This window comes from Puma concolor, chromosome F2, assembly GCF_028749965.1.
Source record: "Puma concolor isolate L17-30 chromosome F2, mPumCon1.1.hap2, whole genome shotgun sequence".
Classification (NCBI taxonomy): Eukaryota; Metazoa; Chordata; class Mammalia; order Carnivora; family Felidae; genus Puma; species Puma concolor.
Genome location: NC_141684.1, coordinates 57,137,245 through 57,281,423, shown reverse-complemented (window position 1 = coordinate 57,281,423; position 144,179 = coordinate 57,137,245). Strand labels below are relative to the sequence as shown.

At 35.1% G+C, this 144,179-nt stretch overlaps 2 long non-coding RNA genes across 2 annotated transcripts; both read right to left on the bottom strand.

The window, feature by feature from the left end:
• Positions 1-28,169: 28,169 nt before the first annotated feature.
• Positions 28,170-30,461, bottom strand: LOC147572040 (uncharacterized). The gene is made up of 2 exons (XR_015246679.1): positions 30,341-30,461; positions 28,170-30,300 (listed from the first exon to the last, which is right to left on the bottom strand). It is a non-coding gene; the product is annotated as an uncharacterized LOC147572040 (long non-coding RNA).
• Positions 30,462-65,789: 35,328 nt separating this feature from the next.
• On the bottom strand, positions 65,790-142,277 carry LOC147572039 (uncharacterized). Its single transcript, XR_015246912.1, has 4 exons — positions 142,233-142,277; positions 75,711-75,910; positions 71,274-71,359; positions 65,790-66,273 (listed from the first exon to the last, which is right to left on the bottom strand). It is a non-coding gene; the product is annotated as an uncharacterized LOC147572039 (long non-coding RNA).
• Positions 142,278-144,179: the final 1,902 nt, after the last annotated feature.

Genomic DNA, 144,179 nt, shown 5'->3' with positions numbered 1-144,179 from the left:
AAAAAAATCTTAAAATTTACTTCATACATGGGTTATGAATCTTCAAGTTGGAAAATTCCAAACTTACAATAAAGGAGAGATCATGCTGTACAATTCTAAACATCTGAAATGTTAGATTGAATAATATGAAATTGGCTGTACCTTATCATTTGGGGGACATACAAATAAGCCAATTTGCTAGTTTAATTGATGGGTGTGGTAGAAAGTGTTTCTGAGTAGAATTAAGAGGTAGGGACCTCAAATGTATACAAATAAGTGACAGAATCCAAAAATCATTATGTGGTGAAAATTAGTTGCACTGTGTGAAAATGTCACCACTTGACCATTTTTGGTCCAATAATGTTGCAGTTTCATAGGGTTTAACACAGTATAAACACTGAGAGACTTTGGAGTAGGAATAAGGAGCAGATGTATTTTCCAAGTTGCTTCAGGTCATATGCTCTTGTACACACATCTATGGGACATGAAGAGGTGGCTTTAAAAAAGCCATGGCAACATGTCGGTGAGGTTTAGTAAATCAAAACATCGAGACTGCTGGCAAGGAACTGAGTTCTGCTTTGCGTTGTGATGTAGAATAATTGTCCAATCTCACATAATTGAATTCAATGTCTCTGAACTTCAGACCTGTCTTTTTAATCTATGGAATGTTCCTGGTAATTTGAGTGAAAAATGTATTAATATATTGATCTCTCTTATTCTCAGTCAATAAAAAAGCTTTATAACTGAAGAAAATATTCAGTGTTTTTCTGCCTCTCAGGACTTTCTCTCTTTATCTCCTAGGAAAGTCATCTTTACATTCCTTATTCAGGGCTTCCTTGTCCCAGAAGCTTCAAATATCTTTTGTGCTTTGCAGAAAAAAAGTTATCAGATTTCTGGAAGTCAATCTTCACGAAACCTTTCTTGTGAGTGTAGGCCCATTGAGGGTGGTATTCAAGTATTTCCTGCTGTGTTGATTCACAGCAAAACTAATGAAGCTTATGCTTTGGGACCCCCACTTGCAAAATGTTCTTCATTATACATTTCTTTCTATCAAGTGAACTTTGATATGATAGTCAAGGGAGTGATGTTTTTGAGATCTAGCTGATTTTATTTGGGGACATATTTTGCTGGTTTAGTGGGAAATGTGTATGTGGTTTGTAGTCACTGCCACTAGCTATCAATAATAGTCCCAGTATAGGAATACTTCCCTACTCACTATGTAAACCGTCTGGTGTCATAGCCCAAATAGACAAGAAAAGAACCATATGGCAATGGAAATGTGTTTTTGGGGGTCTTCTACCAAAAGTGTGTTGGCAATGATGGAGAAATGTACATAGACAGAAGTTAGTCTGAAAAAATTTCTTCTACTCATCAGACATGTCATATTTTAAGTAGAAGATTTGATTTTCATACAAACCCAATCAATATGGAGGTAATTTCCTGTCAAAAGCACACGTGCTTAAACCACCTATACAAGTATAAATACAATACATCACACACTTTATTGATGAAATATTTACTGAGGGAATCACATGTAAATAGAATTTTTCAAATTTCCTATTAAGACTTCAAACCCGCAGCAGTATGACAAATCACAAATATATTTTCATGTGATATTTCATATTTTATACATCCCAACTATCAATGATAAACTTTTGACTAAAGATTTTTAAAATTGAGTATTTTAAAATACCATTAATTTTCATATTAAGAAGGCTTGCAGATTGGGGAAAAAGTCCTTAAGATATACTCTTGCATTTATTTTGTGTGTATTTTCAAGAAATAAAAACTGTATCTTTAATTTTTCTGAATAGGAAAAGAAAGTCTAAAGAAACAAATAAATCACAATGGGATGCACTTGTGGTTTCTGATCCAGCATGTAAGGAGCTTAGAAATTTCCACTTCCTCCTAACAACAAGTAAAAGCTGAACAAGCTGAAAAATAGACAACTCCTCTTTCGTTTATCACAAAAATGAGGTCACAGGGCAAATCACTGCCCTGTGAGATTGGAGATACAGGCAGATACAGAGAATCACAACTCACTGGAGTAGAAACTCACAAGCAAAAACCTCCAAGGGAACCAGGGCCTGCCATGGTGGGAAAACCTGAATTGTAATTGGCAAACTGCTGGAGGCTCAATGGGGACCAGTCTGTGAGTTCAACAAGTCCATAGGACCCAGTTGTGGAGGGAAGTGAAATGTGTGGGCACTATTGTTTTACTTCCAGCAGTTCAACTTGTATCTCACGTTGAATATTGAAGAAAAATTCCCTGGTGCTTCCGGCAAGAGAAGGAGCGAGGAAGCAATTTGAAATGCTGGAAGGCATTCTGTTCTAGATTAGGAGGCCTACCCTCAGGGGAAATTGTTTTAGTGTAGCCTAAAGTGCTGGGATCTTAACTGAGCCTAACCAACCTAGGGGAAGGGAAAAACCCAATTCAAGCCTTTCTGTTCCATGAAACGGAGGGAGAGGGTGACTGAGAAGCACCAGTGAAGTTCAAGTCCAAAAGCACAGGCTTACTAAAGACTAAGATCCAACCAAGGCTGTAAAATGTTTCCCCTCTCCCCACACTTAACCACGACATTACTAAAGACCTGTCTGCCAGTTTTCCTTTTATATAGTACATCACGTGCACATTAAAAAAAAAAAAAAAAAAAATTAACAGGCACTAAAAAAAGGCAAAAAAAAAAAAAAAACAGTTTGAAAAGACTGAACGTGTATCAGAATCAGAGTCAGATATGGCAGTAATGTTAGAATTATCAGACCAGGAATTTTTTAAAAACTATTAATAATGTGCTAAGAATTGTAGCGAAAAAAGGAAACAACATATAAGAACAGATGAATAATGTAAGCATAGAGATGTAATTTTTAAGAAAGAATAAAAAAGAAATGCTACAGAACAAAAATCCTGTAACAGAAATGAAGAATGCCTTGATGGGCTCACTAATTGGACATGACTAAGCAAAGAATCTCTGAGCTAGAGGAGATGTTGGAAACTTCCAAACTTCCAAACTGAAGTTTCCAAAGAAACTTCCAAAACTGAAGAGCAGAGAAAAAATGAAAAAAAAAAAAAACAAACCTCAAAATATCTAAGGATTGTGAGATAATTACAAAAGGTGTAACATACATGTAATGAGCCTGCCTACCAGAATGAGAAAAACAAAAACAAAAACCAGAAGCAGTATTTGAAGCAATAATGATTGAGAATTTCCCCAAATTAATGTCAGGCGCCAAAACCAGAGATCCAAGAATCTCACAGAACACCAAGCAGAGAAGATACCTCCAAAACTACACTAGGCACCTCATATACAAAACAATAATAGGTTTATCAGTCCTTAATATTATAGGCACCTCATAGCTTGAGAAAATTAAAGATAAAGAACAATATCTTGAAAGAAAACAGAGGGGGGAAAAACAAAATAAAAACAAGTTATACTCTTTCATGTTTATCCAACTCAGGCACACTTCCACCAACACTTAAGGGAAGTTATCATCTTTGCATAATATTGTTTTGTAAATTATTTTCCTCTATAGTATATAGTATAGTATATTGCAAATGCTAACTCTAACTTAATTTATAAACATTGAGTGACACTATCCTACTGATTCTAAATCTAAAGAAGTTATTACTCATCTTTAAGCAAACGTGTTCTAAATAGTTTTATATTTTAAAGAAATTCATTTATGACTTAAAAAAAGATACGTGTCGGGGCGCCTGGGTGGCTCTGTCAGTTAAGCGTCCAACATCAGCTCAGGTCATGATCTTGCGGTTTGTGAGTTGGAGCCCCGCGTCAGGCTCTGTGCTGACAGCTCAGAGCCTGGAGCCTCCTTCGGATTCTGTGTCTCCCTCTCTCTCTCTGCCCCTCCCCCACTCATGCTCTGTCTCTATCTGTTTCTCTCTCAAAAAAATAAACATTTTAAAAAATTTAAAAAAAAGATATGTGTATATTTATATAGTTTGAAACTAAAAAAATAAAATTTAAAAAACACGTATTAAACATATTGAAAGGTCTTATTCATACCTTGTCCTAATCTGACCTGCACACGTTATTAGCCTTTACGCATATACTAAAAAAGGGGAAGAATATCTGAACTACATTCACAAATGGTAAGGTATAGTATATGCAATTCTATCCCTTTTTATACTTAAAGTTATGTCTTTCAGATTTTATCATGTATTTTCACAGAGAGCTTCTTCATTCTGTTTTAAGAATGTGTGGAATTTAGGGGGGCCTGGGTGGCTCAGTCGGTTGGGTGTCCGACTTCTGCTCAGGTCATGATCTCACAGTTTGTGAGTTCGAGCCCCACATCGGGCTCTGTGCTGACAGCTGGGAGCATGAAGCCTGCTTCGGATTCTGTGTCTTCTCTCTGCCCCTCCCCAACTTGTGCTCTATGTCTCTCAAAAAATAAATAAATGTCAAAAAAATTTGTTTTAAAAAAAGAATGTGTGGAATATTGTATGGATATACTATAATTTATTTAACCAGTCCCCTGTTCTAGACACTTAGGTTGTTTCCAATATTTGCTAATAAAATATTTCAATGAATATCTTGTGTATGCATAATTTTATGTATGTAAGATATATACATAATAGTAGATTTGTTATATCAAAAATCATATAACTTTATAATTTGGTACACTGATAAATTGTCTTCCATTAGTATCATATCAGATAATATTGTAATTAGAAATGTTTTGAGCCTAATTCTCCAATGGAGAAGAGCATTCATGCTATCAAATCTTGGACTTTTGTTAATCTGTTTGGTGAAAACTGCTTACTCACCATAAACATTTGATTCTATTTCATAGGTTTCAAAAGTTGTTTGTATTTCCTCTTTTGCAAACTCTTTGTTGATATTCTTTATTTGTATTTCTCTCTTTGGTTGTTGGTCTTTTTCTTAAAATTTTTTTTTTTTATTATGTTTCTTTATTTTTGAGAGGCAGAGAGAGACAGAGCATGAGTCGGGGTGGGGCAGAAAGAGAGGGATACACAGAATCCAAATCAGGCTCCAGGCTCTGAGCTGTCAGCGCAGAGCCTAATACGGGGCTCAAACTCACGAACTGTGAGATCACAACCTGAGCCAAAGTCGGATGCTTAACGACTGAACCGCCCAGGCACCCCAATTGTTGGTCTTTTTCATATTAGTAAGAGTTCTTTATATATTAAGAGAATTTGTTTATAATGTGAATTCTATTTTCTTTTAGATTTTCAATTGTCTTTTGACTTTGCTTTTGTTGTTTCAGTTATTTATCATTTTAGCATGTACAGTATTGTAAAATGTATAATCATGTATAATATCTGGATTTTGTTAATCTTTAAAAATCATGAGAATAATAGACATTCTTGTATTTTTCCAATATTAGTGGGATGCCTTTAGTATAACCCCATTAAATTTCAAGTTGGGCTTGGGATTGATGAAATTATATTTTTTATCATATTAAGGACTGATAAACCTATTATTGTTTTAGTAGGTATTTTCCCTTTCATGTATGGTTGTTGAATTTTATCAACTGGTTTCATATCTAAAGGGATGGGCATATACTTTTCATACCACATCCCCTTTGTGAGGTTTTTTAAATGTATCACTTTATAGAAAACAACTTGTCAGGTTCCATACATGTTGGTTCTGAAATTAGTTTAATAGCATTACAATAATATTTTATTTAATGGCTTAATGGCAATTATTTGGAATAAATAATCTTGAGTTTTCAGGTGAAATTGTTCCATAACTTTTGATTTTATAAAGAGTTTTTTATATTTCATATGAAAATTTCTGAGTTTACACAGCTTTTTTTTAAAGTTTATTTTTGAGAGAGAGAGAGAGAGAGAGAGAGAGATAGCACGTGCACATAAGTGGGGATGGGTCAGAGAGAGAGGGGGACAGGGCTCTGTCCTGACATCACGAGCTGATGTGGGGCTCAAACTCATGAACTATGAAATCATGACCTGAGCCAAAGTCAAACGCTCCACCACTGAGCCAACCAGGTGCCCCTACACAGTTTTTATAAATTTTTTTTTTCCTAGGAAATTATTCATGTCATTTGTATTTTAAAATGTAACTTGAAAGAGATGAACAAAATGTTTCTTATAATTTTGATTATTTATTCATCAATTACAATAGTATTTGATGTTTTTTGTGTTTTTCTAAAACTCTCATACATTGATTTTCAAAGAATTCACTTTAAAACAAAACAAAAATAACCAGAAATTGCTTTTGTTCTGCTCTCTTATCCTAATCATTATATTTATTTTTCATTCTTACTCTCTCTCCTTTTTTTCCTTTTCTCCCTTTTTTTCCCTCTTATTTCTTTTCTTTTTCCTTCCTTCCTTCCTTCCTAATTCCTCCATCCATCCTTCCCTTTGTTTCTCTCTCTCCTCTCTCCTCTTTCCTTTTCTCCTCTTTGATAAATACAACTCTTCGGACCAGTTTTTGTTAGTAACTTGCTCATCTGTTTTCTTATTAATGGTCAAAATGTATTCTGCAATTACTTTGTCAAGAATGGGTAATGGAAACTTCTTGCCTTCTTTCATGTGAAAAGCTAATTTTAACCTGTAAACCGGATGGACAGCTTCACTGAAAACCTGTGGATCACCCTTTTCATGCTTAAGGCTCTTGTGGATAATCCTCAATTGTCTTCCGACACTGAATTGTTTTATGAATAAATCTGAGATAATCTGGATGTTTTTTTCTCCACAAAAAAAAAAAAAAGTGATCTGATCTTTTCATTGAGATACACAAAATATTCTGTTTTTAGCTTCAAACTCTAAATACTTCCTTAGGATAAAACATGGTATGAACTATTCCATGTGAATTTGCCCTAATATATTATGTTCACTTTTAACACGTATATTCAAGTCTTTTTTAATAATATAATCATATTTTCAAATATTTATTCTGTTCTTTAATTAGATTTTAATTTTTCTAACATGGTAGTACTCCATGACATAAATGTTGAATCCTCTTTGTTCTACCACCATTGTTTTCTTTTTCTTTTTCACCATTTTTGCTTTCATTTGTATAATTTTTTCCATCGTGTCTACAAAATTCCTTCACCTTGATTTTCACAACATCTATTTTCCCATGAACCCTTTCTCCTTTATCTTCCTGTCTGTAAAAAGTATTTTCCTACTGCTGTATATGAAGTTCAGGGTAGTTCGTGTTCCATCTCTTAGCCCTTTCATGGATCTTATTCTTTGACATGATTGCTGCATTAAATTTCTTAAACATTCATTACAAAATCTGCTTCAGGATAAGAAATTTTTCTGGTGCAAATTTTATGTTCTTGTATTTTATTGCTTTTTGTTTATCTTTACTTTTTATTACAGTATCTTTGTATAAGTGGTGTAGAAGATGGAATTCTAAAAAGGCCGTCAATGACCCACGGCCTTGTGAAACTTCTCCTCAGGAATGCAGATGGAAACTGTCATACCACTAGCCAATAATACTGGCAAAGGTGAAGGGATTTTGTAGATATAATTAGAGTTTCTAATCAGTTGATTCGGGGGTTAAAAGTGAGATTAACCTGGGGATCACCTGACCTCATCACTTATGTCTTTCATGAGTAGACTGGGCTCTTCGTGGAGACAGACATTCTCCTGACGTTGAGGAAGTATGCTGTGCACTTGTGGGAGAGCTCCCTAAGACATGACTCCAGCCTAGAGGAGTTGAGAGTAATTCATGGACTACAGCCAGCAAGATAATGGGGAACTAAAGACTGCAGTTTGCTGAGAATGAATTCTGCAAAACCTGAATGTTCTTAGAAAAGGACCCCAAGCCTCAAATGAGATTGTATCCTCAGCTGACCCCTGGTTTCAGACTGGTGTGACATAGCTAATGCAAGCCCACAGTCCTGATCAATGGAAACTGTGACATAATAAATTTGTATTCTTCTAAGCTAAATTTGTGGAAATTTGTTATGCAGAAACAGAAAACTAATACAAATGGCATGCTTGTTCCATAGATGTTACTCATTATGTAAGGTACTTCATTTTTCTGGACTGTATTTCTAAGGTCTTTCTGAAGGCCTTTCTTCTTTTTGAGATAACATGGAATTGTCCTGCTCTCTACACATATGGCTCACCTCAATCATCTCTTGTATAGTCTTGAATCTTCTGCTTCTATGAACAAAACTGGCTTCAGAACACCTACGACCGTCTGGTATTACCTACAACCATTTTCACTCCAAGGATTGCACACATTATCAATCAGCATTCCTAACTTTTTACACCTCAAGGGGTAGTCTTTTTCCATAGTGTAAAAGCGTTGTCATACCATTAGAGCAACTACTAGTGAACCATATTGCCCACTCTACCTTCATTTCTTCATTTCATCTTCTTCAGCTGTCTTCTCATCTCTACTAATTTTGACTAACCCGAGTTGTCCTTAAAAAATATACCTGGGGACGCCTGGGTGGCTCAGTTGGTTACGCATCTGACTTTGGCTCAGGTCATGGCCCCACGGTTCATGGGTTCGAGCCCCGTGTCGGTCCCTGTGCTGACAGCTCAGAGCCCGGAGCCTGCTTCAGATTCTGTGTCTCCCTCTCTCTCTGCCCCTCCCGAACTCACACTATGTCTGTCTCTCTCTCTCGCAAAAATACATAAATTAAATTTAAAAAATAATTTTAAAGAATATACCTGAATCCTAAATTAGTGCAAATTGGAGTCACCAGAGATTTCTCTCCTTCACCCTTTTTGCTTTTTCAATAGTAGCCAGAAGAAGAAAGAGTCTGACTCAGGCAGGTCACGTTGACAATCAATGACTAATATGTTTGTTAATCAGCAGTGATAAATAAGTTTGTTAACAATGATTTCAAGTTAGGGCAAAGACTCTGATATTTTATCCGTGTACATTATCTCATATAAGCATATCTGCTCCAGTTCTAAAACAGTGCTATTTCACAATAAACATACTTTCAACAACAACCGGCTTACTGAAACATGTTTAACTGTCTTCTGATGTCTCTGTTGACCATACAGAGCTAGTTTCCCCATTTCATCCCCTTTCTCTGCCCGTCTACTATCATCTGACCGCCCTGCAAATCACTCTCTTTCTACTCCTCTACTCCGCCCACCACCGGTTTGGTCGTTTTCTCAAAATGACCTGGTTCTTGTAGCCTTTTCTGCTTTCTGATAGGTTTCCTTGCATCTCCTGATTTTCCCCACCGCACATTTCCTTGACTCTTCACAAGAGAGACCAGAAAAAGAAAAAACAAACAAACAAACACAGAACGATTCATAATGGTAGAGAGTGAGAGAGGAAAGGCCTGAAATATGTGTGTGTTAATATTTTTGCCCAACAAGCATATATTGAGTTTATTACACTATTTTATTAGGTTTGCGATTTTTCAGTGTATGTAACAATGACTTACTTTCTGAATAGCATCTTCTGGATGTGTATTTCAATCTATACTCCTTTAATCTTTTCTAGGGCTCTAGGTATTTTCTTCTGTTTCTCTTTCCTGTGTTTGCTCCCTTTGCCTCCACTTTCACCCTCATTTCCAGTTTCATAAGTAATTCCTCACACGTCTTTTGGTTTCTCACCCCTTCACCTCACAGTGCAAAATTACTCTTACTCCCCTCCCAGAAAATTACTTTCTCTTTCATCTTGTACCTTTGGCATTCATTTCCTGTGGGGTTTCATCACAAACAGCAGCAGGTGATGTTAACTGTTTAAAAGCCATGCGGAAAAAGGAAATCATAACGCATCTGTTGCCATAGTTAAAATATACACAGTCATTTTAGGTGAAGTGAATTGTCGTAAACAGATTTATATTAGTTTTCTAACTTGATAATTTACATTATCCAATATTAACATATTAAAAAGAGGAGGTAACCCCAAAACACTAATCATTTTCTTTTGTGGGATTCTCAGCTACACTGGCAAGAATGAAAGTAGCCAGGGTATAACCTTGAAACTGATAATGTTTGTATCAAGCAACAGATATTCTAAGTACACTTCAAAATTTCCATTTGACATGAAAGTCCCTTTCTAAAAACCTTCTCAGTCTCCAAAATCCTTTTGACTGCTAAAGCAATGTCCTAACACTGCTGGTTTGAGTTTTTTATGGACCATTAAGTTGAGTGCAAAAGTCATAAATTATCTGTAAAAGCTACCCAAATTATAGCTATCTGTGGTTTTTCGATAAAGGCCAAGAATGTGTTTTAAAAAACACACCCCATTGCATGGAAAACGGCCAACCATGGAAAATATGTCTACTATTCTACTTTTAAAATTCTGAGTCACTTAAGTGTTGCCATCAAACTCCTCAACGAGAAAGTCCTCATTGATGCGGGTTTACAATAAATATTGTCAACATTCTTATTACTTGAGTTTAAAAGAGCAGGCCGTCTGAAAAAGGTAAACCTCCACTTTAACTGTTTTTGCGTGTTTTGAGATGATCCTCAAAAAGTATTTATATATATTTTTTAAAAAGCACAATTATTCTTTCAACTTCACAAGATCATAAAACTCCAATCTACCTGAGCTAAACTAATACATCTGAATCTCATTAATATGCTTACCCAGAACATTCAAACATCAAAGACAGAAACATCTGTATTCTAAATCAGACTTCATTTTATTTAAGAAATAAAAATTATGCAGTCCTTTTCATTTTTGATGTCTACCAAATTTCCTGGATCCCAGTGCTTTATGACTCAGGACCACAGCACTGTCAAGTCTGGAGACGGTAGATAAAGCGGATGGAGACCTTCCTGTGCTAATTACAATGAGAGATAATACGATGATGTCTTGTTTATACTGTATCCCATTTCGAACTGTTTTCTAGGATGCACATTTTCGACATGTTTCTAGAGTTACATCGCATTTAGGATATATCATAAATAGATAGATTTAAATAAAAAATACGTAAATCTTAAAGTGCCATTTAGGAATGTGATATTTACTTGCTTTTGACAGTGCATAGAACAGGGCTCAGAGAACAAAAATGTGGGTTTTGGCCCTAATAATTATGGAATACCATGATTGTTCTGAAGGTGAGAAGTGTAAAGTTTGATTTCTCTGCAGAGATATATTTGTGTTTGCACACGTGGAATATTGCACCGAGCACTTATCCACGCTTTCTTTGCAAATATCACTGCACTCATTTGTCAGTAACTTTGGAGCATTTATTTATTAACAAATCAATTGATAATAATAACAAAGAGGAGGCTTTATGGCTACTAAGTTGAAATCAGGGCTTATTGTAAAATGATTGTGATTCTTTTTTCTGGCTCAGTGTCCATTTAATTTCTGTGTGTGTGTGTGTGTGTGTGTGTGTGTGTGTGTGTGGTGCACTCATTAATAATCATTGTGATTCATCCAAGTAGTTGGTTGTGTATGTGAACTTATTATTTTTTTAATAACTTACCTTCTATTTTCTGTTTAATCTTCAATTAAACTGATCCAGAAACTAAAAAGAAGTAATGGGATTAAAAAACTTTCATGTAAGCAAAATCCTTACGTTTGTTCATGGTAAATATTTAATATAGAGGGTACAAATAATTGTCTCAGCTAGTTTATCTTAATTTTTTGATAGAAAAATGTTTTAGAAATACTCTGTAATATTATAAGTTAATGAACTAGACCATATCTTTTTCCCCAGAAAACCCAAGGTTATTCCTGCTGAGTACTGACTTCCTATTTCCAAGTTTTGTTTTAAGAACTGGACTTAGGGACGCCTGGGTGGCTCAGTCAGTTGAGCGTCTGACTTCAGCTCAGGTCATGATCTCACAGTTTGTGGGTTCGCGCCCCGCGTCGGGCTCTGTGCTGATAGCTAAGAGCCTGGAGCCTGCTTTGGATTCTGTGTTTCCCTCTCTCTCTGTTCCTCCCCCACTCATGCTCTGTCTCTCTCTCTCTCTTTCTAAAATAAATAAAAACATTAAAAGCAAAAAGAACTGGACTTAAATTATGTCATTTCTACATTGGTAAGCATGCGACATGTATAACATCAAATATTGCCAGAGTTGGACATATAACAACAGCAAGATCTCAAGGGCTTTATCATGTTCTTGAGGAAAAGAGAGAGAGATCGATTTAGCTAATGAAATTTCCTTATTGATATATCAATATCAAAAGCCTATTTATCTATCTACCTACCTATCACCTATCGTTTTTCCCATTTAAATATTCAATATAACCCCTGTTCTTGAGATACCCAGTTCTTATAACAGACTTGTAGTTTTGCACTTGCTGTCTATATAATTTCAATAAAAAGTTGGAAATTTTAAATAGAACCTTATTAGTATTTACTATAAATAACATTATTCAACTTGTTTTATAGGATGCCAAATTCTCCTTAATAGCTAAATGTAGTTTATGTAACATACAGTGACTATGTGGAAACATTTCAGAAACTGCTTTTTAATAAATCCAGGACCTTTGGAATTTTGACATTGCTTTCATATTTTGTTCAGAGTTCACATTTCTCCTGCTAACTAATTTATCTGTATAACCATACCGTATACTTAGCACATGGTAAACACTTGCTAAATGTTTATTTAGGAATATTGAGAACAAAGGAATAAATCCTGTATAAAAATAACAAGTACATAATTGGTCTTCCAAGTTTTAGCGTGTATATGACAAACATGTTTATAAAGTTGTATATCTTCTTCACATTTGCTTGTGTCAAGCGTAACAACAGCAACATACGCATAAAAACCTAGAAAAGCCCAAAGACTTTGCATAAGAAAATCTTTCAATCCATATGTCAACATGAGCAGATATCTATTAAAAACAGTGTACAAATATCATCTGATTGTAAGACACAGAACAAGGCAGATGTAGCTATCAAATACAATGATGTAAATGCCAAAAGTACTGGGTTTAATATGCTTTCCCATCAAATATATTCAATTTCCCCATCAAATACAAATACTCTTACTTTGAAGAAGACAATTCATTTGCATGTTCAAACTTTGCCTAATTATAAAAATAAGACTAAACTCTTCATATTGTCAAAATCGGAGAAACATCCTTTCCCTGCATTTTATGTTCTTTCAAATAACATTAGCAATGGGCCTGTGCTGTAGAACTATTCTGCAACGTTTTACTGCATGAAATCCACTATGAACTTGTAACATATAAACTCCCAAAGTTAATAATTAGAATCACTCTTTGGTCTTGTTCTATTTTCTCTCATTGAATGACCGGATGTGAATATTTTGGCCTAGTTGTTCTCCTTTTATATTTCCTCATCGGTTCGTTCAATGTGGACGATTTGGTGTTGTTTACAGTGATTTGCCTTTTCTTCTTAAATCTGATCGTTCTTGTCACATCCATACTACCCAGTCTTTCTGTTTTCTATAATCAATTACTCTTTCTTAGTTTTAAGGGAATTTCGCCTCCAGAAAAGAAAGTAACATTTACAAAGTATAAAAGACAAACAAAATTCTTGCAATAAATGCTAACATAACCATATTGCAATATATCACATCTCAGATTTTGTTATTGAGCAATCCTAACCCTGAGGAAAACATAGAGAAGGCACCCTTCAATTTTGGTCTCATTTAATTGACTTACAAGCATATGGGCTATAGATTTTTTTAATTAAATTACATGTTTACTAAAACTTGATTCAGACATTTAGGGAATGCCAAGGACATCCCCGTGCAAACACAGGGCCACTGGAATGGCATTTGAAAACCTCTCCTCAGGGGGAGCAGTGCAGTGCTGTTACAGGGAGATGAGTTTTCAGGGCTTGATTTGGTCTTAGTTTATAATAATTTGAATAATAGCCACTTACTGAGCACAGTTGAGTACTCTCTGAATTCAGTTATGATTATTAAGGTAGATATTGTTCTTCCCATCTTACACATGAGGAAACAGATTGAGACATGCTATGTTATTGCCTGAAATCACAATTACTAAGTGGTAGAATCAGGATTTGCACCAAATCTTACAGACTCTACTGACTTGTGTGTCCGGGTTCTTTCTCTTTCCCTGTCCCTCTCTGCCCATCAGGGCTTTCTCATGCTTATAAAATAAAACAACACTTTACTATGTAATTTCCAAATGTGTCAGTTGTAAAGATTCAGAATTATATATTTATATATGCAATCAATGCTATTTTCACAACGTGAGGTTTTATTACATATTGCTTTACAATATACTTTTCACTTAGCAATGTGGGTAAAGGTTTAAGTGGTTTTGTAGTATTTCATTTTGCAGTGCATCATAATTTATTTAATAATCACCATGTTCATAAACTGGTTTTCAAATTTTTCATACTTGCTTCCAAGTAATATTAGCAACAAAAAGGAAACTAACATCTTTTTTTTCCATCTTCAAATGTTTGGTGTGGAAATCTTTTTAAAAAATACCATCTCTGTTGGAAAGAATTTGTAAATGCCTGTTATATATTAGATGCAGTTAAGATCTGTATACAAATTACTTATAGGAAGAAAACCTTTAAATGTAAATTAATAGAAATTGATGAAAATAATTTCTTAATATAAAAGAGCAAAGCTGTATATTTTATAGTGATATATTCAAGTATATAAGATAATTTAAGCTCATATCATATTTTAAGCATTTTTTGACTATCCCCAATATTTTCATTAAGAACATGACTGAAGTATATACAACCTAAAACAAATTACTAGCCGCATTGTAGGTTTCAATAAATGGGAATAGTTTCATTAAGAACATGGAGTCAATTAAGAAGATGCTTTTAACAGTTATATTACTTAAAGATGATTTTGTTTCGAGCCTTCTCTCTGATGACTGAGTTTTTAAATACTTAGAGTGTTAATGAGGGGAATTTTAGTTGCAAAAATATATAGCTATGAACAAAGAATTTTACTCTTCATTTGGTTTTTGCTTGCTTTTTAAAAAAATTTTTTAATGTTTATTCTTGAGAGAGAGAGAGACAGAGCACAAGCAGGGGAGGGGCAGAGAGAAGGAGACACAGAATCCGAGGCAGCCTCCAGGCTCTGAGCTGTCAGCACAGAGCCCGATGCGGGGCTGGAAGCCACAAACTGTGAGTTCGTGACCTGAGCCGAAGTCGGACACTCAACCAACTGAGCCACCCAGGCGCCCGCTCACATTTTTATTATGACTTTCTCTGGCTATCTATGAAATAGTAGTACCCAATAATTTGTTTAAATTAAATAAACGTTAGGAGATTTGTTTTATAACAAATCATCAATCCAGTAAAAGAGTTTGCTAGCAAAAAGGTTGTAACTTATATTGATATTTCAGTTCTCTCTTGCTGCCTAGCAGAGCTCCCCAAACTTAGTGCTTAAAACACCAACTACTATTTATTTGCTTATCATGTTGCGATTTGGCAGAGACTGTCTGAGCCTCTCTTCTAAGCTTTGTTGTATCAGCTCAACTAGGGATACAGGATCTGTCTACATGTCTTCATTCAAATGTCTGGTGTCTCAGAGAAGCTAACTATAATGGCCAAGGATTGGCTGAACCTCCTTCTCTCTCCCTTGGTAGAGTCTCATTCTCCAGAGTATTTTTCTCTGCACATCTCTCGCCAGCAAGGTGGTTGGACTCATTTACATGACAGCTGTTATCCAGGCCTCTGGTATAAGCTGGCAGACTTCTCTTAGGTCTAAGCCTGGAACTGGCAAAACATGACTCTGGTGTATTCTATTGGTCAAAACAAATCATAAGGGCCAGCAAGATCCAAGGGAAGGGGGAACAGAGTTCACTTTTTCAGGGGAAGAGCAGCATATGTGTACCAGGATGGCACAGGTTTGGGGCAGCCATCTTTGCACAACATTTATCACACTTTGTTAAGAAATAGGTTCATATGCTTCAATCATTTGTTAGTTGAGTAGTCTTGGGTATATTACAGGTCTGTCCTTCAGAATTCCCAGTTGCAAAAGAGTCTAAGGTTAATCTTTCTTTTGCAATGTTATTGTAGGAATTAAATGAGATGATGTATATACAACATTAAACACATTAGCAGTCACGTTGTTCATTTCAATAAATGGAAGTTATTATAAAAACAAAATGTGCAGTCCCCATTAATCTCCACACTATTTTAATGTGATGCAGATTTATAGAATTCACTGATTTCAGAGAATAGTCTGGACAAGTTAGATTTAAGTGTATCAAAAGTTTTCATTTTCAGCCCTCAAAAAGTCTGTTTACATAATGGATTCCCTCTACATTTCATGTAATATCAAGAATAGTAGGGTTGAAAATTGCCACATGGAATTGGCAGAGACATAGCTGCTTAAAATACTTGCCTACATATTGCTTGGCTAGCATAATTGCTAAGTATTAAATTCAACCACTAAACTTTTTTAGATGGGTAACTATAAATAGAAGAATTATGAAGACTTTTTTAAGACCTCCAGACACTATTGTAAAATAGCACATCAGAGATTACACTAGCACTTTCCCATAAAACAGCTACTTCTTAATAAATTAATGTATACAAAGGATATGAAATTTTTCTTCTTACTAGATATACATTACATCAGATAGGTATACATTACATCAGAAGACTGAGGTCTAATAAAGTCAGTATATCTATTAAAATCTGTATATCTAATAAAATCAGATAATCTATTAAAATATAAATGCACATTTCAATCTCAGAACTTTTATTGTTTTTTTCCCCTCCACAAGAAGTCAAACCTTTGCTTTCCTTTGTTTTCCTTTGCTTCAAAGGAAACCAGATTAAAAGCAAAAGCTGCTTAAAAAACAATCTCTAGTCCTGTCTGTTAAAAGCCACCTTTATTGAGAATTGTATGCTACACGCCTGGAGTGGGAGGGGAGGGAAAAGAAATAGAGCAAGGTGGGAGAGAGGAAACTTTCAGCCCAAGCTGGGAAGCAGGCAATGTCTGGATTTTCACACTTGCGCTGAATCCAAGGAGAAGCCTGAGAGGAGAAATGCCCCTGCCTCTGAGTAGGTCTGCCTTCTCGGAATATCTGTGGCAGCCTAAGATGAGCTCCACTATGTTACAGGGACAAGAAATAGCACAGAGTTCCCTTTACATGAAAATTCACCATGAAGGAATAGGGACAGTTTGGGTGGTCTGAGTAAAAATCCAAGGCTTAGATGGTATCGGGGAAACCCTGATTTTAGCTCAGTGCAGCTGACGTTCGAAGCCCCCTCTGTGCAGACGCGTGGATGGGAACTATGGCTGTATGTGTAAGGAGGACCGAAGGATGTGGAGCATGCTTTCAGATTGGATGGGGGAAAGGCACAAGAGGGAACTGCTGGAGCAACAGGCAGCACCATACAGGACTGTGCCCACCCGTTCTCAGAAGCAATACAAAGTATCTGATAAGATTCTCCTTCTGCGGTGCTTCAGAACAGGCGCTAAGCCTTTGCACAAATAAGCCCACTAATTCTTTGATATTTTACTGGAAGTTTGGGAAGGCTGTCGGAACAAAATAACTGGAATTGATGCCGATAGGTTCTCAGGCATTATGTCGAAGATGAGGTGCCATGATATAAAATGAAAATGTAATAATAAAAGTATAACCTAAAATTAGTGTTATCACAAGAAGTATGAACAGGAACTACTCAACAAGTCCTATAGATACGTACTAATTTTTATTTGCATTGGAAAGATGAAGACACAAATAACAAAGAGGTTAGGGCACTAGCTCAAGGGATTACACAATGCGGCAAAGCTAAAATTTGAATCCAAATTTTAAAAACATCATGATCTATCCACTTAGCTACCTTATAAAATTTATTACAAGTTGCATCTCATGATGGTTAGACTTAGAGAAATGCTTATTGATATCATGGGAAGAAAAATGAACAAAGAATTACATACCTCATTTTTCAAGATAGGTGAATATGTATTCGTGTGTATGTGTATGTGCAGTAAGAAACCAAGCTTTTTTTCTATGACATTTACCTCTTTATCCTTAGGTGGCGGTACATAGGAGGCACTTACTAAGTATCTGAGTTGCTAAATTAATGCGTATGCAATTATGTGTTACCTGAAAATAAGCACTCTCCAGGCAGACTGGTAGGAAAAATGAAAACATGTTTTTATCAGTGTTTATATCTGAGTTATGGGATTGTGGGTATTAGCTTTTTTTCCCCCCAATTTTTAAGGATGTTTTTGTCAATGGATGTATCTTTATCATCAGAATAAATATTTTAAAATATAAATAAAATTATAAATCTAACTTACAACAACTTATGTTATAAGGCAAACGCAAGAAAAGGTAGGTGTGTAAATAAGTAGATATGTTAAGAAAATATCTGCAATGCCACTGAACCGATTCTCATGTTTAATGTTACAAGAAATCACAGTGGCTAGAAAATTCAACATACCTACTATGAAGGCCTTATTGAGCCATATTCTTAATTAAATGGTATTAAACAAGTAGCTTAGCCTAAGAAAGATTCTTCACCTGTAAAATGGGAACATTCATGTTGACCACGAAGAAATTGGGGGAGAATCAGAGCTGCTTGTAAAAGACTGGTTACATTGTGTAGTATGGAGCTGACATTACTGTTGCCTATTACTAGTAGTCATGACAAAAGTTACTCTTTATACGTGTGATATACATGTGTATATTTACAATAATAATAGATTTGAAGACCTCCATGAGATGTCCCCAGTCTTGAGCTAAGGAGTTAATTTTTTATTCCTTGAAGCATTTAAGTATATGCTGTTTCGGAATGTATGCTAACTACTGATTCAACATCTCTAACCAATGGAGGAATCTGAAAAAATGCAGTGTGGAGAGTATATGAAGAGCACATATTACTCTTCACTGTAAAATACCACTTAAAAATAAATATAGCACAAGTCAAAATCCAGAAGTAAGCATTTAAGAGAAGGCATGGTCGGTTTTCATCGTCGCACATGGGAGTCAACGTCTCTATTTCAATAATTAAAGAGTCAAGTAGCTACATATGCTTATTTGAATGTTTAGTGCATTTATCTGTGTTATGATTTAAATATGCTCATGTGGTGAAATGCTTTATTTTACAAGCACTTATTTAATTGAATCTGACATTTCACATTGCTATGTATAAAGTGCATTGCCTTGGACTATGTGATTAATAAAATGCATCTAGTGTTTGCTCTATTTCCTACTTTTTTACAGCAGAAAAGGAAATTAAAGACCTCAAAACCTTTTACCTTTGTGATTTTGTAACTTATGCTTTAGAAGAGAGTAACTTTTTTTTTTTTAAGTTTAAACTTAGTTACTGAACGATACATATCAGCTGCAGCTCACATATCTGTTAAGGAATAGAGGAATGTGCTATAGACTAACCAAATGCATATGGAATGCACCCATTCTGGTAGTTCTAAGTTGCAAGTTGCAGTGCTCTGACTTTGAACTTCTAAGATTTCAGGTACAATTGTACCCTAATTGCAGGATTGTGCTGCTCTTTCGTTTCAAGCTTCAGGAATAATCAGAGATAATTATACCATAAAAAAGGAGACATTCTCTGTTAACAATATTATTAAAATTTTGAACATACAATATGTTTCCTATCCAGATCTATACCTTCAAGTCCTTGAATATTTAAATTAATGGAATAATAAAGCAGTTACTTGCTCTTTATATGTGTTTTGACTTATATGAGGGCTGTTCTCAAGGAAAGAGTGGCATCTTGCATCAGAAATAAGAAGGATCAGATAAGCTCATTCAGCAGGTAATTCAGAGTTGAGGCGTTTCAACTAATTAGGAAACAAATAAATAAACCACAACAGCAGCAACAATGCACAGCAACTAAACATAGTCAAGCATATTTAAGTACATGGAAACAAAACTGTGGTCTATTTTGGATACATGGACCAATGAAAAGTATATTCTCCAGACTGTGTGCACTATTACAAACATCAAAAGACATCCTGGATTTCTGAAAATTAATTCCTGCTGAGAATAGTTTTATTAATTGTGGTTTATAATATGGGTGATGAAAAATTGATTTCACATGTACCACAGCCACTTCATAAGATTTCAGAATGGACCAGGCTTAGTTAACCAACATTGCAAGGTGATGAATTCCATCTTTCTAGGTTTTCTTGTCTGGAATTTCCTTCATTATCCTACTCGTCATCCTTCTATAACCCAGGGTCCTATTAAAGTTCCACTAGTTTTGAGGCGTTTCCCTCAATTATACTAATATTTGACCACCTATTCTGGAATTTTATAACACTTTAATACATACAAACTGCCTGGAACATAGTAAGGGCTCTATAAATATGTTTTTTAAGTGAAAATAAATAATTATGCTTTTGGAATACAGAAAGAAAGTTATGCTTTGCAGACGGCAAGTGCAATCTTGCTTGATAACTATTGATGGCGGTCATGTGCCTCTTAAAAGGACCCAAAGTCACTGTTGTGGTTTTTCTGCCAAAAATACATGACCTGAATCTAATAATGAGAAAATATCAGACAGACCCAAATTGAAGGACATGCTAGAGAATACATGGCCTTTACTCTTCAAAAATGTCAAGGTCATAAAAGATAAAAAAAATACAAGTTAATAGACAAACTGAGAAATTGTCCTAAATTAAAGAATATTAGAGAGACATGACAGCTAAATGTATCAAGTTACTCTGGATTGGGGCACAGACAAGAATTTTTTTTTTTCTTTTCTTAGTGAGAGAAATAGTTATATTTGAATAATGTTGTTTAGACAATAACATGTCAATGTTATTTTATTTTATTTTATTTTATTTAAATTTTTTTAACATTTATTTATTTTTGAGACAGAGAGAGAGCATGAACGGGGGAGGGTCAGAGAGAGAGAGGGAGACACAGAATCTGAAACAGGCTCCAGGCTCTGAGCTATCAGCACAGAGTCCGATGCGGGTCCTGAACCCACAAACTGTGAGATCATGACCTGAGCTGAAGTTAGCCGCTTAACTGACTGAGCCACCCAGGCGCCCCAGTTTTTTTTATTTTAATAATTATGATGTGGTTCTGTAAGAGAATCTCACAGTTTTTATAAATGCACGTTGAAGTACTCAAGGGCAAATTTCAGTATGTATAACTTACTCTCAAATAGTCGGGGAAAAGTAGTGTCAGGGTGGAGAGTGGAGAGAGACAGAGGAAGAGACAGTGACAGAGATAAAAGTATCGATAAAATACTAGCTTTGGATCTAGATAAAGGGCATCTGGGACTAATTTAAACTAGTTTTTCAATTTCATTAAGTCTGAAATTAAATAAATATATAAACTTAAGTAAACATTGATAAAAGTAAGTTTCATATTCCACTTTCCCCCTGCCTGCATGTGACTCAGAAATAAATTGCTCTTCATATGTCATCCTGACCACTGTAATGTCTCTGCCTTCACTCCCACAGCCAAATTTACGCATAAAAGAAAAAATGGGAACTGATAGATTTCACCCAAGGCAGAAATTAAATGGGTCAAAGACAACTCCAGGCCCTTGGAAGAAAAATAATTAATGTAGGGTATTTGGGAATTTCCATGGGTTCATGTCAAATTGGTCAGTGCATTTCCTTCTTTTATCACTCAGTGACGCTCACTGAGAGACACCATGGATTGGGCTGCATGTGTGCATTTGTGTTTGTATATATGACATGATTCCATTTATGCCCGGATTGCTCAACTGAAGGTTGTTGCACGAGACACAACATTTAATGCTGAATGATGGCTATCATTTTGAGGCACAGGCGGGATATATTTTTTCTGGAAAACATAAGTATTAAAAATTACAAACCACAAGCACACTGTAAACTAAAGAACAATCTTTTACTTTGAAAGCAGCTCAGTAGACATTGCCCAGTATGCTTTTCAAGACTAAAGTAATATAGACAAAATGCTTACGTGTCAGAAGTTGAGAGAATTTGGCAGCATTTTCGAAATCATATTGAAGCACTAAGAAGAGAAAAATGATAAAACAGAAGTTTACTTAGGTACATATTTTTACTAATGTATATTTTGCTTGGAGTAAGGTTTGTTTTGGCTGGGCTCAGCAGGTCTCATCCGATATTGACTGCTCATTCAATGGCTATTACACTTTTAAAGTTGTTTACAAAGAAGTATAGATTTCTATGCTTCCTAAAACATGTAAGCAAACCTTTCGTAGAACCCTTTAGAGCTTAACAGTTAACATTCTACAGAAATTTTATTTTAGGAAGATTTAACCTTTGTGCTATTTGGAATTTCTTTTAAGTTTATGTTTTTGAATAGTTTTGCCTTTGTACGTTTGTTTGTTTGTTTGTTTACTTATTTATTTTAAGCTAGTATGGCTAACATACCATGTTATATTAGTTTCAGGTGTGTAATACAGTGGTCAACAATTCTTACAGTTTACTTAGGTCTCATTGTGCTAAGTGTACTCTTAAAACTCCTTCACCTGTTTCACCCATCCTTCCACCCACCTTCCCTCTGGTAACCATCAGTTTATTCTCTAGAGTTAAGGGTTTGTTTGGGGGGTTTTCTCTTTTTTTTCTTTGTTTTGTTGCATAAAGTCCACGTATGAGTGAAATCACATGGTATTTGTCTTTCTATCACTGATTTATTTCACTTAGCATTATACCCTCTAGATCTATCCACAGTGACATGATTTCATTCTTTTTATGGCTGAGTAATATTCCATTGTATATCTATGCCACATCACCATTATCCTTTCATCTATCGATGGACGCTTGGGTTGTTTTCATAATTTCGCTATTGTAAGTAATGCTGTAATAAACATAGGGGTGCTTATGTCTTTTTGAATTAGTGTTTTTGTACTCTTTGGAAACCCAGTAGATGACTTGCTGGATCATATGGTAATTACATTTTTAACTTTTTGAGGAGCCTTCTTACTGTTTTCCTCATTGGTTGCACTAATTTGTATTCTCATCAACAGTGCACAAGGGTTTTTTTCTCCACATCCTTGCTGACACCTCTTGTTTCTTGTGTTTTTGATTTTAACCATTCTGACAGGTGTAAGGTAATAGCTGATTGTGGTTTTGATTTGTATTTCCCTTATGATGACCGAGGTTGAGCATCTTTTCATTGTCTGTTGGCCATCTGGATGTCTTCATTGGAGAAATGTCTGTTTACATCCTCTGTCCATTTTTTAAAAAAACTGGATTACTTGTTTTAGTGTGTGTTTGTGTGTTGATTTGTATGTTATTTTTTTTATTTTTCATGTTTTTATTTATTTACTTATTTCTATTTTTTATTTATTTTATTTATTATTTTTTAGAGAGAGAGAGAGAGCACAAGTGGGAAAGTGGGGCTGAGAGACAGAGAGAGATAATCTTTTTTTTTAACATTTATTTATTTTTGAGAGAAAGAGACAGATCGCAATCTGGGAAGGGACAGAGAGAGAGAGAGGGAGACACAGAATCTGAAGCAGGCTCCACGCTCCAAGCTGTCAGCACAGAACCTGACACGGAGCTTGAACTCACAGACCGTGAGATCATGATCTGAGCCGAAGTTGGATGCTTAACCGACTGAGACATCCAGGCCCCCTGAGAGAGAGTCTTAAGTAGACTCCACACTCAGCTCACAGCCCACCCAATGTGGGGTTCATCCCATGACCTTGGAATCATGACTTGAGCCAAAATCAAGACTCAGATGCTCAACTGACTGAGCCACCCAGGCACCCCGATTTTTTATAGTTTTAAGTTTTTATTTAAATTCCAATTAGTGGGGTGCCTGGGTAGCTCAATCAGTTTAGCATTTGACTTCGGCTCAGGTCATTATCTCATGGTTCATGAGTTCCAGCCCTGCTTCAGGCTCCATGTTGACAGTGCAGAGCCTTCTTGGGATTCTCTCTCTCTCTGTTTCTATCTCTGTCTTTCTCTCTAAAATAAATACACACACACAAAAATAAATTCCAATTAGTTAACATGTAGTATAATATTAGTTTCAGGAGTAGAATTTAGTGATTTATTACTTACATATAACACCCAGTGCTCATCCCAACAAGTGTCCTCCTTAATACCTATCACCCATTTAACCCATTCCCCTGTGCACTTCCCTTCCAGCAACCCCCTCAGTTTGTTCTCTATAGTTAAGAGTCTGTTTTATAGTTTGTCTCTTTCTATTTTTCCCCTATGTTCATCTATTTAATTTCTTGAATTCCACATACCAGTTGAAATCATATGGTATTTTTCTTTCTCTGACTAAATTATTTTGCTTAGCATAATATACTTTAGCTCCATCCATATTGTTGCAAATGGCAAGATTTCATTCTTTTTGATGGTTGAGTAAAATTCTATTGTGTATATATACCACAACTTCTTAATCCATTAATCAGTCAATGGACACTTGAGTCCTTTCCATAATTTGACTATTGTTGATAGTGTTGCTATAAACATTGGGGTGCATATATCCCTTCGAATAAGTAGTTTTGTCTCCTTTGGATAAATACCTAGTAGTGCAATTGCTGGGTCATAGGGTAGTTCTATTTTTAACTTTTTGAGGAACCTCTGTACTATTTTCCAGAGTGGCTGCACCAACTTGCATTCCCACCAACAGTGTAAGAGGGTTCCACTTTCTCTGCATCCTTGTCAAACATTTGTTGTTTCCTGTGTTGTTAATTTTAGACATTCTGACAGTTATGAGGTGATATCTCATTGTGGGTTTGATTTGTAGCTCCCTGATGAGAAGTTATGTTGAGCAACTTTTCATGTGTCTATTAGCCATCTATCTGTCTTCTTTGGAAAAGTGTCTATTGATGTGTTCTGCCCATTGCTTAACTGGGTTATTTGTTTTTTGAGGTGTTAAGTTTGATAAGTTCTTCATAGATTTTGGATACTAATCCTTTAGCAGATATGTCATTTGCAAATATCTTCTCCCATGCTGAAGGTTTCCTTTTAGTTTTGTCGATTCTTTCCTTTGCTGTGCAGAAGTTTTTTATCTTGATGAAGTCCCAATAGTTCATGTTTGTTTTTGTTTCCCTTACCTCTGGAGATGTGTTTATTAGGAAGTTGCCACAGCCAATGTCAAAGAGGTTGCTGCCTGTATTTTCCTCTAGTATTTTGAAGGTTTCTTGTCTCACATTTAGGTCTTTCATCCATTTTGAATTTATGTTTGTATATAGTGTAACAAATTGATCCAGTTTCATTCTTTTGCATGTTGCTATCCAGTTTTCCCAACACCATTTGTTGAAGAGACTGTCTTTTTACCATTGGATATTATTTCCTGTTTTGTCGAAGATTAGATGACCATATAGTTGTGGGTACATTTCTGGGTTTTCTATTCTGTTCCATTGATCTATGCGTCTGTTTTTGTGCCAGTACCATACTATCTTGGTGACTACAGCTTTGTAATATAACTTGAAGTCCAGAATTATTGTGACTCCTCCAGCTTTGCAATTCTTTTTCAAGATTGCTTTGGCTGTGGGGTCTTTTGTGGTTCCATACAAATTTTAGGATTGTTTGCTCTAGTGCTGTGAAAAATGCTGTTGGTATTTTGATAGGGATTGCATTAAATGTGTCAATTGCAGGGCACCTGGGTGGTTTAGTTGGTTAAGGATCTGACTCTTGATTTCAGCACAGGTCATGATTTCATGGTTCATGAGATTGAGCCCCATGTTGGGCTTTGTGTGCTGACAACATGGAGCCTGCTTGGAATTCCCTCTCTCTCTCTCTCTGTCTGTCTCTCTTTCTGCTCCTCCCTCATTCATGCAAGTTTCACTTTCTCTCAAAATAAAGAAATAAACTTTAAAAAAATGTGTGGATCACTTTGGGTAGTATAGACAGTTTACCAATATTTGTTCTTCCAATCCACAAGCATGGGATGTTTTTCCATTTCTTTGTGTTATCTTTAATTTCTTTCATAATCTTATACAGTTTTCAGAGTAAATATCTTTTACCTCTTTGTTTATGTTTATGCCTAGGTATAAGTTCTTTATATATTTTAGATACTAACCCTTTATGGGATATATCATTTGCAAACATCTTTTCCCATTCCATAGATTGTCTATTTGTGCATAGTTTGTTTGACTGTTTCCTTCTTTGTGCAGAAGCTTTTTATTTTGGTGAAGTACCAATAGTTTATTTTTGCTTTTGTTTCCCTTCCCTCAGAAGATAAGATGTAGAAAAATGTTGCTATGGCTGATGTCAGAGAAATTGCTGCCTATGCTCTCTTCTAGGATTTTAATGGCTTCAGACCTCACACTTAGGTCTTTAATCCATCTTGAGTTTATTTTTGTGTATGGTGTAAAAAAGTGGTCCACTTTCATTCTGTTGCATGTAGCTTTCCCGCTTTCCCAACACCACTTATTGAATGTACATAAATATACTTTAAAAAATACGTATCATGTAATAGCTGCCACTATGGAGGATAAAGTTCATTTTTATCTCAAGTAGCCTATTTTTATTATAGTCCAGAATTTTATTTCCATATATTTAATTGACACCATTGGGTCCTCCACCTTGTTGTTGTCAGGTTTAACATAATTTTCTAGTCTCCATGTGAATGAAATCTATAATTCTCTCACTAAAATTTTGTTCCATATTTATTTACATGTATAGCTTCCACTATAACTAAATTAAACATGCCTTATTTGTTAAACAAGAAAGACATTTTTGACCACTAAATCATAATAGAAATATTTCTATTGTCCATATTTCATCTCCTAAAATAAGATGAAATGTTGCCAGAAATCATATTTGTCTTTCTTACAAGTATCATTATCTTTTAAATACTCTATGGACTTAGAATATTATAATAAACCAAAAATCAAATCTGTAGGTTAAATCTTTATTTCTAATAGATCTATGAAACATTTCTTAAAATTTATGCAAAACTTAATTCAAATTTAATTTTATCTTTATTTGACAGTCAAACATGTTGGTTAAAAAAATTAAATAGAAAGGAGGATAATAATCAACCTTAGCTACACCACAATTTCTGCAAATTTGATTGAATAATCATAGGAGACATTATTATTTAAATTTTTCATTTTTTTCTATGGATTACCACCTTCAATAGTTTCACTGGATTGTCTTGATTCAGTACTGGTGGCTGTAATTATCCCTAATAATATATGTTGTACATGAAACATTTCCAACACAAAAAGGTAAAATGGAAAATAAAATATGTAACGTAGGCTGTTTTGATCAAAATTATGTAACTTCACCTAAATTATATATTTAATTGAGGCAAATGATACCATACTATTTTTTTCTACCTGCTGCAAGGCTGTTGTTTTTTATTTATTTTGTTTATAAAATAAATTTACATCACAAATCTTAGTTTATACATGTGAATGTAACATTGGTTTCTCTTTTTCCTCTCTTTCCTTCTTACCTAAAATGCTGCTGCTGTTGATTTTTATTTTTCCTTCTTGGTAAATAATAATCATGCCAGCTTTTGTTGTCTTGTACTTCTAATCTGATTACATATTACCAAAACTTTTTCCTAATAATTAGAATAATTCTGATTTTTATTCTACAGCAGTAAATGTTAAAGTTTTGCTTGCTTCAATGGTGATATTTGCAAATGGGTATAGATGAGTTCCAGGGACGCTAAATCCACCTAAGCTCATTAATGACCCGCATTATATATTTTTGGCAAAGTCTGCTCTAATATTTTAGCAACAGAACCAGAGAGGCAAGAATTTCCTCTTGATTTTTCACCCATCAGCTTGAGCTAGTTTTCTCTACAGTATTTTAAATCTATATTCAACTTAGAAATATTGTTGGTTTTCAGTATTTTTTCATGTATTCTCCCTCTCATTTTTTCATCGTCTTTCATACAGTTCATCTGTCAATTTTTATAGTTTATGCAACCAACCCCCCTCCAATAGTTTTATGGTTAATGGCTTACAGAATTGGAAAAGCAGGTATTTTTCCCCAGGTGTTTTTATATTTAATAACGTCCTTTAATTTTCTCTTGTTTGGATAGTATTATGGCTCAAATACTACTTAAAGTTATATGACAGAATGTCAAAATTTTTTAAATTTTTTTAATGTTTATTCTTTGAGAGAGAGAGACAGAGCACAAGCTGGGGAGGGGCAGAGAGCGAGGGAGACAGAATCTGAAGCAGGCTCCAGGCTCTGAGCTGTCAGCACAGAGCCCGACGCGGGGCTCGAACCCACGAACCGTGAGATCAGGACCTGAGCCGAAATCAGACGCTTAACTGACTGAGCCAGCCAGGTGAGCCAGCAGGCTCCCCCAGAGTGTCAAATTTGAAAACAAAATTCTCTATGAAAATTCAAAGTTTATGGTTCATGGTTCACATTGTTACATTTTATATAGCCATTAGTTTAAACATCTTTTTTTAAATTACTATAAAAATAAAATCAAATCACAACATGCAAATTAATATTAGTTATAATAGTTTTTAATGGTATAAGTTATATAACTACATGGCTAATTTTTTTATTGCTAGGTATTATACCTATACTGTGGTATTTAAAATTCAATTTAGATGCACACATAAACACAGACAGATACACATCGAAGTATGCAGTAGTCCCCTTATCTGTGGGTTTTGTTTTCCACAGTTTCAGTTACCCTTGGTCAGCCACAATCTGGAAACAGATGATCCTCCTTCTGATGTATCAGAAGGTCAGTAGTAGCTTAACGCTATGTCATAAGGCCTGCATCATTCCCTCACTTCATCTCATCCTGTGGGCATTTTGTCATTTTGCATCATCACAAGAAGAAGAAGGGTGAGTATAGTACAATAAGATATTTTGAGAAAGAGACCATGTTCGCACAACTTTTATTACAGTGCATTGTTAAAACTGTTCTCTTTTGTTACTAGTTACTGTTGTTAATCTCTTACTGTGCCTACTTTATAAATTAAACTTTATCACAGGTATGTATAGGAAAAAATATACTATATGTGGGGTTGTTACTATCCACAGTTTGGGGCATCACTGAGGGTCTTGGAACATATTCTCAATGGATAAGGAGGTCCCAGTGTATATATGTTGTAAATGAGATTATCTAAATTTCTAGACTTGATATGAGCAAAATACTGTAATCTCTTTATTAAAATTAAATAGAATCTTATTAAAGCATTGTACTCCTATCACATTTCTGGGGATTTTCCTTAATAATATTTGCTCATAACAATTTAAATTTAGTAAAGTTTACCAAAAACAGATTACGTTTTGCTCACATTAAGATAATTAGAAGGAGAGCAAGAGAGTGCTCTTTCCTACAGAAACACCAAATCAACAATAATACATGAAACAATTTCTTTTTGAGAAATCTATGCCAGTTAAGAGGCTTTTGTACCCAAGGCAAGCACAAAAACAACTACATCCAAAAGGTGAGAGGAAAATGCATGGCACCTTCTCACTATAGTCCCTCCCACTGGCACAGCTCACAAAATCAATTGGGAGGAAACTCCCAGCTCCTGGTTTCCCCCTAGGGGACAGAAAGAGGAGATTGGACCATATGTCCAACATTCTGACTTTTCACGGGGGCCAAGGGGCTGACTTGTCATGCCTCTCTCAGAGTGCTGATGGGATCCAGCATACTCTAGATGCCTGAGGGCTGCTGAAAACAAGAATCCGAAAATGTGCCCGAGCTCCAGAGATATGTAGTACAGCAGATAGAGATGCATATGGCTTAGTAGCCTCTCCCTTAGAGAGAAGAAGAGTGGAGTAGACGTCCAACATTCCAGATTTTCAGAATTCTGCTAGAGGCACTGGCTTCTGTCTTACTTGTCTCAGAGCCCAAAGGGAATGCTACATGCTGCAGATGCTTGGCAGCCAGTGCTATAGACTGAATGTATGTGATCCCCCAAATTCTTATGTTCAAACTTAATCCCCAGTGTGATGGTATTTGGAGGTGGGGCTTTGGGTTATGGTTAGGTAATGAGATGGAGACCATATGAATGGCATTACTGCCCTTACAAAGAGGTGCCAAAGAGATCTTTTACCCTTTTCTTCTTACAAGGACCCAGCAGGAAGGTGGCCATCAGTGAACCAAGAAGAAGGTCTTCAGCAATTGTTCAATCTGTCTTGATCTTATAGACTTCCCAGTCTCCAGAACTGTGAGAGATAAAGTTTGTTGTTTAAGCCGCCCAGTCTCTGGTACTTCTGTCATAGCAGCCTGAACAAACTAAACAAAGAACAAAATGCTGGGGTGCCTGGGTGGCTCAGTCAGTTAAGCGTCCAACTTCTACCTAGGTCATGATCTCACTGTTCCAAGTTCAAGCCCCACGTCGAGTTCTGGGCTGACAGCTCAGAGCCTGGAGCCTGTTTCAGATTCTGCGTCTCCCTCTCTCTCTCTGTCCCTCCCCTGCTCATGCTATCTCTCTCTCTCCAAAAAAATAAACAGTAAAAAAAAAAATTAAAAAACCCAAAGAACAAAATGCTAAGAACGAAAATGAGCTGAGTGGCATGGTGTTGCTTCAGAGAATTTATGTACAGAAGACAGTTATCAAGAGAACAAGAGATTACACATTCCTGGAAAACAACAAAATGGCATACACCTCCAGTTAGAAATTTACCGAGAGGGGGAATGGCATACACCTCCAATTAGAAATTTACAGAGTGGCTCAGTCGGTTGAGAATCTGACTTAGGCTCACAGTTTGTGAGTTCAAGACCCACATCCGGCTTGCTGCTCTCGCACAGAACGTGTTTTGGATCTTCTGTCCCCTCCACCCCCCCATGTCCCCACCCCCCTCTGTCCCTCCCCTGCTTGTGCTCTCTCTCTCTCTCAAAACTAAATAAGAAAAAACATTAAAAAAAGAAACTTACAGAGAAGATATAGCCATAGAAATGGCTTGAAGAGCCCTCAGAATCTCTAGCAGGGCTGATTTTTTAGGGTCCTTCCTGTATAAAACCAATTTATGAAGACTGGAGGAGGTGGCTGTTTTTTCAAATGTGTGAATATCATCAAAAGTTACAAAAAATACAAAAACAAGAAAAAAATGACCCTATTAATGGAACAAACTAAATCTCAAACACTGATTCAAAAGAAACAGAGGTATATGCATTACCTGACAAAGAATTTAAAATAATAGTCAAAACGATGCTCAATAAGTTCGGAAAATCAATGCATAAACTAAGAAATAATTTCAAAAAGAGATAGACAATATGAAAAGAACCAAACAGAAATTTTGGGGCTGAAGAATGCAATAACTGAACTAAAAAAACCAAACAAACAAAAAAACAAAAACACTTGAGGGTTCCTCAGCCCACATTATGAAGCAAAAGAACAAACTGGAAAATTTAAAGACAGTCATTTGAAATTATCCAATCGGAGGAGGAAAAAGAAGAAAGAATGAAAAAGAGGGAATAAAGTCTAAGAGACTTATGGGATACCAATAATATATGCATTATGAGACTCACAGAAGGAGAAGAGAGAGAGATAAAGGAGAAGAAAGCCTATTTAAAAACAATAATGGCAAAGACTTTCCAATTATAGTGAAAGAAAAGGATATCCAGATTCAAGAAGTCTCATAACTACACATAAAATGAAACTAAACTTAAAAGAATTCTTCAGTGAGCTACCTATAATCAAATTTTCAAAAATCTAACACAAAGAGAGAATTTTAAAAGTAACAATAGAAAAGTAACTCATCATATACGAGGGAACCCCCCCCCCCATAAGATTGTCAATGGAATTCTTAGCAGAAACCTTGTCAGAAGGGAGTTAGATAATATATTCAAACCTTTGAAAGAAAAAAAATGCCAACCGAGGACACTATATCCAGCAACTGTCCTTCCAAAATTAAGGAGAGATAAAGATTTTCCAGATAAGCAAGGGATGAAGTTGATCATCACTAAATCTGCATGATAAGAAATGTTAAAGAGAGTCCTCCACACTGATACAAAAACAAAGGGTACCTGGGTGGCTCAGTTGGTTAAGCGACCGACTCGGCCCAAGCCATGATCTCGAGGTTCATGTGTCCGAGCCCTGCGTCAGGGTTGCCTGTCAGTGCAGAGCCCACTTCAGATCCTCTGTCTCCTTCTCTTTCTGTCCCTTCCTCACTCATGCTCTGATTCTCCTTCAAAATAAATACACATTATAAATAAGTAAGTAAATAAACAAACAAACATGTTACACAGCAACAAAAAAGCCTACAAAAATATAAAGCTTTCTGATAAAAGTAAATATATAAACAAATACAGAATACTGTAATACTGTTACAGCAGTATGTAAATCACTTTTAATATAGTATAGAAGTTAAATGACAAGAGTATAAAAATAACTATGACGATAAAAATATGTCTGTGGATACATTAATAATATAAAGTGGGGCAAGGAGAGGTAAAGTATAGACTTTTTGTACGTGACTAAACCTAAGTTGGTACCATCTTAAAATAGATTGGTATAACTACATGATGTTTTATGTAAGCCCCATTTTAATAACAAAGAAAACACGTATAATATATACACACATAAACAAACAAACAGATAAGAAATCAAAGCATGTTGCTATAAAAAAAAAATCAATGAAACAGGAAAATAACAAGAGAGGAAAAGCAGGGAAAAATAACCACAAGAAAGATGAAAAACAACTGAAGAAATGTCTATAGTAAATCACTATTATAATTACTCTAAGTCGATAATTATTTTAAAAGTAAATGGATTAAACTCCACAATCAAATGACAGAGTAGTTGAATGGGTTAAAATAATAACAAATAAGATCCAACTACATGCTGTCTATAAGGGACTCACTTTTGTTATAAAGACAGGCGTGGGTTGAAATTGAAAGGATATTCCATGTAAATAGCAATCATAAAAGAGCAGGAATGGCCATGCTTCTATCAGACAAATAGGCTTTAACTCAAAAAACTGTCATAAGAAGGACCTTATATAATGACAAAAGGGTCAATTCACCAGCAAGATAAAATAATTATAAGCATATATGCACCCAACACCGGAGGCCTCAAGTCTATGAAGGAAACATTGATAGAACTAATTAAAATATACAACACAGTAATAGTAGGAGCTTTCAATACTCCACTTCCAATAATGGATAGACTATCCAGACAGAAGATTACAAAGGAAAGAGAAGACTTGAACAGTACTGTATGTTCATAACTGACAAATACATAACATTCTGCCCAACATCAGCAGGATAAATATTCTCCAACACATACAGACCATTCTTCAGTGTGGATCACATGTGAGGTCACAAAACAAGTGTTAACAAATTTAAGAATATTGAAATCATGCCAAGTATCTTCTCAACCACAATGGAAAGAAACTTGAAACCAATAGTAGAAAAAAACTGTAAAATTCACGAATATGTGAAAATAAGACAATATGCTTTTAAATAATCAATGGGACAAAAAATCAGAAGTGTAATTATAAGTATCTTGGGACAAATGAAAATGAAAACATAGCATAGCAAAACTTACGGGATGCAGCAAACACAGTATTAGAAGGGAAGTTGATAGTGATAATTTACATTAATAAAAAAGAAAGGTCTCAAATAAATAACCCAAACAAGAAACTAAAAAGAACAGGCAAGCCCAGAGTTAGCAGGACAGAAAGAATAAAGATTACCGAAGAAATAAACAAAACAGAATAGAAAAGCAATAGTGAACAATACTAACCATTGAGTTTTCACAAAGTTGAACAAAATTGACAAACTTTTAGCTAGACGAAGATAAAAAAGAGAGAAGAATCAAATAAACAAAACCAGAAATAAAACATATTACGAGTGATGCTACAGAAATAAAAAGACCATGATGAACAATTATACACCAACAAATTGCATAACTAGAAGAAATAGATAACTCCATAGAGACATCCAACTGAGCAAGACCATATCATGAAGAAGGAAATCTGAGCAGACCTATAACTACTGATTCGATTGAATCAATAATTAACATCCCCTACCACCCAAAAAGGCGGGGACCACAGAGGTTCATTGATGAACTCAACTGAACATTTAGAGAAGAACTCATGCCATTCTTTTTAAAATTCTTCCAAAAACATTTAACTGGAGGGAACCTTTCCAAATATTTTTGTGAAGCCAGCACTACACTGATACCATGGCCAGAAAAAAAGCACTAGAAAAAAGGAAGCTACAGATCAATATCCATAAAGTGGATGCAAAAATTCTTAGCAAAATAATAGCAAACCAAACTCAACAGCATATCGAAAGGATCATATACCCTGTAGGATTTGTGCAGGTGGAATTTATCTTTGGGATGCGAGGATGGTTCAACATCAATCAGTGTGATATACTTCATTAACAGAACAAATGATTAAAACTGCATGATTGGGGCACCTGGGTGGCTCAGTCGGTTAAGCGTCCAACTTCAGCTCAGGTCATGATCTTGCAGTTCATGAGTTCAAGCCCCGCATCGGACTCTGTGCTGATATATCAGAGGCTGGAGCCTGCTCCAGATTCTGTGTCTCCCTTTTCCTCTGGCACTCCCCACTCTCACTCTGTCTCTCTTTCTCTCAAAAATAAATAAACAAAAAAAATAAAAACAATAAAAACTTACGTAATCATCTCAATAGATGCAGAGAAAGCATTTGACAGACTCAACAGCCTTTCAAAAAACACTCAACAACTAAGAATAAATGAAAATTGCTTCAACATAACAAAGGCCATATATGAAAAGCCAACAGTTAACATCATACTCAATGGTGAGAAACTGAAAATTTTTCCTCTAATATGAGGAACAAAGCAAGGATACTCTCCATCCACTTCTACTCAACATAGTACTGGAAGTCCTAGGCAAATAAAAGAAATAAACACATTCAAATCAGAAAAGAAAAAGTAAAATTATTTCTGTTTGCAGATGACATGATGTTTTATACAGAAAATCCTAAAGATGACTCTCTCTCTCTCTCTTGCACACACACACACACACACACACACACACACACAGAGAGAGAGAGAGTGAGAGAGAGAGAGAGAGAGAGAGAACTATTAGAACTAAGATAAATTCAGTAAAATTTCAGGATACAAACCAAGACACAAAAGCCAGTGGCATTCTTAACACTAACAATGAATAATCTGAAAAGTATATTTAAAAAATACCATTTATAATAGCTTCAAAAAGAATAAAATACTTAAGAATAAACTAAACCAAGGAGGTGAAATATTTGTACACTGAAAACTACAAAACAATTTAAAAATTGGAGAAGACTGAAATAAATGGAAAGATACCCTACATTCATGGATCTGAAGAATCAATAACTTTTTTAACGTCCATATTACCCAAGCCATCTACAGATCTAATGTAATCTCAAATCAAACTCCCATTCCAATAGCATTTTTGCAGAATTAGAAAAAGCAGTCCTAAAATTCATATGGAAGCACAAAGGATCCTAAATGGCCAAATAATCTTGAGAAAGAATAACAAAGTAGAGGCATCACATTTCCAAATTTTAAAAACACATTGCAAAGATATAGTAACAAAAATAGTACGGTATTGAAATAAAGACAGATATAGAGACTAACAGAACACTATAAAATGCCAAAAATAAACTCATGCACATGCAGTGCATTGATTTTCCACAGGGTGCCAAAAAATACACAATGAGAAGAGAATAGTTTGTTCAACAAATAGTATTGGGAAAACTGGATATCAATGTGTAAAAGAATTAAATTGAACTGACATCTTAGGCCGTACATCAAAACTCTTTCAAAAGGGATTAAGTATATAAATTTAAGACTTGAAACTGTAAAACTCCTAGAAGAACACTCAGTTAAAACTTAATGATGTTGGTCGTGGCAATTATTTCTTGGACATGTCACCAAAAGCACAGGCAATAAAAGCAAAAATATATAAGTTAAGGTTAAATCAAATTAGAAGTTTATGCACAATAAGTTAGACAATCAACAGAGTAAAAAGGCAAACTACAGAATGGAAGAAAAGATTTGCAAACCATGTAGCTGATAAGGAGTTAAATCCAAAATCTATAAGGAACTCATACAACTCAGTAGCAAAACAAAACAAAAAAATAACCTGATTTAAAAATGGGCAAAGAAATTTCTTAAAAGTCAAATGGCCAACAGGTATATGAAAATGTACTCAATATTACTAATCATCAGAGAAATGTAAATCAAAATCACAATAGATATCACCTCACTTTTGTCCAGATAGCCATTATCAAAAGAAACTAAAAATAACAAGTGTTGATGAGGATGTTAAGAAATTGATGTGCACCGCTGATGGGAATGTAAAATGATGCAGTTGCTATGGTAAATAATACGGAAGTTTCTAAAACATTAAAATAGAATTCCCATATGATCTCAGCAATCCTTCTCCTAGGTATTCACCCCCACCCCCCCAAAAAACAAAAATGAAATTAGGATCTTGAAGAGATATGTGTACTGTAATGTTCATTTTGTCACTGCTTACAATAGCCAACATGTAAAAACAGGCTAAATGTTCATCTGTGGATGAATGGATAAAGAAAATGTATTATATCATGGTATACACACTCTTTCTTAAAAAAGAAGAAAATCTTGTCACCACAACATAAAAATGAACCTTGCAGACATTATGCTAAGTGAAATAAGACAGTCACAAAAGGACCAATATTGAAGGATTCCACTGATATGAGGTATCTAAAATACTTAAACTCATCAAACCAGAAAGTAGAATGGTAGTTGCCAGGGTTTGGAGGCTTGTGGAAATAGAAGATTGAAGTTCAATGGGAACAAAGTTTCAGCCATGCAAGATAAAAAATTCTAGAGTACTGTTGTGTAACTTTGAGCTTATGGTTAACAAGACCATACTGTTCACTTAAAATTTTGTTCAGGAGATAGATCTTATATTATGTATTTTTACCACAATTTTAAAGATGTACATTAATTTGAAGTCAGCAGATAACATGTTATTTGTTGGTCATGGTATTGGAAAAAATTAGATCAAAAAATGGGTGATGAGGAAATCGAAGTGAGAGGATTTTCAATAATCATCTCAAAATGGGCAATAAAAAATAATTAGAAGGAAATAAATTATACAAAATACCGTAACTATGCTAAACACAAATCAATCTCTTCATTGTATTTGCAAATCTTTGTTGTTCAAAATTCTTCACGTTTCATTCCAGTATCACTGTTCATCGATCTAAATAGAATACTGTTCAAAATGAATATATATAAAGAATTGGAACATTGTATCTATTACTGGATTGAACATCATTACTTTAAAAAAGAAAACATTTTAGCTCCTATACTATTCTTTCAAAAAAGGAGGTTGGCATGATGCATGTCTAGTGTGGAACCAAATACACAACCTTCAAAAGAAATGTACCAACACTGACTCATTTTAACATAGACCATGTATAAGTTACTTTTTGTGGACTAGAACTTCAGCCTATTGATGTTGACAGTCCTGTTCCTGGTTGGTTTCAGTGTATTCATTCTCTATTAAAGTAGAATCAAGTTAGCATATGAGAACTGCTGCCCCCAGTCAGGTGACCAGATGGCCAAGGGAATACCTTTTCTCTTACCACTGTAGCTTCTCCTGCATGACTTTTACCTCTTCTCTCCATTCCTCCATCTTCCCAGAAAGATGGTAAGAGAGACTCTGGGCTTGTTGTCACCACCACTGATGAATCCATATGGTGAATCCATAGCTTCTCTTTCTTTTTTTTTTTTTTTTTTTCTGGGAACTGATAACATTTTATTTAAACAAAGAAACAACTGAAAAACAGGCACAGTTTCTAATTTAACCTTGACAGAAGGACCCTTTAGGACTTTAAAATTTCTCTATAGCTACAAACTGGACATAACACAAACATCCACACACACCAAATATGAAGAAACAGCCTGAATCCAGAGTGCAAAGGAAATCAAATTGTTAATAATGCTCCTTTTCCCAATCAGTTTTTCAGGTTGTATCATATTTGGCCAGGGTTTGTAGATGCAGAGGATGGGCATCATTTGTAAGTCAAATTGACACTGACCACAGTGTGCCACAGAGGAATATTAAAGATTCTTATGATCACCCTGGCAGTGGCCTCCAAAAGTGAATCCATAGCTTTTCTAACCACATTTCCACTCTTACTTCTCTAATCTTGATGTTCAGCCATATTTCATTTTTCTGTCCCTTCCCCTAAGCTGGCAGTTACTGCTCTAACAGTTACACAGTTAATGCTGTCTCATATTCTTTGGAATAAAGCCACTTTAACTATATACTTTAATTCTGCTTAGTACTTTGGGTATTGCCATAATTACCATTTGCAGAGTTACAACTTATCTTTCTCCTCCAATCTGTAGAAGACATAAAATTTAATGTGTTGTGTGTATGGCTGTGTGTGTGTGTGTGTGTTGTGTTGTGTTTGTGCATAAAAGGAGAAACAGGGTTGGCACATAATGAATGTCCTGATAAACTGTGACATGCTACTTTCAAATCCCCAAACATCCCGCTCATTTTTCTTAGGGATTTGTAATAAACTCCCGTACTGTTCACGAAAACAGTAAAAAATATATATACATAAAGAATACATAATTATTTATAGAATTTGGAAGAATAGAACATTTTGGCACAATCATATCAGATTATACTTTTTTTTACATTTATTTATTTTTGATAGACACAGCAGAAGTCGGGGAGGGGCAGAGAGAGAAGGAGACACAGAATCTGAAGCAGGCTCCAGTCTCAGAGCTGACAGCACAGAGCCCGCCTCAGGGCTGGAACCCACAAACTGCAAGATCATGACCTGAGCTGAAGTCGCACGCTTAACCGACTGAGCCACCCAGGTGCCCCTCAAACAATGCTTTCATCAGAAGTAGTTACCATTTGCCATATTAAAGCAGGTTTGGGGGACTCGTGGGTGGCTCAGTGGGTTGAGCCCTAATTCGAGCTCCATGTCAGAATCTGTGCTGACAGCTCAGAGCCTGGAGCCTCCTTCAGATTCTGTCTCCTTCTCTCTCTACCCCTCCCCCACTCATGCTCTGTCCATCTCTGTCTCAAAATTAAATAAACGTTAAAAAGAAAAAAAAAAAAAGCAGGTTTGGAAGTGACCTTGAAAGCCCTTCTTCAGATTCTACTCACCAGAAACTGCAAGATCATTCCAGGTACATATCAATAGATATGGAAATAAAATAGGAAACCTACCATTTCTAACTCCTTGGGAATGTAAAAATACAGTAATTGTTTTTTATATCTTCAGCAGTAGAGTTATGTGATTCAATGCAAGCAATTCCAAATAACTTTGCCTGTCTAAACAAGTTCCTTTGTGCGGAAACAATGATTTACCTGAGCTACATGTGGTTAAATTAAGCTGGAAAAAGGTGGCATTCCTGACAACAAAGCCAGGGAACTGAGACTTTGTAACTTTTTATCCATGCTGAAAAAATTGCCAACATTAGTACACCCTTAGAAAACCAGAGAAAGGATTATTGGTTTATCTCAAGAGCAGAAGCGTATTCTGTGAAGATATTCTTTGCCTCAATAATCCAAACAGAAAATAATCCTGACTGAAAGAAGTTGATAGGAAAGTGGGAAGACTCACTCAATCCTGAGTCTGATTAACGCAATGATAAAAAGGAAAAGGGAAATGCGAGTATGAGAAATTTTCTCAAATGAGTTGGAATGATGGTAAAGGAGTCAGGTATGGTCCACACCTTTAACATTGAACATTTTGAAGCTTCATGCTGAAAAACAATCTACAGATACTTACATGAGACCACTACAAATAAGGGAATAAATATGCATTGATACTTTAGGAATCTGTAATTAAAAGAATGTTGTAGTTGCTGGCTAAATTTGGATAGGTTTTCATTCCACTCAACTGGAAGCAATTCACTGTAAAGAATTTATTACACACACACAGGATTTGTGTTCTTTGAAGTAGCTTAGATAACATCTGTTAGTTACAAAAGTTAATTTTCTACTGATAAATCACAAAATACATAAGCATATACATGTATGAAGGAAAGGCCCAACAATCAATAAACTGTAAGTATCTGGAGATACACAATCACTATATCTGCATGTTAAAACCTTCTTTGTTTATATTTCTCTTACATATAGACTTTCTAAGCGCTGCGTCCATATCTCTCCTGGTCACAACCCATCTTACATGCTACTTAAAATACAAATTTTAATTTCCCTATTAACACACTCTCAGTACATCTTCTGTGTACCATATGCCTGCAGGCAGCTCTTAATGTCTTTTACCATCTGGGCTGGGCTGCTGTATCTCAAAGTTTCTCCTCTCCTCTCCTCTCTTTTTAAGTGACTATGAACAATCTTTTAAAGGCAATGCAGTCAGAATATCACTGGATATGCTACCAGCTGCCTTGTTTCCACTTTAGGCTTCACCTTATCTGAGGCTTCTGCATTATTAAAGCACAGTTTATGGCAAACATGCATGAAATATGTTCCTAATGAACTTGAAAATATGAAATTTTAAAAGCAGTACTGAAACTCAAAATTTAAGAATTAAAACTGGCTACCTGGCACATTCTCCTTTGTGGGGAAAAAAAGCCTCAGACGTTTTCATGTGGTTAATGTGAATTCTAGAATACCTCTTCATCATCCTCTTTGTATGCCCATCAACATAGTTAGATGGTGTGGCGAGGCAACCTGCCAAAACATTCCCCAGAACATAACTGAAATTAACTACCCAAAGGGTGCTTCTAGTCTAGATCCAGGTTTTGCAAGTCACTGGCTGTGGGCAGGGTTAACTAATCGAGGGCCCATGATCACCACTAACAACAAAACAAAACAAAACAAAACAATGATCAGTGCAGGTCTAGAATACATGAACATTGGACGTCCAATTTCTTCCATGCTCATGGATGGCTGCTAACGGATCTCAGTATTATATGTTTGAGTGGGAAATACCGTACTTCTCCAACTGACATTAGAGGGAAAGAAGCATCCAGAGCTCACAGCAGGCAAGTGTCCAAGCTGTTGTGGGTTAGTGAGGACGTGTAGCAGCCCCACCTCTCTTATTGCTGCTTGAAAAATGCGGGGTGACAACTATACCTTCTCCACCCATTTTGAATCACTTTTTGAAAAAGTGTTCTGTGAACTTGTACATTTTTTTAACGTTGCTTCATATAAACCCACACTCTTCACAACTCCCAAGGTAGAGTATTTCTTATTTCTGTACCTCTGCATACCTAACTGATACTGTATATCTTTGTTTAGAAGCTATGGCTTCTATTAAATTTAATTACTTACCCCTGTGGCTTTAAATTGAGGGTGGCTATAAAACAAAGACGGCTTCTATTAAATTTAATTACTTTCCCCTGCGGCTTGCATAGGAAGGGTGGCTTCTATTAAAAACTGCATGGTATAGGTGTGGCTGCTAATCAAAGATGCTTCCAAATGAAGATATACAGTCTGTGGCAATAATTAATCAAAGAAGAGGATGTTAGATCTAGAAATAGGATCGCCTGATAAATGCCAATCCAGAAATTTATTACAGGTATTGTAGTTCTGAAAGAATTTTCATAACTTATGTTGTTCTGCTTTTCTTCATAAAAAATATAGGTTACATCTGCACATACTATATAGGATATATTAATGTTTTATTGAGGAAGGTAAATATTTTTAAACATTGCACCCTATCAGGTAAAGAGTAAGGCTTTGTGATGCTTTTAGCTGATTTTCCCCTTTTGATAGTAGCTGAATAAAGAAAATGGCTTACAGATTTAGCTATGTATATAGTTTGAAAGTAACAACTGAAAAATGATGTTCATAATCTGAATTGCAATGAAACCAATTATCTGTACTGTGGTTGTTCACATGGGAATTCTCCTAAAGGTTTAGTATTTCTTAAAAGAAATTAAAAACAGCTGTAAAAATACCATAAAACAAAAATAGCAGCTGCAAAAGAGATTAACATTCCTAAATTTCATTTGAACCTGATATGTTATTTTTCCAACAGCAACATATATATTCTGATTTTTAAATCTATCTTTATGAAATTTTACCTTTAAAAAAACAGGACTACTGAATACATTTTTGATATTGCCATCTTTCACATTCACATGAATTTTATAAAATTTTCTCCCTTACGATATTATTATTCTTTTTTTTGCTAATCCCCAAATATGAGCTATCATTGTAGAATAATCTAAATTCACTTAAGATTTAAACATCACTAAGTAAACAAATTACAGCAAATTGTGCCTCTCTCCTTTCTCTTTCGTTGTTTAAAGCTGTCAACTGCCTTTCACACTGAACCATGAAGACCAAGGACCTTTTTAAAATTTTATATAGTGTCTGCTTTCCAATTAAGCAAAGAAGCAGAGATAAAAGTATACCTGTTTTTTTTTATATATACACATATACACATATATGCATATATATGAAAACTCACTGCAATTTATAAAACAGATCTAGAGGTGGTGACAGTATAAAACAGTTAGTTTTGCTTGCTGTTCAAAACATATGGCAGCAACTTTTCTAGACTCGCGCCAGATGGAGGCCTTTAATCGATCCGGTCTGTTATACCGTATGCTGTTTCTCCATTAAAAGAGGTTCCTCCTTCTCAATTTATAAATAAATTGCTAAATTTTTAAGTGCAAGAAGCAGGACTTTGTAACATAGAAATAATAAATTGAGAATCTCTATTTTTAAAAAGGCAACAAATTATTAAAATTAAAATTCTCTGAAAGTTACATTTGTATTCTTTCAGCAAAACTCTCGTCAGCTGTTAGATTTAACACACATTCAGACCTAGTTGATGAACCTTATTTGTTTGGTTTATTTTTGGTTTAGTACCCAAGTGCTTTCAGACAGGAGTGCTATCCTTGACAAACTTTCTAGGAAATATTGCCAATATTTATAAAGTCAACTAATTCAACTCAGTAAAACTTCAGTAATTACTTAGCATTACTAAAAGCAAAAATCACTTTTCAACTGGATCTCTCATTAAAATACCTCCGAATTTTCTATACAACTTTAAGATCTATGTTTCCAAAGAAATAAATAAATCAGTCCATTGCCATTTTTAAAAACTGGGAAGAAACACGACTTTAGATATAAGGTAAAAAGGTTCTGTGTGTATTAATACCTGAAGGACAAACGTAATAGAAAAGTACTGCTGTTATAACACAAGAATAATTATAGTTTATTTTATCTTAAATATGGTAGCGAAGCCAATTTTCTCCCTCTCACACACACACACACGTATAATTTAAAAAATATGTGAGGAGCTGAGAAATAAGAATATAACATTTTGGAATAGTTTATTGCTATTGTTCCTTTGTTATAAATATTATTTGTGACATAGGTTCGGATTTTGAAGTAAACTAAGATGTATTCATAACAGAAATCAAATGAAAGCAACTACTCTCTGGAGAAATGTGCAATCCTTTTGTAAAACCCAACTTTAATGTAGACCAGTACTTAACATATTCACAGCTTATAACAACTTATGAAATGGGTAAATGTTGAAACAAAATATCAACCAGATCTATTCTCTTTAGCATGTTTATTTATGACTACTTTCTTTTGAAAGAAACCAGGAGTATGATAATGGTCACACACAGACTAAATAGGCTGCATTTTCATGAGCAGTAATCCCATACAAATACAAGAGAGAAAAGCCATATTTTTCCAATATAATACTACAAGGGCAAATGACAGCCTTACCTGATGGCTGATATCTTTTATAGTACAACTGTGACATATTTTATGCATCACAAAGAATGATCAAAGATGTCTCTAGAGGCTCTCTGTCATGGAATGTGGCCCCACAGCCCCTGCCTGCCTTTAAATCAGGCAATAATGCACCTTTAAAATAAGTTGGGCATGCTTTCCAGAGTGATGATTATTTTGGATATATCTGAGCATGATTTTGATTTCTCTTTCAGTTATGTGATTTCTAAAATTATATGCATGTTTCATTTGGTTGTGAAATGAAAAGTGACTAAAATAAACATGAGGTTGTATATTTTTAAAAGTACATGCTTAACATACAGTTCTGCTTGTTTTTACTAGTTTTGTAATATAATGTAGTTTAGAAAAGAAAATACAATTCAGAAATTAACAGAACCATTTCCATTTGTTTCCCATTAAAATGTTAATAAAATAACTTCAATATACTTTTTGTTCTTACATAGAAAATTTTGCATTATAGCTATTTTTTTAGTAAATTTAAATGACTATTTAGATTTTCCATACAAATTGAAAATAAATTGGAAAATTGTGGCAATCACCCAGTTGATTTTAGCACACAGTCACTAATCTTCTAATATCTGGATGATTTCCAAAAATGTTATTTTCCTAAATACCTTGAAAGGTTTTGATGAAATGTCTTGTTACTCAGTCTTATCTAGGTAATTAAATTCTCTCCTCTGTTTGGAATTTGTCTCCACACAAAACCAAAGACCAAAAGAGAGAGAGAGAGAGAGAGAGAAAGAGAGAGAGAGAGATGTTTTAATTACATTAAACCCTGCTAGATACTCATAGTGAATATTCTGCCAGGACTACATATTTTTAAACAAACAAATAAGTTATCAGAACCTCGTTATCATTATTAGTTAATGGCCTTTGTTAATGAGAGAAGGCCATCAGTTGCATGAAGCAGCCAACTGCATTTTGTTGCAGTGACAGAATTATATTTGCAAAGAAATACCTCTGGCTACATGATAGTACTTTCAATGAGATTTTCATTTAGTGATAGTTCTTGGGGACTGAAGAATTCTATGTCTTGGGTTAAATTGCTTTTAAACCTGTCCTCAAAACAACAAAGGGCCAACCCAGAGATTATGAACTCAGTTAACTGGTCTTATTGGCAAAACTTCTCAAAACAGTGAAGGAGTATCCAAAGAGTATCATTTATTTCTAAAAACTGCGCGGACCTAATGCTAGTAAATGTGCTCTGCAATCTATTTTTAGATAAAAGATCATTATCATATTACCTTCCTACCCTTTAAGAACAATTTTTATTACATTAAAATTGTAATTCTATTCACTCTTACCTTAGTTAACTATACAGTTATATTTGCATTGCTTGTAATGTTTGTTGGCATATTAATGGTCTTATACAAAGTTAGTTTCCTTGAAATTAATTGTTAATGAAAATTTATTGTAATTTGTCAGAATATATAATTTTTAACTGTCCCCACTGCACCTGAAACCAATAAAAGGTCATAAAAAAAAGGTAGCAGGAAAAATGTATTTTTATAAGAAACTGTTATTCCTTTGGCTTTTCAGAGACATGAAATGCACATTGGTTCCTGATTTTACAAGATTATCAGCTTATGTGTCCTGACTTTTCTGAGATTTAATTTATCTTCTAGTTAATATTTATAACAATGTTTTATTTTGAACATAGCAGTAACATGTCATTATTCACAGTGCACCTAAAAATACGTTAAAAACTATAAAATATTAAAACCATATATGATTATTTGCATTAGGCAATCATAAAAATATCTTCTTATACCTGAAAAATGCTTTAGCACTGGATAATATTTTTTTTACTGGTCATCTTTCAAAATCTCATTATAATGAATAAAGCTCAAAATAATAATTATCAGATGCTATGTTACTAGGTGAAAATTTTCAGAATCAATATTTTGTATTACAGCATACCTGTTCTGTTTACAAGGAGTCCAGAAGAGCATTGTAAAAAAAAAAAAAAAAAAAACCTATTAAAATACTTTTAGTGAACAAATGTTGAGACATTAAACTATTTTTAGGAGAGAAGATGAGAAAGACAAAATAAGTTTCTTCTACAATCTTCACCATTAGCTAGTATGTATATAGTTTCTTTGGTTTTATATATTTTTAGTTTCAACATTCACAAAATGAGATCTTAATAAAATATTTGGGAGACCTCTTCCAGATCTAGAATTGGGAGGCTTTAGTTTGAGAAGGAAACCTAAAGTACACCCAGCCTTGAACATCACAAGAGTGCATAGTAGTCCTACTACCAAAATATTAAAATATTATATATACTGCATATATTTATAGGTCACAGAATTCTTCAGTATGTTTAATCTCAGCTCATTCATAAAACAGCCCCACCCAAAACAAGTTCCATTATCCTTTTACAAGATGATGACAAATCTTAGATGCAGTCTTCTCTCTAATATCTCCAGGAAGTGGCCAAGTGGGAAATAGAAACGAGGTCTATTTCAAATGTGATATTCTTTGCACTGTTCTGCCTTCTATAGGATTACTTAAATACCCCTAGAAAAATAATAACAGCTTTTGAGTGATAAGGAGCTCCTTATAGTATAACTAGCCTATTTCTTTTCAAGGCTTCCTTGTGATAAAATGATGTAATAGTTAATAATTACTTCACATTGATCCAAGTATCGCTCCTTGTTAAATGCAGCCATTGTTCTACCTTGCAACTGCACCATGCTGAAAGCTTCTCAAAGTGGGGTTCACCACTTAGGTCTCTGTACCTTCAGTAACATGTACAGTAACTGTAACACAGAAGATGCTCAATAAATACTTGTTGAACATATTGCTTCAGATTTTTGAAAGAGATCATGTCCAAAAACTTATAAGTTTCTGCAAGTGTTATCTCTGCTTGCAGGTGAAACGTCTCCAGCCATTGAAGCGTGGATTAAGACAGTGTTGTCCACAGATGTACTGTCAGCACCGGGAACAGTATCTGTACATAGTTGGCATGCACCTATATATATGTACTGCATAAAGGCGGGAATAAATAAACCATAACTCATAAAACTGTTTTCAGACTAGTTTTAGATCCCTCTTAGAAGACATTCAAGCTTGTCAAAGTCCCACTGAAAACTTGCCATTCAACACTAACATATGAGGCACTGTGTGTAGTATAACCTCTCTAAGAATCAGTAAAAGAAGTGATTTTATCTGATGTATGGACTTTGATTAAAAAGAAATTCTAGGGGTGCCTGGGTGGCTCAGTTGGTTGAGCATCTGACTTTAGCTCAGGTCATGATCTTGCTGTTCCTGAGTTCAGGTCTCATGTCAGGCTCTGTGCTGACAGCTCAGAGCCTGGAGCCTGCTTCAGATTCTAGGTCTCCCTCTCTCTCTCTCTGCCCCTCCCCCACGCGCGCGCGCGCTCTCTCTCTCTCTCTCTCTGTCTCTCAAAAATAAATAAACATTAAAAAAATTTAAAAAAAGAAAAGAAAATCTAGTCAGAAACTGTTTTGCTTATACAACTTATCTACTTAAATCCGAGACAAGTCTATATTAGAATAGCATAAAAAAAACTGTCATTAAACTAAAACCACTGGGAAACACAGAAACTAGCTAATTAAAGACAAACTAATTCAGATAAATGTATTCTTAGTTTTTTTGTTTGTTTTGTTTTTTTTTTTGCTTTAAATTATGCCAAAATTTAAAATAAGCAATTCTGGGCAAGTAAAAATAATTTTATTTGACCATTTAATAACTAATAACATAACCCAAGAGGTTTAACTTCAAAGTAATAAAACTGCTCAAATCGCACCTGAAAATTCAACCTGTCTATACCTACTATTTAAAAATTCTTGTATGTGGAGTTATTATAGTGATTATATTTTAATATTATACCTGGAATTAGCCTGCTTAATTAAACATTTTTCTAATAATGGGTACACTATTCTCATTTCATTTTCAAAGTATATTTCAAACACAGTGGCCTTTGTCAAAAGCAAATCATTCAAAGTCTCATATAAGGCCCACAAATGTATTTCTACATCATTTGTTTCAAAAAACTCAAAAATATATATTTATAAGATACAGTAGTGACCCCTTAGGAGTCATTTTAACTATGGAAGCAATAGTTAAACAGGACATCCTGAATAAATTGAGAATTAGTGCTTAAAGGCAAATTGAAATTACTCTTTTCATAAATAATGAATTAAAATATCACAGCAACTACAATAAACATTCTTATATTTAAGATCATTAAAGGGTGAATTTGAAGAGTGAATAATAAGTTTCACCTCAAATATTGGGTGTATTTGTTGCAACAACTGTGAGTCCCAGTACTTAAATCAAGGCCCAGAATTAGGGGTCCTTGTGCTAGGAAAAAGTGCCTGAATTTACATTTTTCTACCTGGAACTTAACTGTATTTAGCCAAAGTAAAATGAGAAATGCAGACAATTAGCAAGGTAATGCAATAAAAAGCAAGCACATAAACTAATACATAGAGCCATGTTGAAATATTCACAAAATTTAGGAGGAAAGGTTTTTGTCTTATGTTTAAAAGAGGCATGTTTGCATTTAATAAAATAAAACGAACCATCCAGAAAGGAATGGATTCATGAAACAAGGGGATAAATTCATACAAAGAGATTTACTTCACTTTACAAACCGTATTCAAATTACTCTTTTAGAATATATTTTAGTCTTTAAAAGTAATTTTCCAGACACAGTGGTCCAAGTTTAGTGATTAAGCACCAGATCTCTTGCCTTGCCCTATCTTTTCCACCTTTCTACCTTCTCGATAAAGGTCATGTATGTATGTATGCATGTATGTATTTATGCATGTATATATACCTTCTCTATAGAAGTCATGTACGTATGTATATGCATGTACTTGTAGAAATTTGAAGGGAAAGTGAAGCATTGTTTGCCCAGAACATTTGCTTACCTAGTGTCTTAAAGGTCTTTCTGAACAAGTAGAAAAACAAAACAAAACAAAAACAGTCAAATTTGACATAATTTGAGGCGTCAGAGACACAGGCACTCACAGATCCTGCTGATGAAATACAACAGTTTGGGTGAATCTCAAAGATATTATGCTGAGTGAAAGAAGCCGATCTCAAAAGGTTACATTTTATATAATTCCATTTTTATGACATTCTTGAAAAGGTAGGGAGGGAGCACAGAGAGCAATGGTTGTCCTGTTAAAGGAGGGAGAGTGTGAGTATGGAGCAGCAGCATGAGGCAGTTATTGGGGGTAATATAACTCATCTGATTCTGAACTTGGAGGTGGGTCCCCACATTTATGCTTTTGTTAAAATTGATAGATCTTTATTGTAAAAAAGTAACATATACTGGTTTTCAATTCAAAAAAGATAAAGTATATTTATATATTGAGGATTTAGTCATGTGTTCGTATATTCTTTATCTATACACTGAAAAAAATAAGAAGCTATACTAGAAACCAATTAAAATGATAGGCCTTGGTGGATGGGGATGATTCAGGTCAAGACAGGAGACAAAATGAAATGTCTTAATTTCTTTCTTGTGACATTGTTTTGATTTTGAGCCAGTATTGAGTTACCTATTTTAAAAATACAATTAAAATACAAAAATAAATCAGATCCTTGTCTCCTTGCTTCCATTTTTTCCTCCAAAGGGAACAAATTATTTGCTTAATACTTTTTAATTACATAGATACCATAAAAGGTAAGTGTTCACAAGTTCCCCTGGATTCTCTCTTTTTTTGAGTATAGCTGACATACAATGCTACATGAGTTTCAAGTGTACAACATAGTGATTCAACATCCTTATATATCTCACCACAAAGAGAACTACCTCCTGTCACCATCAATGCTGTTACAATACCATTGACTATATTCCCCGCGTTGAACCTTTTATTCCCATGACTTATTTTGCCATATCTGCTAGCCTGTACCTCCCACTCACCTTTACTCATTTAGCTCATCCTCCTCCCCTCTGGCAACCATCAGTGTATTCTCTATAGTTAGGGGTCTGTTCTGTTTAATTGTTTGTTCATTTGTTTTGTTTTTTACATTTTACGTATCAGTGAAATCATGTAATATTTGTCTTTCTCTGACTTATTTTACTTAGCATAATTCTCTCTAGGTCCATCCATGTTGTTTCAAGTGGCAAGATCATATTCTTTTTATGGCGGAGTAATATTCTATTGTAAATACCACAACTTCTTCATCTATTCATCTATCAGTGGACACCTAGGTTACTTCCGTAAACTGGATATTGTAAATAATGCTGCCATACACATAAGGGGGTGTATATCTTTTTGAATCAGTGTTTTTGTTATCTTTGGGTAAACACATTGGGCTTCATTTCTTGAGCAATATTTTTCATTTTACCCTATGTACAGCAGCAGGTGCCGTCCCATGTCTGGGAGGCATTCATGTATCATTCTTTTAGGAAAATTCTGCTATGACTGAGTTAGCTGCTTTGAAATAAAATTGGGGGAAAAAAGAAGAGAATTTATTTGTTAAAACACTAATACACACAACCATATGTTTTGGCTTATTGTCTAAATAGGCTTCTATTCACTGTCTTGTAAAAGCATCTTGTGTTTTGTAGTATGTAATACTAACAGGTTACAGAATGAAACAATAACAGTTAGACTGCTTTATCTAGGCAATGGGAAATAGATTATTTTCTACTTACTTGATCTCATTGATTCTTTTAGCCTTGCCTAAACTGTTCAAATGTAAAACGTCTTTAAAAGAACCTATTAATATCCATTGGTAGTCATCTTTTGGTATCTTCTTTGAAAATTAGATAAGCGAATCTCAGAACCTAGACCACTAAAAGCATATTTCCCCATATACTTTGATAATAGGCACTACATTTTGCTCCTTCAGTTTTTAAAACACAGTTTTTGATTGATTGATTAATTGTTTTTGCCAAGGTATTGTTTGAAGGAAGCTGTTGACTCCAAATATATATATATATATATATATATATATATATATATATACACACACATATATATATGTATATATATATATACATATATATGTATTTATATATATGTATTTATATATATAGCTTGTGTGCTGCAGCTATATTATTATTTTAGGTTTGGTCTTCAAGCTTTCCAAAGTGGTCTGAAAAAAAAAAATTTCAGTTTGGAGATTCCTGTGTGTGGCTTTTCTCTTGTTTAGTAAAGATTTGTAAATATCAATACAACTGATGTGCCTGTACAGGAAAAATCAAAACAAAGCACAACACAATGGTGTGGTTCCAGTTTCCAGAGTCCAAATAAGCTACCATTTAAAAACATAAAATAGAATGATTTAAAGACATACTGTATTAAGTTGTCATCAACCATCTTAAACAAGCTGTTTCCACAATATTCTTCATGAGTGGAAACAGGGAGCTAGAGAATTTTCGGCATGATTTTGCAGTCTGTGCATACTACTAATTAATAGCAATACCTTCAGTGTATTATGTTAACAAATCAGAGTAGGCAAGGAAGACACTGAAGAATGATAGGCAAGCGACTCATCAGTATTTTATGATATCAAATCTTGACTCTTTTAAAACCCAAGCTGTCTCCCTCCCTAGCTAGAAAGATAGTATTGTGGTAGATTGTATATGAGGTCTTATTACAAAGATGTCAGTTTGAGTCTGAAACATAAACATGTTTTTATTCATACATTAGTCCTTATAGTGATCAATGATTGTGTATCTAGTATACTAGAATTTGTTTTTGATCAGTAGAAAAGCAATTATTCATAAAACTCAAAATAGAGGCAAAGTTGTGAAAGAAAAGAAAAGAATTATAGGTTTCTTACAGGGAAGGTAATTTTAATATAGACGAGATTGGCCCAAGTTCTGCCATTTGGATTGATAGATTATCTAGCAGAACTATCATTTCAATAATCTCAATGACAGTATAGCACTGGATACTTGGTACAGTATTATAAATTAAATTTACTGCAAATGTTATTGCAGAGAATATGGAAAGAGATCTATTATTTGTGTTTGTGAAAGTTTAGATAGGAAAAATTTAAGATTCTTTGACAAATCATAACAGAAATGATCTATAGGATACAGCTATATTGCCAGTTGTCAAAAAATTCACTTTAGCCATTACTTCTTCATCAGTATCCTTGAATTATAGTGACATGATTCCTCTTGTGAGAGAAAATATTATATTAATCAACTTGAATGTTACCCCTGTAAGGTGGTGCTTTGCAGTGTTTGGCAAGGTTGGATGCAGTTAACTTTTTAGAGAAATGGATTAGCTTCTGTTTATTTTGTCTAATATTGAGACCTTGTAGCTTGTACAACATAAGGTTGTTGGTGATCCCTGCATACTGATAATAAAACTGTAATTATAGCAAATGAGATTTACTTTATTTATGCTGACCAATATTCACATGCACACATATATCTTTACTAACTTATCAAATACTCTTTTATACATATCTCAAAGCCATATACAATATAACTAAAATATATGTCTATCATCTACCTATCTATATTTTTGCTTACCTAGTTAATTACCTAAAATAAAATTAAAATCAGCATGTATTTCTCAGGTAGATTTTTTATCATCAGAACATTCATCCTACATCATAATTATTACATTGTATCTATCTTAGCTGATGGCTTCTAAGCCTCATAAGAGGCAAGGACCCTGGGCCTTCAACACACTGCCTGAAACAGGAGAGAATAAATCAAAGATTGTCAAACTATCAATTTCACCTTCCTCTACACCTTCCATTGGATGTGTTCACGTACACCACCCACAAGCCATCTTTTCTACTATGCAACGAAGTAACAAAAGACATGACGACACCATAGTACATGCTAACATTTATTGAGAGCGTATGACATGCCTGGCTCTTTTCCAAGAATTTTAACCTTCCTCACAACCGCATCAGTAGATACTATTATTGTGTCTGTGTTAAGAGGGAGGAAACTGAGACACAGAAACTATGAAATATATCCCAGATAACATAGCTAGGAAGAAGAGCCAGAATTCAATAGCATATTTCAAAGGGATATAGTGGAAAAGAAAGTTGAAATTTAACTCTTCACATCTTAGTTTTCTAAGCATATGAAAGCCTGTGGATGTCATACCATGACATCCCCAGGATCCCTTCCGTACTGATGCCTCTAAGAAACTGTAGTATGTGCACATCCGAAAGGTTACAAAACAGTTTTCTAGTTGCTAGTATATCTGGCATTTTAGGATGTTGCATAACTTACAATATCCCATGGCAGACTTCAAAACTTAGAATCCATTAGATTAACTAGAGGAGTTATCACACTGGAAGATCATCTCAATCAAGTTTTCCTGTTATCACTGTGATGTTTTCCCAAATGTCTCGTAGACTTGGAAGAATGAATCAGTAAAATAGCAGGTTCTACATAACATATTGATGATGTAAGCATGATATAAGCACTTACATCAGAGCATTCCATATACACACAGTGCTACTCGAGGGGAAAAACTCATTTCTCAAATAACAAACACCACATTTCTCTACTATGTTGTTGACTATAAAATCTAAAACACATTCAAGGAAAATAATAATAATTAGGCATCCTTATATAAAATATGTCCCCCAAACTCCTATCCACACCCTCCCCCCACCACACCAGATTGTGGGACAAACCTTGTGATAAAGGAGGAATAGATTTGGAGAAAAGTAGAAAGCCTGGAGATGAGCAGGGCTAAAGATAAGTAGAAGTTAATGGAAATCAAGGAACAGAAAAACAAATCCATCGTTATGAAAGTTCCCGGCATCTTTTCCGCAATACTTGGGAACTGGTGATTTTGGAATTTAGAGTTTTTTAGATTTTAGAACAAAAAATATACAGAAGAGCACAGAGCTCTTAGAGTAGACTCCAGATAGCACCTTCTGATTAAACACATCAATATATCTACAGTAAATGGTTATTTATATCAAATGAGGCAAAGATGAAGGAGGTAAAGTCAACATTTTGCTCCCAAATGAGTTGTCGCTAAACTTATTAAGCTGTTTAGATTTATAAGTCTTGCTTTATTTTTGATCACAGTCCTGTACAATTTTCCTTTGATAGCCTGCTTTAATTCTATCACTCATGAATCAATGTGTGTCTTTTAACTTTATGATTTTCATGTGTACACTTTCTTCAGGTCAACCTTTAAAATTTACTACATTTGCTGAGAATTCCTTCTTTTTATTCCTTTTAATCTTTTTATCATGAATTACACCCCTTCTCATTTTCTGGGTTCTACTAAATGGATTCATGCATTGTTTCTGTCTGAGAACTTTGTTGACTTCCATTTTCTTTCCCCCTAACATTAATTTTTCCAGGAAGAAAGACTCTCCTAACCAGCATAAAACCAGGGAACTATATATCTTAAATTAAAAGGTCACATTTGGTCAAGGCAATTATGTTATTCAGAGTCCTAATAATGGTGGAATCATAGAAAGGAAAATATAGATCAAAACCGTTTTTAAAAATTGGAGTTTTGTATTCTCTTTTCTTCAGTTGTTTTACTTACAGCAGATCATAATTATGCTTTTGACATATATGCTTTTGAGAAATAGTTACTATAAACAAATTTTCTAATTTTCTAAATTTTAATTTAAATCCGAATTTAATGTATTTTTTTTGTGTGTGTATGTGTGTGTATTCTTACCTAACAGTGAAGAAAAAGATGAGCGTGAATAGAGTGATATCTATTTTTTTCAAATTTTTATTTAAATTCCAGTTAGTTAACATACAATGCTATATTAATCATTTCTGGAGCTTACAATTTGTATATGAAATAAAATCTCATTTTTTTTTGTAGTGAGAAATTTTAAGGACATGAATGCTTTCTGTTGTTTACCTAAAAAATGTAAAATTTGCTGGTCATTCCTACCCTGCACACCTGACATAGCTGTTAGTCAACCTAAATTCTTCAGCCACATATCCTTCATTCTGTGCTCAAACTAACAACAACAACAAAAAGTAAAGCTTTAGATTTCACTATAACAACTACCATTTTATAAGTTTAATTATATGTATATATATTATATATATCATATGAAAGAGTTAATGCACATCAATTTCTAATAACATTTCTCATATGTAAAAAGACACATTTTCCAGTATAAATTAAGATAAAATTGTAAATGCTATGCTCTTCCATTGTGTAAATGTATAGAGTTATAACATAAATCATTATTTCCTCTTAATTCTGACTCTAACACAGACTTTTGAGTATCTAATATCTCAAAACATGTAAAATCTCCAAAAATATTTTGTAAATACATTTCAGTTAGAAAAATATTATGAATATCGTGTGGAGACACTATGTCAAAAATTAGACACATAAAGAGGTGTCAAAGCTTCCTGAATATTGAAAAGCATTAGCTTGGGCATCACTCCAATTCATAAATTGGATAGAAAGTAAATGCACGTTTTATAAAATACCAAGTAGTTCTTTACATGGTGCTCCTACCATGGATGCTAAACAAAACTTACTGGGCAATAATGTAATTTGACTTAGAAAAGAAACAAAGAAGGGTTCTTGGGTGGCTCAGCTGGTTGAGCTTCTGACTTTGGCTCAGGTCATAATCTCCTGGTTCATTTGGGCTCTGCACTGACAGCTCAGCCTGGAGCCTGCTTTGGATTCTGTGTCTCTCTCTGTCTCTCTGCCCCTCCCCCGGCCCCTCTCTCTCGCTCTCTCGCTGTCTCACTCTCTCTCTCTCAAAAATAAATAAACATTATAAAATTGGAAAGAAACAGAGTAGTGGTCCATTGGAACAGACAATTATGAAGACAACTCAAGAAGATTTTAGCTTTTCTACTGAAAATTAAATTATTTAGAAATAAAAATAGCATTTGGCACTTCAAAGACCTGTACTAGTTTTCACGTTAGTTTCCACAGCTCTTAAGTTGGAATATTGCCTATAAATTGGATAGAGAAGGGTTATTTTTCCTTTTTCAATTTAAGAAAAAGAAGTACAAAAAATGCCATTGATTATTAAACTAAATAAACAGATGAAGATTGTGGTCAATAGTTTTTTTTTTTCTTGGTCTCTTTAGTCTTTCGTTATAGCTGGGTCTTAATTCTATTTTGTCAAATATTAACATGGCTATTCTAATTACTTTGTTTTGTTTTTAATGACTTTATTTATTTTTTTAAGAGTAAATTTAGGTTCCCAGCGAAATTGAGCAGAAAGTACTAAGATTTTTCATAGACTCCCTGCCCTCACATATGCACAGCTTCTCCTATCAACAACCCCTCCCCCATCCTCAGGAATATTTGCTGACACATATCAGTCGCCCAAAATTCATTGTTTACCTTAAGGTTCACTCTTGGTTTTGTCCATTCTCTGGATTTGGACAAATGTCTAATGACATGTACCCATCATTAAAGAGTTTCACGGCCCTAAAAACCCTCTGTGCTATACCTCATTCAATAGCTGTTGATATCAAAGGTCTTCTCCTAGACTAACAAAAAACATTTCATACGTCACTCATGAATGTAGGAGAATGTTATACAGTTCTAAAATTTGATTTTGAGATAAAAGAAGTGTTTTGAAAAATAAATGCCTGGTTATATTATAGAAACCTCTACCATTGGTAATGGAGAAGGCATCTGAATAAAAGAGTAATTTGTGAAGTAAAGTTGAGGGTAAAGCCTTCAGGAATATTGATTTTAAGTTAATAAATCACAAATCTAGTGTTTGCCTACATTATTGGCCAGTGAATAAGCAGCATAGAGTTAAATCAATAACCCTGGATCCTAGACTCTGGCAACATCTCTATTAGGCATATGCCTCCAGTTTGTGTGTGAACTTAAAAAGAGTAAATTTTGTCTTTGTTTCTTGGTCCTTTGATTCCGCACAGTGGTAAAGCCCCTTTGTTGTTGGCATGCCTTAATTTAAATGTATAGCTGTTCTCTTTCTGTTTTCACTGCAGGCTCAAATATCTCTCAAATGCCAATCTTGTTAGAAATCATGGGGAGCAGTCTCTTCTTCTGCTTAGTCCTCAAAGTGGTGTCTTTTCAACTTTTAAAAGAATTATCTATTTATTCACTCTTCAAATATTTATCAAGCATCTTCTCAGGCATAGTTCTAATGATTTAAAATGAACTGGTGAACAAGAGTCTCTTGCCCCTACTCTAGCACTTTCCCTCCCTCAGTTCTCCCTTACATCTAGATTCTAAACAGACTCATTTCCTCACACAAATCCTGTTGTCCCCTATCCTATAACCTTTGCATGCAGCCCTCACTTCCTGTAATGATCTTTCCTTTCTCTCCAACCCCCCTCCCCACACCTGTCTTCTGTCCTGGGCTTCTTTCAGATCTCAGCTCAAACATCACTTCCTCAGGGAAATCTTTTCTCATCTTTAAATCTCACAGATTTATGCACTTCTTCTTTTTTTGCAAACTTATTTCAGTGGTAGATTTGTCTTTATTTGTGTAATGATTCGATTAACAATTATCTCACTCTGCCAGACTGTGAGCCCCACAATGGCAGGGGCTGTGTCTTTTTTGCTCACTGTCATGTTCTCAACTCTTACCACTGTGCCTGGCACAAACCAAGGCTGCAAATAATATATGCTTAAAGTCAGGAGAGTTGATGGTTAAAACAGAAAAATGGAACACTTCCAAGACCAAAAATGAATATTTATGGGACTTGGGACTTCAAAAGTTATTCTTAAGATTTTACCTTTTGTAAAGTTTATTATGAAGACCACTTTTGACTAAGATATTTTTAGGGCTTTTTTTTTGTATTTTTACAAAATTTTATTAAGAAATCAGAGGGATATCCTAAATTAATTTGTTGAATTTCTTATTAACATTGTGAATTAATGTGGTTGTCCTCTAATAGAATTTAAAAGATAATACCCTAATTGACTTTGCGATTTTGTTGTTGAACACTGGTAGGATATTCCAGGACAGCCCCAAGTTGTTGAAACGTATTTTTTAAAAAGACTGCATAATTTAATGTATAACTTAACTACATTATTTAATGGTATGTCATTAAAGACTTCATATATATAAAACACTATAATTTTCAATTCTACCAATAAGTATAAAAGTCCCAATTTTGGTTCAGAAGATGTGTTTATTGGGAACACAGAAAAGAATATTGCAAGTTTTAAATATATCCTACAGAAGAGAAGTTAAAAGGAAGGCATGCATATTCGTATTACGGGATATCCACAAGTTTAAATGTTTCAGAGAAGTTATGGAGATTAAAACTGAGAAAAGGCCATGGTGTTTCTCAACAAGTTGCAAGTAACCTTTCAAAGAGCAGTTTCTCATGCAGATATGGGGATAGAAGCAAGATAGTTGGTATTAAGAGAGATGCTACTGAGAAAGTTCAGTCTCTGAGTATAAATGTCAAGGTTCAAGAGTCTGGGAAGCAAGAACAAGTTGAGGATTTGAAAATAGAGTCAAGTAGTTTTATTTGGAATTAAAATTTAAAAAAACAAACAAACAAAGAAAAACTTTAAGAGGAAAGAAGCATAATTGTCAGTGTAAGGTCCTTGACGATAGTGAAGCACGAGGTCTGAGTACAGTAGAGGGTGTAGTTCTCAAGACTTGGGAGAAAGATAAACTGGCAAATGTGAAAACATTTATTTGCTAAAGTGAGGGCACAGCCCCATGATACTTAACTGCCTTATCCTCTACAGCTCTCCACTATGGTTTGCTTGCCCTTCTGATTCTTTTCAGTCTCCATTGGCTAACCGTTTCCACATACCTTCATGAATGTGGAACAGAATTAACCAAGGTTTCAAAACTAAATTGAAGCCCTTTCTAACTAACCCTATTACATTTGATATTTTCCTTTCCCAGCACTGTATCCCATTACATTTATTTGCATATTGTTCTAGAGACCGTCAACCATGAACTTCTTCCTACTTTCACCTCCCAGTGCATAATTTTCTCCTTTCTTTCCATTGTAACAGAAGAATGTATTCTTCCAAGGGATATTGTCTCCACCACGTCTTTGAATCCGATACCTGTTCTTCTGGTCTATTTGTCCTTTTTCTTATAAATTTTCAGTCCCTCACTGACTTGCAGATCGTACACATCAAAGCCTCTCCAATCTTGTCACTCATGCGTGCTCACAGATGCCCTGTGCACCTACACAAGACACACCTTTACACACATTCTTCTGACCCCTGTGTTCTCACCCAGTTGTTCTCTTTCCCTTTAAGCCAATCTCCATGAGAAAGTTCTACATTTGTTGAATCTACTTCCTTAAGTTCACTTACTTTTAAATCAACAGGAATCTAGATATTCTCCCTATCTATCTCCCTATCTATCTATCAATTAGACATGCTTTTTTCAAAAGTAATTTAGTATCTTCTTATTTGTCAAGTATCTTTTGATACTTATTTTCATTAATCTCAAAGCAACATCTGACTCTATCTTCTGCCATGACAATTTTAAGGCTCTCTCTCCTCTACCACTGTCCCTGAGTCCTCCTTCCATTCACACTCTGCCCTCAACTCTTCTCATTCCTCATGCTATTCCTAACTGATGTTATTTGTACCAAAACTACAATTATGCCTCTCTGCAGAAGACACCACAGGTATGGCCCCAACCTAATTGAGCTATTGGCACATTCTTCAGAATATTTCCCAAGTTCTTCAAATACAAAATTGAAACCTGGATTCATCATCTCACCCTTATCCTCTTAAGGCAGGACTCTTTCGGTGTTCTCTTAGTGAATTCTCCTCCTTGCAATCAAGACAAAATCTTCACTTCCATTTTATTGCTTTTTTTTCCCTCATATTCTTCCCACCCATATGTTTCTCAGCTATAAATCCATCTCCTTGTGCATACTAAATATCTTTAAAATCTCTTTTTAATATAATCTCCTTTTCCTATGTATTTGAAATTTACAAGCCCTACTCATAACTGACCTTGTCTATGGTATAATTTGTCCTTTATCAATTGCACTGTTTTCAGTTCAGAACTTACTCATCTTCACATAGAATATTTTATTATCGTAGCTAATCTTCCTTTCTCATAGGTGTGGCTTCTCTAAAATACCCTGCTAGGGAAATCTTCTCAATACAAAATTTTGATCATGTAATTTGCTGTTTATAAGTCTTTAAGGGGTACACTAGAGCTGATTATTCCCTCATCCTGTTGATGAATATTTTTCCCCCTACAATGGAAAGTGTTATGGAGCTATATGAACTGAGGTGAAAATAGGTTCATAATATGCTAACAACAACAAAAAAGAGACTAAAAAATAATATACAGAACATGAATCTATTTTTAAATGCATATTAATATATATATTACAGAAACTGAAATATACAATTTATATATGTATATATATACATATATATATATAAAATTCTCATATATGATATATAAACTGGGATACATAAATTTCACTCAAACCTGCAATCACAAAGAGATGCAAGGATCTTTCTCCCATCCATACCAGCAAAGATTGTTCACCAGGTCCTATTGATTCTGCATTCCAAGTACTTTTACAATCAGTCCCTTTGTTTCTATCATGATTTCTAACTTTAACTCAGCTATGCAGGCTTTTTTTTTTTTTTTTTTTTGTCCTTTTCTCCAAAAATAGTCATGTGTTTTCCTGTTTGTCCTCATAAATTCCCAGGGTTTCTTTGTCATATTGCCTATCATAGTCTCTTGGGTTTTAAGGATATACTTTTTGTTTCTCCTTTACTAGATGCAAGGAACTTGACAGCAATGGCCACATCTGATATGGGGCTAAATTCAACACAGTGCCTAGTACATGGAAAGCATTTAACCATCATTTGTAAAATATATTAATAAAACACACAGTACTGGGCACATGACATTGCTTATGGTAATTACATTGACTGAATGTTTTGACAAATGCTTTTTAAGTAAATTCATGATGTGCGATAATTGTGGCACATATAAAGCTAAAAAGCTGTGCTTATTTAAAATCTCTTAGCAAGAAAAAAAAAGGAAATGTTTGGTATTGCCACTTTATATGGGGACTAGTTGGGTGAGAAGAAATGTGGCTGTATCGCTGAGGAAGAAGGTAGAATTTCAAGTACTAGAACAATCTCGTGCAAATGATGCTGAAGAAGGCCTCGCTGGAAGACATGGAAAATAATATATTGATGACTCTCAGGAGAGTAAGAGTAGATGTAAAGGAATCCATATTTTTACCCTATGGACATATTTCTTTTCTCTCTCTCTCTTACTGGCTTCACCCAATTTGTATCTGTAGTTTCCAAGTTGATATACATAATGTATATTATGGCATTTAGTACTTCAAACAAATAAAGTGTTCTTTTTTTTTTTTTTTTTTTTTTTGGTTAGGTTTGTAATGAAAAATGCCTGCTCATTGCAAAAAGCAGATCAAATAGATTGACAACACAAGTAAACCAAGGACACTGTCGGTAGAACTGATACATAGATTGAAATAAATAAGGGAAGAAGGAATAGGGTCTTGCTCTGTTCTAATGGAGACCAGAATGTGCTGAGAAGATCAGAGTGATATTCAGAGAGAGGAGTGTTTAGAGGGCTCTAGAACAGGAAGATTCATTCATTCATTCATGCATGCATGCATTGAGTTTCTATTATGTGCCACATTATGGTTAGCCTGGGGAGTGAATCAAAGAGGTAAGCAGTGAAACAAAGAGGTAAGACTGCTACCCCTTGTGGGGTCTACACGAATATTGAACTGAAATGTGTGTGTCAGAGGGAAGACTGATCATTTAAAAGTTTACAGGCTCTATGAGTACAAACTTCAAAATTTGCCTGTACCCATTTTTTATTTTAATGTTTATTTTTATTTTTGAGAGAGAGAGACAAAGAGACAGAGAGACAGAGCGTGAGTGGAGAGGGGCAGAGAGAGGAGGGAGACACAGAGTAGGAAGCAGGCTCCAGGCTCTGAGCTGTCAACACAGAGCCCTACACAGGGCTTGATCTAACAAACTGAGAGATCGTGACCTGAGTCAAAGTTGGACACTTAACTGACTGAGCAACCCAAGGGCCCCCACCAATACCCTATATTCATTTTTAATAATATAGACAAAATTGAAACCATAAAAGTGTCTAACAGGTGTAGATTATGAAATGATATTATGTAAATTATGTTGTTAACATATAGTAAAAAGATAAAATTACAATAAATTTAGAGAAAATTTCATATTAGAAAATAAGGTATGCAGTATGGTCATATTTTGCAGTATGGTCAAATATTCCATTTGCCGTGTGGTCAAATTTTAATAACAGTTACAAAATCTATGTATAAAACAAGTGTATATGTTATCTATACACACAGTATATGTCAAAAATGAATTAGAATAAATAATAATTATAAATAATAATAAATAATGTATATTATGGCATTGTGTTATAAACAGTATTTATGTGTAATTATATTTAGGAGAAATTGTAGAAGATCTCACCTCAAAATGTTGCAGTAGGTACTATTTCTGACTTTTCCCTGATGGTTTATCTGGAATTTCATTTTTTTTAAATGAACACATTTTCATTACTCAATAAATTCATTACAAAAATAAATGGGCAGATGACCAAAAAGTTTGTCAGAAATTGGGTGTAACACTGCACTTATGGAAATGGTCCTGCCTTCCAGATAGTTAGAGACTTCTGTAATCGATTCATGATAGTAATCACAGCATTTATCCATGATGTTGCTGAGGATGATTTTTTTTTTTTTTTTTTTACAGTTTGGTAAACAGAAGAATTCATTGGCTCCCATTTAATTTGAGTTCTAGCACCTACTTCCTCCTTATCTATAAAGCACACAGTTTTTCACCTTTTTCTATAATCATGCATAGAAACTAAAAATTGCAAGGATATATCCAAAATTTGTTTGCAAGGCTACTATATGGAAGACGTGAAGGAACTCCAAAAGGACTTTGAGTTACTGAGAAGGAACTGGCTATATAAGTTCAAAGTGTTTCTTCTTATATTAGGTGGATTTAAAGGAGGAAAATATGGGTTTGGCATGCTCTCCTGAACAATTGTTCAAATGTCTTGGGTTTGGCAAAGTTAAAACTGCGTTTTCCCATTCCCTTTTTTCTCGTAATTTACAAAACCATGTACACTTCAAGGGAAATTTAATCCATATGTTCTGATTCATTTGCACTTAACTTGTCATAATGTTGTTCATGAAAGTCATCCTGTGTCCAAGAACGTTTGTGAGATTATTTTTAATAAGTCCCCTTCTCCCCCTGTCCTAAGGAGCTACATTTTGGCATTAGGTAGCCAAATGGGAACCACAAAAGCATGAAACTTGAAATCTATGAATTTTAAATGGATTCATACTTGGCCAAACTTTTCTCTCCTATTTATTTGTGTGTTGTAACAGGGAAGCTAATAGTATTAAGCTAAAGAAAAGTAGCGAGACTATACAGATTTTGTTGTTTAAAATCAGCTCTGATGAATACCTTTCAGTGTTTTGTATTTAATAAATATGTTCTCCCAAATAAGAAGTGTGACATCTCCACAGAGAAAATATTATGTTTCTACAAAGACAAATTAAAGAGCAGATGCTAGATTTATGAGAACTTTTGTCAGCTATCATTCTTTAGAGCCGAAAGGCAGCCACCAGTAATGAATCTAACACAAAGGGCAAGAGAACCAAGACTCAAGGAATAGCACCTTCTAAAAGTCATAATTGCTTATCCTGCACAGGATTAGTTTCTATGCTTCTTGGATAAAGATGAAGTCATAAGCCAAGGATAATCTTAAAATATTTGAAGTCAAATTGCACGTGGCCATTTGGACCCTCATGTCAGAACATTTCAGATTTTTTTTTAATTAAATAAATTACTAATAACTAAATACTGTCATTTTTATTACCGGTGCTTCTAAGTATTCTTCCAGCAACATAATACAAGACTTGTTCATTGTGGTCAAACAATCCCCAGCACTCCAGGTATTTCAAGGACACATTAGGAATGGTAATGTGAAAAGCAGAATGTACTGCACACTGTTTAGTAGATTGGGATGCCATTAAAATCTCCCCAGGAACAGTGAACTAAGGTCTAATATAAGGCTAAGATTGTGAAAGCTTAAGTTTTAAACCAAACCTAAAATTTCAGCCCACATCTATTTAAATTGATGTTAGACCACCTATCCCCTGGGAGAATGTATGCCTATATTTGCTGTGCTGTGAACTATTTTAGAGCAGAAACATTGTATATTCTCCAGTGAATGTTTATGCGCACATCTGGATATATGCAGAAAACTAATGTAATTAATGGACTATGTAACATAAATTACTGTATTTGAAATATCACTCTTTGATTATGGGTGAGTGAGTTTGTGGTTACAAAATTAGGGTCTCAACAAGACACACATACATTCACAAACACACATACCCCATTCCACAAACCACCAACTTCAGTAATAACTAAGGAATTTAGGCCCTTGGACCAGCTTGAGGCTGTTGATTTATTTCATTTGGTCTGTCATACATATTTCTAAAGGGAGAAACTTATCATGTAGCATGTGAGGATACTTTCAAAATATTATAGAAACTAGTAATTACAAGAAAGGTAACATTACTACATTCTTCATCATTTATATAACAAGTCAGTTTTATAGATGGAATAGTCTCTCATCTAGCAATTAACCTCCAGATAACTTTGCATGACCATTATTCATTCAATTAATCTATTATCTATCTATCTATCTATCTATCTATCTATCATCCACCTATCATCTATTTATTATATTTTCTTTTTGGAGCACCAATATTGTGTCAGGAATATTATTAGAATTTAAGGTGGAAATGGAACAGGATTCATTTACAAACTGAGCAATCCCAGTCTTGAGATTATGCTAGTAACTCATTCTTTGAGTGCTCCATTTGAACTAAGTTTGGAGCATTGAATGCCTCAACAAATTAAGAACTAACTTTGTCCTGGAATCAGGAAAAGGACTTCATAGAGGAGAGGTTGAATGTGGTGATTTTATTTCATGTTCTGGGTCATTGATTTAATGATGGAAAAATTCTGTCTTATTCTCTCATAGAATATTATCTTGACTTAGATTATCCAGTCCCTATATTTGTTGCACCCTTGGAGTATGGGTTATTTTCTGCTACATAATACTAGAAAGAGATTGCCTTCAATGACATTTCATTCTCTGACCTTGGGGACTGGAAAAGAATCCAAAGGCAATGTCTAACTAAAATACTTCCTTTTTTCTTCTAGACACTTTAGATATAGGGATCTCTCTATTATACAACAGATTTTCTAGTACCCATGGGACTGAATGAGTATAACTGCACATGAAACAAGTTCTAGCAAGGCTTCCTCTGTCTGGGTTCCTTTCCTAGAGCACTGACATGCATGGGTGATCCACACTACAAACACCTACATATTTAAATGTATCCATTCCTTTATCTAAGTGGTCAAAAATAAATTTAAATTATCTATCATATGCTTGGTGCTGTGCTAGAATTAAAGACAAAAAGAGGAACTTCCTATAAGTAAAATTCCTGTCATCTAGTCTATTATTTTTATATGTACCATATAAACATTAAACCTTATTTTCATAGTTTCATACCAGGAAAGTCTGCTGAAAAAAAAAGTCCCAGATTTATTTTTTTACCAAAAAATATATTACCCCATGTATCTCAAAATGTTCTCTCAAAAGCATGTTGTCTTATGGGTAGATGACTATACTTTCTGAATAATCTGAAAACTCCTTCTTATTCAAGGCTGAATTTTATTTTACTTATTTTTTAAATTTAAGTTCATGTTAGTTAACATATAGTGTAGTATGGTTTCCAGATTAGAATTTACTGATTCATTAACTTACATATAACACCCAGTTTCACCCCAACAAGTGCCTTCTTTAACGCCCTTCACTCATTTAGCCCATCCCCCCATCCACCTCCCTCCATCAACCCTGTTTGTTCTCTATATTTAAGAGTCTCTTATGGTTTACCTCCCTTTCTGTTTTTATCTTATTTTACTTTTCCTTCCTTTCCCTTATGTTCATATGTTTTGTTTCTTAAATTCCATATATGAGGGAAATTGTGATATTTGTCTTTCTGCGATTGACTTATTTCACTTAGCATAATACACTCTAGTTCCATCCATGTCGTTACAAATGGCAAGATTTCATTCTTTTTAATCATTGAGTAATATTCAATCATATATATACATATATATATATAGAGACATATATATGGATATATATGGACATATATATGTATGTATATATATATGTATATATGTATGTATACATATATATGTATGTATATATATGTGTGTGTGTGTGTGTGTGTGTGTGTATATCCACATACATGGATGGATGGATATATATATACACATATACATGCATATATGCATACATATATGTATACATATATACATGTATATATGCATACATATATATACATATATGCATACATATATGTGTGTGTATATATACATGGATGGATGGATATATATATATATATCCATCCAGTGGATGGGTATTTGGACTCTCCATAATTTGGCTATTGCTGATAGTTCAAGGCAGAATTTTAGAGAGCTTGGTGTAAAGTATCATGTTGGTGATAAGAACTAATGGCATGTCTTCAGTATCTATTACAGAAAGTATACAACTGTGTTCATCAAGCTATTATTTCACATCAATGGAATTACTAGTCAAAAATGTATATGAAAAGTCATTCAATTAATCACCACCTCTTCTGGACCCTTACTTGCTTCATAAATACTCCTTTTGTAAGAATGTTCACACTGCATTATTGTGAGTCCTTTGTGTGTCTTTTTCTAACTAGCTAGACTGTGAAGATGAGGGTCCTAGCTCTACTTCACCACTGCTTGGTGCAGAGCCCGACACAAGCGCAAACTTACTGAGTCTTGTTAGAACTAGCGCATTGGCTCGTGTCCTCAATTTCATCCGACACTGGCATCAACACTCTCTTGAGCTCCTGCTCATCACTCTATCCTGAAAGTAAAAATGCACATTCAAAATTAGTGACATTCTAGAAGAAGGTCTACAGTTTCCACATTTTGTTTTAACAGTTTCAAATTTTTTGTTTTAACAGTTTCAAATTTAAGTCCCTATTTGTTCAATGTTTAAAATCAATTTGAACATACTCATAGTAAAAAAGCCATCAATAAATTCCATATACCTTACTTCTGGTCTTTGCACAGTGGGTGGGTGGTTTTCAAACTCTGCTGTTATATGTTAGTGGATGGGCTAAAGATAGAATCTTGCTATTAACTCTGAATAGCCAGACTTATGTAACTTAAGCCCACAGTTAAAAGGCATTTAAACTTCGTGCGTGGGTGTGTGTAGATGCGTGCACATGCAAAGGAATTGTGCCCGCTACACAATTGCACATGTAATTCAAGTTCTATGATTTCAGTATGAGTTATAGGAGTATGACACTATAAGAATATTTATGGCTAACAGCTTTTGGTGATTTTTTTTTCTGCCAAAATGTGTTTGCTTGTTCAAATTCCTTTCTAGTGAAGAATAGGGTTATAAATGTAAAGGCAGGGAAATGGAACTAGTGATAAAATAAGCTTAGAGAAAAAAAAGACTTAGAGACAAATTGGCAGTAGGTCTTTTTAAAAAACAGCTGTATGCTTATTTATTAACTAATACAAACAAAAAAGAAGTAAAGATTTTAGACTATAATAGGATCAAGTTGGAATTTTTAAAAAAATGTGACTGAAGACAACTATCAGCTATTTTATTTGTTTTTGTGCTTCTGTCTAATTTATCAGATTTTAAATTCATTATATATATTTTAAAATACTTTTAAATCTAAGATCTGGCAAACAAAAGGTTTTTGCCTCTGAGAGAGAATGCATATCTGGGAGATCAGAAAGAAACTAACAAAAGTAGACGCTTTAAAGGTACAAGAAATAAAGCAAGGGGATGCATGTTGATACAAAAGATTTTATTAAAACCCAATGTCACTTAAATTTTCCATTTACTAATAGTTCATACCTAATTTTATTAAAAGTACAAATAATACTGGAAAAAAGTTGTAGGACTCTGAATATATCGACTAAAATTAAAGTTGGTATTAGGTAATTACAGAAAGGTATTGAGGAAAAATGTGAATGCTGGATCCCTGAACACAGGGATTTTGTGTGTTCATTCATGTATTCCTGCATCTACAGCAAAGCCTGGGAGAACAGCACTCAATAAAGAGTTGTTGATAGATAGGTTCCAAAGAGTATCAGGACTAGACAGTGCTTGATCATTAGATATAGCAAAACTATTGAGAATCTATATATTATTATATAGTTCTTTGAATAAATCTGTCTTTACTTCTTTCAAAGCCAAGGTCATAAAAATATTCTCTGAACAGGAAAAGTTCATAGACATGCCAATGAATATTCTTTAGAACTACACTCTCTAATTGCAATTTCCATATTTTTTTAAATTTTTTTATGGTTTTTTTAATTTTATTTTTGAGAGAGAGACACAGAGTGCTAGTGGGGGGAGGGGCAGAGAGAGAACGAGACACAGAATCCAAAGCAGGCTCCAGGCTCTGAGCTATCAGCAGAAAGCCTGATGTGGGGCTCAAACTCACGGACGGTGAGAACATGACCTGAGCTGAAGTCGGACACCCAACTGACTGAGCCACCCAGGCACCCCGCAATTTCCAGATTAATAGGAATGTTCTATAAACTGTTTTGCCCAATACTGTAGCCATCAGCCACAGGAGGCTATGGAGCCCTGGAAATATGGCTAGTGCAACAAAGTGCATTGTTAGTAGTCATCTGCCTGAGGCTATGCCATCAACACAGTTTTAGAAAAACACCTTATGAAAATTTATTTGATTTTACTGCTTGTATTTTTGAGTCCAGCAAGTATGTTACTTTTCTCTTGTCTTTTAATTCTACTTTGGTCAATACGAAGAAAATTATCTGTGCCAAATATTTGTATATAATCTGATTATACCACAGTTCAGGTTAGGTTTTTCTCATATTCACCTCCCTCTACTTATATCTTAGAAAAGCAGTGGGGCACCTGCTTAAGCGTCAGTCGATTAAGCGTCTGACTTCAATTCAGGTCATGATCTCACGGTTCAGGAGTTCGAGCCCCATGTAGGTCTGCTGTCAGCACAGAGCCCGCTTCAGATCCTCTGCCCACCTCTCTCTGCCCCACTCACTCTCTCTTTCTCTCTGTCTCAAAAATAAATTTAAAAAACATTAAAAAATAAATAAATATGCAGGCAGAGGTAAGGAATAGAAAGAATTGTAACAGTCATATCTACCATTACCCATGTTATACATTTTCAAACAGATTTTAGTTATTGAAGACAGACACTCTTGAATTTTTTATTATTTAAAATTCTCAATTTTTCAAAAATAGCCATAACAAGTAATTACTTCAGTAATTATATATCAGGTTTTTCTTCCATGTTTAATGGACGATTTGGCTTTAGAAAAGAGTCTTACAAAGGTTTTAAAAAATAACAAAGACATGCTTTTATTTCTAATGTTCTATTAATCCTATTATGCCATACTTATCACTCTGTTCTTATTAGAAACTTTATGACTGTCATTGCATAGACAATTGGATTTTTAGAGCAAAAGAAAACCATAATAAGGAAATAGGACTTGTTGCAAACTGCCAGTTTTCATTGGACAGACTTAATTGTTCCTAGCCACAATAAACAGAAGGCATTGTTGGATATTATTGGCCAGCTTCTCCTAGAATTTCATTCACTGGATGGCAAGAATATCATCTTGGACAGAGAATCTTAAACACTTTTACATGTATAAGCACAATGCACTGCCAAGAACACTAGGGTATCTTTCTGTTTTTATTAGCCTGGCTTCTCTAACAAGTCCCTATAAATTCTGTGCCTTTCCAGGGCCACAAAGAACTGGGAAATAGATTACTTTCAGGGTTCGTGTATCTTTATGCAGGCTTTCATGGAGCAGCTGGACAATGATTCTTGAACGGGGCCCATAGTGTAACAATAGCAGAGATGATATTATAAAGAGTCAATTTACTATTCAGCATATAGCTGTCAATAAACTGGACCTATTTTCTGTGGATAAAACTGATTACTCTGCAAGCCAAATAAGGATTTTGCCCCCTGATGTGTTGGTATATGTAGGATTTCTTTGTATTTTAAAGAGATTTGGGGTTGTTTCTATTGTAAACAATATTTGCCCGTATACATTCAAGCTGTTTTTCTCGATTTTTTTAATGTAATATATTAATAGCTGCTACAGAAAAGGTAAAGAACCACAGTTCTGGAAATCTTATTCACCTACTGTTTTGATCAATGTAACAATGGCTGCAAATAATTCTTTTTAAAAATAATTCTAATTTATAGAGCGGATTGATGAAACCCTGTCCGGTTTTCTTACAGAAAATGAATTTATAAGTGCCCTCAAGTAATACTTTTATAGGTTTTTCACTTTTTTTTTGTCAAATGGAAATCAGAGATTTTTTTTCTTACCAAATTTGTTTCTTACATAGTTTCAAGGTTGTTTCTCAAAGAACCTAATGGATTCTAAATTACAGATACCAAAGTCCTTTGGGGGTGAGGGTAGAATAAGAGAGTTGTGGAACAAGAAGGGGAAAGGAAGAAGAGAGAAAGAAAAAAATCTCTGAGCAGTGCACTGTGTATGCTTCATAGGCAATCTTTTCTAGTATTGAGCTACTTTAAAATTATAATAGAATCCATTGAAACATAGCTTTTATTAGCCCAAAGATCTACATGACTCTTAGCCTATTTTGCTGCTTGGTCTTAGTGATTCATAAAAATAGAAGTATTATCAATGAACTGAGAACGTATTAAATGGGAATTTCTTGAGCCATCTATAGCCTTAGACCAAAAGCCCACACATACGAAGGTCATACTCATCATTTTCATCCTTCCAATTCCCAAAAGACTCATCAAGAGTGTCGTATGCTGCTTGTGACTGTATACAATTAAGAACTCATAAATGTTGTCCATGTTATTTCCACCTGTCTGCTAAGAAGTGCTTAAGGGTGGTTCTCAGCCTTCTCTCCTACCTGAGGATAACCTCCCATCAATTTTACACCAAAAGGATAAGAAAGTCCCAGGCTGCTGATTCATTCCTGGGCATGATCGTTATAGGGTTTATATGACATATATGCATTTTCTGAACATTATCAGAGGATTCCTGATTTGATTTTCTATTCTCAGAAAAGTTAGCTCTGCTGTGAAAAACACTTATGAAAACAAAAATTTATAAGAAGTATTTGAAAATTTATTTTCTGTGTATATCCATGCAGTTTATTACACTTTCACATCTCATTAAAGATCCTAAAAGAGGCTTACCTACAAACAGAAGAAGAATAAGTTATGGTACAGGATAACAGACATTTTAGATTTGAAACAATTATATAGACAGAGAAATATTAGGGGAAAAGTTATGTTTCCTGATGAGATATAAACAAACAGAAATAAAAAGAAATATAATGTTTTTCTGGATGGCTTGAGTGAAAGAACCATATTTATCACAACAGGGTTGAAGTGGTGTGGTGATTATTTGGCAGGTGAATCAACAGCATTCAATCATCTAAATTTACTTTTTTTTTTTAAATTTTTTTTTTCAACGTTTATTTATTTTTGGGACAGAGAGAGACAGAGCATGAACGGGGGAGGGGCAGAGAGAGAGGGAGACACAGAATCGGAAACAGGCTCCAGGCTCTGAGCCATCAGCCCAGAGCCCGACGCGGGGCTGGAACTCACGGACCGCGAGATCGTGACCTGGCTGAAGTCGGACGCTTAACCGACTGTGCCACCCAGGCGCCCCTAAATTTACTTTTTGAAGAAAGGAGTAGGGAAAAATGCAAGTGATGGAATTTCAATGTGATATCAGGAAACGTGTGATAATCAATGTTAAGTATTAGCCATCCATCTCTGTTTTTTATGTCATCTTCTGTATCTTTGACAGTAACCTTGCTTTGTCAGTCCTCACTTGCCATTCTTGTACCTTCATTTCCCCTTCTTCTGGCTCTGCTTGTCTCTCCTGGGCTATAAACCAAGCCCATGCGGAAGAACCTGGATTCCCACTGGTTTCTGCAGAAGGAGAGAAGATGCTTAATGGAGTTGGGTCAGAATTCTCTTCTTATTACTAAATCTGACCTCCTTTTCAAATCCCTCTTTTTTTTCAGAGCTACTAGTCCCCAAATTACATCCAATGGGTTATCCCCAACTTTCAAACTTTACTTTTAGTTTCTTGCTTCTCAATCTTCGCTTTCACCTGCCATGGAGTTTTAGTGTGTGAATCAGATCATTAAAGTTTTGGAAGCCTCTCTTTCCATAAGGTAGGCAAGAACAAACAAAAAATTCTTTGACTTATAATGGAAAATTGATAAGATCATAATATTATTGATATTAGTCCTTTCATGCTATAGCATTAACAGGGTTTTTATTTGTTTGTTTGCTCTTTGGTAAGTTTTTCAGAGGTCTATATCCATTATTGCTAGTATCAACCTGTTGCTCTATGTTGTATGTTTGTCCAATTCTGTTCTTATTTATGTTACAAATAATTCTATATTTGATATTTTTGCCTTTAGTCATTGCTCCGAACAATTCTTTTGTAACAATATTTTATAACTTTTTAGCCAGTCATAAATTGTAAAAATTTTCCACTTCATTAAGCATTTTTTCATAACATAGTTTGTTTCCATAATAATCACATTTGCAATTTAAATTATTTATTTAGTTGATTTCCAACTGCTGAGCTCAAGTTGTTGCAAGACTTTCTAAAGCAACAGCATACAATTAATATTCTCTTATGTATTTTATGTACCCTTCTATGTATCTTTATATATTTTCAAAATTTTTAGAAAAAAAGTCACTATAGCAAAGGCTATAAATATACTCTTCAGTTCATATAATGCAAAATTACAATCAAGAAAATCTGTAAGTTATATATGCACATCAATGGGTATAGTGCCTGCCATTTTGCATCCTTAACAACACAAAGAATTAAACTTTAAAAAACTCTTTGGACAAGTTAATAAATAAAATGATATTTTTCTTTAATTGTATTTAAATAATGTTTGTTGCTAATTTGTTTTCTTTTCGGTCTTGCCTATTAATACTCATACCTTTCTGCCATTTTCCTGAGTATTGCCCAAGGCTATTTGACTTCAAAATTTATTTTGATATATTCTGAAACTTATGCTTTTAAGTGTAAAATTCTTAGCCTTTACGTTTTTTTCAGTAAACCATTCTTACACTGATCTTAAACATTGTTCTATACTTTTTAAATTTATTTTTCCTAAAATTTAACTTTTGATACAAATGGATATAATTAACTTTGGAAGATTAATATAATTAATTGTGTAAGATTTGCATATTTGCTAATTTGAAGAACTGATCAAAAGTAAAAACAAAAGTAAATTATATTCTCCCAACAGATTTACATTTCATATTTATAAGATATTAATAATATTAGCAAAATATAATATTTTTAAATCTATATCATTTTAACACTTGATGTCAGGAAAGGCATATCAAGCATTTTAGTATTTTCTTAGCTATTCTTGCATAATTACCATTTACAGTGAATTTTAGGATAATTTTGGCTAAACTGACCAATTTCCATTTCAAATATTTATTTGTAAGCTATTTAAAGAAAAAGATATCTTGATAACATTTAGTCTTCTCACCCAGCGACAAGGTGTGTCTTTCCTTTTGTTCATCTTTATTTTGCTGCAAGAAAGTTCTTGGTTATCTTCGTTCTGTTCCTAAAAAGTTTCTTTTTGAAATATTTCCTATAAGTAATATAATTTATGCATCTATTATGGGTCAGGACTTTTTCAAGTCAATTACCAGTTAACATTTAAAATTACTAGTTTTAATATTTTTTTATAAATAGCCATTATACAATATTCTTTTACTAATTGTAATGGCTCTCAGTTGATTCTGTTAGATTTTCCAGGGTAAGGAAATATCACATAAACATAATGATAGTTTTTTTCTTCTACATCATTATTACAGTTGCTATTAATTACATATCACAGTTTAATAATAATCAGATTTGAAATAGCGTATCTTTTTCAAAACTTGTTTAATGAGAAATCTTCTAAGGTTCCACCAGTAACTATGATGTGAATGTTTACCGAAATAATTTTTTGCGATGTTGATCATGCATTCTATGTTCATTTTACCAACTCTCATCAGAGAACAGATATCAAATGTTTAAGTGCCTTTGATGATGGTGATATAAAATCAAGTGTTAGATTATTGGGTCACTTGATGTTGTGGATGAAAATCATTAATATAATGTAAATAAAAAAAAACTACAGATACATTGAAACATGCCATATAGTATTGCCAAAATAGGAAATAACTCAATAAGAAATCAGATCCTGGCATTTGAAATGTTTGCCTTTGCAACTCTGGACTAAATTTCCATATGTCAGATCACCATTTATACTGCCCATGAAATCGTAACACCTAGGGTTTGATACTCAAAGGCCAGTCACAGGAATCTCCATATGTATTATATTCCTTTAATAAGTGCTTTTTAGCTACAACATACTATTCTTTTATTATAATGCTGCTAAATTTTTCTAGTGTTTTATTTAGACTTTGGGCATTTATATTCATTCGCAGTGTAGGTCGATGTGGCAGTTCACGGCACATGTTATATAGAGCAGATGCTCTATCCAGGGAGAATTTCTGTGCAAGGAGTACCATCAGCTGCCAGCCTTCAGTGGCATGGCCTTTGTTTCTCCCTGCAGCATTCACTCCAAAGCCACATTCTTTTGGGCAGCTCTGGTCAATGACTGTGGATACTAGGATTACTAGGCTCTGACCATATCAACCCAATTTCAGAGTTTCCCATGGGCATTCTTCATGTTGGAGCTTCCGATTGAGCTGACAGAACTTTGTTGGGCTTACACTGCTCTGCAATCTTTTTCCTCAATCTTTTTCTGATCCCTGCCTCCTTCTACATGTATAATACAGGCATCCTAGGCTGAAGAGTTTCCTGTCTATCCCTGCTCCCTCTTCTCTTTCACAGATGTTTCCCCAATTAATATCTGGCACTTAATGGTAACTGCTTCCCACGGGTCCCAAATAGACAGTCTACAAGTTTCCTTATTCTGCTTTTTGGTAAAGACCATTTACCAATGTTATCTTGGCTTCATTAAATACATTTGGTAGCTTTCCACCTTTCTTATGTTTTTAAACAATTTATATAGCATGAGAGTCATATTTTCCTTAGTTTTTAAGAAATAAATATCTTAAAACTTTTGGGGCTTCGTTAATTTTGTTGATCATTTTCTGAGAACTTATTTTCCCTTTTTCTATCATGATAGAATTTTGAAAGCTTCACTTTTCTTGGATCAATTTCGAAGGTTTATGTTCAGCTAGAAATTCACTTATTTTCTCAGGCCTTTTTACATAATTTCATTATTTATGATTTTCAGAGATTCTGCAGTTACACTATCCTTCTTAATCCCAATCTTGTATATATGCAGGTTTGTTTTCTTGATTTAAGTGGTGATACACTTAATTTTTAATGCTTTAATTCAATTTCCACTTTTAAATTTACTTTTCTCTTTCTTACAGTTTTCCTTATATTTATTTCCGCACCATTGTATATAAAGATAAAACTATAGATAATATGAATTATGATATTTGCTTAGAGCAAAAGAGAGCAAAGAATCCTCATCCTAAGTAGTGGAAAAGACTAGAACTAGATGAATGAATCCATCTTTGGAGGGTCTCTGGGTCAGAATTCTATGGAGACCACACAAGATAGGAAAGAAGGCTCAAGAGAGAAAACCTGAATTCAAAAGTTGACAACAAAAAAGGAACATCGGCTTTAGAGCACTAGTGTTCAATAAAGGATATGATTTCACAAGATTTATATAATAATGAGTACAGTAAAATCATGCCAATTCTATTTTTTAAAATTTGATTCTTGTTAATTCATATAATAATTAACAACATTATTTAGCATGTTTTTGATTCACTATCATGATCTCAAATGTATTTAGCTTATTTAGCCTGTCCTGAAAGGCAACATTCTTTCACTTATTCATGGAATCCAATGGTAAATTATTTTATTTATCTTGTGTTTTCTGAAGCAAAATCTATACAACTTATGTGAGAAGATTTAAGAAAAATAAATGCTATGAACTGGAAAATTTATCGTGCTTATTTGAAAGTATTTTATAATCAAACAGAATGCATATTTAATGCTACAATTATTTTATTGTAAAGGAACTTATTTCTTTTGTGTTTGTTCCACAAATAGGCTTATTTTTAAAATACAATTTCTGTAAAAATGTAAGAAGGCCAAAAAATACTGACATTCATCTCATAAAGACAGAGACATCCTGTCACTATTTTGGTTTATACATCAGAAAAGGAAGAGTGGAAATAATTATTCCAGAGAACAACTCACCCTTAGCTGGCCTGTGCATTCAAGCTGGCTGAAACTTTTGAAGCTATTTCAAACTGAGTCACACTGGGAGATTCTTTGAGTTTCCTTGTCCTCCTGGATGCCATTTTCCTTTCATTTTACTTTTGTTTCTTTATCCGCGCATTTTAATCCATTTGTGAATATGCCCATATTCACTTCGTGCTAGTTGTTCATGATCTCTCCTTAAGCAAAAAAATAAAGATAGTTTGCTCAAATTTTCATTCTTAGCTAGCACATATTTTTCCCAATGCCTCTGCATAGATAGAGCACACATATTCAGGAATATTTACATTTTGAAATATTATTCAACAATTTCATTGTTTCAAATATTATTTTAGGAACGACAACTATATGTTGGGTGTGATACAAGACACGTTCGTGGCAGGACAATGCTGTGAGGTGGGAAGTTTTTGAGTGAATAAGCAAGAGCTGGAATCCCTGTTACCCCACTTCCTAACTGTGTGACCTACTGCAAGTCCTTCAAAATTGGTAAACTTCACCTTCTACACATAGAAAAGAGAAATTTTAATGGCATATGACTTACAGATTTTTTTTTTTTTTTTTGAGAATCAAAAGATGGAATACAGGTAAAGTACTCGCCAATCCTGTCCAAGACAGAGACGTTTCCCAATAAATTCTAGTTACCATTGTTATTAATATTCACTTTTAAAATGAAGAAATGGATTAATAGATATCAAGTAATTTACCAAAGTTTACACAGCTGATTTGAGATTTTATTAGGGTCTGAGTCTCTCTTAGTCATCAAAAACAAGATGACTTCTTATTTTCTGAATCCTAACCATAATTTCTGGATGAGAAACATAAGGAATTTGGCATATCCAGGGGGCATGATACAGTCGTCATCTGAGTTCATGAAAAATGGGTTTCCATAAAGAAAACTTGTATTAATGTTTGCTAGTATATCTTGTGTGTTTGGAGACAGATTATAGCATTTCATGTTTCTGAAAAATTATATGGGAATCATTACAGATTCTGGATCTGTACAGATCCTGGACAGATATCATAAGAGAAGGCTGAAAAGTTGCAAGCCCACAGGTAACTTTAGTGAAATCTTTTTCAATGCAATGGAACAGAAGCACATTGAAGTGAGTTCAGTTATCAATGAGAGATGAAATGGAGCCTAAGAGTGTATGCAGTTCTTTCAATGAGCTCAATGGTGACTAGAAGAGTTTTAACTTGAGAAAAGTACATTTATTATTTATAATACTCTCAGGGTAGTGTGTGTGGATTTTTCTTACCCAAAAGACACAGTGGACAGCTGGCTACTACTGTGGTAAAGTGATTCTTTATGGGCAACCGCTCATAGGCTTACCAAATCAAGTACAAAAACAGATATTTTCTTTCTTTTTGAATTTAAAACGACGAACTGGCAACACACTTTTAATTCTGAAGAAGAGAATCAAAAGGAGGCTAATCCAAGGCAAAATTTCTTCAGACTTGCCATTTTTAAGTTGTTATAATTAATTTTGTCATGTCAGTTATATGCTTTTCATATAATTTATAAGTTACATATGATTTATAACTTGTTACTTAAATGAATTGCATTCTCCTCCTCCACTGAAAGGCATTATGACAGTACAGTGGTTTAGTTAAAATGTGTTATAATGTACAGCCAATCATATAAAAAATTGTATAGGTAAAGGATTTTTGTTAACTCTGTTTTCTTTAATCATTTGCTCATTTACAGCATCTGTATTTTACCCTGGCTGAAAGTGATCTAGTTTAGTTGGGATACCAAAGGAACTGAGGAACACTGGGAAGAATATGGTCTTACACACCAGAAAAAGAGGAATCCTGATCAAATAGCTTATACAGAAGTTGTTTCTATTACTCCAATTTTTTTTTTTTAATTTTTTTTTTCAACGTTTATTTATTTTTGGGACAGAGAGAGACAGAGCATGAACGGCGGAGGACAGAGAGAGAGGGAGACACAGAATTGGAAACAGGCTCCAGGCTCTGAGCCATCAGCCCAGAGCCTGACGGGGGGCTCGAACTCACGGACCGCGAGATCGTGACCTGGCTGAAGTCGGACGCTTAACCGACTGCGCCACTCAGGCGCCCCAACTCCAATTTTTTTTAATGTCTTGTTGTTGTGGGCGAAGGGATGAATTAGTCAATATCCTACTATTTTATTGCTATGATACCAAACTTGTTTTGAATTTTTGTTAACTTGGTACAGTTTTAGGCCTAATAGAACAGTCACATCCTGCACAAAACAGCATTAATGAAAAGATTTTATTTATTTATTTATTTATTTATTTATGCACTGTACCACTAGCTATTGTAACTTTTTCTGCTCATATCCTTGTCAATTTGTTATGGGGATAGTCCCCCTGCATCCTTGAAATGTACTGTAAATCTCTTCAAAGTATACTTCATTTATGATATAATTCACTGGTTTCCCTGGGATCATAGTGAAGGGTATATTGGACTAAACTTCAGATAACTAAAATTATGTAATACCGGGAAATGGAAGGGTGCCTAGGTGGCTCAGTCGATGGAGTGTCTGACTCTTGATTTTGGCTCGGGTCATGATCTCACCTTCTTGAGGTCTAGCCGCCTACCTGGCTCCACACTGGGTGTGAAGCCTGCTTAAGAATGCCTTTCCCTTTCCCTCTGCCCTTCCCCCACTCTCTCTCTCTCTCTCTCTCTCTCTCTCTCTCTCTCTCTCAAAATAGAAAATTAGGAAAAAATTGGGAAATTGGAAAAAAAAACATTATTTTTCTTATTACCAACTATTTGGTGATACCAAATTTTTGCTTGAGTATATAGTTCTAACTAATTGGGAACCCCATGCACCCTCTATTGGATTCTGTTAAAAGTTGTAAAATTCTCCAAAACTTGCTATATTTCTGATTAACCTTCTTTAAGGGTCCCATTCCCCTGAGTAAGGAAAGCTATTCCAGTTCTCAATGAACTCTCCTTCCTTTTTTTGGTCTAGCTTAAAATAGCCTCTTTCAGTTGATTCCTCAAGGATTTCCCCTTCTGCTTCTACCTCTTCAGAAAAAGGAAAAGACAGCATATCCTCTAGGTGTTGGTGGAGTGGTATAGTAAAGAGCTGTACCTAAGATCCTTGCATGCTCTACCAGTGACCTACATGCTTGTCCTGGTCACCTGGGTCTTCTTTGCTTAACCAGTCCCTAATTTGGCTCTCCCTGGCACTGCCCATCCTTTGAGGTTGGCTCAGACATCCAGTTCTTGCTTTTCCTCTTTTGCTTCTCTTTGTGGTTTCCTCCCCTTCCACCCCCACCCCATGAAGCAGCACCATCAGTTCTTGCAGAATTCAGTACTTAGGGATTCCCTACGTTGTTGAACTAGGCATGGGAAATGGGAGACTTTGACTCAGGCCATCTACCTGGGCAGCGCCCTCAGTTATTTCTGCTCTTTAGCAAAGGCACCACACTGGACACATAGGAGTTCTCCAAGTTGTGTATGATCCTTCTAGGCATCTAGGGTTCCCATATTTGGATAATTTTACTACTATTTTTACCATTATCAATCTAAGGTTGAGAAGTGGGGACCCAGAGGAATGATGACCCTTGCATCTAACCTCTTGTCCTTTTCATCCTGTCTTCTTTCTTCTCCTTCCCTGCTAATTTACTCCATAATCCATTCACTAATGTTTCCCTTTGATATGTTAATATGTAACAACCCCTCCCCCCTCCCACACACACACACCTTGGGCATTCTCACAAAATTTTCCTTATCTCTTAAAAGCCTGACTTTCATCACTATAATCTACTCTTCATTTTAACAAATGCTCATTAGAAACACAAAACCAAGAAATATGTTATTTCCAAATTTTCATTGTTTTGTTTTGTTCTCCTCTCTGGGGTAATCCATCTCAATCTCACAGACTACTTTTAGTGATAGAAAAACTAGGGTGAAAATAAGACTAAATCACTGATAAGAGAAATCAACCCAGGGATGTTTCTAGACACTGTTCTATTATGCAGTAGTTTTAATATTATTTGCCTTAACCTGAACGATTTGTCTAGGCTCTTCATTTTACTTTCACTTACTTGTATTTAACAATATAATGGTGTCAACTAAGTGAAAAGTTTACTTCAAAATAAGGTATGCAAATAGAACCATATGCATGAAACTCATCTAGGATTTTCTCTGCTTTGGACATTATTCTAAACTCTGGATTTTTTGATAAGTTATGCATATATTTGTTAGACAGAAAAATAAATTGTCTTTTGATAATATTAAGTCATATAGGTTATAAAACTATAGACTTCATTCAAAACCAAAATGTCTCTAGGTAAAAGAACATTTTATTTTTTTCAGGCTAAGGCACTGTCAGATTGAAGTGCAAATGTGCTTCGGAAATATGCCTTTTATTACATATATAAACATACTGAGTGATCATTGATTGAGGATCTCAGTCCTGGTTAAATTACATGATAACTTGTAGTTTTTTGTCCTGAAGAGACGCAGATACTTTCTCTCTGGTAAAAAAAAAGACAACTCCAAAAGCTTATGGTTTATTGTCTTATAAGATATGAACCTGTTGTTTATCTATCTTTTGACTGGCTATTGAAATCCTGAATTCTTAAATTCTCTTTTGAATATGTTTCTGTTGTTTTCATTAATTGATTAGCTTGATAAAGTATTTTACACGTGCTCTATTTATATTTGAGTAACGATAAAATTTTAAAAATCAAATTTAAATATACACTTGATTCTTGTCATTTGCTATTGTTCTATTCTACAAAGTTGCCGTGAATACTAGCTTAGTAAACCACATCTCCTAGGAGAAATAGGAGTTAGGTTCCTTGTGAACTTCTGATCACAACGTTTTCACTAACAGATCAATACATAACTTTGTTTTATGTGTGTTTTCTGTTAAAAGACACCTTATTTAATATGTATTATAGATTCATTAACATTGAACCCATGCCAACAGAACTGTAACTCATGGCTGAGAGAAACTTATGTAATAAATGTGTATTTCCTGTGAAGCACATCATGGACGTCTTGTGCTAGAGACACCAGTCAGCATTTCAGTACTAGAGCTAGGGGCCATTTTAAGAGGGAAATCATCAACAGAACGCACAAAAATGCAAAAAACGTGGCACTAAATAGACCATGAAAAGGACACTGTTTACAGCATGAAAGCTCAAACAAGACAAAGTATTTCCTTGTTTGACCTCAACTGGGAATGTGAGCTGCAGGCAACTAAAATATTTTGCTTTTCTGTGCATGTCTGTGAATGACCACAGAAGCACCAAGAGTACTGATTTTGGGTTTACAAATGAATTTTAGCAAGTAGGTGAATTCACAAATACAGAATCCACAAATAATGAAGATCAGCTGTCTGGGCATGGACACACACAAACTAATAACTATCACATTCGGTGAAATTATCACATTTATTCTAAAAGAACAAAAGCAAAATAATGAAAAAAAATTAAAGCATATAAAGAGTGTGCCTCTCCAACCAAAAGATGTTACAAAGAATAATTATGTTAAGATAACTTTTTTACTTTTTTAATGTTTCAAAAATATCCATCTCTAAAGAACAAGATGCAAGCATTTTTCTCTCCTGTTCATTTTAATAAGTAATAAAACACAACTATCTATGAAATGAATAAGTAATATTCTGAGTCATTTTATGAACATGATTCTCAGATTAAGTGAGTTTAGCGGTGTTGGTGTATAATAACAAATAGAAATGTTATGGCTTTTTGGTACTGAGTTTTGAAGTATTATTTTTCTGAGGGGTGGAAGAATTATTCTGTTTCTCAACTTGATGAAAAGACTTACATAAAAGTAGAGTGTATTTTGTAACTTCTATTTCTTCGATTCAGATTCAGTTGCAAAATAACTGTTTTTGCAACTACGAACTCATGAACTATCACTGTGATCCTACTCCTGAGAACTTTTATATTCGTTTATATTCAAGTGAAGAAGTTTAATAAGACCTTTTAATGTCCTCAAAACTGAAGGGCAATTTTAAATTTAAATAACCTTACTACTTTTGTGTGTCGTTAAATGGTCCTGTCTTTTGATATTTTTCTTATATTTTTTGCTAGAGATTATTAGCTAATCTCAAATTTCCAAAAATGTCATCCTAATTTTGTTGTGGAAAACTGGCCTCCTTACCTCCTTACTTCAGAGCCAGAATATAACGTGAAGACAGAGTTTGTGTGAGAGAGGAACAATAGCTTTATTGCTTTGCCTGGCAAAGGAGGCAGGAGGCGGATGCAAGCTAAGGTCTTCAAAAAACTGCAAGCCTCCCTGGAGGGAAGGCCCTGAGGAGTAATACAGGGAAACACAAGTTCTAGCCAGTTTTGACAGAAATTCTGCCAGCCTCCTTTGCAGGTATTTAGGGTGGTATGGAGTTTCTGAAATAAAGGCTAAGAAAGGAGAAGAGATTTGCGGAAGGGAGGAAAAAGGTTACTGTAAAATTGAGCTTCGCTGAAGCGTTAGTGCAGCCATTTTGATTTTTGTTCCACTTGATGCTTTTAAGCGGTTTCAGTTTTACTCAAAATATGGCCAAGTCTTTTTGAAAAGTCTCTATAAATATTTTCTATATTGCAAAAGTATTTCTTTGATTCTGACTATATTACAACCTCATTTATTGTTTTCATTTCCTGAACTTAAAACTTTGAGTGCCTGGGGCTCAGTCCTTGACCCATTATCTTCCCTGCCCATGCACACTCTCTGGGTGATGTCACCCTATTATGGCTTAAATACCATCTATATCGTTGACCTGTCTTTTAAACCCCAGACCCAAATATTAACTGCCTATTTAATACTTCTAATTAATGTGTATTAGTTAGCTCAGCTGTAACTTATCCAAAATTGATCTCCAGCCTACCCCTCCTAAAGTGTTCTGCATTTCAATAAATGACAACTTCTTTCTTCCTGTTGCTCTTGGCAAAAACCATGAAATGATCCTGGACATTTCTCCTTTCTTCTCAGACTCCACAGTAAATCTATCAGCAACCATTGTCACATCTAAATTCAAAATGTTTTCAGAATCGAATCTCCTTTTACTAATTGCATTGCTAACGACCAGGGCTAAGTCTTCAGCACCTCTTGTCTGGATTATTCTAATAACCTCCTCACTGTCCTATCTCCTTTCATTCTTTTCTCTTGTGTGTTTTCAGCAGGGCAGCTAGAATCATCTTACTCCATAATCATGTCACTTCTCTATTCAAAATTCTCTAGCCGTTATAATGGCCTACAGGAGATACAAGATTTGCTTCCTTTGACTTAACTTTCCTTACTCCTCTTTCATTCTGTTTCAGCCATGATGACTTCCTTGTTGTATGAGCCAGTGACAAGCCAGAAACACAGACAATTTGTTAGTAACTTACTCCTGCAATCTTGAAGCCTTTTTTTTTTTTTTTCAAGATCTTATGTTTAAATAATCTCTGTACCTAATGTAGGGCATGAACTTACAACCCTGAGATCAAGAGGCACATGCTTTACCCGCGGAGCCAGCCAGGTACCCTGACCCTTGAAGTCTTTAATTCAATGCAAACTTCTTAGTGAGAAATCCCAGGATGATCTTATTTCAAATTGCAAAAAGGTTCCCATTTTCCTATCCCCCATACGTGCTTTATTTTTTTCTTTGTGGCACTGGTCATCCTCTAACTTTATGGGTAGATAAAAGATAAATAGAAAGATAGATATGATAAATAGACATTTATCTTATTATGTTTCTCTCCCTTCCAGAATGTAAGGTCCTTGAGGGCAGGGATTTTTGCTTACCTTTTTCTATTGCCAAAGCCCTAATTTTGAGAGCAGTGTTTCTAGTTTACATTCAATAAATATTCGTTGAGTGAATGAATTAGTAAATGAATGAATACTTGGCAAATGTCAGGAAAAGCAAAACTTCTTTTGCATTTTATTTTCAATATTCTTTCATCATCTTCTAATCAAAAGAAATATTGTGACTGTGTGTGTGCGTGTGTGTATGTATCTTAAGACTTTATTTTGAAGAGCAGTTTTAGGTTTACAACAAAATTAAGAGGAAGGTACAGAGAGTTACTACATACCCCCTCCCTCACACATGCATAGCCTCCCCCATTATCAACATCCTCCACCTGAGTGGAACATTTGGCACAATTGATGAACCTACAACAAACATTGCAACATCCAAAGTCCATAATTTATACTAGGGTTCACTCCAGTGTTATACATTCCGTGGATTTATACAAATACAAATGACATGTGCACATTATTATAGTTTCATACAAAACAATTTCACTACCCTAAAAATCTTCTGTGTTCCATTTATTCATCCTTTTCTGCCCCCTTGAACCTCTGGCAACCTCTGACCTTATTATTCTCTTTATAGTTTTTCCTTTTCCAGAATGTCATCTAGTTGGAATCATATAGTATCTAGTCTATTAAGATTGGCTTCCTTCACCTAGTAATATGCACTTAAGGTCCTTCTATGTCTTTTCATGGCTTGATAGCTTATTTCTTTTAGCATTGAATAATATTCCATTATCTGAGTTTACCATAGTTTATTTATCCATTCGTTTACTAAAAGACATCTGGTTGTTTTCAAGTTTTAGCAATTATGAATAAAGCTGCTATAAACTTCCAAGTGCAGGTTTTTGTGGACATGACGTTTTAACTCCTCAGCATGATTGCTGAATCACAAGGTAAGGATACGTTTAGTTTTTAAGAAACCATGAAACTGTCTTCCAGAGTGGCTGTTCCATTTTACATTCCAACCAGCAATGGATGAGAGTTCCTGCTTCTCCCATCTTCACCAGTACTTGCTGTTGTCAGTGTTTTAGATCTAGGTCATTCTAATAAGTGTGTAGTCATATCTCATTGTAGATTAAGTTTGCGTTTTCCTGATGACATATAACGTGGAGCATCTCTTCATGAGCTTATTTGCATCTGTATATCTTCTTTGCTGAAGAGTCTGTTAAAGTCTTTGGCCTATTTTATATTAGGGTTTTTTTAAAGTTTCCTTCCTTGTTGTTGAATATTAAGAGTTCTTTATGTATTTTGGTTAAAAGTTCTTTAGTAAATGTCTTTCATAAGTATTTTCGCCCATACTGTGGCTTCCTTCTCATTCTCTTAAAATTACTGTACTTTACTCTTTCTTAAAGTTGTTTTCTTGAGCAGTTTTTAGAAACTCTATTGCACATGGATCTGTTCACTTTTATTTCACTTGAGGTATTGAGACATTGTTTTTTTTTTTAAGGAATGGAAAAAATGACCTTAATCATTAAATCATTACATTAAATCATTGCTGGGCCATTGTTTATTTTATTTAATTGGATCTACATGGACAAAATGAATCAAACATGAATCAAGTTTAAAATAGTAGCAAACAGAAAAAGTGCTTCACAGTTTACAGACCATTCATGGAAAACTAAATTTACATTGAACAGCTCCAATGAGAGAGGAAAAACTGACTGACCTAAATTGGACATTTCTGTTTGATTAGGATCTTGTCTTCCTGTGTAGATACAAGCATAGAACTACTCCTCCGATATATTGTTTTTTTACCACCATTAATTTACATTCAAACACTGACAAACAAAGCAACAAATAAATACCTATCTGCAACATAAGTTCAGATTTTTCACACGACGTCTTCACCATTGGGTTGAATTCAGAATTTAGAACTATTTCCACAGAAACTGACGAACATAATACTTGACAATTTTATTAAGCATTGTAAATATCCTACAGGCTTGCCAACCCTGTTCTTTGGCAAGTCATTCTTGACTGGAGATTGTTAGGACTACAAAAGGGAATGGAGGCAGCAAAGGTACAGACCCATGTGCTTGGCCTTCCCATTATGGTTTCTTATTTTATCTTTCCTTGGCAGAGAAAAATAGTTTTTGGTTTTGGGGACTTTTTGTTTGTTTTTGTTCTTTTTTTTTTTTTAATTCCAGTTAGTTAACATATAGTATTGTATTAGTTTCTGGTGTACAATGTAGTCATTCAACACTTTCATACAACACCCAGTGCTCATCACAAGTGCACTCCTTAATCCCCATCACCTATTTAACCCATCCCTCCTCAAACTTCCCTCTGGTAACCATCAGTTTGTTCTCTAGCTAAGAATCTGTTTCTTGTTTTGCCTCAGTTTCTCTTTTTCTCCCTTTTGCTCTTTTGTTTTGTTTCTTAAATTCCACATATAAGAGAAATCACTTGGTATTTGTGTTTCTCTGACTTATTTTACTTAGCATAATGCTTTTTAGCTCCATCCATGTCATTGCAAATGGCAAGATTTCATTCTTTTTTTATGGCCGTGTCCATTGTATGTATATACCGCGTCTTCTTTATCCATTCATCAATGAGTGGACACTTAGTCTGTTTCCATATTTGGGTTATTGGAGATAATAGTGCTATAAATATCAGCGTGAGTGTATGTATCTTTTTGAATTACTGTTTTGTATTCTTTGGGTAAATAGCTAGTAGTGTGATTGCTGGATCGTAGGGTTGTTCTATTTTTAACTTTTTGAGTAAACTTCGTATTGTTTTCCAGAATGGTTGTAACAGTTTGCATTCCCATCAACAGTGCAAAAGAGTTCCCTGAGAAGAGCATTTTAAAAGCAAAAAGTTCATATTGAACTGTGAATTTTCTTAACATGTGATGGCATTCAATTGATTTTAATGAGGTTGTTTTTTCTAAAATTGTGGTTATTTAGGGCATTATTTTGAGATTGCTTTTCTCAAGAGTTGTGTCTCTGAAGTTAAAGAGACCTGAAGATATACATGTTTTTGTGTCGAAACCAGACTAAGAACATTCCACAGTGAGAGAGAGTTTAACTGACATGATATACAGGTAATGCATCATGGAAACATGCTTTTTGCTTCCTTTGTGTAAAAACACAAACTGCTTGCCTAAAAACATTTTCACTAAGCCCATGTATTCACTGGGACACTAGCACATCATTTAATTTCAAAATTTTATATTGATTTGTGAAATATTTCTGAACTAGCCATACTAATGAAGAGTAACATGGATTCAGTACAGGTGTTTTTAATACAAGGTATTTTTGAAGGAAATTTCCCAAACCACAATATTCTTGACCACCCAAGATGACTACATGAGTAGTTAGTTAGTTATACCTGACCCCTTACCATACTGCATAGCAAGTTTCCCATAACGCTGTTTTTGAATGAGCAACCAGAGAATTATATTGAGACTAAATAAAAAATGAAAAGAAGACAAGCAACAATTAGTCTAGCATGGCGGAAATATATTTTTCCTTTGCTCATTGTTGGGCCACATCCTAAAAGTGTGTTAAGCCTAGTGAAATTGAAATATGCCCTAAGAGACCACAGAACACTTGATGAGAAGCAGTGGAGTTAGCCACGTGTGAAGTTTTGAGGAATTTTTCAGATTTTATAGTTTCCCAGAAAAAACAATAAAGCTCTTATTAAAGTCCAAACATTTAAATGGAAGGCAAGTGTTGTCTCTTTTGTTCCTAAGATGGCTGTGCTGAGTAGTAAAGAAGTTCTGTGGGTAAGCCCTTGGGAATCAAGAGTCCCATGCAGTTTTGTCTCATGTGCTACCTTATCTTTGCAATCCTGATGCCTAAATGGTGAGTATACAGGAAGCATGATAAAACACCTTCCCTTCTAGAGACCCTTCTTGTTGAGTGTGTATTCTAATTAGAAGCATGAAGTAAAACAGAATAAAGGTGTTCTTGGTCTTAACATCTTAGTATTTAGCTAGCTCTTCCATATCCTCAGACAGGGTTTGACCAAGACTAACAACAACAACAAAGCAATAAAATCATGTTAGGATCATAAATAAAACAAAGTCTATTTAAGCAATGTGAGTTAATGTCACTGTCTTAAAAAAACAACAACACAGAAATATTTATTTCTCAATTCTAATTTTATGCACTGATGTCACAGACCATATTACTTGGGACTTTATAGAGAGATTTGTATATATCTGTATATATTTGTATATCTGATCTCTCTCTTCTCAAAGTTTACAATGTAAGGAACAGGAGAGAGTTAAAGACAGGCAGAGAGAGAGGAGGAAGAGAGAGGCTTATAGCACACACAGTCAGTGTAGTAAAAAGAGAGAGAGAGAGAGAGAGAGAGAATATTAAGTTCCATCTTTAAACTTAAAAAAGATTAATGAACCCCCAAAATGCTTGTTTGTATTACTAAAGTAATATTCTTTTTTTCTTTTCTTTCCTTCTCTCTTTCTTTTCTTCCTTCTCCTCTTTTTTTCTTTCTTAATGTCTTTCTTTTCCCTCCCTCTCTTATTTCTTTCCTCCTGTTTTATATCAACAGAAAGCAGTGGATTAGTGTAGCCATCCCAAATATTACTTTTACAATAAGAAAATAGAAATTTGAAAAGTACTCAAATTACCAAATTAGAATCTAAAAGATAGTAAATTATTGCAACACATACCTGTGAGGAATAAGGATTTATGCTAGAGATAGAAAAGATGAGGAGTAACTCCCAAAGTCCAAGAATAATTCATATTTGGTTAATAGCTAATATTTTCTCCATTTTAAAGATGCAATAACAGAGGAAAAAGTCTAAAGAATTTGACTCATCGGTAGTGAATACAGGGAAGGAAGGTTGAAACATTCACCTTTTTTTTTCTTTAATATGAATACTCAACTTGTTGTGACTTTATTCTTACCTTTGCAAGAAAAGGTACTTGCAGGAACCCTTTTTCCTCCTTATTTCCCTTTCTTCCCCCCAATTCCCTTTTCTTTCCCCTTTCTACTATGATTCTTTTTTCTGCATTTTCCTCCTTTGGATTCTGGGGATTGGGTATTTGACAAATATTTATAAATACAAATAATTCAGCTTTCGAAGAAAGAAGACCAAATTTACATTAATAATGATAGTCTACCAAGAAGAAACAAGGTTTTTGATTAATAGGGACACATGAGAACTAAAACTGAGAACCTGAGATTCAGGGGAAGGGAGAACCGGAGCCTGGAGTGTGGTTCCTGAAGGGAAACTGTTTCTTTCCAAGTATGCAATGGGTAGACAAGAGCTCCTCACATTCCTAAAAGCCTATTTGATCATAATACTCACCACCCAAAAGCTCATGAATAGAACATGACTTCATTCCTTCTAGAGATTGCAAAGAGGCTTTCCTCTTTTGCTATCTTCATTCTACTTTACTGAGTAGAACAACAAAGACTTCACTGAGCAGTTAGAATAGCCAGAATGAACTCTGGAGGAATGGGAACCACTATGTTCATATTTAGGCAACAGAATAAACTACTAAGGGAACTTCGACATCTCTTTTTACATAAATTTTTCATGTAAGAAATTGAGCTCGTACATGGAGGTATAAGTTGGATAAAACTCAACCTTCCTTTAACTCCATGAAATGTTATGGAAATGGATTTAAAATAAAAACCACTCATTAGAAATACTCAATGTCATGGGGAGCCTGAGTAGCTCAGTCAGTGGAGCGTCCAACTTCAGCTCTCACACTGTATGAGTTCAAGCCTTGCATTGGGCTCTCTGTTATCAGTACAGAACTAACTTTGGATCTTCTGTCTCCCTCTCTCTCTGCCCCTTCCCTGCTCTCTCTCTCTCTCTCAAAATAAATAAAATAAATTAAATAAATTTAAAAAAAATTTTAAAAAGAAATATTTGGTATGCATCAACTAAGGAAATACTCTATTTTGTCCACTCACGAAGCTCTTGACGCCAAATATATTGGTTTTTCACATCAAGAAATTCTCCAGTTCTCTGCAGATACCAACTGAATGTCCTGTCATTCAATCCTGAGACTGGCTACATGAGTAGGCACAGACACTGTACGTTCAGGATTCAGTCCCACAAGACTGTCATGCTCCACTTCAAATGTTAATTGCAAGTCCTAAGTTGTCATCTATACTTCTGAACAACTGTCTATAAATCAAGAGTTCTGGTTACCCACCCAACCAGTGGATTTGATAATTTGCTAGAACAAGTCTCAGGAAAGGGCTTTACTTATATTTAGCCTTTATTATAAAGGATACAATTCAGGAACAGCCAAATGGAAGAGATCCAGATAGCAAGGTATCCTCAAGGGGCACAAGGCTTCCATTTCTTCCCCAGACATGCCATTCTCCAACCCTGTCTTTACCAAAATGGAGGCTTTCTGAATTTCATCAGTAAGAATTTTTATAGGGGCATCAGTATATAGGCATGATTGATTAAATGTTGGCCATTGATGATTAAGTCAACCTCCAGCTTTCTGGTCTCTCTCCTCCCCAGAGATTGAAGGTGAGGTTGAAAGTTCCAACTCTGTAATCACTTGGTGGGTTCGTGGCAACTAGTCCCCATCCTCCAAATCTACCTCATTAGTATAAACTCAGGTTTGGTTGAAAGGGGTTTGTTATGAATAACGATACCTGCCTTTCTCATACTGATAACTCAGGAAATGTTTAACAAGCTAGAAACAAAAATAGGGGCGCCTGGGTGGCGCAGTCGGTTAAGCGTCCGACTTCAGCCAGGTCACGATCTCGCGGTCCGTGAGTTCGAGCCCCGCGTCCGGCTCTGGGCTGATGGCTCAGAGCCTGGAGCCCGTTTCCGATTCTGTGTCTCCCTCTCTCTCTGCCCCTCCCCCGTTCATGCTCTGTCTCTCTCTGTCCCAAAAATAAATAAACGTTGAAAAAAAAAAAAATTAAAAAAAAAAAAAAAAAGAAACAAAAATAAAGTATTATAACAAAAGATGCTTCTATTTTTCTTATCTTTTAATAAATTACAAGGGTTTAGGAGCTTTGGCCAGGAGCTGGGGAGGAAGACTAAAATTTATATTTCTTATTATATCACAATATCATAGATGAGTATGAAATCTGTGAGATTGTTGGCCTGTTTTGTCAATTAATTCCAGAACAATTTCCTAAGCCACTAAACTTCAAAAGAAGTATAATGATTCTACTCCCTCATTTTCCTACCTAGTTCTCAGATACTTTTTGTGCCCTTTTATATTTGTTAGGTATAACGATAGACTTGAAATAGAGGAAGAGGATAGCATACCAAATGTAAGCAACTCTAAAAAGTAAATGATAAACCATGGGGATACATTTGGGTAGATTCAGCAGGCCAAAAAATAAGTATATTTTGTCATTACAACCCAGGCACCGATCATATGGATATATGCAACTCTGTTGTTGTCTTTTTAAATTTTATTTATGTTGAGAGAGAGAGAGTGTGTGTGAACGCACAAGTGGGGAAGGGTATAGAGAGAGGGAGGGAGGAAGAGAGAGAGAGAGAGAGGGAGAGAGAGAGAATCCCAAGCAGGCTCCACGTTTAGCATGGAGTCTGATGCAGGGATCAATTCCATGATTGTGAGATCATGACCAGAGCCAAAAACAAAAATCAGACTCTGAACCAACTGAACCACTGCGCCAAATGTATTCAACTTGGAAGTCACTTTCCTCAATTGTCAAATAAAGAAATACATCATAAATATCTATATCTTTTATATATTATTTAATTTATAAAATATCTTGAGAGATCTTAGAAATTGATGACTAAAAAATAAATTTTTAGCCTCCAAACTTTGTTTTCTTTCATTGAATGCATATTTTCTTATTCCAGACACTGTATCTTTGTAAGTGGTTTTATTATAAGAATTTTTAAGTGTTAATTTTTTATAAATAATCTTTTATTTACTCCTGAAATACAGGTATTATTCTCATTACAGTTACTGATGATCAACTGGGAATCAGAACAAGATTGGTCAATATTGTGGGTTGAATTGTGTCCCTCAAAGATATATATTGAAGTCCTAAGCTCTGATACTTGTGTATGTGATCTTATTTGAAAACAGCGTCTTGGGGCACCTGGGTGGCACTGTCGGTTAAGTGCCCAACTTCGGCTCAGGTCATGATCTCATGGTTCCTGAGTTCGAGCCCACGTCGGGCTCTGTGCTGGCAGCTCAAAGCCTGGAGCCCGTTTTGGATTCTGTGTGTGTCTCTCTCTCTGCCCCTACTCTGCTCACACTCTGTCTCTGTCTCTCAAAAAAAGTGAATAAACATTTATTTAAAAAAAAAAGAAAGAAAAGAAAACAGGGTCTTTGCACATGTAATCAAGTTAACACGAGGTCCTAATGGATTAGAGTGGGCTCTGATCCAATACCACTCATATCCTTATAAGAATAGAACACACACACACACACACACACACACACACACACACACACACAGGAATGTCATGTGAAGATGGAGACAAAAAGTGGAGGGAGTGCTGAGTCTACAGGCACAGGAACACTGACGATTTGGGGCAACCACAAAAAGCTAAGAGAGAGGCATAAAACAGTTTCCCCCAGTGTCTCCAGAAGGAACAGTTCTCTTGGCACCTGAACTTCAGACTTGTAGCCTCCAGAACTGTGACAGTAAATTTCTGTTGCCGCAAGCTCCCCAGTTTGTGGTCCTTTGGTACAGCAGTTCTAGGAAACTAAAATACTTATGTAATTAGCTGCAAAGCTAAAGTTTGGATTTTCTTTTTCTTTTTTTCAAAGTTTATTCATTTATTTATTTTCAGAGAGAGAGAGAGTACATGCTTGCATGTGGGAAAAGGGCAGGGAGAGAGGAAGAGAGAGAATCCCAAGTAGGCTCTGCGCTGTCAGTGCTGAGCCCAGCTCGGGGCTTAGACTCACAAACCATGAGATCCTGACCTGAGCTGAAATCAAGAGCAGGTACTTATTTAAGTGAGCCACATAGGCACCCCTAAAGTTTGAATTTTCTATGATCTACTGTCTTGCTATGACCAGAGTGATAAAGAAATAAAAACTAATAACACGACTCGGGGGTAGTACATACTTGTATTTTTGTAAACTAGTCTGATAAATAATTCTAGCATTGGGCATAAGGGAGGCATTCAGTTTTATTTATCAAATATCATTTAAATTAAACCACTTTCTATATTATGTATTAAATGGAAAAGAAGAAAATTCTGAGTTACTGTCTTTTATTCATTTATTTACATATTTGGTGGCTAATGTAAGGATTTAAGGGTGACTGGGTGGCTCAGTCTGTTAAGCATCCAACTTTGTCTCAGGTCATGATCTTGCCATTTGTGAGTTGGAACTCATGTCGGGTTCTTTGCTGACAGTTCTGAGTCTGGAGCCTGCTTCAGATTCTGTGTTTCCCTCTCTCCATCTCCCTCTCCCTTGCTTGCACTCTATCTATCTTTCCAAAAGTAAATAAACATTAAAAATTTTTAAAAAATAATAGTAATTTAAGGATTTAGAGTTTTTAAAGTTACCTTGAACATGACCTTTTAAGCTTAGAAGTTATGATCAATTAAGGTTTTAGCTCTTGCAAAATTGACTTTATTTTTATTTAATTAATTAATTAATTAATTAATTTATTTATTTTGGTGTTTATGTGAACTGTACTCTTAGACTTGAAGAATTTTTAAAAACTGTGTGAAAGAAGAATACATGGGATCAAGTATAAAACCCACTTTTTTTTTTTTTTTTGGATGAGGAAACTGAAACTTCCGATATAGCAAATTGGAAAAGATTGAGCCCTACCTCAATGCTTCCCATTATTTACATTACACTTCATTGTTCTGGTTGAATTTCATACACAGAAGATGGAAGCCTCTCGAGTTATCTAGATTTAGTTTGTTAGCACTGGTGAATATAATTTTAATGTCAGATCTAAAACTAAGATGACTATTAGTTATAAATTAGAAAAGAATGCAGTAGGGGCGCCTTGGTGGCTCAGTCGTTTAAGCATCCAACTCCGGCTCAGGTTATGATCTCACGGTTTGTGAGTTCAAGCCCCTTGTGGAGTTCTGTGCTGACAGCTCAGAGCCTGGAGCCTGCTTCGGATTCTGTGTCTCCCTCTCTCTCTGCCCCTCCCCCACTCATGCTCTGTCTCTCAAAAAATGAATAAACGTTAAAAAAAAAAAAAGAAAAGAATACAGTATTTTAATAAAAATATATGTTTCGTTTTATAGGTATTTTTTTGTTTTGTTCCCCCCGCCCCCAATTAGTCAAAGTTTTATCAAACGAGCCCCCCCCCAAAAAAAAATCCTTTGCCTTGTAGGTTCTGGAAAATAATGGATCTGTCATGTGAGTCATCATGATTTCTAAATTTCTAATTCTTTAAGCAACTCTGAACCTAACAGGAATGCAGATATTTTGAAAAGAATGGAAACCTCTAATTAATGAGTTTGAGGCTTTCCTTATTTAAGACAGTATCTAGACAGCAATACGGACTATATTCCTCATTAAAGTTTGCCCTGAAAAAGTGAATTGTTTTTTAAGTGTTAAAAACAACCTAAAAATATGTTTACCGTATTTGAGGATGTGTCTTATTCATGTTGTTTTAACAAAGGCAACAGAATTCACTTAAGGTCACTTGTTTTGTTTTCACTAGCAATTAACCAGGGGAGAACTAAGCCACCAAAACGACAGCTAAGGAAATTCTGCATATCAGTGAAAGGCCAATAAAAAGATGATTCACATTTTTAGCATGAGGGAAAAGGTATAAATATCCTTATAAAGGATAAGGATATTATATAAGGATATCCTTATAAATATAAAGATTGTTTAATATTAGTGAGTGTATCTGAGTTATTAACATGTTAGGAATTGTAAAGAAAAACTATAATGTTGGTGCAATATTTGATTCCCTAGAAATTGTTTGAGAAAGAATAAAGTGATTTAACAATAAATTTATGATTTCACCCACAAAGTGCTCTTTGTATATTGGTATTACTATGAATTTCAAGATTCATAGTAAGTGTCATCAAGATGTTATCATTTTTCCTTACTTACTTTTAAATATCATATTCCTAAGGGGCAGGATCAGAAGAACATCTTGCATTTCTAATCTTAATATTTTATATAAAAGAAACCACTTTAATTCCCCTCAGAGCACTTAACAGAATAACAAAGAGTATCCTGTATCATCTTTTACTATTGCAGTTTCATGCAATTTATACACAGATGTGTGGGACAAGCCTGTCTTTAAAAAATGAGGAAATATGCCAGAATTCTAAAATATCTAGACAAAACACGGGTTTTATTGTATAGAGCCACAACATTTCTTTGTCTAAAAACCGATGATAGGAGCAAACCTTTATAGTGACTGATCATGAAAAGAAACCCCAGGAGCATAGAGACACTATAAAAAGATCTAGAAGGAAGTCATTATGCTGTTGAGGGAATAAGAAATTTAAGTCAGAGAGTTGTGAAATGTTCTCATTATAGGTCATCTCAGTAATTATCTGACATCTACAGACAGAGTCACTTCTTAATCAAAAGAATGAATCATTACTGATATTGATTCAGACTATGATGTTTGAAATAATGAGTCCGTTAACTCAAGTATAAATTTAGAGGTAATTCCAACAACTTCTTTGCTCAAGTTTTATACTAAATAATAAATATCCTTTTACATTTTTGATGATTATATTAAAATATAGCCATAACTGAGAATGAAACTGTGATAGTGTGATCTGTTTATTAAGATTTAAAAATAATGGAGGTTGCTAATATTTATGATGCCCTTGACATGGATTAATTGGTATCAAGTAGGACACAGAATTACTCTCTACTAAGAATAATATAGAAACTTAATACAGAATATAGAATTTTACTGGACAGTGGAGTAACTTAATGTTTTAAAACTATTTTCAGAATTAAGTGGCTTTATGATAGTAAATGACTAGCTAGTTTGGCAGAGAAATGCAACTAAACCCAAATTATATTTAACTCGATGTAACATCAGTTGAACCCCGATAGGATGCAAAGCTGTTATGAACATAATCTGTAGGCAGTGCACATTTAGTCAAAACAGACATTAAAGACAAGGAAGAAATGCCATAGATGTAACACATTATTGGGAGAATAAGCAGTTAGTCATTAACCTAAAAAAGGGAAACGTAACCAGTGGAGAGCTGCTCTGGGGCATGGATCCAGCCATGGCAAGTGAGTTCCTTCCCATGATATCATTGTTATTGGGGGTGACAGAAGAGAAATGGAAGAGGAAAGACCTTCAATAAAACTGAATGATATTACCTCAATCACTTAGGAGTACCTGATAGTATAAGCAACTAAATGGGGGGGGGGGGGGGGAGAAGAAAAAGAAAGAAAAATTAAATGTTGTCCCTCTTCTGAAGCATAAACTGCTCGCTGTTCCACTAGACTCAGGATTCAAATTCAACATAAGACAACTGGATTCATTCTCACTAAGAAATTTTCACACACTACATTTGTTTCCAATATCAGAGGAGTAAAAATCTCACTTGGGTTCTTGAAGTCCAAATATCTGTGTTGGAATTCTGTCCTCAACAATGATCGGGTGAGATTGGTAAAATACTTACCTGTGCCCTAATTCCATCCTTAGTATTATATAGATAACAATTATACTTGTCGTTTGGTTTTTTGAGATGAATACATGAATCAAGTGGTAGAAAATGTCAAATTATCATCACTAGACATCATTTACCACTTATTTATCTGGGAAGCACTTGATATTCTCTATTATGTGAACTTCTTCAAATTACAGATCACAGAGTAAATCCCATTTGATTTTTTGGTAGTGCTTATAGGAAGATAGTACTAAGTAATGCATAAAAATGAATTTAATGTGTTATTGAAAAAAGAAAGAAGTGCCTTTTTAGTTTGCTTATTTGATCAATTTAAACATTCATTGTGATCATTTGTGTTACACGGTTGATGGCATCCTTTAATGTAACTAATGTATAATTGCTAAATAACCTTGAGATATTTCAGCAAGGCATTTTACTTTAAAATCAGGCCATAGGGAATAAAGAGATGGGCCAGAAACACTTTTGGAAATAAATAGAATGTGATTTTTGTTTTCCACAAACTGATGCCAATATAGTACCCAAAAGGGGTTTTTGAGATTATTTTTGTGACAAAAATGTTTTTAACAGGACTCATATTAGGCAGAATTTTTCCAAAGAAAGCTGTTATGATCTATCAAGTAAACAATGCATAATTAGTGCTGAAACATTTTGTAAATCATTCCATTTCATGAAGGCTCTTATGTACTGTACTGTAAAGCATATTCGGTTACCTATCTTTACTTTTTCTTTCATATTGCTTTTTCCATTGTAGGATTTTTATGAGTCTGGATCATTCCAAACCAAAACTATACATCAGGATGAAATTTGAAAACTCAATCTAATTAACTCCAGAGACATAGTTATCTAAATGTTTCCCTGAAATGCAGATGCTTGTTGTCTTTTAGATAAAACATTGCAAATATAGAGACCTGTTATTTTTATTAAGATATGTTGCACTGGTAGAAACAACCTACAAATTAGAAAACTTAATGAAATTAAAATATTTTTAAAAGGTCAGTAAATATCATTTGGGTGCAAGGCTTGTACTCTTTCCCTGAATTTATTGGAAAAATGGTGGATTTTTAAAGAAATGCAGGGGCGCCTGGGTGGCTCAGTCGGTTAAGCGGCCGACTTCGGCTCAGGTCACGATCTCACACTCCGTGAGTTCGAGCCCCGCGTCGGACTCTGTGCTGACCGCTCAGAGCCTGGAGCCTGTTTCAGATTCCGTGTCTCCCTCTCTCTCTGACCCTCCCCCATTCATGCTCTGTCTCTCTCTGTCTCAAAAATAAATAAACGTTAAAAAAAAATTAAAAAAAAAAAGAAATGCAAAAGTGGTGTAAAAAGATACTCATAAACATCAAAAAGCTAAGAGCTTTTGGGTAGCTTTAAAAGGACACATTTCATAGGTGGAATAATAAGAATTTAAGACCAGGATTGATGGTCTAACTTTCAAATTACACTGCTGTACCTCTAGGGCAAGAGGAGAGGACTTAGGAGTGTGAACACATGAACTTTTTTTTCTTTCCCAATTATGTATATGCTAGTTAAAGAGATCTATGTCCAAAATTTTATCTTAAATTACTTATAGCCGCCTGTGTTTGCTTCTGCGCTTCTGTCTGCTTGTATCCGATGCAGTTAGATAACCAAGATGGATCTTTCACCCAGATTCTGTGTAGCATAATATATTCTCTGACTTTGCCTTCACCCTTAAGCTTTTATTTTCACTTAGAATATATGGAAATATGTTTTTCAGTCTTTCTAATCTTATCAAAGAGATGTAGAATAGAATGTTGTAGAAGAGCAGTCTTTGCAGTCAACATAGCTACAGTCTAATCTGAACATGTACCATCTTCACACTGTGGCAAGTTTATTGGTCAAGTTAATATCCCTATGCATCAATTCCCTGTCCTACAATGGGGATGTTAATTTGTAATTTATAGTGTTTTTAGAAGTTTTAAATGAGTTTCTAGATTTCTTTTTTAAAGTGTTCTTTAAGGTTTTTTTTTTTTTTGTTTTTGTTTTTTTTTTGAGAGAGAGACAGAGGGAAACATAGCACAAGTGGGGTAGGAGAAGAGAGAGAGACGGGAGAGAGAGAATCCCAGGCAGGTTCCACACTGTCATGCTGAGCCTGATGCAGGGTTTGAACTCCTGAACCAGGAGATCATGACCTGAGCCAAAATCAAGAGTCTGTTGTTTAATGGACTGAGCCACCCATGTACCCCGAAGCTTCTGGATTTCTGGTTGCTAGTCCAATGTGTAGTTGATGAGTTGCTGGAGGCTCAGGGTACACTAACTTGAGAGTTAGAAACTCTGAAGGGCCCAGTCTTGGGGGGACCTCCACACTTTTATAAACTTTCCTCTAAAAGCCCTACCAGCTTCTCATTGTCAAGAACAGAGAAAAATCTCCTTGTGCTTCCAGGAGAGGAAGGAAAAAGTGGTCACACTGAAATATATCCAAACACTCTGTTCTTAACAAGGCCAGTCCTCAGAAGAAACTGAGACTCAGACTTAATCATAGGAATATAGAACACCCAGGAGACATTTCCAGATCATTGGTTCTGGTGTTCAGTGGCTCTTATGCTGTGACTCCTCAGGATTTTATATGTTTGCATACTTTCAAAAGCTGCTGCCTGAGGTCTGGTTTCCAATCAGCTTGAATCTAGTTGCTGACTGAGATCTTCCCTGTGGGACACTGACATGTCTTGGCACATTTTCACTAATGGAGGTAATAAAAATATATTGGACTGCTTGGACAAACACCAAGGGTTGAGACAAAACCTAGAGCTGGGCAGGGCTGAATAAAAAGTTTTTTTTTTTTTTTCTGTATAAGGCCACTATTTGAGGACTATGAGACATGGGTGTTTTTCCTACTATATAGAAACCAACACAAGGAGTCAAACAAAATGAAGAAACAGAGGGATTCATCCTAAATAGAAGAGCAAAACAAAACCTCAAAAAAAAAACCTTCATGAAATGGCAATGAGCAATTTACTTAATAAAGAGTTCAAAGTAATGGTCATAAAGATGCGCACTGAACTGGGAAGAAGAATGGATGAACCCAGTGAAAACTTCAACAAGTGATGTAAAAGATAAGGAAATACCAAACAGAAGTCATAGAGTTGAAAAATAAAGTAACTGAACTGAAAAACACTACAGGAATTCAACAGCAGACAAGATGAAGTAGAAGAGTAGATCAGTGAACTTAAAGACAGGGCAATGAAACTTACCCAATCAGAGGATCAAAAGAAAAAAAAAGAGAAAATAGCCTCAGGGAAGAACAACATCAAGCATACTAAGATTCTTATTATAAGGGTCCCAGCAGGAGAAGAAAGACAAAAAAGAGCACCAATCTTATTTGAAAAAATAATGGCTGAAAACTTCCCTAACTTGGGGAAGAAAACAAACACCCAGATTCAGGAAATCCAAAGATGACACCAAGTAAAAATTTTCTGCACAGTGGAGGAAACCATCAACAAAATGAAAAGTCAACCTACTGAATGAGATAAAATAGGTGTAAATCATGTATCTGATAAGGGACTAATATCCAAAATATATAAAGAACTCATACATTAGATAGAACTCATTACAATAGATAGTAAAGAAAGAAAAAAGAAAAGAAAAGAAAAACTGATTTAAAATCGGGCAGAAAATCCTGAATAGACATTTTAGCAAAGAAGCTTACAGATGGCCAACAGGTAAATGAAAAGAAACTCAACATTATTAATCATTAGGAAAATGCAAATCAAAACCACAATGAGATATCAGCTCACATCTTTTAGAATGACTATTATCAAAAAGATAAGAAATAAAAAGAGTTGATGAGGATGTAGAGAAAAGAGAACACTTGTGCATTGAGAATGCAAATTGGTGCAACCACTGCAGAAAACACAATGAAGATTCCTCAAAACATTAAAAACAGAACTTCTGTGTGATCCAGCAATTCCACTTCTGGGTGTTTATCTGAAGAAAATACTAATTCAAATAGATATATGAACCCCCATGTTTATTTCAGCATTATCTATAATAGCCAAGACATAGAAAAAAACCTACATATAAATCAGTGGATAAATGAATAAAGAAGACATGAATATATATATATTTATATATATTTATATTTATATCTAATGGAACATTATTCTGTCATAAAAAAATAATGAAATCTTGCCATTTGTGACAATACACCGAAAGGATTGAGGGAGTCTTTTTTAGAAAAACACCCACTTCAAATTAGTCACTACCCATTCTATCTACAAACCAATGCTTTATCTGTTGAACAAAATAATTATTTCCTTGATATTCAGTTAGAAAGAAGAATGTCAGATAATGTATTTAATATGTTTTTCTAAATGCCTATATGCTAAGATTTATCAACCAGAAATCTTCTTCAGCAGAAATATTTCAACTTATCTTTATACATTTCAAGTTGTCTATCTTTCTTAGATTTTTAAAATTCATTTGGCAAACATTTACTGAATATCTTACACGTGTACTCCTATCCTAAGAACTTGCAATATAAACATGTATAAGACATTAAACTTGCTTAGAGAAAAAAAATGCATGTGTGTATATGCAATTTATAAGTTAAAACTGGAATCCACTGGGGCGCCTGGGTGGCTCAGTCAGTTGAGCTTCCGGCTTCGGCTCAGGTCATGATCTCGCGGTTTGTGTTGGAGCCCCGTGACAGGCTGTATGCTGACAGCTCAGAGCCTGGAGCCTGCTTCGGATTCTGTGTCTCCCTCCCTCTCTGTCTCCCACCCCCTCACACTCTGCCTCTCCCTCCTTCAAAAATAAATAAAAATTAAAAAAAAAAAAAACTGTAATCCACTAAAAAGCTTCCACTTTAATCTGGAAAATCAGGGTAATACTCACAAATCTAGTAAAATTTGAATAATAATTAGAAATTTTGCCTTCACAGATAACCACATTAATCCAAGAAACACATTAGAAATGGAATCAACTTTTCAATGTATAACTGGTCTAGATAGACTGTACTTTTGGTAACTTTCTTGTTTTATCGTTTGAGTACTAATTATGAGCAAGGTAGCCAACTAAATATTCTGAACACTTGCTATATACAAGTTTGTTCAAGACATTTGTAAATGAATAAACAGAATCATTTATTTAATGTATGAGATAAATATTATTGCCTTCAAATCCAGTTCCCTTTCCATTAAATCAAGTTAATTCACATAGGATGTGGAAAGACATGCTCAATCAAGAGCAATAAATCAATCTGTTTCCGTGAAGAAGCATCTAGATGGCTCAGAGAAATAGGGAGGAGGGGTAGAGGCAATATAATCATGTTTCCTATGTATACATTCTAACTTATTCTGTGTATTATTTTTCTATGCTGTGTAACAAATTACCACACACATAGGGGCTTAAAATAACATACATCAATTAACTCCTAGTTCAGTAGATCAGAAATCCAGACATGACATGACTGTATTCTCTGTTCAGTTTCTTTTCAGTCTGAAATCAAGGTATTGGTTGTACTTTGTTCTTGTCTAGGGCTCTTGGGATAAATCCACTTCCAAGTTCCTTCAGGTTATTGGCAAATTTTTGTTCCTTACGGTTGTAGGGCTGAAGTTTCCATTTACTTGCTGGCTATTTAGTTTGAATTTTTCTCAGTTCAATGAGGCTGCTATGAGATCCTTGCTAAATGACCCTCTCTATTTTAGAAGCTGAAAAAAGAAAACTTTCTTATCACCCCTCCCCCCCCCCCCCCCTAATGCTTTTAGTCTCTCTGACTTTCAATTGTTGGCTTCAGTAATACACCAGTCCTTTCTCAGGGCTTACCTGATTAGGTCAGTCCCACTACAGATAATCTCCCTTTATTAAAACGATCTGTGCCAAATGACAACCTAATCCTAGGAATGAAATCCATCATCTTCACAGATCCAGGGATTATGCAGTGCATGTACACCAAGGGATGGGGATCTAAGAGGTCATATTAAAATTCTACTGACCACACCCTATGACTCCATGTAAGTCACTTAAGCCCACAATGCTAATTTTCCTGTAAATATAATGGGAATGCTTCCTTCGTAGGATGGTTGGGAGGGTTCCCACGGGGTGATAAATGAAAGTATTTAACACATTTTCTGCAAAATAATAAGCACCCACTCTAATGCCAGCAATTATTATATTAGTTCGAATGTTCTTTTAATTAGCAAATTAAACAAAAAGCAATGTAATGTTTTAACAGTGAGAATTAACCTGAATATCTTAATACATATATTTTCTGAGTCAAGGAGAAAAAAAGTTGATGCAACTGGCAACTTCTGTTAAAAAATCATTTATATGATTTAACCATCTTAAGCATCTTGATTAGAATGAGAAATAAATAAAAAAATAAAAATTTTTACAGCCACTTTAATCACTCTATTAATGCTCATGAGATTCTAGTCTAAATCTAATTCCATTCATTTTAATTCCTCATTAAACCAAATAGTGTTCTGTGGCATAATTGAACTTATTCTTAATGAGGAAGTAGTAATCGCTGAATCCGCCATTTACACACTGAATATGGATTGGATATTATTCTTCATCTTCTCTGCTAATTCTAGGCTACTGTTGATGGGTTGGCTACTCTTGGAAAATTCTGTGGTTAATTTCAAACAAGTCAGTGAAAAAATATGATTATTAAAATGTCCGTATGCTTGTTAAACATTAAAAGGGGGGTATAGAGCATGGTAGATCTTACTCATTAAAAAATTATTATTTTTACATTAGTATAATGTATGGGTGCAGCTTCAGAAGATTTGAACATAATAACAGATGCTTCAACACTAAAATAGGTTCCTGGTGCTAAAAGGTTTACAATTTAATGATGCTGAGTAGAGAGAAAGAATATTTAAATAATTATTAAATAAAGAGATTATTTCTTTATGGCATAAAATGTTAACAGCTTAAAAATTAAACAATCCTGAAAGGAGGATTTTAAAAGAGCTGAAAGCAAAATGGAAAGTAATTTGGGATTCTGCACCTGCTTTTTGACACTTTACGTAATCAGTTTGTTACCTTTGAAATGGGAACAATTATGTACTTTTCTGCTTTATTTTTGGTGGGGGTGTAGTTTTTCAAACTGAGTAAGGTGGCATCCATAAGGATTCTAAAAGTTATTTATCTGCTTAGGATAGAATTATTTTTAACGGGAATTTTATAGTATATTAATTCCTATGACAGATCAAATATATTATTTGAGGTTTATTTGCTGTTTTAAAAACTGAATTTCAAATGTTGAGTGCAGGTTTCATTTTTCAGGTCTGAGAGTGTCTCTCCTCTAACACAGGTCCTGCCAGACTAACTGTAGCAATGTGACTAATCCTGTAGTTTCTTGGGGTTTCATTTTTTGCATTTACAAATTAATAGCATTAATTCCTGTGCTTTCTTCATAGATAGGTGGGAATCAAAATGAGATAACAACCATGCAAAGGTTTTAAAGACTTTAAGGTGTACACATACACTTTTTCTAATGTGCTAAAACAAAATTATTTTTTGTGTACAACATAGTGATCCAGCTACTCCATATGTTATGCTAGTTCACCACGTGTAGCTGCCATCTGTCACCAGGCAATGTTATTACAGTGCCATTGACTGTATTCCCTAAGCTGTATCTGTAATCCCTGTGACTTATTTAATGAAATAAAAATTATTAGTATGAAAATATTATCAGTATAAAATCGATGTGTCTTAGAGGTAGACTAGATCTGACCTATAGATAATGAGAATAAGAGGTAATTAGCCTGCATTTTATCTTCAAGTAGCCTTAACCTAACTATAATGTATATGTCATAAATATTGTTTCCCTCTTTCTTTCTTCCTGTTCACCTCCTGTTTCTTACTGGAGTGAAAATATAATAGGTGTAGATGGCTTTAATTTCTCTCCAATGTTTCCAAAAACTAGTTTGAGAGGAAAAAACCAAACATAATTACATAAAATGTGAATGCTAACTTGTATTGCTTTAAAGAGCATGGGTCAAGGATTTCTCAGAGAATCCAAAGAAAAGAAAACCAATGCCAAACAAATTAACACTCTCTAGCTTCATCTTCTTTCTATTATTATAAAACTCTGTGTGCCTCATGTCCTTTTTGAATATATAATTATTTAAATTTTTATGAGAACAAACACGGCTGATTTGAATAATGTAAACAGAAACACTAGATGTTATGTAATAGCATTTGCCTGTATATTGTAAAAAAACAAAAAAACAATGTTTTGTCAATGGAGATGAGCATTTTAAATGGATAAGATGTAACACTACTTAAAATTTAAGAAATACAATCATGGAAGTTTAGAATGAGAAATTGGTGGTACCTCAATCATAACATAATCCAAAACTGACTCAAGATTATTTTCAAGTATGGCAAGAGATATCTTTGACCTCAACAACCTGCTGTGAAAACATTTTGATTTAAACAAGAATTTTACTTGGTGACCAAAACAGGTTTCTATAAAGTTAGTTTTTAATTAAATGGCCTGTGGAATAGATCTATACTGTCACCAGGCTGTCACACCTTGGTTCAAAGAGGAGATGGTATTTCATTAAATACCTAAGATGAGTCTTGCCATCATGTTGTATTTAATGTTGCAGCTCTTACCCTAATCATTCCATTGCAGTTGACAAGCCTGAAGGATGGCTTTGAAAATATGTGCAAGGAAAAAGAGATTAATTTTTCCTGATAGGTTTTCCTGCCCTTCACAAATTGCCTCTACTCTTCCTTTCTTTTTAATAGGATATATTACTTGAAATTTTACTCTATAATGTCCCTGAATAAAGCTGTCTAGGAAACAAAGTTTGCCTTCAGTACTTTCCTCCCTTGTGGTGGGACCCATACGTCCTTAGAAGACATGAGAGCACTCACCAATGTCTAGTTGGATAAGCATAAATAACATACGTTCAGATTATGTTCAGATTAACTAGATTCCTGGCATCTCTCTGCTTTGTGCCTTTAATTTTGGCAAGTTACTTAAACCCTCGGAGCCTCCATTTCCTCACCTACTTGATTGCCTAATTTGTAAAATTGAGACAATTAAGTGAGACACTATATACATTTGGGACATAGTAAATGGTCATTACATTGCAGGTACTCTCAGAAATAATCTTAGGCTGCTGTTGTATCCTTTATCCTTCTGTGGTTCCCTGCTACTCAGGGAAGATTGTGGTCATGATTTTTTTCTAACCTTCATAATTTTCATGAATTTAGCATACACCAAAAGCATTCTTTTATCCTGCTTCAAACTAACCGATAAATGGGAAAGTATAAGAAAATGATTTCCAGGTTACCTAAATGAAATTCAATAGATTATTTCTGGAGCTAATTCTCCCACTTTGTTAGATAATGTAAATATAATACAAACATCCACAGTTTATGGTTTGCTTAGCACGTCAATGACCATGTCTAAGGCTTTGCGTACATAGCTTCTTTCATCACTGAAAATAACTTTGAAAGGTAGGTATCATTTTCTTATTTACAGAGGAGAAAATGGAAATACAGAGGCTAAGTAGATTGCTTCAAGTCACAGAAATGGTAAGTATTGTATCCAATATTCAGACTTAAGTTCTTAACAGTAAGTACCCCTTGAATAAAAGATTAAAATGACAAAGATGGCAGTCTCCATAGGAGCAAACAGTTGTATATCTACAGTTGGGGACTTTGTAGACTTATAAACTACCATCTCCCAAACTGTGGTCTGAGTTACAAGGTATGCAAGATTATTTATAATTGAGTTATCAATAAAATGTTTAATGCCTTTTAGTACTTATATATTTATTTTAATAGTACATTAAATTCATGATTTCACCTTGAATACTGCTTAGGGCTAGGCTAAGTAAAAATGAATACAACTCAAAAAATTAAATAAATAAATAAATAAATAAATAAACAAAGAAATAAATAATAGTACAGGTGGTCAACGAGTATTACAAAATTTTGAAGGTAGCACAGAAGTTTCTAAAAATGTAAGAATCACTTCCCCCAATCCACAGTACGAGGGTAAGCACAAGCAGAAATGTTTAGCTGAAAACTTGGTTTTGAATTATCATTTTTTCTTTTCTAATTGTGTCATAAAGGAACACTATTTTGGGTCATGGTAGTGACAGTATTCCTTACTTTTTTTTCTCACAAAAAAGTCACCTGTTTTTATCTGCCTCATATGATTATGCTATACCTTTAAGATGTCTTCGTCTGAACTTACAGCCTGTCCACCTTGGGTCCCTACACATTGTTCAAACAAAACAAAAGGTCGTCTTATTTGTCTGGCTTTTCACCTATCTAAACAAAATTAATATTTCTTCATCTCTCTTCTCATAGATCTCAGAAAACACTACCATTTTATCACTTCCTGTCCTGTGTTAGAGTTGTATATATTTTCAGATCTCTCCTGCAATCACATGCCCATTACTGAAAGCCTTTCAAAGCCAAAATTATCTTTCCAACTCTTAATCATTAGGCCTGGTACAGTGCCTGGCACATAACAATTTTCTTATCAGAAGAAAATGAACGGGAGACTCTAGTTCAGTCTTAGTATTCCCGGTATACTCAGGCTTGTTTCCTGGATGGGGTGGGACCGGTTTTTAGGGTAAAATTCACGAACAAGAGGAGGAAGGTATAAAAGATAAATTCCAGAGTGAGTCAACATCGAGGCCAAACAGATTTGTCTGTAAGGAGGAGTTTGGAAGATAGAAAAATATAAAGCAATGGCAAGAAAAATGGGGAAAGCAGACCGGAAAAGATCTGGACTGGAAGTTAGTAAAAGGGACCTGAGTTGGAAATGTTTTGTGTTGGGATTTTGCCTCTTCAATTGTATCAGCGATGGGGCTGTTAAATGTTCCAACAATACGATACCATAGATGTTTCCTGAAGTGAATTAGTCCACTGTACTCAATTTCACTAATATGTACACAGTAGAGGAGGCAACCTTGCTTCATGAAGTATGGGCTGGACAGAAGAATTGTGAACACCAGTACACATTTTTTATGGTATGCTAACGATTGTGTCATTTATTGCATTAAGATATAAGAAATATGCAACAAAACATATTTTATTCTAATAATTTTTGAAACACTCTTTGATGCACTTAAAAAAATTTTTTTTTATTTTTCAGAGAGAGAGAGAGAGAGAGAGAGCGCTCATGCAGAGGGGGCACAGAAAGAGATGGAGAATAGAATCTGAACCAGGTTCCAGGCTCTGAGCTGTCAGCACAGAGCCCAGCATGGGGCTCGAACTCATGAACCCTGAGATGATGACCTGAGCCGAAGTCTGATGCTGAATCGACTGAGCCACCCAGGCGCCCCTCTGTTGGAGGTACTTCTGATTGGAGAGAATGAATAAGGAATTAGTCAAGCAGAATCACTCAGTAGGCTGTCTAAACTAGGAATTGAGAGCTACAGTTCTGGTAGTGAAAGTCAGTCTCTGGTTGATTTGGCCTTGGCATTGTGAGACCATAGGATTTTTCCAGTGTTAGAAAGCCACTGTTTTAACTTATTAGACTTCCATAGCCCTTTGCAACAAAGATAACAGAAACAGAAAAATAAGGTTACACTGTACAGGAGAAATCTCCTAATTTGTTTTTTCATGCCAGTAAGAAAAATAATATTCCAGTAGTGCTACTATAGTGTGTGGGTCATGGTGGGCAATGCTTTGTTGCACAGAGCAAAAATTCTGCAAATTGAGGTCATGAGCAGACTTTTTCCTCTACTGCTAGGATCTAAACGTTAGTATAAATGCATGTTGTCTTTTGCTAAGTGTGACTTACAGGACATGCCAGTGAATCTACCTAGGAAGCCAGCAAAGAAATCCATTGCAGACTTAGCCTCAAACCTAAGGATAAACCTGGACATCTTTAAGCATAGTATGAAGCTTGAGGATAGTTGAACTTATTTTGCTCACCTTATGAAACACATGCTTGATTTCTTTTTTTTTTTTTTCATTTTTCTAATTTCACTTTCATCATTTAAAATCTTACTAAATTGCAAGGTAGAAAAAAACTTGCTAAAAATGTTCTGTTCTTTTAAGAGAATCTTTGGCCACTTTTAGGCTTTTTCTACCAAGACTTCAATCTTTTTTGGCTCTATTAACCTTTAAACATTGGCTACACAGACTTATTCTGTACACATGATGGACATTTTCCAAAGCCCTTAATCCCTCGCATTTATCTGCATAGCATCTTCCAGTTTTCAACATGCTTTCAAATCCACTGCTTCATGTTTCCTCACAATAATCTGTATTGTAGGCAGAAGATTTATGGTAATCCTCATTCTATTGGTGAGGAAACTGAGGTTCCATGAGGTCAATTAGCTGGTTATTATCAAAGGAAGGTTTTGAATCAAAACAAATTCACTTCTTGTCCATCACTCATACCCTTTTGTCCTCTATATACAATTAGACAAAAGAAGCTAATAATTAAATATGTAAAGATAAATCAAATTGATCTGGCATTTTGGAAAGCTTTAGAGATGATCTATAGAACAAATTCAAATTATTTGGGGATTCTCTATGGACTAGGAACTGTGGAAAACTTTCTTTTTTTTTTTTTTTTTTTTTTTTTTTTTTTTTTTTAATTTTTTTTTTTCAACGTTTATTTATTTTTGGGACAGAGAGAGACAGAGCATGAACGGGGGAGGGGCAGAGAGAGAGGGAGACACAGAATCGGAAACAGGCTCCAGGCTCTGAGCCATCAGCCCAGAGCCCGACGCGGGGCTCGAACTCACGGACCGCGAGATCGTGACCTGGCTGAAGTCGGACGCTTAACCGACTGCGCCACCCAGGCGCCCCTGGAAAACTTTCTTATATCGACAAGTTGCTATGGGTTTTTTTAACCTGGATAATGCTTTATGTAACTATCTCGAATTGATGATCTACACTACAAGGTGCTATAAATTCAGGTAACACACCAGACTTGGCAGACTTTACAATTTCTCGTTGGTAGTTTCATTTGAGACTCTAGTGAGGGTGAGTGTTCCACTTCAATGCCATTTTCTTGGCATCATGAGTATTGTGGGTTATATACTATACCTCAAGAATTCATGTCACCTGACAACTTCTGAGGGTGACTTTATTTGGGACTAAAGTTTTTGCAGACTCAGTTAAAAATCATACTGGATTTAAGATAGACCTTACACCCAGTGACTGATATCCTTGTGAGGAAAACAGAGAAATGCAAAGGCAGGAGTAAGGTCCTGTGAAGATAGATGCACTGATTAGAGATGGAAACACAAGCCAAGACAGATGAGTATTGCCAGGAGTGCCCAGAGCAAGGAAGAAGGCAGAGAGGATTCTTTCCTAGAGACTTTGGTGGGACCAGTGAGCTGCTGACACCTTTATTTTGGACTTATAACCTCCGTAACTATGAGAGAATAAATGCGTATTGTTTTAGGCCATCAATTTTGTGATAATTTGTTATGGCAGCCCTAGTAAACTAATATAGTAGGCAAAAACTTCACGGATAGGATAGCCCCCTTTCTGGTTCCTGGTTTTATGTAGCAAGCTCAAGACCAGACTATTATGATACATAGGATTTACTATGGGCCTTGTCTGGGCATTAAAAGTCCAAACATAGACATATTTGGTCATACATTTCCTATGGGTTGTTTTGGCTTCAACTTATTCACATTACTTTAGGTTTAGGCTCCCCCTTATTTGTGGCACTTTCCAGTTTCATCTCTTTGTTTTAAGACCAGCAATATATCCCTCTTTTTCTTTGTCATATTCCATCCAGGATCTCTGTGTGTTCATACGCTGAGACTGTGAGTTATAGGTAAACCTTCTACCAATCCTTCCCCTCCTTGAATTCCTCTAATCATGCATCCTGGCTAGACAGTCCTAAGTTAAAAAAAAAAAAAAGCCATCTTAAGCAAGAGACTAGACACAATGCAGTTAATATATGAATGCGGCTTAATTGTTCTTGAATAGGAATAAAATGATACTTTCTCAAGAATTGTTTTCTCTTGGTGACTTAAAATGGTTTCCTTTTGCAATGAGATTTCTTAATTTTCACAATGTCTTAAGCCCAATGCTTTTCTTGCCAAGTTGAGCTCATTGTCTCTTTAAAAATGCCCTTATTTGAGAGCTTTGGAACTCCCAAAAGGACTGTAGCATGTGTTTGGGTGGTACTGTAAAAGTGATGATTTTAATGTTAACACTTATGCTATTTGTGTCTTTAGTATTTATTCTTTATGTGCTTTTAAAACACAAGTATCGGTTCTCCTATTTTGGGCTTCTTGAATAAAAGAAGGAATATTTTTGTGTTTTAATACTCCTTTTTCTTTTGCTTTCCCAAGTCTCTTGCCTGTGGGAAGCCAATACAGAATTATTTGAACTAAATATTATAGAGCAGCTGTGTTAATGAAAGCATTTGTTTTCATTTATTTTATGTGCACATACCTAAAGAGTTATGCAACAGCTATACATTTATAAATCTAATGAATGGATATCATAAATAAACACAGGAATAGATTTCAGTTAGAAACCAGAATTTGCAGTTAAAAGAATTATATAAACTACACAAATAGACAGGAAATTCCAACTCTGTGAGATTTCTTGGGGCAACAGTATATCATCACTTACTTTTTGTTTGACACCATTTTCTACTTAATACCTTGTACCTGAACTTCTTCACCATTTGGAAAATACAATTTAGAGTTTATCGATTCATATAGATTTAGAACACGGCCTATGAGCTATGTGAGATATATGAGTTACAGCTGAAAAATACCAATTTAAATATGATATGATATGGTCACATTTATTTAACTTATGGATAGGCAGAGTTAATAAAGTATAAACAATCTTTCATAATACTTGAAAATAGTGAAAATACACAGGTAGTAGAACCAACGCTTATAATTTTGAATAAAACCTATCCCTAAGTTTCATCTCCCAGGATAACTTTTACTTCTATATTTTACAAAAGTTTAAATGTTAGTGGGAACTTCCAGTTTTAGCTCTGACATGGAAAGAAAGAACTTTGAACTCATAACTACCATCCTTACAATGAGACAAAGTAGACTACCTGAAAAGCAAGGAATTTTCTTGGATCCATCAGAAACTGAGGTTGCAAGTCAAACTGCCAACTCAAAATTCATAGAGACATACAGAAGCCACTGGAGTCATAGACTGATAAGAGCGCTTAAATATTGATCAATTGGCAAATTGGTGGAGGCTGAGTATTGACTAGCAGAGGAATGAGAAACTCATGGTGGCTAGAGTCTGAGAGAAATCTGTACGCTCCTCTGGGTTTTACCTACACTAATCTCATCAGGTTCTTAAAGGACAAAGAAAGGTCTCCTAGAGGCTTTAGCTGAGAGCAAATACTAATCATTATGAAATACAACCAGAGAATTCTCCATAAGAAAAGCCAACTCTCCAAGAAAAAAAGTCTATACCAGAGTCTTATTCTAACTCAAAGAAAGGCCCTACTGCCACTCCAGTCACACCTGCCTTTCTGTCTCAGCAAAAAGCAGTGGGAATGCCATACCACTGGATAAATATTTGTGAATGCCAATGTATGCACACACAGTCTCACCAAAAGACTGATATTTGATTTTAAGATACTAGATCAATCCTCTTCCCCATACCTTACTATCACCCCAAAAGGACTCTAGTACAAAAAAAGATAGATTACAACCTAAAGAGCTGTGAGACACAGAAGTGTAGGAGGAGCTCATTTCCTTAGTATTATAGCACATGAGTTTCTACATTAGGCCTTATCCAGGCCTTAAAAGTTCAGATGTAGACATATCTGATCACACAACTCCCATGTGTTTTTCTTGGTATCAACTCACTCCTACTTTTCTAGGTTTGAATTCCTCTACATTTCTGGCACTGACCAGTTTTATCCCTTTGTTTTGAGACCAGAAAAATATTTATATTTTTTCCTATATTCTAGCAGAGTCAAGCTCAAGAGCAAGAACAAAAACAGAATCACTATAGGAAAGTAAAGCCTAGTACCTACAGCTGCAGTAAAAATTAAATACAACCAAACTCCTACTCAGGTTATCATAAAAAAAATAGTGTATTAAATAGAACAGAGCTTTTAACAATGGTGGAGTAATTCAGAAAGATATAATAAGTGTGTAAGAACTTTTCAAAATTAATCACAGATAGAAAACCACAGATTCAGAAAACTGAGAGAACACAAATTGAGGTAAATACCCCACATAATTACATAATTGTTGGCATACATATCTAACTTTCAGAGAACCAAAGACAAAGAGAAAATCTTGAAATAACCTGGGGTAAGGAGGGAATGCTACCATATGGAGGAACAAGATTAGGAATTACAGCAAACTTCTCACCAGTAAACATGACAGCAAGAATAGAGCAGATTAGAATAATGTGTTGAAAAGGGAAAACCTAGATTTCCTTTCTTTTTTAAGTTATTTATTTATTTTAAGAGAGACAAAGAGAGAACGCAAGTGAGGGAGGTACAGAGAGAGAGGGGGACAGAGGATCTGAAGCAGGCACTGTGCTGACAGCAGAGAGCCTGATGCAGGGCACGAATTGAGATCATGACCTGAGATGAAGTCAGATGCTTAATCGATTGAGCCACCCAGGCATCCCAACCTAGATTTCCTTAACCAGTGAAATAATCATTTAAAAATAAAGGAAAAATAAAGGCTTTTCCACACAAAGATAGGGACTTTGTTGACAACAGAACTGCCTTGCAAGAAAGGTAAGAATGAATGCTTCAGGAAGAAGGAAAATAAAATAGATTAAAAACTCAGATCTACATAGGAAAAGGAATAATGTTGGAAAAAAGAATAAATAAAACTAAAATAAAAACTTATTTATTTATTCTTAATTGATATAAAATACAACATATGGGTCAGTGAAATGAATAACAGCAATGTCATAAAGAATGGAGGGAAGTAATTACAAATATCTGTTATTAGATCCCTCTACTCCCTGTGAAGAGGTATACTACTACCTGGAGAAAGATGTATGGTACTTAAAAATGTATATGAAAACTCTAAGGCAAACACTAAAAAATGTTTGCTATAGATGCACCTGGGTGGCTCAGGGGGTTAAGCGTCTGACTGGATTTCTGCTCAGGTCGTGATAGTTCAGGTTCATGGTATCACCTCTGTCGGGCTCTACACTGACAGCACAGATCCTGCTTGGGATTCTCTCTCTCCCACTCTGCCCCTCCCCTGCTCACACTCTTTCAAAATAAATAAATAAACTTAAAAATGTTTGCTATAGTAAGGAAGAAGATTAAAAGTAGTCATGTAACCTGCTTAATTAAAAACACAAAAGAAGGAAAAAGTATGAAAAAAGGAAAATAAGAACTCAATGAAAACAGATAGTAATCCAACTTATCAATATTTACTTAAATGTGTCTTATCTATGGCATTTTTTAAAAAAATATTAAGACATGAAACTAGATAAAAAGAATCTACAAAAATAATAAGATAAAACAAGTGGATTGTCTTAAGAATCCACTTTAAGTTGGGGCATCTGGGTGGATCAGTCAGTTGAGCGTCCGACTTCAGCTCAGGTCATGAGCTCACAGTTCATGAGTTTGAGCCCCGCGTCAGGCTTTGTGCTGACCACTCGGAGCCTGAAGCCTGCTTCAGATTCCGTGTCTCCCTCTCTCTTTCTGCCCCTAATCCACTCACATTCTGTCTCTGTCTCTCTCAAAAATCAATAAACATTACAAAAAAATTTTTTTAAGAATCTACTTTAAATGTAAAGACTGATAGATTAAAAGTAAAGGATGGATAGAAATCATGCTAAAAATAATGAACAGAAAACTGGAGCATCTATATTAATTTAGGACAAAGTAGACTTCATAACAAAGAAATTATCAGGGATAAGTAAGTACTTTACCTAAATGATAAAGAGGTCAATCCTCCAGGACGAGGAACTCCTAAACTATTGGTTGTGAAAACATGATCTCCAAACTGCTAAAACTGAAGAGACACAAATCCACTATTATAATTTGAGACTTAAACACCCTCTTTCAGTAATTATAAATTGAGTAAGCAGGGGTGCCTGGGTGGCTCAGTCCATTAAGCTTCGGACTTCAGCTCAGGTATGATCTCACGGTTTGTGATTTCGAGCCCCACGTCGGGCTCTGTGCTGCCAGCTCAGAGCCTGGAGCTGCTTTGGATTCGGTGTCTCCCTCTCTCTCTCTGCCCCGCCCCTGCTCGCACTCTGTCTCTCTCTTTCCCTCCCCTGCTCACACTCTGTCTCTATCTCTCTCTCAAAAATAAATAATAAACATTTAAAAAATTAGAAGAATAAATAAATCGAGTAAGCAGACTATCAGTAAGTATACAGTTAACTTGACAATGATATTAACTTCCTCTAGTTTATTTTTATAAAATACTCCATCTGGCACTAGTAGAAGACATATTCTTCTTAAGGTCATATGGTTTTTATCACCAAGATAGACCACATCTTGGATATAAAACACATCTGAACAAATTTAAAAGAATAGAAATCATATAAATTATGTTCTTAAATCACAATGTAATTAAACCACAAATCAATAAAGCAAAGATTTGGAAATCAAATAACACAATTTTAAATAACTCATGAATCAAAGACATCTTAAGAAAATTTAAAAATTATTTTTCAATTAAGTAAAAATAAAAATGCAAGATTAAAATTTATGGAATTCAGCAAAAGCAGTGCTTAGAGGAGAATTTATAGCATTAAATACACATATTAGCAAAGACTAAATAATCTAAAACCAAACTTAAGCTTCTATTTTAGGAAACTAGAATAAGCCTAAAGCAAGCAGAAGGAAAAAATACTAAAAGAGCAGAAATCAATTAAGTCGAAAAAAGATAATAGGAAAAAAAAAAAACTTGTTCTTTGAAAAGACAAGTAAAATTAACAAATTTCTACACAGGTTAACAAAGAGAGAGAGAGAATGCTAGTTGCTAATGTCATAAAGAAGGAGGAGTTATCAATATTGATCCCATGGACATCAAAAGGATAACAAAATGTTAAGAGAGTGAGTGTGTTCAATGGATTGCAGTTTTAGTCATAGACTTACAAAGTCTGCTTCAAATGTTCATTCAAGCAAATTCAGGCATTGACAAAGAAGTGTGGAAGTGATCCTGCAGGAGTCAATTCAGAATGTGCGATGAGGAGACTTTCAGAAAGGAAAACATCTTAAAGGAAGATAGAATGATTGTTTAAGTCAATAATAAAGTGGCAGTTGTAAAGGAAAAAAAAAAGTGTCCTGACTACAGTTTAGATTCTGTTAAATACAGCTGCCCTTAACACATAGAGATAAGACAGGGATAGAGAGAGAGAGAGAGGAGAGGAAGGTAGAAAGAAAGAGGATAGGTGAGAAGAGAAAATAAGAGAAAAGAAGGGAAGTGGAAAGGAGAAATATATGAGTGAAAATACTGTAGCTCTATCTTGTTGAACTCTAGTCTTTGGTGTATAAGCAACATACGCCAAGAATGTGCAGAGGAAGACATAAAGGAAGGGAATAATCATCTCTAAGACAACCATGTGGTTTTGATACCACTAAGCAAAGAATGTTTATGGGGGAGAAAGAAAATGGTAATTCACTCACAATATGGATGTTGATAGAGGTTAATGTATCACTTCAGTTGAAATGCTCACTTTTTTACCTCCTACTCTCTTTTCTACCACTGAAACCACTCTTGTCATTGTTGCCAACAGTCTTTCTTGTCAAATCCAATATTTTAGTCTCAGTATTCATCTTACTCCACTCTACAGAAGCAATTGATGAAATTGATCACATTTTCTTCTCAAAACTTCTTTGAATGACTTGTAGAACAGTATATTTATTTGTATTTTATTCTACCTCCACCTATACCTTCTCCATCTTCATTTGGTAATTTTCATATTTTCTCCCATTTCTCCCCTGAGCTTTGGTCAAATACATCCAACTAAGTGTTCAATGTATTTCTACTAGAATGCTTAATAAGGGTTTCAAATTTAACGTGTCTGCAACATCATGATTTTCTCTTTCTACCCCTTTTTCTACCTCAGTAAATGGCATCACTATTAGCTCCATCACTAAGGCCACAAACACTATGACCATCATTGGGTTTTTGGTTTGTTTTTGTTTTTTTGCAAACTGCTGGAATTTATTTTAGTTATTTGAATTCAAATAGAACACTTGAACACTACCTCAAAGATAATAATGGACAGAGCATAGTTGGAACTGGAGGGAAACCAGAATAAAAATACTGTGTACTTGAGATACCATGTAAACAAAGTGACATAAAAGGCAGTGTTGGCCTCTTAGAAGCTAAAGAGAGACAATTCGATACATATGATAACTTGTTCAACAAAACTCTAGAGGAAAAAATCCTAATTCAATTAGCAATTTAACAATATTGTTCCTTAAAAGAAAGTTTACAAAAGGTTACAAGGCATTCTGAAATACAATTTTTTTAATCCCTTGCAGGTCATATCATTTGTAAATCCTATTATCTCTATTTTCAAAATGGATCCAAAATGCAACCAGTTCTTACCACCTATACTGATTAATTCTTGTCCGACCCACATTATTTTTCCTTAGTGAGGTAGTCGTCTTTTTACTGGTCTCCCTCCTTCTGTTATAGTGGCCAACTAAATATTCTTCAGAAAGCAGCAGATCTTTTAGGTCATAAATAGAGAGTATGTCTCTTTTCTCTTCAAAATTCTCAATGGGGTTTCTGGTTCCACAGGTAAGGAGTTTGGAAAGCACAACTGCATTCTTACAACAAGTAAAGGCTGAGCAGACTGAAAAACCACTCTTCTTGAATCCATAAAAGGAAGGCAGACACAGGACAAATCACTGTCCCCCAAGTGGAGAGAAAAGTGAATACAAACCATCACAGCTTGCCTGAAGAGAGACTCACAAGCAGAAACCACTGTGGGACCAGTGCTAGGGTAGGTAACCCAAACTGTTACTGACAAATTACTGGAGTCTCAGTAGGACAACTCCGAATATTAATAACACTAGGGGGACCCAATCATAAGGACCCCCTACCCAATAATCTGAGATTTACCTTCAGGAGTTCAACCAGGCTCCAATAGTAAATAGTGAAGTAAAATCCCTTTGTATTTTTAAAGAAGGAGGGGAAGAACAATTTTAAAATACACCATAGGAGCCCAAATGTCCATCAGTTGATGAATGGATAAAGAAGACGTAGTTTGGGACGCCTGGGTGGCTCAGTCGGTTGAGCGTCCGACTTCGGCTCAGGTCATGATCTTGCAGTCTGTGAGTTCGAGCCCCGCGTCAGGCTCTGTGATGACAGCTCAGAGCCTGGAGCCTGCTTTGGATGCTGTGTCTCCCTCTGTCTCTGCCCCTCCCCTGCTCATGCTCTGTCTCTCTCTGTCTCAAAAATAAAAAAAAAAAATTAAAAAAATTAAAAAAATTAAAAAAAAAAAAGACACAGTTTATATATACAATGGAATACTAATTGGCAATGAGAAAAAATGAAATCTAATCATTTGCAACAATATGGATGGAACTGGAGGGTATTATACTAAGTGAAATATGTCACTCAGAGAAAGACAGATGTCATGTTTTTACTCATATTTGGAGTTTGAGAAACTTAACAAAAAAGAATGGGGGAAAGGAAGGGGAAAAAATAGCTTCAGAGAGGGAGGCGAACCATAAGAGACTCTTAAATACAGAGAACAAACTGAGGGCTGATGGAAGGGGTGCAGGGGAGAAGGGGAAATGGGTGATGGGCAATGAGGAGGGCACTTATTGGGATGAGCACTGGGTGTTGTATGTAAGCGATGAATCATGGGAATCTACTCCCGAAGCCAAGAACACACTGTATACACCGTTATGTTACCTAACTTGACAATAAATTATATTAAAAAAAAATAAAAATAAAAAGATGTTTTTGTTAGCATAAATGGATTAAGTAAAAATTAACTTGTACTAGATGCAATAAAGTTTGATTTGGTAAAAAAATTTTAAAAATAAAATAAAATACACTGTAGGACTCTCTTGTTAACAAGGTGTACCTCAAGGGAAGCTAAGTAACCAAACCAAAACTGATTCGATTTTATCAGAATTTAACTGACCTGGGAGAAGGAATATAGCAATAGCAACTCCAGCTAGTTGGAGTCATCCTGTCCCACCTTAAGGGAGAGAAAAAAAAAAAACTGAGAAACTCTTGTGAAATTCACAGTCCAGAGGCATAAGCTCAGTACAAGACTGACACCTAATCATAGAACCATAGAATGCTTTCCCTTCCCCCAAACTTGACCACACACTACTAAGACGTATTTATAGCAGTTAATTTTATCCAGTATATTATGTCCAACTTTAAGCAAAATTGCAGGGTATATCAAAAAATACAAAAAAAAAAAACAAAGGTTGAAGAGATGAAACAAATACCAGAACCAGACATGGCAAAGATATTGAAATTATCATATGGGAAATTTAAAGCAATTATGATTAATACACCAAGGACTCTAATGGATAAAGTAGACAGCATACAAGACCAGATAAGCAATGTAAGCAAAGAGATGGAAATCCTAAGAGAGAACCAAAGAGCAATGCTAAAAATAAAAAATAAAAATAAAAAAATAAAAACATTGTAACAAAGAATGACTTTGAGAGGCATATTATTAGACTGGACACAGCTGAAGAAAGAATCTCAGAGCTAGATGATATAGCAATAGAATCATGGAAAACTGAAGCAAAGAGAATAAAATAGGAAAAAGACAATGTATAAGAATGGAGAGACAAATGCAAAAGATGTAACATATTTAATGGGAATATCAGGAGGAGAAAATAAAACGGAAGAAATATTTGAAGTAATAATGACTGGGAATTTCTGTAAATTAGTGTCAGACACCAATTCACGGATCCACCAATTTACAACAAACAGGATAAGTGCCAAAACAAACAAACAAACAAACAAACAAACAAACAAACAACAAACAGAAAATACTATGCCTAGGTATATTATTTTCAAATTACAACTACAGATAAAAAAAATCCTGAAAGACGTCAAAGGCAAGGAACACCTTACCTGTAGAGGAGCAAAGATGTGAATCATATCGAAATGATTCTCAAAAACCATGCAAACAAGAAGAGATTGGAGTGAAATATTTAAAGTGTTGAGAGAGAAAAAAGTTACCAAGCTAGAATTCTATACCTTACAAAATTATCCTTCAAAAGTGAAAAGGAAATACACTTTCTCAGGCAAACAAAATTTGAGGGAATTTGCTGCCAATATGCCTGCCTTGTAAAAAAATATTTAAAGAAGTTCTTTTTTTTAAATGTTTTTATTTTATTGTTGAGACAGAGAGAGACAGAGCATGAGCAGGGGAGGGGCAGAGAGAGAGAGAGAGAGAGGGAGACACAGAATCTGAAGCAGGCTCCAGGCTCTGAGCTGTCAGCACAGAGCCTGACATGGGGCTTCAACTCATGGACTATGAAATCATGACCTGAGCTGAAGTTGTACGTTTAACCAACTGAGCCACCCAGGTGCCCCAAGAAGTTCTTTAGGGAGAAGAAAAATTATATAGATCAAAAACTGAGACTTACATAAAATAAGAAGAGTACTGAAGAAGGAATCAGTGAAAGTAAAATAGTTTTTTTTAATTTTTCTTTTTCTGAATTTATCTAACAGATAACCGTTTATTCAAAAGGGTACCCTTTATCTGATATGTCATTTGCAAATATCTTCTTCTCTCATTCTGTTGGTTGCCTTTTAGTTTTGTTGATTGTTTCCTTCACTGTGAAGAAGCTTTTTATCTTAAGGATGTCCCAATAGCTCATTTTTACTTTTGTTTCCCTTGTGTCTGGAGATATGTCTAGTTAGAAGTTGCTGCTGCTAAGTCAAAGAGGTTGCTGCCTGTGTTCTCCTGTAGGATTTTGATGGTTTCCAGTCTCACATTTAAGTCTTTCACCCAATTTGAATTTATTTTTGTGTATGGTGTAGGAAAATTGTCCAGTTTCATTCTTCTGTATGTGGCTGTCCAGTTTTCCCGGCACCATTTGCTGAAGAAACTGTCTTTTTTTCCACTGGATATTCTTTCCTGTTTTGTCAAAGATTAATTAGCTGGGCTATACATTTGTGGGTCCATTTTCTGAGTTCTCTGTTCTGTTCTGTTGATCCATGTGTCTGTTTTTGAGGATTAGTATCCAAAATCTATAAAGAAATTATCAAACTCAACACCCAAAAAACAGATAATTCAGTGAAGAAATGGGCAAAAGGAATGAATAGACACTTTTCCAAAGAAGACATCCAGATGGCTAATAGACACATGAAAAGATGCTCAACATCACTCATCATCAGAAAAATACAATTAAAACCACAAGGAGGTAAGACCTCATCCCTGTCAGAATGGATAAAATGAACAACTCAGGAAATAACAGGTGTTGGTGAGGATGCAGCAAAAGAGGAACACTTTTGCACCATTGATTGAAATTAAAACTGGTATAGCCACTCTGGAAAACAGTATGGATATTCCAAATTAAAAATAGAACTACCCTACAACCCAGCAATTGCACTGCTAAGTATTTATCTAAACAATACAAAAATGCTGATTCAGAAGGGCACATGCACGCCAACATTTATAGCAGTACTATCAACAATAACCAAATTATAGCAAGAGCCCAAATACCCATTGACTGATGAATGAATAAAGATGTGGTATATATACCACATGGAATATTACTTGGTGATCAAAAAGACTGAAAACTTGCCATTTGCAACAACGTGAATAGAACTAGCTAAGCGAAAGAAGTCAGAGAAAGAAAAATGCCACATCATTTCACTCATATGTGGAATTGAAGAAACAAAACAGAAGACCATGGCGGGGGCGGGGAGGAGGGAAAGGCAAACCAGAACACAGACTCTTAACTATAGAGAACAAACTGAGGGTTGTGGGATGGGAGGTGGGAGGGATAATAGGCTAAATTGGTGAGGGGCATTAAGGAGGGCACTATGATGAGCACCAGGTATGATATGTAAGTGATAAATCACTGGGTTTTACTCCTGAAACTAATACTACACTGTATGTTAACTAACTTCAATTTAAATAAAAGCAAAAATAGTACAAATAATGAATTTAATTATATATGTTTATCTATCTATCCATCCATCCATATACATATGCTTATAAATGCTTATTAAAAACAAATGACACTAAAATGATATTAAAAATGAATGACAGCAATGATAAAAACTACAGAAAAGGAATTAGGTATTTAGTTAATATAAAATATGAAAAAATAATTTGTGATAGCTGATATTTTGTGTGTGTTGCAAACTCTAGAACATTCTCCCCCCCAAAAAGGAGAAAAAAGAATTATAATTGATATACTGATAAACACACTGATATGCTATAAAAGGAGAGAAAACGAAATAATATAAAATCCTCAATTAGAATGAGGCAGGAAAATAGTGGAGGACAAAACAGAAACAAAGAACCAGGGCAGCAAATAGAAAACAGTAATGAATATGGTAATATTAATCCAAAGAGATCAAAATCATTCTGAATGTCAATAGTCTAAATGTACCAATTAAAAGACAGAGTGGATTAAAAATTAATAACTACATATTGTCTACAAGAAACCCACTTAAAGTAAAAGACATATATAGATTAAAGGTAATTGGATAAAGAAAAATTTACTATGCTGACATTAATCAAAAGAAAACAGGAATGGATTTGTTAATTTCAGACTTCAAAGCAAGAAAATTTTAAAGAGCATTACATAATAATAAAGGGCTTATTTTAAAGAAAACATAACATCCTTAATGTGTATGCACCTAAGAACAGAGTGCCAAACTATGTGAGGCTAAAAATATTAGAATTTCAGAAGAAATAGATGAATCCACTTTCATAGTTGGAGAGACTTCAACACCCCTCTGTCAGAAATACACAGATACTGGAGGCAGAAAATCAGTATAAACATAGTTGAACTCAATGATTTACCTCTATACACCTATTAGAATTGTCAAAATGCAAAACATTGACAACACCAATGGCTGGAGAAGATGTGCAGGAACAAGATGTTTCATTTGTTGTTGATAGGAATGAAATATGGTGCAGCCATTTTGAAAGACAGTTTCATGGATTCTTAAAAAACTAAATCTACTTGTATATGATCTAGCAACCATGCTCCTTGTTATTTACCCTAAGGAGTTCAAAACATATTTACACAAAAACCTGCACAGGGATATTTGTAGCATTTTTATTCATAATTGCCCAAAGTTGGAAGCAATCAAGACATCCCTCAGTAGGTGAATGAATAAAAAAATCTGGAGAACATCCAGACAATGGACTCATTAGTGAAAGGCATGAACTACTAAGCCATGAAAAGATATGGACAAACCTTAAATGCATATTATTTAGTGAAAGTAGCTGATCTTAAAAAGGCCTATATTATATGATCCAACTATATGACATTATGGAAAAGGCAAAACTATGGAGACAGTAAAAAAAATAATTAACTGGTTGCCTAGTGCTGGGGGCAGATGAAGGATAAATAGATGGAGCATAAAGATATCTAGAGCAGTCTACGTACTCTTTTGGTACATAATGATGGTTACATGTCATTTTACATTTACTCCATTCTATGGAACGTACACCAAGCGTGAACCCTGGTATAAACTATGGAGTTTGGGTGATTATGGTGTGTCAATGTAGGTTCATTAGTGTGACAACTGTACCAATTTGGTGAGGGATGTTAATAATAGGAGAGGCTATATACAGATGGTCCCCAACTTATGGTACTTTGATGATTTTTTTGTGCGAAAGCATACACATTCACTAGAAACCATACTTTGAATTTTGTGTTTGGATCTTTTCCCAGGCTAGGCAGTATAATCTCTTATGATGCTAGGCAGCGTCAGGCAGCTGTGGCTCCCAGCCCACCATGCCATCCCAAGGGTAAACAGATGATACATTTATGACCATCCTATACCCAGACAACTGTTCTGTTGTTCACTCTCAGTGCAGTGTTCAATAACGTACGTGAGTTTTCAGCACTTTATTATAAAATAGGCTTTGTGTTACATGATTTTGTCCAACCGTAGGCTAATGTAAATGTTCTGAGCACGTTTAAGGCAGGCTAGGCTAAGATATGATGTTTGGTAGGTGAGACATATTAAATACATTTTTTACGTACAATTTTGCTAATTTATGAATATTTTTTTTGGTACATAACCCATCATAAGGTGAGGAAGATCAGTATGTGTGGCGAGGGAGTACATGGGAAAATCTGTACCTTCCTTTTAATTTTGCTGTGGACCTTACACTGCTCCAAAAAAATAAAACAATAAAATTAAAGAAAAATAGAACAACAAAACCTCTCCAGTGGCTTCTCACCATACTAAAAATAACACTTAAACCCCTGACCACTGTCTCTGAGGCCTTGCAAGATCAATTCCTGGTTTAATTTTGGCTCCTATAATTATCCCTCTCACTTGCTCTTTTTCACCTATATTGATCATATATTTCAAATTCAGTGAGCATTTTCACTTAGAACTGAATAGGCAGGACAAATATTCTGAGTTCTGTGCTGGAGATAGCCTCTGTTGACCGTTTTCTGGTCACACACCACTTCAAAGGGCCAGGAGTCCCTGGTGCACTCACCTCTTCTAGACTATGTTCTGTGTATCAGACCTGCAATTGTCTGTCCTGTTTGGGCCTATTTGCCAGATCTGTCCTCCAGAGGACAAACTGCCCTGCGCGTGTTGCTACCACACTCCAGGTGTGTACATGTACATCCATGGACTGGTGATGGCCAACGAGTTGCTATTCTGGATTGGGGGTGTAAACAACCCTTCGATATGCAGGCTTTGGTGTTCATAAGGAGAGCATAAGGTCCTTCACAGTGCAAATGTGAGCCAGGAGCGGAAGGGGGGTGGGAAGGGAGGCAGGTTGTGGACCAAGGTCTGGGACCAGGGTCTAGCTCTCTCTGCATAGGCACATTCATACATGGTAATGCAAGATGCCTAGAACTTTAATGTGACCATCCAGGTTTTCATGGAGGTGTATTTGTCAAAGATATAGATGGAACGTTTTTATTTAATTATTGTTTAGTTTAATTTAGTGTTGTTTTGAAAATAACTTATATTAGATATAAATGCTTTGAAAATACACAAAGTATATCATTTAGTGAAATGAATACCTGACTGGCTCTTAAACATTGCTTTTTCTCTTTTACATTGTCAGAAGAATCACTCATTACTATTACTTTCTTGAGAGAATTCTTATTATTTTATATTGTTAGAAATATGTATGAATTATGAAAGTACTACTGCATATAATTTCTTTATTCTTTTAGTTGGCCAAAAGTGCTATAAATTCACAAGAAGTTGATTTTTAAAAATGAGAAGCTAAGAAAAATTATGGAATGTTTAGTAATAAAGTGTGACCATTTGGGGAGTTAGTCATTTCTTTTGTGTACAGACATTAAACTGAGTGAACACTGTTGAAATTCATAAAAACAAACAAAGAAAATCGGCCAAATGAGAAATATATTGTAGACCATTTTCCACACCTGTATGGAATATTTTCTCCATGTCCTCATTATATATTGTAACCTTATTTTGAGAAATTTGCTGACTTTAAGATAAATGACCTTATGCTACTTAATAGTGAACATCAGAAATTGTGTGTACTAATGTTCACCTTTTAATATTTTTGACTCTGGGTAAAATTATAATCCATGAGCTTTTCTAATTTTCCTATAAGTATAACCATGCAATTTTTTTCTTAAGGAAAATTAACCCTAACAATTGATAAAGTGCTCACAACCAAAATAATATATCCATAAACTGTTATGCTGTCATTTCTTTATGGCTATTTAGATTTGCATACACAAAACCAATGTTTTGGTAACAGCACCAAGTGTTTCATATGTAAGACATTATTCACAGTATGTTTCCTGTTACTTTGCATAGCATTATACTTTGTGAAAATAACGCTTTGGCCTCAGGAGGAATATTGCAATTGAATGAATACACAGCAATATATTTTTGGTATGGAGCCATGGTACTATGGTTTAATTTTTTAAAAATTACCTTGGCAGACAAGTCAAGAGAGCTAAGGTATGAGAGAGACTCAGAGAGAGGGAGAAAGGAGAAGTGGGGAATAAATTATAGGGAACATAAACAATTTAATTTAATTCTTAAATCTGACAGTCAATTTGTTAATAGATATAAGAAACTTCTTTTTAAAAAAAATATTACTTAGCCTTCTAAGTAGCATGTATCTTTTACATAAATTACCTGTAGTTTATATTGAAATTGTAGAGTAACTATAAAATGGATGGTGACAGTAAAATGATTGCTTCTTTGTGAGATGATTCTACCTTTGTGGTATATATTGTTGTGAATTTAATGGTAGGAACTTTAGAATTCCTGTCAGTTCTTTCCAAATCTCGATTTTTGTTTAGAGAAAGAAACTTGTCATGGTCAGTAAAGAAGTTATAAGCTACTATTTTACTTTTCCCAGTCCCAAACATGTAAGTTTCACAAATATTTACATTAATGTGCATATTTATATTTAGGTGCTGCAGAACTCTTCTCTGTTCATAATCACCTTTCTGTCCCACTGTTCATGTGTTCCCATAGTCTCTGGTAAATGCCTGTGTTCAGTAATAATGGAATAATGGAAAATGTATTTGTTGAACAAACATGTATCACGCCAAAGAGTCAAAATCCTTTAAATAATTAAACTGGCTTAAATGACAGAATAGTTTACGTATGTCTGATTGTGCATACGGACAGAAATCTGGCAAAATTATTCTTTATAAAAATGTTAGCTGTCTCAAGATCTTGATCTATTTCAACAAGTAAGCAATGAATGTGTTTCTACTTTCACTTTATGTCAAAATGACATGGGTACATTGGCTTGTTGTAAAGATAAATAGTTCCTGGATGCATTTTTGTAAAATTTGCAGTAATAATTTCAACTTGTTTATGAAAGGATACATTTCCATAATGGACGTTTTATACATTTGCAAATATCCACTGAATATAGGGTCCACCATCTCTCCCAACATATTTGCAGTATCTGCATTTTCTTTGGGTTCAGTTCTTAACCCAGTCCTATTGCTTCCACGTGAAATGCTTTCTTTGAAGTCAATGGAAGCTCTGCATGTGGGAGAGATTCATGGTGTGTGGAGAGAGATGAGAATTGCAAATGCGGTTCTGAAACATCATAAAAAACATACTTATTCAAAAATTTAAACAGCTAAGCTTATAGTTGATATATAATGTCAATGCATTTATATTCCAAAACCTCAAACATGACTTGATTCTTTGTTTTGCTTGCAGTTATTATTTCTAATACCTTAGAATATAAAATTGTAAACGCCAGCAACAACCTCAGTGAGTTTTTCTGGCCTCCTTATTTATGAGGCTGCACAAGCAGCAATATTTTAGCAGCATCACACACACATCACACCTATCATACCTCCAAATATCTAAGCTTTGCTTTTTAGACCCTTCAATTTTTCCTCTCTATGGTGTATTGTTATTGCTCCTTACCAAACATTCTACTCTCGCCCATCTTAACAGTTATCTCTCCATTTATCTTCCTTTTACAGACAACCTCCTTGAAGATACCTCTGAAGCCTCTCCTCCTGTGTTCTGGAACCCACTCCAATCAGACTGTCATCCCCACTAATCCACTTGTCATTAACAAAATCTTCAGTTTACTTGGTCTTCATTTCATTAATATCGATCACACATTCTTTCTCGAAACACTTTCTTATTTGGCCTTTTTTTTTTTTTTACCATTTTTTTCACCACTCTGGCCACTCTGGCCACTCTCCCTGTGCTGTTTCTTCCTTACCTCTCTGTTCTCAATGTATTGTGCCTTAGGACTCAGACCTTAGTTTTCCTCTTCTTCTTTCCATCTACATTTGTTCTCTGGTGGATCTCGTACTGTCTTCTACTTTTATGTTCCTTGAGGCAGATTTGTCCCAAATTTTATTTTCAGCTCCAATCTCTCCAGATTTATATGGCTGACTGTCAAACAGACATTTCAACCTGAACAGCTCAAATATGCACTCCTTGTCTTCATCTTAACCACACCTTAAAAATATGTTTTTCTCTTGTTTTCCCCAAATCAGGAAGATAACACTGTTCTTTCAAATGTTCCAGCCCTAAATCTTAAGAACCATCGTGAACTCCTTTTCTCCAACTCCCTATTCTATCCCTGAACCACATGAGACCTTTACCTTCATGATATATTTATAAAGTGACTACTTCAAACCTCCTCCACTGCTATCAATCTGTCCCAAAACAGCATTGCCTCTTGCTTGGATTTTTATCATTGCCTTTTTGCTATTCTTCCTGATTCCATGACCACCACCCTTCAGTCTATTCTCCACACAGCCACCACAACCATCTCATTAAATAAAATAAAGGAAACCTATCATCTCTGTCATCAAACTCCCCAGTATTTCCCATCTTCACAAGGGCCTACCAGCTTCCACATGATCTGTTCATTCAGTTCCCTCTGAGACCTGATATCCCATCATTCTTTGCTCACTCCCTCCAGTCAGTCAGGCCCCCTGGGAGCTTGTTGAACATGACTGCCACGCCCCAGCTTCAGGACTATTTCCTCTGCCTGAAATAGTTTTCCCCATGATTTGTACACAGTTCACTTCCTCACTTCTTTTAGTGATTCGTTTATATATCTCCTTGGCAAGGCCTTTCTTGGCACCTTAGTTAAGTTGTATGCTCTCCCCTTCCCCCATCATGATATTTCAACATTATCCGTTCCTGTTTTGTTTTTCCTTAGCACATAGCCTCCCCTTATCCACGGGGGCATGTTCCAAGAAACCTGGTGGATGCCTGAAACCATGGATCATACCAAACCCTATATATACTATGTTTTTGCCTATACATGCATACCTATGATAAAGTTTAATTTATAAATTAGGTATAGCAAAAGATTAAACACATAAATAAAAATAAAATGGACTGAATATAAATGTAGTAAAACTTATGTGAGTGTGGTCTTTCCCTCTCAAAATATCTTACTGTACTATACTCACCCTTCTTGTGATGATGTGAGATGATAAAATGCCTACATGATGAGATGAAGTGTGAGGAGTAACAAACATCGTGACGTAGGCATTTGGCTGCTACTGATCTTCTGACCATATTTTGGAAAGAGGATCATCTACTTCTAGACTGGGGTTGACCACAGGTAAATGAAACCTCAGAAAGGCCACTAGGTCACTGCAGGGGGACTACTGTACTCATCAGCATTTGCTATTATATATAAGATTTCCCATATAATACATAGTTTAGTATATGAATATGTCTGTAACAGTCTCTCCACATCAGGTCTAAGTTATATGAGAGCAGACAGAGATTTTTGTTGGTCTTCTTCCCAGCTGTATTCTCATCACACAGAACAGTGCCTGATACATATTTGTGGAACAAATAAAAAGACCTCCAATTAGATCAAATTCCCCAGTAGATAACTTTATTTTGTAAACTACTTGATTGAAAACCATGGAGCAATAAAGTGCTTGTTTTTGAAAATATTCTTTCACTAACGTATGATTTCAGCCATTTTACCCTTGCTTTTTGACAACATTTTCTTTATGTTGGGAATAATCTTTTTTCTTTTTTTTTTTGGAAGCCCTTTTGTGTCTCAGAGTGATTTGTAGAAATTGTAGTCTTCCCAGGTTGTGCAAGGAATGTAGCCTATTACATTCTCCACAGTAGCTCTTTTCATATTCAAAATTCCACATGATGACACAGATTCTCATAAAACCAAGAAAATAATTTTTGGGAATTTAGATGAAGACACAAGCGTCTGTGGTTTCTGAACAAGTTTCTTTAAGCAAATATTAAAAGTTTAAAATCAGTATAGCTATCAATATCACTATGAAGGATTATTTTTCCCAGAATATTATTTTAAATTAATACATAACTTGGAATCAAACATATTTTGGTTAAAACTCTGTGTTAGCCACTTAATACCTGTGGAGTTTAGATATTTAAAATGAATATCAGGTAGTTTATCAACTATGTGTGTAATTTGCACCTACAGAAAACTACATATTTATAAATTCACATTTCAAGATTTAGGATATCACTATGATCCCAGAAGACCCATGTCTCTCCTAATATCTAGCCCCATGGATTCTCCAATAGTATCTGATATCCTGAATCTTACACCATAGATTCGTATTGTCTATATTTGAATTTTAATGGAAATTGAGTCATATGAAAAACTGTAGATTGTTTTTTGTCTGGATTTTTTCACCCAGTATTATGTTTCTGAGATTTATAGATGTAGCAATTTTAACTTGCAGTTTATTTAGTTAATTGAAATATATAGTTTGTCATTGTAAGACTAGGTTACAATTTATTTAATCACTTTATTGTTAGTGGCCATTTGGGTTATTTTCATATCAGGCCTATCATAACAATTGTTGTCAGAACGCTTTTATACATGACTCTCAGCTATATACATTTCTACTGACTTATAACAAGACTTAAAGTAAGTTTAGAATGTGTGTGTGTGTGTGTGTGTGTGTGTGTGTGTGTGTGTGTGAGTGTGTGTATGTGTGTGTGGAGTTAAATATGACAGTACGAGTTGTTTCACCTCCTCTTCAACACTTGTTCTCTTCAGACTTTTAAAAGTGTCACCTAAGTGTCTCAGTTGGTTAAGCAGCTGACTTTGGCTCTGGTCATGATCTCATGGTTCGTGAGTTCCAGTCCCACATCAGGCTCTGTGCTGCAGCTTGGAGCCTGCAGTCTGCTTTGGATTCTGTGTCTCCCTCTCTCTCTGCCCCTCCACCACTCATGTTTGGTGTCTCTCTCTCTCTCTTAAAAATAAATAAAAATTAAAAAACAAAATAGAAGTGTCACCATTCTACCCTGCAGCTACTAGTATTGATATGCATCTCCTTGATTGCTAATGAGCACATTTTCATGTTGTTGGTTTTTTGTGAAATGCCTGTTGAGGTGGTTTGCCCCATCTAAAATATTGAATTGCCGGGGCGCCTGGGTGGCTCAATTGGTTGAATGCCCAACTCTTGATTTTGGATTAGGTCATGATCTCACAGTCTTAGGATTGAGCCCTGTGTTAGGCTCCATGCTCAACATGGAGCCTGCATGGGATTCTCTTTCCCTCTGCCCCTCTCCCCCACTTGCACTTTCTCTCTCTAAAATAAAGTAAAATTAAATTTTAAAAATATTGAATTTCTGGTGTTAATGTTGATTGGTAGGAGTTACTAGTACACTTAGGATGTCAATTGCTTGCTCGATAAATGTATTTGAAATAACTTCTTACATTCAGTGGCTTGCATTTTCATGTTAATGTTGCCCTTGGATAAATAAAAATTCTAAATTTTAATATTTTACAATTAAAAATTATTTTCCCTTGACAGCATGGAAGGTTTTTGTGTGTCTCACGTCCATGAAATACAGCCAGACCAACACTAAACCATCCTACACACCTAGAAAACTGATAGGAGGATCAACACAACAATCTGCACAACCTGAACCACAGAATTTAGCAGGTACATGGTGCAGAGAGGTGAACTTGGGGAGAGAGAATCCAGTGGCAGGCAGGGAGCCGCCTTTGCAGGCAGAGAGAGGATGGAGACTGGGGCGGGGGGAGAATACGGGAAAAGCACACTTCCCCAAAAGCAGCTGGAGAGAAAGTGGAAAATTGGAAACAGCCACAGGGACTAAACTAAAAAGGGAGAAAGGAGAGGGTTTAAATTCCATTAACACTGTAAACAAGGGGAGTGCAAAGGCTACAACTCTGCAGCTCGATACCTGGCAGTGCTCTGGTGGGAAGGGAGAATCCTCAGGAACAGAGTGGGGTCCGGGAAGTTCTCGGGCCACACGGGGAAAAGAGGTTCCACTGCTGGAAAGACATTTGGTAGAGACTATTGAAGTACCTCGTCCCAGAAGACCCCAGAGGACGACCACATTCACTGGTGCTGGAACAAGGTCCTTAAGGCTGAAGCCTGGTGCCAGATGTGTGTTGTGATTTTCCATAATCCCTGAAAAGCTGCTGCTGCACTATCTCGCGAACTTTTTCTGGGGTGGGCTGGCCACCTGGCTGCAGTCTCGGAGCACCAGGAGCAGCAGGTTCCAGCAGGCGTTCCTGGATGCAGCCAGCCTTCAGCCATTGCTCAGTGAGACCTTCCCACAGAGGGGAGGAACAGGTCAAAGCTGAAGCCTTTCAGAAGTAAGAGGCCGGGGAAAACAGCCTCATCTGAGACAAAACTCGGGAGAGAGGTACTGCCTGGGGCCTGATCACGGAGATGAAAAAGCAGGGAGTGGACAAAAGCTGAAGACAGTGGATGGGTGCGCAACTGAGAATCGGAGAGAACAGAGTTCGCATGCTAGAGACTGGGTAGCTGGGTGATGCCATTTTCACTGCTCCCGCACATGCGCATACACACCTAGGAGCTCTGTAACACTCGACCTCAGTAAGTTGGCAGCGCCATCTAGTGGAGAACAGAGACATTACACTGAGCCCCGCCCAACTGGGCTAACCTCCCTCTTCAAAAACACAAGTCTCACCGCCTACTTAGTTTATGGACTGTAAAACGCTACATAGTCTGACTTCTAGGGGAAAACGAAGTAATTTCAGTCCTATTTCAATCTGTTAGCAGGTCCATCTATTCACTTTTCTTTCTTTTTTCTTTTTTTTCTCTTTTACATTATTCTTTTCCTTGAACACAGAAAGAGAAAAAATTCATTTTTACTTTCAATTTTTACTAAAAATATTTTTCTTTAAATTTTTTTACTATATATTTTTTATTTTGTGTAATTTTTTCAAATTCTATCTTACTTCCATCATGTCTACTTCAGTGTATTCACCTTTTCAAATTTTCAAACTATTTCCTAGTTTTCTTTCTTTCTTTTTTCTCTTTTTCCTTTCTTTTCTTTTTCTTGAATGCAGAAAGTGAAAAACTTCATTTTTACTTTCAATTTCTATTAAAAATATTTTTTCTTTATTTTTTTCTATATTTTTTGATTTTATGTAATTTTTTTTCAAATTTTATTTTACTTCCATCATTTTATTTTAGTCTCCTACCGTGTATTCACTCCTTTAAATTTTCAAATGATTTCTTTTTTTTTCTATTTTTTCTCTTTTTCGTTTCTTTTCTTTTTCTTGAATACAGAGAGAAAAAATTCATTTTTTTAATTTTTATTAAAAACATTTTTCTCTAATTTTTTCCTACTATATTCTTTACTTTTGTGTAAATTTTTTCAAGTTCCATTTTACTCCCCTCATTTCATTTTAGTCTACTTCAGTGTATTCATTTTTTCAAATTCTCAAATGATTTCCTTCCCCCCCCCCGTTTTTCTCTAAACTTTCAAACCACTTTCAACACCCAGACCAAAACTCACCTAGGATCTAGCATCATTTATTAGATTTTCTTTTGTGTGCCTATGTATTTTTTAATTTTTTAATTATAATATTTTTTTAATTTTATATTTTAATTTTAATTTTTCTACCTCATTAATTCCTTTTCTCCCTTCAAAATGACAAAACGAAGGAATTCACCCCAAAAGAAAGAGCATGAAGAAACAACAGCCAGGGATTTAACCAACACAGATACAAGCAAGATGTCTGAACCAGAATTTAGAATCATGACAGTAAGAAAACTAGCTGGTGTCAAAAATAGATTAGAATCCCTTTCTGCAGAGATAAAAGAAGTAAAAAATAGTCAGAATGAAATAAAAAATGCTATAACTGAGCTGCAATCACGGATGGCTACAGCGGCGGTAAGGATGGATGAGGCATAACAGAGAATCAATGACATAGAGAATAATGGAGCAGAAAAAAAGGGAGATTACAGCAAAAGAGCACGATTTAAGAATTAGAGAAATCAGTGACTCATTAAAAAGGAACAACATCAGAATCATAGGGGTCCCAGAAGAGAAAGGGAGAGAAATAGGGGTTGAAGGGTTATGTGAGCAAATCATAGTGGAAAACTTTCCTAACCTGGGGAAAGACACAGACCTCAAAATCCAAGAAGCACAGAGGACCCCCATTAGATTCAATAAAAACTGACCATCAACAAAGCATATGATAGTCAAATTCACAAAATACTCAGGCAAGGAGAGAACCATGAAAGCACAAGAGAAAAAAAGTCCCTAACATACAAGGGAAGACAGATCAGATTTGCAGCAGACCTATCCACAGAAACATGGCAGGCCAGAAAGGAGTGGCAGGATATATTCAATGTGCTGACTCAGAAAAACATGCAGACAAGAATTCTTTACCGATCAAGGCTTTCATTGAAAATATAAGGAGAGATAAAATGTTTCCCAGACAAACAAAAATTAAAGGAGTTTGTGTCCACAAAACCAGCCCTGCAAGAAATTTTAAGTGGTACCCTCTGAGGGGAGAAAAGATGAAACTATATATATATATATATATATATATATATATATATATACACACACACACACACACATATATATATATATATATATATATATATATACATATATATATATACACATACATACATACATACATACATACATAAATACATACATACCAAAAGCAACAAAGATTAGAAAGGAGCAGAGAAAACCACCAGAAACTCCAACTCTACAAGCATCATAATGGCAATAAATTCATATCTTTCAGTACTCACTCTAAACATCAATGGACTCAATGCTCCAATCAAAAGACAGGGTAACAGAATGGATACAAAAACAAGATCCATCTATATGCTGTTTATGAGAGACCCACTTTAGACCTGAAGACACTTTCAGATTGAAAATGAGAACATGGAGAACCATCTATCATGCTAATAGTCAACAAAAGAAAGCCAGAGTAGCCATACTTGTACCAGACAATCTAGACTTTAAAATAAAGACAGTATCAACAGACGCAGAAGGGCATTATATCATAATCAAGGGGTCTATCCACCAAGAAGATCTAACAATTGTAAACATTTATGCAACAAATATGGCAGCACCCAAATATGTAAATCAATTATTCACAAACATAAAGAAACTCCTCGATAGTAATACCATCATAGTAGGAGATTTCAACACCCCACTCACAGCAATGGAAAGATCATCTAAGCAAAAAATCAACAAGGAAACAATGGCTTGAATGACATACTGGACCAGATGGACTTAACAGATATATTCAGAACATTTCATCCTAAAGCAGCATAATATACATTCTTCTCCAGTGCACATGGAACGTTCTCCAGAATAGACCATATATTGGGACACAAATGAGCCCTAAGTAAGTACAAACCAATCGAGATCATAGTGTGCATATTTTCAGACCACAGTGCTATGAAACTTGAAATCAACCACAAGAAAAAATTTGGAAAGGTAACAAATACTTGGAGACTGAAGAACATCCTACTAAAGAATGAATGGGCCAACCCAGAAGTTAAAGAGAATAATAAAGTGTAAATGGAAGTCAATGAAAATGATAACACCACAACCCAAAACCTGTGGGACGCAGCAAAGGCGGTCATAAGAGGAAAGTCTATAGCAATCTAGGCCTTCCTAAAGAAGGAACAAAGATCACAGATACACAACCTAACCTTACGCCTTAAGGAGCTGGAAGAAGAACAGCAAATAAAACCCAAAACCAGCAGAAGACAGGAAATAATAAAGATTAGAGCAGAAATTAATGCTATCGGACCAAAACAAACAAACAAACAAACAAACAAACAAACAAAACCCCACAGTAGAATAGATTAATGAAACCAGACGCTGGTTCTTTGAAAGAATTAACAAAAGGGATAAATCACTAGCCACTTTGATCAAAAAGAAAAAGGAAAGGACCCAAATGAATAAAATCAAGAATGAAAGAGGAGAGATCACAACCAACACAGCAGAAATAAAAACAATAATAAGAGAATATTATGAGCAATTATATGCCAATAAAATGGGCAATCTGGAAGAAATGGACAAATTCCTAGAAATATATAAACTACCAAAACTGAAACAGGAAGAAATAGAAAATGTGAACAGACCCATAACCAGTAAGGAAATCAAATTAATAATCAAAAATCTGCCAAAAAACAAGAGTCCAGGGTCAGACGGCTTTCCAGGGCAATTCTACCAAACATTTAAGGAAGAGTTAACACCTATTCTCTTGAAGCTGTTCCAAAAAAGAGAAATGAAGGAAAACTTCCAAATTCTTTCTATGAAGCCGGCATTACCTTGATCCTAAAATCAGACAGAGACCCCACTAAAAAGGGGAACTATAGACCAATTTCCCTGATGAACATGGATGTAAAAATCCTCAACAGGATACTAGCCAACCGGCTCCAACAATACATTAAAAAAATTATTCACCACGACCAAGTTGATTTATACCTGGGATGTAGGGCTGGTTCAACATCTGCAAAACAATTAACGTGATTCATCACATCAATAAAAGAAGGGACAGGAACCATATGATCCTCTCAATAGATGCAGAGAAAACATTTGACAAAATACAACATTCTTTCTTGATAAAAACCCTCAAGAAAGTAGGGATAGAAGGAGCATACCTCAAGATCATAAAAGCCATATATGAACAACACAACGCTAATATCATCTTCAATGGGGAAAAACTGAGAGCTTTCTCCCTAAGGTCAGGAACAAGATAGGGATGTCCACTCTCTCCACTGTTCTTCAACATAGTAATGGAAGTCTTAGCTTCTGTAATCAGACAACACAAAGAAGTAAAAGGCATCCAAATAGGCCAGGAGGAGGTCAAACTTTCACTCTTCACAGATGACATGATACTCTCTATGGAAAACCCAAAAGATTCCACCAAAAAACTGCTAGAATTGATTCATGAATTCAGCAAAGTTGCAGGATATAGAATCAACCCACAGAAATCGGTTGCATTCCTATACACCAACAATGAAGTGACAGAAAGAGAAATCAAGGAATTGATTCTATTTACAGTTGCACAAAAAAAACATAAAATACCTAGGAAGAAATCTAACCACAGAGGTGAAAAATGTATACACTGAAAACTATAAAAAGCTTATGAAAGAAATTGAAGAAGACACAAAAAATTGGAAAAAATTCCATGCTCCTGGATGGGAAGAACTAATATTGTTAAAATGTCGACACTAGCCAAAGCAATCTACATATTCAATGCAATCCCTATCAAAATAACACTGGCATTTTTCATGGTACTAGAACAAATTATTCTAAAATTTGTATGGAACCAGAAAAGACCTTGAATAGCCAAAGCAATCTTGAAAAAGAAAACCAAAGCAGGAGGCATCACAATCCCAGACTTCAAGCTATACTACAAAGCTCTAATCATCAAGACAGTATGGTATTGGCACAAGGACAGACACTCAGATCAATGGAACAGAATAGAGAACCCAGAAATGGACCCACTAACGTATGGCCACCTAATCTTTGACAAAGCAGGAAAGAGTATCCAATGGAATAAAGACAATCTCTTCAGCAAGTGGTGCTGAGAAAACTGGACAGCAACAAGCAGAAGAATGAGCCTGGACCACTTTCTTACACCATACACAAAAATAACCTCAAAATGGATGAAAGACCTAAATGTAAGACAGGAAGCCATCAAAATCCTCAAGGAGAAAGCAGGCAAAAATCTCTTTGATCTTGGCTGCAGCAACTTCTTACTTAGCACATCTCTGGAGGCAAGGGAAACAGAACCAAAAATGAACTACTAGAACCTCATCAAAATAAAAGCTTTTGCACAGCGAAGGAAACAATCAGCAAAACTAAAAGGCAACTGAAAGAATGGGAGAAGATATTTGCAAATGACATATTAGATAAAGGGTTAGTATCCAAAATCTATAAAGAAGTTATCAACCTCAACACCCAAAAAACAAATAATCCAGTGAAGAAATGGGCAAAGACATGAATAGACACTTCTCCAAAGAAGACATCCAGATGGCCAACCAATACATGAAAAAATGCTCAACATCACTGATCACCAGAGAAATACAAATCAAATCCACAATGAGATACCACCTTATACCTGTCAGAATGGCTCACATTAACAACTCAGGCCACAACAGATGTTGGCGAGGATGTGGAGAGAGAGGATCTCTTTTGCATTGTTGGTGGGAATGCAAGCTGGTGCAGCCACTCTGGAAAACAGTATGGAGGTTCCTCAAAAAACTAAAAATAGAACTACCGTACAACTCAGCAATTGCACTAGTAGTCATTTATCCATGGGATACAGGTGTGCTGTTTCGAAGGGACACATGCACCCCCATGTTTATGACAGCACTATCAACAATAGCCACAGTATGCAAAGAGCCCAAATGTCCATCGATGGATGAATGGATAAAGAAGATGTGGTATATATATACACAATGGATTATTAGTCGGCAGTCAAAAAGAAGGAAATCTTGCCATTTGCAACTACGTGGTTGGAACTGGAGGGTATTATGTTAAGTGAAATTAGTCAGAGAAAGACAAAAATCATATGACTTCACTCATGTGAGGACTTTAAGAGACAAAACAGATGAACATAAGGGAAGGGAAAAAATAACATAAAAACAGGGAGTGGGACAAAACAGAAGAGACTCATAAGTATGGAGAACAAACTGAGGGTTATGGGAGGGGTTGTGGGAGGGGAGATGGGCTAAATGGGTAAGGGGCACAAAGGAATCTACTCCTGAAATCATTGTTGCACTATATGCTAACTAATTTGGATGTAAATTTAAAAAAAATAAAAAATAAAACAAGTTAATAAAAAACTTATTTTGCTTATGGTTAGTATTGTGTATTCTGTTAATAAAATCTTTGTTAACTTTAAAGTTAGTATGATTTGCTATGATTCATTCTGGAAGGTTTTATTTGGATTTTATTTATTTTTATTTTTATATTCAAATCCAAAATGCACCTGGATTCTTATCTTATCTATGATATGTGGTAAAGGTCAATATTGGGTTTTGTTGTTTTGTTTGTTTTGTTTTGTTTTGTTTTGTTTTCCACATAGTATTCAAAGAGTTCAGGTTTTTTTTTCACATAAGTATTCAGTGAGTTCAGAACATATTATTGTGAAGATCTGAACACTACCTTTTCTGTAAATCAGATGTCTATGTATGAGTCTCTATGCATAATCTCTTCTGTTCCACTGACCTTCTTTTCTATCTTATCACCAATGTCATGCTCTCTTAATAGCTCTAACATTTAATAAATCGTTATAGCAAGTAGGATCTATCCTCTTGTGTTCTTGAAGTCTTAAGGAGTGTCTTAATTATCCATAACCATATTTATTTCCGCATACATTTATATACCGTTTTTCTTTCAGTTTCAGATCCCATATGACATCCATGTACCATGGTAAATAGGTAGTAGGATGGTCAAGGCCATTTATTGCGCTATATATAAACTAGCCTTGTTTGCAGTAGGACACATCAGCATATTGATAACAGGTGAAACCATGAGTCTAGAAGAATGGGGTATGTGGTCAGGGAAAAGAAGCAAGATGTATGTAGGGTGTAAGAATCTGTTGATTACTAACATTTAAGAGGCAGGAAGAAAATCCTCAAGGTGCATCCAGAGAGGTAGAAGTAAAAGCAGGAGCCAGAACTGTCACTGAAAATGAAGACAGAACATTTAAGAAGAGAATTGTCATACTCTGCATGTGATAACTATCACATTAGATAAATATTGCAAGTGTAATTGGTTTTCTTAGCAAAAGCAATACCCATAGCTGCTGGACTACAATGGGTTTTGCAGTAAGTGGGAGAGAATAGTCTGGAGTCAATGAACGTGAACAAATGTAACAAAATATAGGGCAATTAGATTAGATACTCAGCGCTGAACAGATAGTGGTATTTGCAATACTGGCTTTTAGGATATGTGAAAGACCTATCCTTTAAAACACTTTTATTTATAGTTTTTTAAAAAGTTTTTCTTTTTTAATTTTAGAGATTAGCAGTGCCATCCAAACAATTCTTGAAGTTCCAGAAAAAATATCATGATATTGTTGGGGCAGTAGTCAGACCTAAAAAAAGGTCAATTAAAGCAGATAAACATAAAAAAACTGATTAAAAAAATGATACATGTATACATTAAACAGCTTCAATTTAAAACATGGATATATGTATTGATTTATCAATCTTTTGCTATAAGGCCAGTGTTCTTTTAGTCTAGTTCTGGCTTATACTCATTTCTGAGCTGTTGCTCTCACATAAACTATAAAAGATGCATTAACTATGAGTATTATTATCAGTTTCTTTTTTTTTTTTAGTTTTTTTTTTTAAGTTTTTATTTAAGTTACAGTTAGTTAGAATATAGTGTAGGGGTGCCTGGTGGCTCAGTCAGTTGAGGGTCTAACTTCGGCTCAGGTCATGATCTCACGGTTCATGGGTTTGAGCCCAGCGTCACATCAAGCTCTGTGCTGGCAGCTCGGAGCCTGGAGCCTGCTTCAGATTCTGTGTCTCCCTCTTTCTCTGCCCCTCTTCCACTCATGCTCTCTCTTTGTCTCAAAAATAAATACAAACATTAAATCGTTTCAGGAGAAGAATTTAGTAATTCATCACTTATATACAACACCCAGTGCTCATCACAGGTGCCCTCCTTCGTAGTTGTCACCCATTTAACCCATCCTTCTGCCCACCTCCCTCTCTGTCAACCCTTAGTTTGTTCTCTATTGTTAAGAACCTCTTATAGTTTGTTTCCTTATCTCTCTCTTTTTTCCTCCCTTCCCATATGTCCATCTGTTTTGCTTCTTAAATTCCGCATATAGTGGAATCTTACGGTATCTGTCTTTCTCTGACGGACTTATTTCACTTAGCATAATAGATTCTAGTTCCATCCATGTTGTTGCAAATGAAAGATTTCATTACTTTTGATGGCTGAGTAATAGTCAATTGTATATATCCAGCACACCTTCTTTATCCATTCATTAGCTGATGGACATTTGGTCTCTCTTTAATGTGGAACAAGAATTTAGACACCTGTAAAGCAATTTTAGTTCTTTACTATGTATCAGTTTTTATTACTTTTTTGTCCACATCTAATTTAACAGTAATAATTTTTGAGTTAATAACCTACATTGAATTATTTCAAGCCATTAAATTTAAATTTCAAATATCCAATTCTAAGGGAACCTGGGTGGTTCATTTGGTTAAGCATCCAACTATGGCTCAGGTCATGATCTCACCATTTGTGAGTACAGGCCCCACATCGGGCTCTGTGCCTACAGCTCAGAGCCTGGAGCCTGGTTTGGATTCTGTGTCTCCCTCTCTCTCTGCCCCATTCCTGCTTGCTCTCTGTCTCTCAAAAATGAATAAATGTCAACAAAAGTTATAAAAAAACATCCAAATCTTATTTCATATTTATGTAGCGTTATTCTATTAAACATTAGATTTAATCTAATTTAAATCAATTAGATTGTTATAGATAACTACTAAAACTGTCAGAAGAAAAATTTTTTAAAAAGTATAACCAAATTTTACTAAGCATTAAGTTTTAGGTTGCCCATGAAAACAAGAAAGTAGCCAACTTGTTGTCAACATGAAGCATGCCTAGACCATGAGTCCATATACACATACGTTCCACAAAATGGGAACAGAGAATATTTGATGATCTAGTCAGTCTATTTGAAGGGAGTACAGATGAATGACCATTTCTTTAAAGTAATTAACATGTATATCTTTATTATTTGACAATGTACTTATTTTTATTCTATTTATTAGAACAAAAGGGAAGCTTACTGTGGTGCAGTGTGGTGTGTTTAAAGAAACAGAGAATAGGAAAAGAATATATCAGAGCTATGAGCTCTCTGCACAATGTTTGATGACTGAGTGGTAAATCCAACCCTGGAAGAGAGTCAAAAATAATTGCTGTAATGCCAATGACATCCAAGTCTTTATCTCTCAGTCCTAACCTATCTCTGGAACACCCAATCTATACATTCAACTATGTTTTTGATATTCTCTCTGCATGATCTCTAACAGGTATATCAAAAGCAATGAGATCAAAAGAGAACTTCTGAATTCTTTTGTATCCCAAACCAACGATCTCATTGGAAGTCCTATTGACTTAGTTTTTCCATGCTTTTACTATATTCACTCTTCCACAAACCTCAATAACTGTATCATCAAAATAGTTATAAGCCTACTTCTTATTTTCGTTGCTACCACACTAGTTTAAGCACCATCTTCTACAGCCTAATTTATGAGATGTATTATTTCCCTAAGTCCTTTAATGGATTCCTTTCACAATAAAACCAACTCCTTATTATCCATAAAAAGCCTACAGGATCTGGCTCTTCACTCTCAAATTCACTCTTTTTCCTCCCTTACCGGTCATTATGCTTCAGCCACTTTAGCTTTATTATATGCAGATATTTTGTTTATTGTATAAATAAGGTATTCATTTTCTACTGGTTAACTAACAAACCAAGTCACTTTCTAAAGTCAATCACCAAATTCGTATTTATTGTATAAGAGAAACCAGAACAGAATGGGCAAGATAATAGGACTGTCACAGAGTCTAAATTGTTCTCTTAGTCTTGATTTCAAAGGGAGTATAACTCTATAAAGGTCTATATTTCATGAACCATGAAAATAAAATCGGTTCTTCTACATAGGGGCCAACTGCCAGATACACAATGAGAATCTACAGGGAAATATAAAACAGGAGGTGGATTCAAAGTTGTCCATAGGTAGGGAAACCATGTGATTGATCACCCTAAAAAGGACACTTGAGATTGAAAGAAAGAACCATTAATAATCACACTGGTATAAACTAGAACTGTTACAGACCAACCTGTCCTAGGTTGTAACGTACCAGAAAGATTTATATTCTGCCCTTGTTTGCATCAGCAATAATGCAAATTGTACTCTTGGCTATTTGTGCTATTTATTTGCTTTATATTTCATCTTTTATAAATTCTGTGCTTAACCAGCTCCTTGGAAGAAGAAGCTGAGAATCCATGGGGTTTAGTCTCTGGTGATCACAGCAATCCAAGCTAGAAAATCTCAAGGGGAAGATGAATTTCCAAGGGAAGAAAGCAAAAGCTGACAGAGCTGTTTACTTTTCTCCTGTGTGGGCAATGTATTTCCAATGTTAAATACTTGAAAGTGTGTTTATTTTTATAAGTAAGAGTGATAATTTCTTCACAGCTCAATTGGGAATAATTGATAAAAAACAAATTCATTAACAAAATCTAAATATCTGGAAATTACACATGAAATCTCAAGTTTTAGCATGATTTCCATAACACCAGCCTGCATCTACAAAATAAAATCACTGTGCAATTATCAGTGTATATGTAAACATTTTCTGTATCATCTACATGAGCAGAACGTAAATTATATGTTGGCTTACCTTTTGAGGCCATTGTCTTCAGGATTCAGTGATACTACTGATGCTGGATGTACACAAGAAGAAAAGCCAAGATAAGGAGAAACATTACTTGGGAACTCAAGTATAAAGAATACTACCTGTATGAAAATATAAGCTTCAAAGTGCATCCTTCCATTCATTTCAGTGTTTGTCAAAGTGTCTTTCAAGTGACATCCATTATAATCACATATGGACTCTTTTGTTTAATGTTATTTATTTTTGAGAGAGAGAGAGAGAACATGCGAGTGGGGTAGGGGTAGAGAGAAAGAGACAGAGAACATTCCTGTGCATCTGCACTTGTGAGTAGGGGAGGGGCAGAGAGAGAAGGAAGGAGAGAATCCCAAGAACGCTCTGCAATGACAGCACAGGGCTTGATCCCAGTAACTGGGAGATCATGACCTGAGCCAAAATCAAGAGTTGGCCACTTAACAGACTAAGCCACCCAGATGTCCCAAAATCACATATGTAAAAAAAAAGATCCCATTTACCCCTCTCAAATTAGAATCATCAGGAAGTAGATCTAAATTTGGCATTTTTTTTTTTAATTTTTTTTTCAACGTTTTTATTTATTTTTGGGACAGAGAGAGACAGAGCATGAACGGGGGAGGGGCAGAGAGAGAGGGAGACACAGAATCGGAAACAGGCTCCAGGCTCTGAGCCATCAGCCCAGAGCCTGACGCGGGGCTCGAACTCACGGACCGCGAGATCGTGACCTGGCTGAAGTCGGATGCTTAACCGACTGCGCCACCCAGGCGCCCCTAAATTTGGCATTTTTAAAGAAGCTACCCAGATTATTTTTATGGAAAGGAATTCTAAAAATTTTGATTCAGTGATCCAGGCCCAAGGACTAAACACACTCATAACACAGAAGACACTTTGGGGAAATAAAAACACAGAAAGAGGTGTTTTTTTCTATCACTGCAACTTGGAAGCCTATATGTACCAATAATGTGAATCTCTTTTCCTTACGTGGAAAGTTAGAAAAATTCTGGGGTGCCTGAGTGGCTCCGTCTGTTGAGCATCTATCTGACTTTGATTCAGGTCATGATCTCGTGGTCTGTGAGTTTGAGCCCCGCATTGGGCTCTGTGCTGACAGCTCAGAGCCTGGAGCCTGCTTCGGGTTCTGTGTCTCCTTCTCTCTCTCTCTGCCCCTCCCCCACTCAAGCTCTGTCTCTCTCTTTGTCAAAAATAAATAAACGTTAAAAAAAATTTTTTTAAAAGCTAGAAAAATTCTTTTCTTTTTTAATTTTATTTTTTTAATTTACATCCAAATTAGCTAGCGTGTAGTGCAACAATGATTTCAGGTGTAGATTCCTTAATGCCCCTTACCCATTTAGCCCATCCCTCCTCCCACAACCCCTCCAGCAACCCTCTGTTTGTTCTCCATATTTATGAGTCTCTTATGCTTTGTCCCCCTCCTTGTTTTTACATTATTTTTCTTTCCCTTTCCTTATGTTCATCTGTTTTGTAAAATTCTTCATCCTTCATGAAAGAGATATGACTTAGCAGAGGCTTACAGGGGAAGATGCCAGGGAAAATAACCAGCTGAAAAGAATTTAAGCATTTTTCAAAGTGAAATTCGATGGAATGGAAAGATTTTAATTAAATATGCTAATGTGTAAATAAATTAGGTGATTTTAATGAACAAAACAATAGTGATATGCTTTTAACTGTACTGCCACAGGAAACATTAGAAAAATAGGAAAATAAGAAAAAACAAATATTAGCACATTAGAAATATCTATGTACATGTTAGTGTTTAGCATATACATTTTTTCTAACATGTCTTGAGGGAAAACAACTATGTAGATTACAAAGTAAAACAATAAAGAAAAAAATGTCGTGAAAATGGGAGAAAAGACAAATAGGCTGTGAGGATTCTTGGAAAAGAGATTTCAAAGTTATGGGAATGAACTAAGAATAGTCAAT